Below are 140,716 nucleotides of genomic sequence, written 5' to 3'. Positions count from 1 at the left end.
GGTCAGGCATATTTACAATAGTGAGTACAAGGGAGTGTGCAGAAAGTAAGGAACTCCCGTTAGCCCATCAAGTCCGATACGGTTGCAGGTGGGTTGTGCTCCACGGCCGCACCAAGCTCTTCCCTGTTGAGTCCACCAGGTAGTAGGCGCCGACACTCGTTTTCTTGACGACTCGGTAAGGGCCTTCCCATGGTGGTTCAAGCTTGCCGACGTTTCCTACCGGTTTGGCTTTCTTCCACACCAGGTCTTCGACTTGGAAGATTCGGGGGATGACTCGTTTGTTGTACGTGTTGCACATGCGTTGTCGGTAGACAGTCAACCGAGTGGATGCTCGGTCTCGGGTTTCAGACACGAAATCTAGCTCTGCGAGTCTTCGATCGCCGTTGCCAGCGTCGTAGTACTGCCGCCGATCCGACTTGATCCCAATTTCCATAGGGACCACAGCTTCTCCGCCATACACTAAGTGAAAGGGCGTTATACCGGTACTTTCCCTCGGTGTGGTGCGGTAAGCCCAAAGAATGCAAGGCAATTCTTCAACCCAGCTCCCCCCTTCATGATCTAACTTGATTTTGAGCCCCCGTACTATCTCTCGGTTGACGACTTCGGTTTGCCAATTACTCTGTTGGTTGGCTACCGAAGTGAAGGCTTGTTGGATGCCGAGTCCTTTGCACCACTCTTGTATCTTCTTTCCTTGGAATTGACGCCCGTTATCCGAGACGATGCGGTACGGGATGCCGTATCTGCATACGATGTTTTTCCATAAGAACTTGAGCACCACATCTTCCCTGATTCGGGCTTGGGCTTCGGCCTCCACCCATTTGGAGAAGTAATCTACGGCGACCCATAAGAACATCTTCTGTTGCGGTCCTGTCAGGAAGGTCCTACTATGTCCATTCCCCACTGGTCGAACGGGCAGGAAGTGGTGGTTGTCCTCAGTTGATCTGTCGGGCGCCTCGAGAAAGGTTGATATTTCTGACAGTGAAGGCATGTTGACACCATTTTCGCTGAGTCTGCTTGGAGAGTTGGCCAGAAATATTCAGCCAGCAGGACTTTCCACTCCAGGGATCGACCACCCGGATGATCACCACAGCAACCTTGGTGAGCTTCCTTCAGCACGTATTTGTTAGGATCGGTTGGTTCGCTAGAGGGGGGGTGAATAGCGTTTTTCGAATCTTTCTTTCGAGTTTCTCTGCAAGAGTGTTAGCGGAAGCAAAAATAATACTAGAGAAACAAGAGATCAATGCTAACCCGGATTGTTTACTTGGTATCCACCTCCGTAGAGGTGACTAATCCAAGGATCCACGCACACACCCGATGCACTATGAATCTTCTCCTTCTCGAAAACCTCGAAGGCGGAGAAACCTTTACAAGCTTTGTTCTCCTCAAATGATATGAAAGATAGTTTTGGAGGAGAGGAAGAAAGCAAAGAATCAGATAACAACAAGTTCTCAGAAGAAGCACAAAGAAATAAGAGAATGGCAAAATTCTTGATTTGATCTTGAGCAGGCTTCTTTTATAATTCTTCGACATCAGTCGACTGCTGGCAGGGCCAGTCGACTGATGGCTTCAATCGGCAACAAAATATCAGTTGAAATATCAGTTGACTGATCCAAGACCAGTCGACTCCTATACTCTAGTCGACTGCCCAGTCGACTCCTGTCTTCCTCTTGCTCGACTGATTTTTCTGTTTGAGTCTGATTTATGAGCAGTCGACTGCTGGCAGGGTCAGTCGACTGGTAAAGCTGAAAAGTCCCATTTCAGCTTCTCTTGACCTTGACCTCGGCCTTCAAACACCTTCCACAGCCTCGTGCCTCCCCTGGATGCTCCATCATCCTCGCACTAGCTTGAGATGCTTCCATCAGCTTCGTCATGTCAAGTCCTTTGCCAAACCAACCTTGGACTTCACCTTTGCCAAGACCAACCTTGGACTTTTCCTTGCCAAGACTCACGCTTGGACTTTCTCCTTTGTCAAGACCAACCTTAGACTTTTCACTTGCCAAGACCCATGCCTGGACTTTCCTTTGCCAAGTCTTCAACCTGGACTTTTCCTTGCCAAGACCCACGCTTGGACTTTCCTTTGCCAAGACCAACCTTAGACTTTTCCTTGCCAAGTCTTCAACCTGGACTTTCCTGCAAACTTGCATCACACATGTTAGATCACAGATATTTCCTAACTTCAAACATGGTTCAGCCAAACATTGAAACCCAATGCACTTGGAGCACGATTGCACCAACAATCTTCCCCTTTTTAATGTTTGACAAAACCCTGTTTAAGTTAGGTCTTTAAAACATATACAATATAACATGTGATTAACATATTATAAATAAAGCATGAATCACATGATATCAGAGCATCAAATATCAAAGCATCATAAGCATGATAAACATGAATAGCATGAATCGATAAGCATGATAAAACATGATAAACATTTATCTCTCTCTTTTCCTAACTTAACCCTTCATAAATCTCTCCCTTTTTGTTAAAGATCAAAAAGTGATTCCATAAGTTAAGTAAGGTTAAATTCTCCTAAAATTGATTCTCCCCCTTTAGAATAGCACCAACAAGAGTTTCGGAGGGAAAAGAATACCTTAAGTTCATTAAGATATGCTAAAACAGTAGTATCAGTCGACTCATAAACCATCAGTCGACTCATCAGTCGACTGTACTCTGAACCAGTCGACTGATACACTGAATTTCAGTTATCAGAGACGAGATTGAAAAATACATAAGTAATTGTACGAGTTTCAAAAATTCATGAAATTTCACACGTACATTACTTATGACTAACACTATTTGAGAAAAATATTTTTTAAAAATTTTGACCTTAAATATGATAGTTTGATATAAAGTCCAAAGATAGTTGGAAAAAGTTTATATAAGTCCAACTTTGTATCACTATTTCTAATGGATTCGAATTTTCTGATTTGGACACTCTCCTTAATTTCTTGAGGGATTTTAAAATATGTTTGAATGTATTAGTTTAGGATTTTCCCAAAGGGCTCCCCTTAAACACAATGTGATCCTTTCAAACACTTATAAAACGTATACTCCCCCTTACTCACAACTCCTTTAAATTTAACACATTTAGGGTCCTCCTTATGATTTTGAAATTTTGAACTCTTTCTTGATATTTCAAACTCTAGCTCCCCCTTAAGATTTGAGATTAAGGACTCTTTCTAAATATGGAAAACCCAAAACTCCCCCTTAAGGTTTGAAATCTAAACTTCATCTTAAATATGAAAGTTCTAACTCCCCCTTAAGATTTTGAAAATATGCATCATTAACGTTGATAATCAAAATAAGTCCTAAACACATAGAAAATCATAAAAGGAACATGGAAAAGCATCATATGAGATATTGAAATTAACATCATTTTATAAGAGATCATGTAGCAAAAGGAGATATAGAGTTAAATTACATAGAATCCAAATCAAACCTTGCCGACATATTTACTAAACCATTGTCCGAAGCCGAATTTACAAATATAAGAAGGGGTTTAGGAATGTGTTTTGTGGAATGATTGATTTTAGCAATGTATGAGCCATTACATGAACAACATCTCACAAGACAATTAGGATGACTTTGATTGTGTTTGTGCTTGCTTGATCAATATGTGAGATGATAGGATGATATTCATACTTTACTTGTGCTTATGACACATTGTTATGGTATGAAAAGTATCAAAATATTAATAATAGACTAATTGTGAGGAAAGCAAATATTCAATTCATGGATATCTTGCTCATTAGTCATAATTGGATATTTAAAATGTTTGAAAAACATGTATGAAATGAAATCACAATGTTAGACAGTCACAAAACTATAGGAATCACAACAATGCATCATAGTGATTTTTAACAATGCACTTTTAAGCACATTCTTGAAGTTTGTGCCAATCCGTAAATATGATGAATTTTCATGAAGTATAATTTTTCCTTGATAGATATCATTGAAACAAATATGCTCGGCAAATTTCAGATTTTTTTAAATTTTATGGAATTTCTACGGCATTTCTGAATTTCGGATCAGAATGCATCAATAGAGCATATTCAGAATATCAGTCGACTGGTTAGTCGACTCAAGGATGTAGGTCCCCAAGCATGTCCGCATCTCCACAATGATATGATATTGTTCACTTTGGGCCTAAACCCTCCTGGCTTTGTTCTTGGGTTCTTCCCAAAAGGCCTCATACCAATGAAGATATCTTTCATCCTTTTAAACCTATGATCTTTTCCATGTGTTTTAGATGTGGGACTATGTTTGCACCCTTGCAAACCAACAATCTCCCCCTCAAACAAAGGACCACAGGCCCCTTCCCAAACGGAAAGCCTCCGTTTGATGTCCGAATCCTCGACCCACGAGGACTTCTTACCCCTCGGTCCACCCTGACCTACTAGGACTTCCTGCCCAGTCGCAACCAGGACTTCCTGCCCCTCGGTCCACCCGACCTACTAGGACTTCCTGCCCAGTCGCAACCAGGACTTCCTGCCTGGTGTCTGGTCCTCTTGATTCAGACACGGGATCACCCACTTCCTTTGTTTAAAGTTCAACCCACATGGTTAGATCTAGATCATGGCTCTTCCGGCGGTTAGTCCGGTGAAGAGCGGCCTCGCTCTGATACCACTTGTTAGGATCAGTTGGTTCGCTAGAGGGGGGTGAATAGCGTTTTTCGAATCTTTCTTTCGAGTTTCTCTGCAAGAGTGTTATCGGAAGCAAAAATAATACTAGAGAAACAAGAGATCAACGCTAACCCAGATTGTTTACTTAGTATCCACCTCCGCAGAGGTGACTAATCCAAGGATCCACGCACACGCACACACCCGATGCATTATGAATCTTCTCCTTCTCGAAAATCTCGAAGGCGGAGAAACCTTTACAAGCTTTGTTCTCCTCAAATGATATGAAAGATAGTTTTGGAGGAGAGGAAGAAAGCAAAGAATCAGAGAACAACAAATTCTCAGAAGAAGCACAAAGAAATAAAAGAATGGCAAAATTCTTGATTTGATCTCAAGTAGGCTTCTTTTATAATTCTTCGACATCAGTCGACTGCTGGCAGGACCAGTCGACTGATGGCTTCAATCGACAACAAAATCTGCATTAAAATGCATTAAATACTTGCCTTGTTTTCGCCAACGTTCAAATATCAGTCGACTAATCCAAGACCAGTCGACTCCCATACTCCAGTCGACTGCCCAGTCGACTCCTGTCTTCCTCTGGCTCGACTGATTTTTCTGTTTGAGTCTGATTTATGAGCAGTCGACTGCTGGCAGGTCCAGTCGACTGGTAAAGCTGAAAAGTCTCATTTCAGCTTCTCTTGACCTTGCCCTCGGCCTTCAAACACCTCCCACAGCCTCGTGCCTCCCCTGATGCTCCATCATCCTCGCACTAGCTTGAGATGCTTCCATCGGCTTCGTCATGTCAAGTCCTTTACCAAGACCAACCTTGGACTTCACCTTTGCCAAGATCAACCTTGGACTTTTCCTTGCTAAGTCTTCAACCTGGACTTTCCTGCAAACTTGCATCACACATGTTAGATCACAGATATTGCCTAACTTCAAACATGGTTCAGCCAAACATTGAAACCCAATGCACTTAGGGCACGATTGCACCAATAGTATTCTGCATCTTCAGGTCCGAAACACTTGAGCAATGGCCGGGAGAACGCCCGCCGATATAGTTGATCCCCGATTAGAGTGAATCGAGGAGCTCTTCTCTTGAGGAGGCGGGCCTGGTCCGGATTCGGGGGTACTTTGCCAGTTCGGAGGAACGCGAGTATTGTTCTCCAATCGCCCGGCTCCACCGCCCCAGATGGTTGGTCAATTTGTGCTATCCACGCCACCTGAGTGACTGGCTCCTCCTCCGTCCATTCGGTGACAAAACTAGCCAGCCTGGCCAACTCATCAGCTTTACTGTTCTCGGCTCGAGGGATCTTCAGGAGGTTGACTTCTTGGAATTCCGTCCGCAACTTCGTGAAGGCTTCAGCGTACCAACGGAGCCGGTCGTTCTTGATTTCATAGTTCCCTTCTACTTGTTGAGACACCAACTGGGAGTCGGAGAGAAGCTGTACCCGAGTTGCTCCCATTCTTCGGACCGCTTAGAGGCCTGCGATAGCTGCTTAGTATTCTGCCTCGTTGTTCGAAGCCTTAAAACTTAGCCACATGGAGAACCGGATCTCTTCTCCCTGATAGGATACCAGGAGCACCCCGACTCTGCTTCCTTGCTTGTTGGAGGATTCGTTTACGTACACTTTCCACTCCTCCTCTGAGTCGCTTTGAGGTAGCTCGGCGAGGAAGTCAGCCAACGCTTGGGCCTTGATCGTCGTGCGGGGCTGGTATTGGATGTCATATTCGCCAAGTTCCACGGTCCACTTAATGAGTCGCCCGGAGGACTCGGGTTGAGTGAGCACCCACCCCAAGTTGTTGTTCGTCAACACGATTACCGGATGAGAAAGGAAGTACGGTCGAAGCCTCCGAGTTGATAAAACCAAGATCCAGACCAACTTCTCCAAGCTGCTGTATCGGGTCTTAGCATCCTTCAACAAGTGGCTGGAGAAGTATATGGGTTGTTAGCATTGTCCTTCATTCCTTACCAGAACAGAACTGGCCGCTGAGTCGGTGGTGGAGAGGTACATCCAAAGTGGTTCGCCTGGGAGTGGTTTTGCCAGTCGGGGCTGTTAGGACCGATGCGTTCGCTAGAGGGGACGAATAGCGATTCTTCGATCTTTCTCTGCGAGATCGTTAGCGGAAGCAAAAATAATAATAAGAAAATCAAAGATCAACACTAACCCATATGATTTACTTGGTATCCACCTCCGCAGAGGTGACTAGTTCAAGGATCCACACGCACACCACACCCGATTGCACTATGAATATCTCCTTCTCAAGAAACCTTGAAGGCGGAGAAACCTTTACAAGATTTGTCTTCCTCGAATAATTTGAAATATAGTTTTGGAGGAAGGGAAGAAAGCACAGAACAGAGAGCAAACACGTTCTCAAAAGAAACCACAAGAGAATGAAAGAATTGAAAGTTCTTGAGTTGATCTCGAGATGACTTCTTTTATTTCTTCCCGACATCAGTCGACTGCTGGCAGGGCCAGTCGACTGATGGGCTTCAACGGCAAAAAAAACTGCATTTAATGCTTGCCTTGTTTTGCCCAACGTTCAAATATCAGTCGACTGATCAAGACCAGTCGACTGACATCAGTCGACTCTTCATCCATCAGTCGACTGCCGTCTTCCTCTGACTTGACTGAACTTTCTGTTTGATTCTGATTTATAATCAGTCGACTGCTGGCAGGGCCAGTCGACTGCTCAAGCTGAAAAATCACATTTCAGCTTCCCTTAGCCTTGACCTCGGCCTTCAAACACCTCCCTCAGTCTCGTGCCTCCCCTGGATGCTCCATCATCCTGTCACTAGCTTGAGATGCTTCTATCGGCTTCGTCCGCTAAGTCCTTTGCCAAGACCACGCTTGGACTTTTCTTCGCCAAGACCCACGCTTGGACTTTTCCTTGCCAAGACCCAACTTGGACTTCTCCTTTGCCAAGACTCACGCTTGGACTTCTCCATTGCCAAGACTCACGCTTGGACTTCTCCTTTGCCAAGACCCACGCTTGGACTTTCCTTGCTAAGATCACACTTGGACTTTTCCTTGTCAAGTCTTCAACTTGGACTTTCCTGCAAACTTGCATCAACCATGTTAGATCACATAAATTGCCTAACTTCAAGCATGGTTTAGCCAAACATTGAAACCTAATGTGCTTGGGGCAAAATTGCACCAATAGGGGCAGTTGCATCAGGTAAGTTTTGAGTTCCTCGAAGGCTCGGTCGTATTCGGCGTTCCACTCGAACCGCTGAGCCTTCCTCAAGATTTTGAAGAATGGGAGGCTGCATTCTGCCGAATGGGAGATGAACCGGGACAAGGCTGTTATGCGACCGACCAATCTCTGGGCTTCTCGAAGGTTCCGGGGAGGAGCCATTTGCGCCAAGGCTTGTACTTTCTCCGAGTTGGCCTCGATTCCCTTTTCGGTCACTATGTATCTGAGGAATCGGCCGGCTCGGACACCGAAGAGGCACTTAGCTGGGTTCGATTTGAGCCCGTACTGCCTCAAAGTGTTGCAGGTTTCGTCGATGTCGGATACGAGAGATTCGCCCCGAGTCGTCTTGATCAAGATGTCATCAATATACACTTCGACGTTTCTGCCTCGTTGATGTTGGAACACTCGGTCCATCAGGCGTTGATAAGTGGCTCCTGCGTTTTTTAGTCCAAACGGCATAACGGTATAGCAAAAGGTGTCATCGGTTGTTATAAAGCTAACCTTGTCTTGGTCGGTTACATCGAGTGGTATTTGATGATAGCCCTGATAAGCATCTAACATACATATGTACTCGAAGCCGGCCGTGGAGTCCACCAGTTGGTCTATCCTTGGCTAGGGGTAACAGTCCTTCGGGCAAGCCTTGTTGAGGTCCCTGAAGTCCACACATACTCGCCACTTGTTGTTTGGTTTCAGCACGAGCACTATGTTGGACAGCTAGGTCGGGAAGTGTACTTCCTTGATGTGCCCGGCCTTCAGGAGCTTTTGTACCTCCTCCCGGATGACCTTGTTCTGCTCGGGGCCGAAATGTCTTCTTTTTTGCTTGACGGGTCGGGTGCCGGGCAGAACGTTGAGTCGGTGGATAGCAACAGAGGAATCAACGCTGGTGAGGTTGTCTAAAGTCCACGCGAAGACATCTTGGTTGCGGAGGAGGCAGACCCCGAGGCTTTCCTTCAGTTTGGGGACAGGTCCGCGGCTACTTGGACGGTGGCCTCAGCTCGGCCCGGGCAAACCTGCAGGGATTCTTTACCTTCAAGTATGACCGCGGTTGGAGCTTCCTGTACCGAGTGGATCTCGGCGCCTTGTATCCTTCGATTCTTCCGGGCTTCAGTCCGGACCATATCTACATAGCATCGCCGAGAGGCCAGTTGATCCCCTCAGGCTTCCCCGACTCGGTCTCCAACGGGGAACTTCATTTTTTGGTGGTACGTGGAGACCACCGCCGAGAAGGCACTCAGAGTGGGCCTTTCTATAATGATGTTGTAGGCCGATGGTGCATCGACCACGGTGAAAGAGACACGCCGAGTTCTCTTCAGTGGTTCTTTCCTAGCGAGATGGCTAGGATGATCTGGCCGAGTGGCCGCACCTCGTTCCCAGTGAATCCGAACAGGGATGTGGCCATAGGCGATAAGTCCGCCAGGTAGATCTGCATCTGGTCAAACGCCTTGTTTGAAAATGATGTTGACCGAACTGCCTGTGTCGACGAAGACTCGGGCGATGTCGTAATTGGCTATGGTGGCATGAACGACTAAGGCGTCGTCATGCGGGACCTCAACTCCTATCCAAGTCTTGGGGTCCGAATCCGAGGATCGGCCCCGCTTCTCATGTGTCCCTTGCCGACACCGTAAACCTCAAGTTGTCGATTGTGGGCTTTACGGGCCCGGTGGGAGTCACCGTCAGTTGCTCCCCCCGTGATCATGTGGATGCTTCCTCGGGGGGCGTTGTGATGGTTGTCCTCAGGGATATCTTCGGGGCGAGGGGGTCTAGGTTCTCGGGGAGCCTCGGAGCACGGGAGAAGGTTCCACCGCCTCGGAGAACGGTCTCGGGGCGAGCAGATAGAGGCGACTGAGGTCGCGCTCCGGGAGTAATCCGCTCGAGCGGATCCTCTTTGCCTCGGCGCGGGAGACCTCCGTGCGCGCTGATCAGCAGCCTGGCGTAGCTCTCGGGCATACTGGTGGCATTCGCTGGTGGCGTGGCTTCGGGACTGATGGTAGGCGCAAAAACGCGGGACCCACCGAGAGGTTCCGGCGGAATGGTTGGGCTGACTGGCTACTTCGTGGATGGCACGATTGCTAGGTTTAGCCGGAGCTGTGAGAGTGTCCGAGTCGGGCCTATGGAGCAGTTGTGGCGTTGATCTTCGCTCGGTTCGGGGGGCGGAGGGGAGGTGCCGATGGGCGCACCGGTGGGTGGGGTCAGTTTCCTTGCGCCGCGCGGACTGAGCTTCTTCCACGTGGATGTACTTGTCGGCCCGACTCAGCAAAATGTCGAAGTTCTCGGTGGCCTTCTTGATCAGTGATCTAAAGAAGTCCCCTTCCACTAAGCCCTGGGAGAAGGCGCTCACAAGAACTTCCGAGGACGCTGTAGGCACCTCCTGTGCCACATGATTGAATCGATGCACGTAGTCCTTTAGGGATTCGCGGGTTTTCTGCTTCGTGGTGAAGAGATCCATTGTCGTCTTGCGGTAGGTCTTGCTGGTGGCAAAGTGTCGCAAGAAAGCGCTCTTGAAGTCCGCGAAGGAACGGATGGAGGACTGGGGGAGCCGATTGAACCATCGTAGAGCTGACCCGGCTAAGGTGGTCAAGAAGACACGACACTTGATGGCGTCGGTGTACTAGTGCAGGAGGCGGCGTTCTCGAACCGGCCTAGATGGTCCTCCGGGTTAGTATTCCCGTGTAGTCGGAGAATTGGGGGTTCTGAAGTGCGGGGCAGTTCTTCCTCGAGGATCCGGTGCACGAAGGGTGAGCTTTCGAGCCCCCTTCCTTCTCCCGTTTCGGGTCCTTTCCCCCGGGCTTGTTCCCTGATCGGGGTTTGTTCCGCGGCCGACTCCATGGAGGCGTCGTAATAGTCGGCTTCCGGCAAGGGCCTCATGGAGGGAGCTTGCGGGGCGTCTGCAGGTGCGTGATGTTGGCGAGTTGGCATCGGGGGGGCCTCCTCGGCCCTGGTGGGAATTCATGAAGGAGGAGCCGGGGCTTCATGTTGACTCCGTGTAACGGCCAAGACGGCAGCCGCTACTCTCCGATCGAATTCTTCCGGCGTCATAGTGATGAGCAGAGGTCGTTGCGAGTCATTCATGAGCACGTCTTGATTCAGGACTTGCTGATTTCCCACAGACGACGCCAAAATATGTTCCCGTCAAGATCAGCTTTTGGATGCGCGGCCTCTCCTCAGCACTGCACCGGAACGAGGATGGATGATGGAACGACTAGGAGGTCACTAGGAGCCTGCAAACACAACAATCGTGAGAAGGAAGGCCGGGGATGTCCGGCGCGACCACTCCGATGCTTAAGTCAGTGACCAGGAAAGGGAATGAGGAGCAACGAAAGGCACAGAAGAAATGGAACAGTAGAGAATGCATACCTTGCCTTACTGAGGGGCTCTCATTATATAAGGAGATAGGAGCCGTACTACGGAAAGGGTAAGGTGCAGGGTCACCTCCGAGGTGAGGTCCGTACGTGCGGAGGAGTGGGGTAGGAATGGCAATCGTACTTGCGAGGACAAGGGAGTACATCTGTCAGCGTGTCATCATACTGAAGAACGGCGCTCGTACAGCAGGACGGAGTGGTCTGAAGTGTGGAGGAGGCAGTCTGGAGGACAGTAGGCCCTCTCCCGATTCGGCGACTCCAATCGGGGGTCCCGGGATTCGGATCGCGTGTGTCTAGAGATTTCGGCCCGATCCGAGATACCGAGTGGGTAAGCGTAGAGGATACGGCCCGATCCGATTCGAGGTACCGGGAGTTGAGGTGTGGACGTAAAGGATCAGGCCCGCTTCGAGATACCGGGAGGGTAGACGTAGAGGATACGACCCGATCTGATTCGAGGTACCGGGAGTTGAGGTGTGGACGTAGAGGATCAGGCCCGCTTCGAGATACCGGGAGGGTAGGCATAGAGGATACGGCCTGATCCGATTCGAGGTACCAGGAGTTGGGGATTCGGATCCGGCTTGACTTCGGCGAAGCTCCGAATTGGACCTGATAGATAGGCTTCGAGCTTGACGATCCTGAGTCCCATTTCTTACGACCATAACACCAATGAAAACTAATTGTGCTAAATGATTCTCGATTTACTTTATTGATATTGTATCATTATATAAACAGAGAAAAAAAGAAGCTAATTGGATCTGTTGAATTTAATTTTTTCACATTGTTATATGTTATTTGCCGCAGTAATTGGTTGGGTTATCACAAAAGAAGATAGTATAGCCTTGCATATATACAAAAGATTGCATCAATAATTGTGCGCGCGCGCGCTATTTTCTATAAACCTTGTATTAATTGCAAATTTATCTTTCTTTTTCAATCAACATTAGGTTCAAGAAGGTATCAAGCAGCAGAATGGCTGAGGCAAATGGATCAGGGAGCAACCGAAACCCTGCCGAAAGAGCCGACGGAGGAGGAATTCTGCCTGTCTCTGCGCAACGGACTGATACTATGCAACGTCCTCAACCTAGTAAATCCAGGCGCTGTGCCGAAGGTTTTCCTCTACCTTTGTCTTTATCAAACTCGCTTTTTCTGTTGCCATGAATTAGTTATCTAAATCCAGCTATGCGCTGGTGTTATTTTCCCTGGCAACACCATCAGAATATGCTGGGCTTGTTTTGCACATATATTTCTATTTAATGTCTCATAAGTTTGTAATAATGCATTCTTTGGGTCGATGAAGGTTGTAGAGAATCCAGTTATTACTGTCCAGTCAATAGATGGAGCAGCTCAATCTGCAATTCAATATTTTGAAAATATGCGGAACTTTCTTGTCGCCGTTAGGAGCATGAAGCTGCTGACCTTTGAAGCGTCGGATTTAGAAAAGGTGTGTTTCATTGGAACTGAACTCAATGTGAAATAACCAAAGGTGAATCGGTTGTATAACAGGATTGTTTTTTATTGGCATTTATCCACAGGGTGGATCATCAGCCAAGGTCGTTGATTGTATTCTATGCCTGCAAGGATATCATGAATGGAAGCTAGCTGGTGGAATTGGTGTGTGGAGGTATGGTGGAACTGTCAAGATCACAAATATGAGTCGAGGGCTCCCTTCCTCACTTCTTAGTGGAAGTTCTGACAAGTCATTAGATGATTATAACTTGCAAAATAACCAACAATTATCTGAATTCCTACATTCGACCACTGAAGCTACTTTAGAAGACTCCAGAGCTACTGATGCCCTTGATATCATCTTTAACCAATTTGGAGCCCAACTTTTAAAAGCTGTATTTTCAGAAAGTAGTGATGCTGAAGAGTTTCCTGTGAAGGAAAAAGTAGGTAAGGTAATGTACCTTTCTATTTGACAACCCTACATTATTTCTTATGTTCATCCATAATTATCAAATCCACTACTACATTTACAAAACTGTTAACTTGTCTTGCTTGATTGCTATCAATAAATTACTTGTTAAAGAAAGAAGTAAATATTGGTTTGATAAAACCAAAATGGACAATGTTGGTACGTTGGTTCAAGGTTGTCTATTTCTTTCAGCAGTTTCTTACTTGAGGCTCTCTTGTCCTCACTCTATTAAAGTTTTCAAGATCACCCATTGAAATGGTGTGAATACACACACACACAATTAGTTTCCTAACATGCTAAACTATTAGATTGTTCTCATTTGGTCACAATTCTCCATACAAAACTAAACTACGGAGTGTCATAGAAAGTTGGAGATGGCTATCCTTTGCTAGAGTTTCCCTCTCGTACTTGGTTCCTTCTACTTTAAGTTTATGTGTTGGTACCTTCTACTTTAAGTTTATGGATACATTGACCTTGTAGTGAATGCTATCCTTTGCGAGAGCAAATATATGGATATATTGTAGCAAGAGCAAATATATTATATAGCCCAATCTGCCTCCTTACCTACATATTCAATGATTGAAGACAATTGGAATCAGAGTTGTTTATCATGCCACTCTTGCCTCCCATCTTGATAAACAAACATGAGCTGCATAAGTCATGTAGGAATTTCTTTTGCATACTCAAGGATCGTAGTGAAAACTACCTGCAACATTTCATGCTTTAGAGAATTATTTAATTTCGCCGCCAGTATCATACTTTACCAACAGTTATGCACTATGCTTGATGTTGGCTACAACTTGTTACTGATAATTCTACAATAAGTGCTTTACAGAATTGGCACTATATTTAGTATCTTATTTGCATAGTAACACCAAGAAACTTCAACAATCTTGTCAGTTTTCTATATTTTTATAGAGATTATATAAATCTTGTTTCTCTATACCAATGATAAGTTTTACTTCTAAGCTTTTGTCAATTGAAAAATTAATTGTGCTACAGTTCATTGCCTTTACTCCCTTGCAATTTAAACTCTCTAGACTAATGACGATTTTAATTTTTTTGTAGTTTATTGATTTGGTGCTTGAGCAGGCTGTCAAAGAGTTTTATATACATCTCATATCACATAAAAATAAGGTAATATATTGAAGATGACATATCTTCAATACACAATTCTGATACTGTGTCAACTTATTGAGTAGGAGTATAACTACCTTAAGCTATCCCATATTTTTTTCTTATGTGATTATTATCTTTGTGAACTTATTCATTAGCTTGGCTTGCTATTGAGGAAGGAAATGAAGAGTGAAAGCAGAACCATGACAAAAGCTCATTTGATAGAAGTTGTTTCAAAATTTCTCATTGAAAATGTTGGCAATTCATCCTTGTCAACTAAGTTGTACTTGCAGTCTGGTAAAGCAAGTAAAGATAAAGAGGACAAACTTGATGATCAACAAAAGTATATAGAGGTAAAATAAATTAGTAGACAGTGACCTACAGATTTTTGTGCTTTAAGAAAACTTCTGTATGTATCTATGTATTTTCCTTTTGTTTCTTAAAAGCTGAAACCGGTGGTGACAAAAGCTTTTTAGATGTTCCAATCATCTTAATAAAATGTATAAAGCAATTACTATGTATTTGTAATGAGAATAAATGGAATTATTAAAGCAGAAGCCAATTACCCCAAATTGGATGCAGAAGCCTTTTTATCATTAAAAGCTTTAAAACCAATCGGTATATTTTCATCTTTCTTCAGAAAATTCGTGCACATTTCATGCCTTTAATAATTTTTCCACTGGTTAATGGTGCCAATATTGATTATAAACCTGTCAATCCAAGTGTCTTAATTTTGAATTGCCCCATAAATTGTTTCTTCTGTTAGCAGAGAAATTTTGTAACAGAAGTAAACTCAGTATGGTAACTACTTTAGGATTCCTTATCAATTAGGATTATTTTGTGAATCTTATTCAGCCTATTTACTAAAAATGTGTTCACATTCTTGTTGATTGGTGTCTCATAAAGAAATTTGACCAGTCTTGGCCACACCAATCATTTTTGAATTCATAGAACAGCACAAAAATACTAGCATATAGATTCCTTTTAGTAGCTATCTTGTTTTTTGTCCATATAGTCCAGAATTTGTTTTGGTGGTTTTTAGTAACTAAATCTACATTTACATTTTCAGAAGTTGAAAATTTCTTTCAGTAAAATGAAAGATGAGGTTGAATGCCAACACAAGAAATGGAAAGAGGACCTTGAAAATCTTGGTGAGAAATGGTGCTAGTAATTTAGATTTTGAGAAGCGATATTTCCAATACGCTCATCTCCTTCTCTTGCATTATGATTGTAGAATGCAATATACAAGGTCTTAAAGTAAACACGTCTTCATATTTAAAATTGCTTGAAGAAAATCGGATGCTTTACAATCAAGTCCAAGATCTTAAAGGTAATTTGCCACTATGATCAGTTAATTTTACATCCTTTGCTTTAGAGATACATAAATCCATGAACCATAAATTTTACTGCAGGTAATATTAGAGTGTATTGCCGAGTGAGGCCATTCCTACAACACTCTGATAGAAGATCAGTTGTTGAGCATATTGGAGAAAATGGAAATGTTATAATTATGGATCCTAGTAAACAAGGAAAAGATGCAAGGAAAATTTTCTCTTTCAACAGAGCTTTTGGGGCAAATGCCACTCAATGTATGCAAACTTCCAAATTAAACTTATTATTCATAGAATAGGACTAAGATTGAGCATACCAGTTATTTCAATTAAATTGCATACATGGATATCTTGGTCTATTTATAACATTATCAGATTGTCCTTATTCATGAATTCCTCATACTCTTCTGTCAATTCTTAGAAAAGATTTGTTGGATGAAAGAAAACAACCAGTGCTTTTGCTAGAATATCATAATTGAAATGCATATTTTAATTTTTTTATTGTCAAAACTTAAATTCATCTTAGTTCATGAGTAACTGTTTGACCTAATGACAATTGGTTATTTATGACAGCTGACATCTATGCTGACACTCAACCATTGATCAGATCCGTTCTTGATGGTTATAATGTTTGTATTTTTGCCTATGGACAAACAGGATCTGGGAAGACATACACAATGGTATGCTCTGCTGGATGGTTAAATTGCAACATTCTTATCCCGTCAATATATATTCTTGCCAACACAATTATATAGTATGGACTTATTGAACTACTTAGATGAGCTTTTGCATCCTAGTATTTGAAGATTAAATTGTTTTTTTTTTTTTGCTTAATTGTGTTTATCTTTTCCGTTTTTTGCTCCTTGAGACCAGGCTATATGCATTAATAAAATAAGAAAAAATGTATGTTTCTCCATTGAGACAATTTTCATCATGTTTTTAAGTATGTTTTACCTTGTATTGGTTTCTAGACTATTATGATTTTGAATTCACACCCATTTCTTCTACATTCAGAGCTAATTGAGGTTAGCAAGTTTGTCTTTGGTTCTCTAAATATTCAACCAATAACCATTTTTCTATGGTTGGATGCTGTTGTTCTATTTACAAACAAGCTATTTTGTATTTTGCAAAATGAAATTTCTTTTCTAATTATGTCAACATTCATGATAGAAAAATTCCTTTCTTTTTAACCTGTGTATGCTTGACGTAATTCCTTCATAGATACTATTCTTCTTCGCACTTATCTTGAAAGGTATAATTTACATTGCTCATTTTTTGCTTCTCAGAGTGGTCCAGATATAAAGTCAGAAAGTACAAGCGGTGTAAACTATCGAGCACTAGATGACTTATTCCATATATCACAGTCAAGACAAGGTATTATCTCATATCAATTGAGCGTTCAAATGATTGAAATTTACAATGAACAAGTGAGGGATCTTTTAGTGGCTGATGGTTCTGACAGAAGATATCCTTTTTTTTCATTTTGCTTATTATCGAGAACCACAATGAATAATAGTCGGTTGTTTCCTTTTCATTAGACAGTAGGCAATTTTTTTTTCCTATCCAAGTTAAAGCATCCTGAACTATTAGAACATTAGATATACGAAACTACTCTCAATTAAATGGCCTCAACATTCCCGATGCAAGTTTAGTTGCTGTTAAATGTACTCAAGATGTTCTTGAATTGATGAAAGTTGGTCAAAGAAACCGTGCAGTGGGGACCACTGCACTCAATGATCGCAGCAGCCGCTCTCACAGGTGTGTAACTCACTATCAAATAGTTTAACAAAGAACTAAATGAATATTTTATTTTGCAGTTGTTATTTCAAATTATGGTGTCTACTCAAAGAATGAAAATAGTTGGTGAGTTCCATGTACACATCACGTTCGGACTTAAAGAATATGCTGCAAAGACCAAATACTGAGATTGTTATCTTTTCTTGTCTTCAACCAATCCATTTAAAGAATTAAAGGAACAATTAACCATGTATCTGATTGTAAATGGTAAGATAAGTCTGAACATATCAGAATGTTTATTCCTTGAATTTGTAGAAAGAACCTTTTATGCCGCAGAGCTTAATAAGTAAGAGCTATTTTCAGCAAAAGTTAGAATTGCAACATACAACATATTTGGATGTGGTGATCTACATTTTAGTTAATGGATTTTTCACACATATATATCAACTTGACTAGCAACTTGACTTATGGAAAAGCCTTTCTCTGTTGTTAAGTAAACTTTTATATATAGAATCAATCTAACGTAGAAGAAATATAAACTCAAAGCAGCTTGAGCTGATTTTCATTTTTATCATCTTATTTCATTGAATATTAATAGCAGTAGTAGTAGAAGAAGAAAAAGTAGTAGTAGTAGTAATAATAATAACTGGTCCTACAAGAGGATTGTATGTCCTGGGTGGGGACCATTCCTGGAATTACTTTATTGTTGATACAACATCCACTTCTTGCATGTTCTCCCACTACTTTCGACCTGCCAATGAAACTAACAAAACTTTAATGCATTTGCATGGTAGTGTATCGATTAACCTACAGAATTATATTCTAGAGTCCTTTGTTCTAATGTTTTGGTTGTGAATGCTCATTTTATATTTCTATTTGTTTTAGTGTTCTGACAATTCATATCCAAGGGAAGGAATCAGCTTCTGGTGCAAAGCTAAGGGGTTGTCTTCATTTGGTTGATCTTGCGGGAAGTGAGCGGGTAGACAAATCCGAAGCTACTGGGGATAGATTGAAAGAAGCTCAATATATAAATCGGTCATTATCTGCACTTGGAGATGTTATCTCAGCACTTGCGCAGAAAAGTTCCCACGTTCCATACAGAAATAGCAAACTCACACAAGTTCTACAAGATGCTCTAGGTATTAAAAGCTTATTGAGATTCATATACTTTTTCATTTGTCGTTTAATTTGTTTGTCTCTAATCTCTAAGTTTGATAAGGTATCTTTGTAGGAGTGATGGGGAAATATTCGCAATGAGATACCCTAAGTAGCCCCCACTACCTACATGTGTATATATATATATATATATATATATATATATATCTTAGGGGTTTTTTTTTGTTGTGAAAGTAAAAATTTTAGGGTTGTTTTTGGTTGTGAATGGTGCAATATCTTAGGGTTGTTTTGTGGTTTTGAGTTGCGAAAGATAGCCAAGAGTTTAGGATGTATTCTTCTAAGAAGTTAACTTCTCCTCCTAGTGAAGTTTTCTATTTGTTATCTTACTTAGCCTATACATGTCTTACCAGTCAAGATTATCTGTCTTTTACAGTTACTGTTCATCAATAAGATTACTTAGATAAGGACTAAAGGATGAAGAAGAAAAAATTTTAAGAGAAGAATATTATCTCTTGACTTAGGAAATATTTAAGCTACCATAGATGCAAAAATAAAGACTGTTTTAGCAGAAAACACACTTGTACATATAGTAGAGAAATTACAAAACTAGAAAATTACACAAGCTTAGGAAATTACAAAAACTAGAGATTTACAAAAGAAAGAAGCTCACACTACACACTTACACTCCTGCAGAGAAAACTTATGGACATACAAAGAAAAGTGAGAACTTTTTCTATGAAAATTGTGAAGTTTGATGGCCAAGAACTTCAACAGTATACAAGACACGAGGAACAATTTCACTTTACCTCTAGAACACATATGTACCCTATCCAACAATATTTGATAGACAATATTTGGAACATCCCAACCATTCTATGAACTGCCAACTATAATAAAATAGCTGTTATAAATGCTTTAACTAATTTTTTCTTGACCATAATTCAAAAATCAGAAGGCAAGAAGTTTTCTTGTAATGCGATTTTTTTTAGAAACTCAAGTAGAAGTTTACTATGACTGGAAGGAAGTCAAAACAACAATTCTTGACAGTCAAACACCTTCATACAAAAGCTTCTATTCACTAAAAGAAGCTTTCGGTAAGAAAACAAGTTGATCTTAATTTTTTCATCAGTACATTACTCAAAGTCAGAGGGTATAAATAGGAGGATAAAATTTATGCTCAAGCAACCAAACCACCTACCTCGAGTTTAGGGAGACCTGATACTTCACATTCAAAGTCAGTCTCATAACTTCTACCTCAGAAGCCTAAAAGGATTCACTATTTTAGCTCACAAGCAATAACTCTTGAAGATTTCTAGAGTGAAAGAATTCACATTGGACAGAAAAATAATCTTTCAGAGGATCTATCCATATAGGTCAGAAGTTTAGTAGAACATTTAAGGTTACAAACTCTTTTGAGTTAAAAGAACTTCTTCAAATGTTTCATATTACTTCACCTCCTAGTATTTCTATTGTCTATGAAGCTGAGTTCAACTACAAATTCAAATACAAAGATAAATATTCAACATGCGAAGATTCAAAGAATTTTGCCTGTCATTGTTAGTTACTCTACTAATTTAAAAAAGCTCAACATGAATTCACTGGACGACTTATTACCCCCTTCACCTTAATGGATCATGGACTTTTACATAAACTTTAGTTCAAGGATTTTGATTCCCTGAAAGATTTTACTAGTAAACTTAGCATGATTATAAAATATGTCCTAGAATCTTAACCCTTTGGGCCTTTGTGATTGTCAATTTTGAGAGTTCACCTTCAGAATGGATTAATCTCAAATTTGAGCTGGCTCGTTATCTCATTAAACTGGAGGTTACATTTAACACTTGACGATTCCTTCATATCCTAATCTCGAAATGGGTTGTTGATACTGACCCACTAGATTAGTTAAAATACTAGAGGGTTTCAATGCAAGGAGGGCAATGGTTATGAGACAAATATCATGACCCCAATGACCTTGCTCTAGTCGGAGAAATTTACACGGAAAAAATATACTAATTTTCTCTACCAGTTTACAACTCATCATAAAGGTTTATGTCAACATTACCAAAACAATAAAGTCTGGATAAACAAGAAATTAGATAACTCAGCCTATCTACTTCAAGTTCAAGAGCACCATCAAGCCTAAGGCACATCTCTAAACTCCATCGCAGAACAAAATTTAGATAATATGATGGAAGCATGATGACAGCAACAGAGAATCTACTTTATGACTCAGCAATTTTACTTTTCTCAGTGTGCTAACTTTACTTTTTTCAATGCGCTATTTGTCCTCAGTATGCTATTTGAGGCAGGCAGCTAAAAGACACCTTTACCCAGTGTTGTCTCATGTGCTCTACCTTCTGACTCAGTGGATAAGCATGAATTGGATTTAATAATGCACTTTGAAATCCGAAGCAGAGCTCAAATTTATAAAAAGTACTCACCTTAGTTCAAAATATATAGAAATAAGCAAGAGTGCAAGTGTGTGTGCAGTGTGCAAATGTGAGCTTCTTTCTTTTGTAAGTCTCTAATTTTCATAGAAAACACACTTGTACATATAGCAGGGAAATTGCAAAACTAAGAAATTACACAAGCTTAGAAAATTACAAAAAGAAACTAGGAAATTACACGAACTGACTGACCAGACTGTTGTTCGCACTAAAGCAATTGTAGCAGTGTAAGTAAGATCAGAATGCTTTAGGTATTCCTACCAGTCCAACTACAGTTTGCCCAGTCAAGGGAAAAGGGAACGAATCAAAGCACTCCTTGTTGTTAGCATAGCTGAAGCTCCTTTCCTGGACGACTGTTAGTGGTTCCAAATTAGGCTCAGTTCCACATCAGCCTAACCAAGCATCTTTTAGAGTAAGATCAACACTCTATCCCATACACTTATACATACAATAGGGAAATTACACAAGCTTAGGAAATTATAAAAAGAAACTAGGAAATTACAAAAACTAGAGACTTACAAAAGAAAGAAGCTCACACTTGCACATTGCACACATTTGCACTCTTGCTTACTTTTATATATTTTGAGCTAAGGAGAGTGCTTTTATATAGATTTGAGCGTCAGATTTCAAAGTGCATTATTAAGTCTGGTTCATGCTTATCCGCTAAGTCAGAAGGTAGAGCACTGAGTAAAGGTGCCTTAACTGTCTGACACAGTAGCATACTGAGGACAAATAACGCACTAAGAATAGTAAAGTTAGCATATTGAGAAAAATAAAATTGTTGAGTCATAAAGTAGATTCTCTGTTGCTATCATCATGCTTCCATCATATTGTCTAAATTTTATTCTGCGATGAAGTCTAGAGATGGTGCCCTTGGGCTTGTTGGGGCTCTTGGGTTGGATGGTGCTCTTGAGCTTGAAGATAGATAGGTTGAGTTATCTAGTTTCTTGTTCATCCAAATTTTATTTTTCTTTTGGTAATGTTGACATAAACCTTTATACTGTAGGGGAAAAAGATAGTGCCCATGGTTCTTGGCTAGTATATTTTTTTCGTGTAGGTTTCTCCGGCTGGAATAAGATCATTGGGGGCATGATATTTGTCTCATTACCACTGTCCTCCTTGTATTGAAGCCCTTCGTGTTTTAACTAATCTAGTGGGTCAGTATTAACAACCCATTCGAGATCAGGATCCGAAGAAAAATCGTCAACTATTAAATGTAACTCATTAACTTCATGAATGTCCAGTTTAATGAGATGGCTAGCCAACTCAAATTTGAGATTAATCCATTCTAGAGGTGAACTCTCAAAATTGACAATCACAAAGACTTCAAAGGGTTTAGATTCTAAGGCATATTTTATAATCATGCCAAGTTTACTAGGAAAATCTTCAAGGGAATCAAAATCCTTGACCCAAAGCTTATGTAAAAGTTCATAATCCATTAAGGTGAAGGGGGTAATAAGTCGTCCTCTAAATTCATGTTGAGTAAATTTTTCATAGTCAATATTTGCTCTTCTGAATTAGTAGAGTAACTACCAAAGTTCTTTGAATCTATGCATGTTGAATACTTATCTTTGCATTTGAATTTGTAGTTGAGCTCAACTTCATAGACAATAGAAACAACAGGAGGTTTCTGTGGTAGAAGTTTTGGGACTGACTTTGAATGTGAAGTACCAGGTCTCCCTAAACTATGAGTAGGTGGTTTGGTTGCCTGAGCATAAGTTTTGTCCTCCTGTTTATACTCTCCGACTTTGAGTAATGTACTAACAATAAAATTAGGATCAAATCGTTCTCTTACTGTTGTAAAGCTTCTTCTGGTGAATAGAAGTCTTTGTATGAAGGTGTCAGGCTGTCAAGAATTGTTGTTTTGACATTATAAATACACCTTCACCGTCTACATAATTACATATGGGTCCATAACATTCTCCTAATTAGAGTTAATGTTGACATATTTGTATCCATGAACTAGGCTTGTGTAAGCTTGTGCTCTCATCTGATCGTAGACTAACTTAGACCAAATTAAAATTTCTCACAATTTCTTTCATTAATTAAGTAGCTCATAATTGACATTAATTTCTCATTCACTTTCGAAATTAATTTTATGATAATACTCACTGAATGAATGATTCATGCCTCCACTCTATTTTGTTAATTATGAAGACTAATTTTCAACATTCGTAGGTCAACACAAAAGTGCAAATTGATTTATATATAGATCGATTGTGAGTTGGGTAGAATCAGTCAAACTCACAACGACCAACAGAAAACTCTTTGTTCGAGCAATCCTCAACAATGCAAGTCGCAAACTAGTTGACATTCTCATCATATCTTGAAGGAAATTCGCCACATCGATTTCACATCCTAAAGTGATATAGAGTCATGCAAGGGGAGTATATTACAAAAAACGATAAGCAACTAAATATATCCTAAACTAAACAAAAGTAAAATAAGCAACGACATATATACAAAATGAGATGAGATCGAATAACTCCCTTTCAAGTTAGGTAAATAGTGTCGTTGAAGTTCACTCCTTCCACCACTCTTTCATGGAATTTCTTGAGACAGTGGTCAAACTGCACTTTCATCTACACCATTGGTGAGGATGAAAGTGACTATGATGCAAACAGTAAAAAGAGACAATTTGAATTTTAATTTTGGTATAAATTTATTAGATATCTTTTATTTTGGCAAGTATTTAATAAGATTATTATATTCTTCAAATAGTGATATTTCTCTTACTGAAAGTGTCATGTCTTTATGTATCAAAAAAAATCACCCTCTTTAATAATTCCCCTGTGAGGTGAGATAGTTCTCGGTGTTTCATTAAATTCATTTCAATTTGCTATGTGATTTGAGAGGGTTCAATTTTGGTGTTGCTTTAGGCTGCGGGCTTTGGAATTTTCAACAGTCGACAAGTTTATCATTCTGACCCATAAACATTTCAACAATTTTATAGTGGATTTTGATGCCTTATTTATGAAAATGTAATTGAATACTGGCTAACTGCCATTTCCAGATCAAAATTGTTTAATTTTTAAAATAACAGTAGATCTTAATCAACGTTGTGAATAACAACAATGTACTCACGGTATTATAGTGAATCACTTCATGGGAATTATCATGCAGGTGGTCAAGCCAAGACCTTGATGTTTGTTCATGTAAACCCAGAAGCTAATGCATTCGGGGAAACCATTAGCACACTCAAGTTTGCTGAACGTGTTGCATCGATTGAGCTTGGGGTAGCTCAGGTTAACAAGGAAGCTGGCCAAGTAATAGAGCTCAAAGAAGAGGTTGTCTTTCGTCTTGATCAGTTTTGAATTTAAATATATATTTTTTTTAGTGGCAAAATGTTACACCTTTTCTCAGATATCGAGATTAAGAACGGCACTTGAGAGCAAGGAGACTGAGCTGAAGCAGTTGAAAATTCAAACACGCCATATGGGCTTTGAGGTGCAAAAGACAGAAACTAGATCACCATTGGAGCTGAGCGTGAAGAGAAGACCTGAATATTGTCAACAATCAAACCATGAATTTAAAAAACTGGAGGTAACTTGAAAATGATCCACAATGACTTTACCATGTGCTTTAAATGGATAAATTATATTTGGCCATGTTTATAATCATTGTAAAAAAAATGATGATAAGAAAAACAACCATTGATTGGAACTGAAAAGGAAATAGGCAGAAAGAGTCAATTTCTTCTATCAGAACTTCCATTTTGATTCACACTAAAAAATAACTCTATGACCTGAATCCCAGACTACAGCTGTTACTTGTTATCTGGGAGCTTAACACGCTGACCAAAGTTTAGTACCAATATTTTGATTTTTTATCAATAAGCTGCAGGTTCATTTTTTAGAATTTTCAATGGTATGTTTTATATATTGCTAGTTCTCATTCTTTTTTAGAAGACCTTGATTTAAAAGTTAAGGTAGACTCGAGAATTCTTTGTGTCACCAATTGAACTGTCGGTTTATCCCAGAATGCAAAAAAGGATGTTTTGTTTCTCTAAAGAACTCAAAATTTCAGCCAAAAATTTAAGCAGATCTAAAGACATAAAACAACTGCAAATTGATCTTTATCTTAGCATCTGTTCATTTTATGTTAAAGAATGAAAAATGGATATATCAGCATTTCTTTTTGGATTGTTCTGTTTTGCAGCCAAGAAGCTGCTCATCGGTGAAACAGCAAAACCCCCTCTGCTCCTCTGTGATATCCTCCAGTAAAAAAGTTGGTGCAAGACCTCTTTTTATTTCTGGTGAAAGCTGTGAGTCCACAAATGTGAGGTCCGAGTCGCCACAAATAAGAAGATCAATATCTGCTGACCGCGCTCCCCTCATGAGGAGAAAGGCCAAGGCTGAAACTGCCAGCGAGAGGACACCATTGTTGAAATTGCAGTTCATGGAGAAAACACCAGCAAGCAAATTCAATTCCGCTATTTCCACAGAGCTCACAAATGAGAGTTTAAGCCGGTGCTGGGATCCCCACGAGATTAGCAATCTGAGGAATGACAACCCCAAGCAAGCAGACAAGCAATTCAAACCGGGAGTTCAGTTCAGACATGGAAAAATACAAAGAATCACAACTGAGAATAAGCCCGGGATGAAACAAGAAGAATCAATCAAATTGCATATGTTTGATGCTGATACCACAACAACAATGTTGTCACAGAAGAACTGCCAACCTTCAGAGACAGAAAATGTCGGCACCCTTCTCGAGTCTCCGAATGATTGTAATTACAAACTAAAGAAGTTCCATCACAATCCGAGGATATCACCAAATGTTAAACTAAGGTAACTTTTTTTTCTGTCTATGCCATTAATTTTTCTTATAATTTGCCTAAAGATCAAGCTTGCCTGGTTCACAGGGCCTCCATTCAGGCAGAGGAGTTACTGCCGAGTGGTAAGAAGGCAAACAAGCAGCCTCCTCCTGCCTTTGCAGCTCAGAATGTGAAGGAGCGCTTGGCACCTGAACTCAGTAGCAGTAAACATTTCCCTTGTGGAAAATTCACGTTGTAAAAGTGCCAGCCATTTTGTGGTTGGTTCTAGGTAAACATTAATTCATATTTATATTATTTTAATAAAAAAATTGCATTTGCACGTCTTTTAACACTGGTTTCAGAACAGATATCCGAACCTTATTTCAAATTTAAGGTTGAAACTAGTTGGGTTTTTTTCTTGGATTCTATTGCCCTGTAGGTCATAATCAGAGCACAAGAAAAATTACTAGCAGCACCACATGCACTTGATACAATCCAATTTCTCAATCCTTATCATTACTTTCTACTCTCCAATCGCCATTACTGTGCATTAAACGTAAGGTTTGAGCCTAAGTCATGTATGCCATGCCTGAAAGAAACGCTCAGACCTGCATTATAGCATTGGCCAAAGGCAAAATGCCATGGATGGCAGGCTGGCGAGAGCGACACACTGATGTTGCCAATTCTCCTTCTGTAGAGTTCTAGCCAAGTGATACCCCAAAGTTTAGATATCTCATCTCCTCTATTATTGTGTTGTTTTCACAATTATTGCCTGTTGCTTCAGCTCTGTTTCCTTCCGCTCGTACTGCAGTTTTGTTTCTTCTTCACAGGTTCTTTCTAGTGGAAAGGACAGATAAGCCATGCATGGTGCTTGGAATACTGACATGTACTTGGAATCGAGCAGGATACAAGTATATCGTTAATTTACAAAGGCACGGTGGGGACTGGTATATTCTCTTCAGCTAGAGTAATCTGACATTGCAAAAGAGCAAGTCGACGAGCCTTGCAGGTCCATTTTATGCACCGGAGAAGCAGCAGCAGCAGCAGATGCTGATAACTCCTTCGGCTCGTCGGTCGCCGAGTGCCGGATTTCGGTCAGCATTGCGACGACGTCCTTCATCATCGGCCGGTCGTCGGCCCGGTGGCCGATGCACAAAACCGATATCGCGATTGCCTGCTGCATTTCTTGCCTTTCGTAGTCCGGCCGGCCAAGCAGCCTCGGGTCGAGCAGGTCGGCCGGGTCGCCCTTGCGGCTCAAGTGGTCGCGGACCCATTGGACCAAGTGCATTCCTCCGGGCAGCGACGGCTCCAGCGGATGCATTCCTGTTAGAACCTCGAGCAACACCACGCCGTAGCTATACACGTCGCTCTTCTCTGTTATCCGTTGCGTCGAAGCGTACTCTGTCGAACAAAGACGAAGGTGAAGAAGAAGCAGCAGCTAAAATTGATCGAAATTCAGTAACTGAAACAGAACAGTGATTCACCTGGAGCTATGTATCCGTAGGAGCCGGCAATCTGAGGACAGGCCTTGAATTCCAACTTGTGTGAAGCAGTGCAGTGGCTTCCACTGAGCACTCTGGCCAAGCCAAAGTCTGCCAGATACGGCTCAAATTGTGAGCCCAAGAGCACGTTCATGGCCTTGACGTCGCCATGCAGGATGGGCGGCACGCAGTCATGGTGGAGGTAGGCGATGGCGTGTGCCAGCCCGAGCAAGATCTCGTATCTCGTCTCCCACTCCGCCGGCGCCTTCCTGCTCCGGTGGAGCAACCCGCTCAGGCTTCCATTGGGCAAGTAGTCGTAGAACAAGAGCTTGGTGCTCTGGTTCGCCCCCCAGCCGAGCAAGCGCACGATGTTCCGGTGCCTTATCGTGCTCAGGGAGGCGATCTCGTTGCGGAACGCCCCAATCTCCGACGACGACCACATCTTCTTGACGGCCAGGGAGTTTCCGTTGGGGATTCCGACCTTGTAGACCACGCCGGAGCTCCCCGTCCCGATCACGTTCGCTGAGTTGAGGCCGCGGACCACTTCGTCCACGGAGAAGTCGAGCTTCTGGTAGAGCGTTATCTCCCACTCGTCGGCGGCGGCTTCTCCGCCGGGCGCCATGCGCGCGCGCACGAGCGCGTAGACGGCCATCAGCAGCAGTAGGGAGCTGACGCTGAGGAGGACCGACATGGAGAGTTTCAGAACAGAGATGGAGGCTCTGTTGGCCCGCCGGCCCTCTGCAGTTGAGCCGTCGTCGATGAACAGCCCCCGGTTGCCTTCGAGGTCCGAGAGCGGGAGCTTTCTGAAGAAGGGCGAGTCGGGCAACTCGCCGGAGAAAGCGTTAAAGGAGACGTTCAGCGTGACGAGGTTCTGGAGCTCGGCGAGCGCGGAGAGGCCGCCGGAGAGCGCATTGTGGGACATGTCGAGGCAGTCGAGCTTCCCGAGAGCAGAGAATTGCTTCGGAATCTCGCCGGAGAGACGGTTGCAACTCAGGTTAAGAGCAATTTCAAGCGCCGGAAGCTCCCCCAGCTCGTCCGGGATCCCACCGGAGAAAGAGTTATCGCTGAGGTCTAGAAGTTGCAGCTTGCTGCACGAACCAAGCTGCGACGGGATTAAACCGGAGAGTTGATTCCTCCCCACGTTGAGCTTCGTCAGCTCCGGTAACAACCCAATACTGGGGCTCAACGCTCCGGTGATCCGGTTGTCGGAGACGTCTATGACTTGTAGCGTCTTCGGAAGGGTCTCCGGCAAACCTCCGGCGAGAGCATTGGAGTGGAGGTCGAGGAACTCGAGGGAATCGCATCCAGATATTGCCGCTGGGATAGGACCTACGAGCATATTACTGCTCATGTCAAGAAAATTAAGCCTCTTCAACTTGCCAATCTCCGGCGGAATTGCGCCGGCGAGCTTGTTGCCGTTCAGTCGGAGCCGCAAAAGATTCGTGCAGTTGCCGATTTCCATCGGCACGAATCCGGTCAATTCGTTGGAAAGGAGAAGCAGCTTGGTGAGGTTCTGCAACCCAAATAGTTCCCGGGGAATCGACCCTGTCAAATTGTTGCAAGAGAGATCCAACGATTGCAGATTCCGACATTGAGCTAAACCCGCCGGGATGCTCCCCGTCAACCTGTTCTGCCAAGCGTAGAACAGAGTGAGGTTCTCCATCTTCGTGAAGTCGATTTGGATCTCGCCGGAGAGCTCGTTGTTGTCGAGCTGGAGATCAGTGAGCGCGCCACAGTTGGAGATCTCCTTCGGCACCGCTCCGGTAAGCTGATTAGTACTCAACTGAAGCTGCTCCAGGTTGACTAGGTTTCCGACGCTCCGGGGAATATCTCCGGTGAGAAAGTTCATGGACAGGTCGACGATGACTAACTGCGTGCACTGGCCGAGCGCCGGCGGGATCGAACCCACCAAGTTGTTCTGCCACAGGAGCAAGCTCTGAAGGCTGGGAAGCTCGCCGAGCTGCGGAGGAATCGGACCGGAGAGCGAATTCTGGTACAGGTACAAATTGGTTAGCTCAGTGCAGTTGCCGATCTCTTCCGGTATCGATCCCGACAGAAACGAAGTGTAGATAGCAATCGTGTGCAGCTTTTGCAGCAGTCCAATTGTGGCCGGAAGCTTCCCCGATATGCCGGTTTCGGCCAGGCCTAACATGGCCAAGTTGCTGCAGTTCCCGATCTCCGGCGGCAGCGAACCTTTGAGGTTCTTGTTCCCTCCGGCCCGGAAAACCTCCAGCTTCGCCAATTCCCCGACGCTCGCCGGTATCTCCCCGCTCAAGAAGTTGTCGTAGACAGCCAAATACCGGAGGCTGGAGAGGTTCCCGATGTCGGCAGGAATGGCACCCAGGAGCGAGTTCGAATCCAAGGCGAGCGACTGGAGCCCGCTCAGCTTGCAAACCTCGACCGGGATCTCTCCGGAAAGCTGGTTCCTGCTGAGGTCGAGGGAGACGAGCCCGCCGTACTCCCCGAACTCCGCCGGAATCGGACCGGTGAGGTTGGCGGCGGAGAGAACCAGCTCGCTGAGCCACCGGAGCGGTCGGAAACCGGCGGGCAACGGGCCTCGGAGATCCACCGACTTGAGCACGAGGCTGACGACTTGCATTCGCGAGTCGCAGGTGACTCCCGCCCACCCGCATGGATTGGCATCGGAAGGATCCCAAGACCGGAGCACGTCCGCAGAGCCGCCACCGAGGCCCCGCTTCCACGACAGCAGCGCCTGGCCCTGCTCGTCGACGGCGAGGCCGGAGAGGAAGCAAGAGGCGACGGAAAGCAGAAGAATCAGAGAGGTGAAGGAGCAGGGGCTAGTGTAGACGGTACGTACGTTGAAAGGCAAGCCCATGGCCATGTTGGGATTGCGGAGCTGAGGAAGAAGAAGAAGAAGAGAAGAAGAGGAAGAAGAGGAGGAGGAGGAATCAGAAGGAGCAGCAACATGCATGTTTTGTTTATAGCAGGAAAGCAAAGGATCTGGATCCAAAGAACATGCTAGCTTTCAAATTGTTTATATCATCTGATAGTGGTGTTCTTGAGTAGTGCAGGATGGATGGATGGGCCATGGCACTAGTCCAGAGTTTCAGGCAAAGGAGCTGAGTTTTTTATACACGAGGCAGGCAGGCATGTGCAGTGGGAGGGTTTCTTCTTATCAGTGTCTTTATTCTAACAAGATGCCTTTAGGGTCTCTCCCTAGCGAGCTCAGTTGCTTTCAGTCTTTTAAGATCGAGACTTTCTTTCCTCCCTGGGTGCATTTTGATCCTCCAGAATACAATTATATACATGTGTCCGGATCAAACAGGGTTGAGAGAAAGACAGGGTTTGGGGGCAGCAGATTATTAACATGGGGCATGATGTGTTGTTTGTGTGATCGATATGCAGTGCAGAGCATTATGAGGGAGAATGACAGACAGCGTCTAGGTCACATGATAGGGCTTGATTCTATCTATCAACCCTGTGCTGTCCTATTGTTTAGAGCTGTCAAATGTGTTGATGGTATAGGATCACTGGGGTGATGAATTCCATCTTATACAAAAGATACAAAGAACTGTCAAATGGATTAATTCATGACGGAGTGAGTCATCCGTCAGAATTTCATCATAACAGAGTGAGCCAAACTGGTCCATCAACTTGATGAGTTGAAAAAAATTTTAATTCAACTCAATTTAAGATAGATTACGGGTTAGACGGATCAACCCATGGACCTATCAAAAAGTAAAAAAATATTAAATTTTTTAAGTTTAAATTGTAGTTTAAACGGATCAAATTAAAAATTTTAAATTTGAATTACGGTTTAGACGGATTAAACCCACTAATTCATTGAATTTTCTCCTTTAATATAATTTTAAATTTTGATGAAAAAAATAAAATTTCTCAACATGCGGGAAGGCCAATCCACGTGGATCGTGGGTCGACCCACACGAATAGTGAGCCAACCCATGTGGGTGGGTCGTGGGCCGACCCACATGGGTTGCGGACCTGGGCGGATAGATCCACTTGAATCCATCATAAAATAGGTTGATAAAATTTCAACCCAACCCGTTTAAATTATTCGACGAGGGTGGATCTAGGGGTGAGCAAAAATTCAGTTATTTTTTTGAACCAATCGAACCAATTGAATTTAAAATTTTGATTCGGTTATTTTAAAATTTTAGTTATTTTTTAAAAAAATTGATTAATTCAATTCGATTTCGATTGTAAAATTTCTTATTCGGTTAAACTGAATAAATTAAATAAATCAAATTAATCAAAATAAAAAAAATTATAAATTCCTAAGTAGGTAAACTTATAAATTCCTAACTAATTGATAATTTTTTTATAATATTTAAAAATTTTAATTATTTTGATTAATTCGGTCGAAAACTGAATTAATCGATATTTTATTGGTTCAATTTTTATTTGAAAATTTGGTCTGTTCGGTTAGTTAAAAAAAAAATCAGTTCGGTTCGATTTTGATTAATTTGATTCAGTTCGATTCGATTTTAATCGAATACTCAGCCCTAGATGGATCAATCTGACGAATCTAATTCAAATTGACGACTTAGCTGTGTCGTGCCTTAGAGTAGTGACGTAACTATATATGAATTGGACTAATAATCGTTAATTGCGCTCCAACTATATGATTAACTCACAACATTTTAAACTTTAGTCAATTTTTAATATAATTTTAAAGTGGATTGATTAAATATAATTTTTACTCTTTTAATATAATTTTTAACTTTAGTCAATCTTGAAATTAAGATTGATTAAATATTTATGAGGAAGATCACATGCTTAGCTCTTAAGATTAAGCATTAGGTAGCTGTTCTTCATGTGGTATGCACTTTCTAATAAAGTAATTGAAGCAAAAGTTTTCAAATTTCATTGTACTCATGGAAACTCAATGACTTAAAGATCTTTTACTGCAATATAAAAATTTTGAATGTTATAATATGATGTGATGTCGTCAGTATCTAGTTAGCTTCAGGTCAGCAGAATGTTTCTACATGGTCCCATCTTAAGTTGTTGAGTCGGTTCGACCTCCTGACTTGTCAAGTATAGCCGACTTGCCTAGCAGAGTTTACCTCTTGATCTACTGAGCAGAGCCAACCTTCTGACTTACCGAGTAGAGTCGACATCTTGGCATACGAAGAGACACAACAATTATCATAACATGCAAAGAGACATGATGGTTACAATAGAGCCCTTTTAAGAGGTGCACCCTTTGGACTTCTCTTCATGAGGTGTGTTCTTCAAGTTTCTTTCTATGAGATGTATCCTTTGAATTTCTCTCTCTATATGATATAAAAGTAGACTCTCTCAAGGGAGTATTGTATTTTTCATCATTTCTTTCTATTCTACTCTTTTAGTGTTTCATGATGACTTAATCATCGAAGGGACCTTATTAGGATAACTACCAGTGAGCTCTTTGATACATGTTGTTCTCCATGCACATGATCATCTATGTCATGTCACGAGAAAGAATGCGAGGAGAAGATTTCGACATCATCGCTCTTTAGTCCAAAGTAAATTCCTATCACCATGTCATCATAGTGAGGCTTTTCCTCATAACACAATCCATTAGGGTTACGAGAATTTGGCAAGTCTATGTGTTGCCACATTCGAGTATGATAGCATACTCGCGATCACATAAATGGCATGACTAACCACCTACTTTGATAAATTGTGATTAATTCTTCGTTTTGGTCCAACATAGTGAATTGTAAACGCATAAAAGAATTAAGGATGTCTTAGTTTAGATGAGTAAGCAAGCTATTATTAATTTGAACTTACAAAGTTAGCTTTAGATTTGCTATTAAGTCAATTATTTCATTTAAGTAAGTCGCGACAATTGATACTAAAGCAAACTTAATACTAGATATGGTGAGGTGTTAGAAAGGTAAACCTCACATGCTACTCATTAATAATTTTGATCAAAACTACTACAATAATATCGAACTAGTCGGGTGAAGAAGGATATTTTGAAAAGAAAATTTAAAACGAGCCACTCTTTTTTTTTTAATAATATTTTAGAACTAGTCGATAACAACAATCAATTTTAAGTCACTTCAAGTTGTCTATATCCCTGAATTTGTGGCCACTTGCTAATCCATCTCTACTTTTTTCTTTAATTGCACAGTATATTTATATATATACACACACATACTTATCATACTCACAACATGTAGCATCACACCAACTAATACTGATCCATCCACTTTGCCTACCTCTCTAATTGACCTCCTTCTAGGCACTACTTAATGCCTCTTCTTTCCCCCATCAACTCTGCTTAAAGCCAGCAAAACTGTCCAGCACAATGGGCCTAACTAGGGACCCCTTATTTACTCTCCAAACTCTTTTTATTATTATTATTATTATTATCATAATCTAAATGTTCAAATTTCATTCGATTAATTTTGAAGATATATAGATGATTTTTTAATGATTTATTTAAAGTACAACTGGTATATTTAATCCCTTCTTTTAATTATCCTTATATATATATACACAAGGGTTCCCTGGCCCATTGCAGCATGCAAAAGGTGGTTTTGGATTGGCCTACTACTTAACCCTAATTTTAGGGTTTGTTGTCTTTAAATATATAGCTAGTGGAGGGGTGACAAAAGGTTTAGAATAATTAAGGAGGAGATTTGGAAGATCCTTGCTAGCAAGCAAATAATGCTTCTCTTTCAATTCCATGCATTAATTAATTAATTAATTAGCACCTTGCTTTCTAATGGCCTATCTCAATTCTCATGCATGATGCTGCTTTCTTTAGCTCCACTACTACTGATCATAGAATGATTTGTGGCATAAACAATTTTTTTTTTTAAAAAAATCGTGTGAAAAATATAATATATAATATGTATATTAATAAAATAATAATAATAATAATAATAATAATAATAATAATAATAATTGACTGATATTGCTGAACTGCTCATCTAATGCAACAAGAAGTTTTGATTAAAAAAAAACTGCTCCAGTGCTGCTTGTTATTGTATTGGTCCCTCAATTGCATTCAATTGCTTCATGGATTTCTCACTGGCTCACATGCCACTAGATGAGCCATCGCAACTACGGGTTTCGAGGACAAGTACTGTTGTTTTTTGGGCATGGTTGAGTTAGTTATTGCGAGGACATATTTATTGAAGTGAGTAAGAGTCGAATATCAACGAAGTTGAGACAATGTCCTTTCCTGTAGTGATCAATTGCAGTTTTTCAATTTACCTCTTCACAAATGGTCATAGAGATCGGCCCTGTGAAGCCGTTGGGATGATGGATTATTCCACCTTTTTGTTGAAAAGGACAAGCACTACCATGTAAAGCTGATATTTTGTTTGTTCGAAAACACTCATTAACATTGCGGTCTCTCTCTTGTGTATATATATGAAAGTGATACATCGTATAGATTTATTGTTGTTGTATAATATTGGACTCGAGTCTCCAATTACCTAAGTCACTTATGACCATAGGGTGGCAAATAAGGAAGGGTGAAATATATACAAAATAGTTTGTGATCGTGTTGACCTTATCTCTTAGTATTACATTAGGACCAATCACTTTCAAAATTAATCGACTTGAAGAATTGAATACTTGAATTATTAAAAAAAATAATGAATAACTTCTTTATGTTGGTCTTATCTCTTAGCATTACATTAAGATGGACTTTAATTGGATCGATGTTAACTCGGAATTAAGCATTGAGTTTAGGACGACAACAATGAACACTCAAATGCAAGTTACCTTCCCCTTAGATGAGTTGGTACCGAAATACTCAATATATTCTTTTTATTTATAGCACCTTAGTTATAAGTTTAAATTTATAATCATCGTATATTTTTTCTTATTCCGAAACTCATTTTCTTAATTTATTTTTCAAAAGTCCTACTAGTATCTTAACTAATTTAATTTCTTTCATATATATATATATATATTATAATTATTATGCATGGGATGATGTGGCAAAAATGGCATGAGCCACGTGGCAAGCCCAGCTAGCTCGACCCGACTCAAGGTTGAGTTTGGGTTAAGTAACCTAACTCACAACAAGCTCAAGTCCAACGAGAACGACTCAAGGTTGAATTCATGTCAAGTCAATCTAACTCACAACAAGCTCAACTTAAGCCAACCCAACTCATGGTCGATCTCAAGTTCAACCAGCCAGACTTAAGATCAGGCTCAACTCAAACTGCTCCTAAGTTTGGATACGAACACGGCGATTATAATGACGATAGTTGCAGAGGGAAGAACCTTTTGGTGAAGATGAAAGAGGTACACTCTTTGAAAACTTTTACTACTTTTCACTCTCTAAATAAGGTATCATTATCCTATGCTATCTCACTTCTTTGTTGTTCTCTCCTTTTCCTTTTCCTTTTAGATCTGACTTGAATATCTGAGGGGATTTCGTCAAAGTCTGTCTTGGTCTCCATTTTAACTCTTTCCTATGTCTCCAACTTTCCCAGAGTATTTGCCATCTCCCAAAACCTTCGCTTGAGCTAGACCTCTTGTCACCAAAAGTTGATCCGACATAAACCAACCCAATAGAAACGGACCTGATAGAATTGACCCGACTGACATTCGACCTACTAGAGGAGCTTAGCTTCGGACACACCAAGGAGTTGGCCCATATCCCTTGATCTCAACCAGATCATTGGACTAATTTCTTTTATTTTTATCTTTTTAGTAACCCTACCATTCACCTTAGCTAAATGAACCAATAGATCCAGATCCAAGATGGTCCAACCCCTATTGAGCCATGTCGAGCAGCTCAACATGTCTCGAAATGAAATGACCTTGACATAGCCTTCCTGGTCATGCCCAATCAAATTAAATTTAATCCTAAATCTTAGAAAAAATATTTTAAAATATAATAATAATAAATCTAAAATGACAAGATAAAACTTTATTAATTGTTTTAAAATATTTTAAAATTATTTAAGGAACTAAACAATGTGTTTGTGTGAGTGTGAGAGAGAGAAAGAGATGATTTATAATAGTGCCCAATTTATTAGGAAAAACACAAGTAGAGTCCACATCGTATATATATCCATAGTTATGCAGAAGTCCATACTCGATAAGGGTAAAAGGAATAATTAATCTTCCTTTAAACTTGTGAGGAATAAGTTTTCCAAATCAATATTAACCTTTAAGAAAGAATAGACTAATTCACAGCTGTAGCAAAAAGTTATGGAATTGACACAAATTGAGGAAACCCTTTGGTATTTTCATTTATAACCAAATTCTGGCGAAGTCAGGCAATATCCTCCTGCGTCATGATCAACTGTAATTTCTCGATTTATCTCCTCACAGATGGTCGTGGGGCCGATCGTGTGGGGTCGCTAAGGTGGCGGATTCCACCTTTTGCAGAAGAGATGCCTGTAGGTGCCCTTGAGGCATAGCTGAGTTAGTTACAATGTAGTAGACTTGCAAAAGATGACAAGGGTTCGAATCCTGGTGAAGTCAGACAATACCCTCCTGCATCGTGACCAACTGCAGTTTCTTGATTTACCTCCTCACATATAGTCGTGGGACCGACCGTGTGAGGCCGCTAAGGTGGCGGATTTCACCTTTTGCAGAAGATGCCTGCAAGTGGATTCTCATGAAGTATTTTAAGGAGTTCCTATATATCTAAGAAAGTTTGAAAAATAGTGTTCTACCAAGCTTTAAATATAAGTTGAGATATCTTCTGGGATAGTATTCATCTACCTAAAAAGAATCCTTTTGGCATTTATCCTTTCAAGAGTAGTTTTAGCCTTTGCTTCAAGAGTTGCCAAAGTTAGTAGTTATGTGGCTTAAGTGTAAAGTTTCTTAACTCTTTTACTTCAGTAAAGTGAGAAGTTTCCTGTGAGTTGGTTGTTACTTGTAGGTAGCTTTTATCTTAGCTAAATTCTTCCATCAGATTTAAGTAGAGTACTGAGGACTAGAAGTTAGGGCATGCATTTGCCCTTATGGTTATAAAAGCATCATCTAAAAAATAAAATCCTCAGTAAGAAGGTTTATCACATCTTTGGATGGGAGTCTTTACTTCTTCCCAGTCATAGTAAACACCTACTTGTATTCCTGAGAAAATAGCATAACACAAAAATTTCTTATCCTTTGATATTTGTACTATGGTTAAGAAGTAATTAGCTAAAACATTTATAATTGCAATTTTATAATTTGAACTCCCTGGAATTGTAGGGATATTCCAAACATTGTCTATAAGGTATTGTTGTACAGTGTCCATCTTTGACCGAGAGTCAAAACAAAATTGGTTATCTTGTCAAGTGAACTACTAAAGTTCATGATTACCAAACTTCATAGTTTTCATTGCAAAAGTTTAACAAGGCATCTCATTCGGTTAGATATACATGAAATCAAGGACTACATTTGGAACTTAAAGATTATCCTTCAGACCCAGACCTAAAATGGGCAGCACTCATAGATCCAGCAGACCAATTAAAACATTGGAGAGCCTCTGTTCAAGGAAGCTACAGGTTATGGGATAAATATCATGACCCCTCCGAGTATCTTCTAGTAGGAGAAACTTACACTGAAAAATATATTGGTCTAGAGAAATGGGAATAGTTTTCTTTCCCTACAAATTCTCTACACAGCATGAAGCTTTGTGCCGGCGCTACCAAAAGAAGAATGAGGAATGGATCCATAAAAACTTGGTTAGCTCAACAAAAGCAGTAAATGCCTAATTAATCGTTAGCTCATCCCGAGCTACCAGCTTACCTAGAGCACTATCACTTTACTCCACGATAGAAAGGAATATAGTCAATATGATGGAGTCGTAACTAGTAACGTCATACAAGATGCTCTACTTTCACTAATTTTTTTAAAAGCTACTACTTTACAGGCCAAAAGCAAGATACTTTTTCAAAAGGAGCTCAAATGGCACCACAAAAAAACTACGAAATAGCAACAGAAATGTATTGTCAAACTTTAGCGTCCGGAGCTCTGTCCAACTCTATATAAGGACCTCAGTCCCTAGCATAGAGGATAGAAACACAAGAAACTAGAAACTAGAAGCAAGTGTGTGTAACCTTAATCCTTTGTAAGTTTATTCCTAGTTTAATTTCCTAATTTGTTGTAATTCTCTAGTTTAATTTCCTAGTTTGTTGTAATTACCTATATTGTAATATCCTAGTTAATCAATAAAGTGTGAGAACTTTCCTTATGGCAGTTGATGTGGCGGATTCTGATTAGCTTTACGTGGCAGGGATGGTCAAGGGACGAGCCGATGTGTCAAGTTAGAAAGTCAATGGTCAACCTTGAGTAGATCAGCTCCTCCATCCCGACTTGAGCCATTTTGGCTACTTGGTTTTCCAATCACTCCATCTCTCTCGGCTATTCGACCATCCCGACCTGGACCGTCTTGGTCTCTTGGTCATCTCGGTCACTCGGTCATCCCGACCTAGACCATCTCAGTCACCTCGACCTCGGCTGCCTCGGCCACTAGGTCTCCGCCACTCCATCTCATCCCGTCTCGATTACTCGGTCACTCAGTCACTCAGTCTCTCGGCCACTATATCTCATCCCGTCTCGACTACTCGATCCCTCATCCCCTTGATCATACGGCTTCTCAGTCGTCTCGGCCACTCGGTCATCCCAACCTCAACCATCTCAATCTCTCAGCCTCTCGGCCTACTCAACCAATCCACCTCTTGATCACTCGGCCCCTTAATCGCTCAGCAACTCGACAACCCGACTCTCGGATGAATTAGCTCCTCCACCGCTCATCCTCTACGAATCTCTTAGTTAAGTGGCCCCTCAGCCCGCTCGATCTCCATGCCTCATCTCGGCCACCGCCACCGCCTCACACAGAGACTGCCATAATCCCCCAAGCGTACGAGGTCTGCCAAGGGGTCAGGGTGATTACGAGGTTGTCAGAGCTGGTTCCCTGAATCCCCTTCTATCTGCGCATATAGCCAAAAGGTAAAAATAATCAGTAATGCCGAGCCACAGGGCGTTACGAGGTTGGCAGACTTGGTCTCCTAGGTGCCTCATGTGGGGACCCCATGTCAGCAACCCGCAGAATTGGTCTCCTTGGCCTCGATAGAGGTTTGCCCTCAGGTCGATGTGGAGATGTCTTTCTTGTAAGTATATAAACCCTCCCACAGGTATGAAAAATCTCTCTCGACAAATTCAGCAACTTCACATACTTTCTCTTCCATATCTTCTTTCAGTATTAACTTGAGTGTCGAGTGGCCTGTCGGGAATCTCCGACGCCCATCTAACTCTCCTGTTCAATCTCTCTTCAAGTCTCTTTCACCGGCGGGAGCGGTTGTGCGTGAGTTGAAGTTTTATTGACTGGTGGTTTGATTGTCCATGACATCCAACTAGAACAGCAGCTTAAGTTTATATGTCAAAGAAGGCTCTGCCTTTTCAATACTTAGTCTTTCTTTATCTTCTTTTTTCCTTAGTCCTTTTCCAAGTATAAGCCCACGTAGAATAGTCACTAGATAAGGGATAGTAAGCAAGCTTGCTCTTTGAACTTATAAGACATGTGCAGGCTAAGTAAGGCAACAAGACAAGCTTAATCCTATGTAAGTTTATTCCTCATTTAATTTCCTAGTTTGCTATAATTCCCTAATTTAATTTCCTAGTTTGTTGTAATTACCTATGTTGTAATATCCTAGTTTATCAATAAAGTGTGAGCACTTTCCTTATGGCAGCTTAAGAAACTTTCTAGGTTAAAGAAGGCTCTTGCCTTTTCAGTTCTTAGTTTTTCTTTATCTTCTTTGTTCCTCGGTCCTTTTCCAAGTATACACCCACGTAGAATGGTCACTGAATAAGGGACAACAAGCAAACTTGCTCTTTGAACTTATAAGACCTGTGTAGGCTAAGTAAGACAACAAGGCAAGAAGTTAGAGTAAGTCCTGAATATAGTTGGGGCTAAGTCTACTAAGACAAGCAAGGTTTTGGTCCCTTAACATGTGAAGCTCACTAAAAAGAGAAATAACAAAAGAAGAAGAAATAGAATTAGGGCATTCTTACTCTTGACCTAGATCTACCACAAAATCTACCACACCTGTAACTCTTAAAACACAAAAATCATAAAAATATTGGTATTAGTGCCTAAAAATCTAGGACTGAACATAGATGATTTTGCCCACCTAGACTACTTAGACCTAGCACTTTACCCTGCTAGAAAAATTACCATTGAAGATTTGAATAGTCATCATTGTTATATCCTAACAAAAACATATACTCATTATCTACATTCACATTCATACTTCTCATTTAAATACCATCACTGGTCTTCTTATTAGTTTAGGAATAACAGTAGAAACTCATCAAAAACATACATGCCACAGTTTACACCAACTTACTCAAAGTTTGGTTCAGCAAAACCAACTATTAAGTGAACTTCGGAGAAATCTAGACTATCTTAAAGAATCACAATATTCGCTAAACAGAAGATTCAATCAACTTAATTTAGTAAGTATTATTAAGAAAAAAGATATACTCATGCTCTCAAAATTTATTGAAGAAAACAAACCTAGTAAATTTGATCTGCAATCAAAAGACTTATTAGTGTAAGTCAAAGAAATACTAAATAATAATAAGACTCAAGTTGAAGAAGAACTTAAAACTCTTCGTGCTATACTTGAAAAAATCAAGTATAAATGAACGAATTATAATTTGAAGATACATATTACGAATAAGACCTCAACTATACACGACAATATTCAAAAATTAAAGAAGATGAATATTATACTATTGTTTTACTTGGGAAAAATGATCAAATCCAAACCTAGCAAAACAAACAATATAATAGCCTTATTAACTTTACTACATCATAGGATAACCCTAATTGAAAACAAGCTATTTGTGCTAGAAACTCAAATATAGAAAACAAGTCAAGTCATTGAGAGGAGAGAAAGCATAGATAACTTAACTAAGGATTTAAGCAAGTTATCTATCAGACATATAGTTCCCCAAAGGCAACTTAAAACTTACTCTTTCCTGACTTATACACCTCCGCAAGCCAAATGAGTCTTATCATAACCCAAACAGAGACCTTTATTGGTCCTTCTCACACATCAAGGGAAGACAAAATGAAACAAATACTATTTCTGGACTGGATAGGATTATAACTAGAAGAAACAATACTTCTAATCATAGATTACAAGAACATATAGACATAGATAGAGATCTTATTTTATTCTGCAATGAACAACTCAATACTCTTAATCCTTGAAGATTATACAACATCTTTTTTCTCTCCTCTTAAATTAAATTAAATTAATTTAAATTTTAATTGGCATAGATAATCCTTAAATTTATTTATTTTTAATTTTAATTTTAAAACTTTAATAAAAAAAGTAAAAAATATAAAAGAAGGTTAATAAAATATTAAAATAGTTTTTTATTTTTTATATCTTCTATTTTTTAATATCTAATTATAAAAGAATAAAAAATAAAAAATATAATTTTATTAATAAAAATAATTTTAAAAAAATAAAATAAAAAATTACTTTAGTGCTAGTTTTTAAAAATCAACACCACAGCTTAAATACAATATCGCTATGCTACTGATTTTTGAATACTCATACCATAATATTTTAAAAGTTTTAAATTATTTTAAATACTATTGGGAGAGACTTAAAATAGTAAAAAGAAGGCTTATTTACACTCAGTTCACCTAATAAACTCATAGGAGTTAAAATGGATCTGATCGGAGCTCTTTAGGACCATCAATAAGTTTTGATTGAAACCCATTGATAGACCTAAATGATTTAGATTTATAAAAAGTTGACATGTAATGGAAGAGGGTAGTGCAGTAAGGTTATGTATGATGTCTGATCCTGGTTCTGATATCCGATAAATTATATGTATATGTAAATTGCCTTAAAGTTTGAAACTTTAAAAAAAATTTGATAAATATTGTTAATGACTTCAAATTGATATCTCTGGGCACATATAAACTTTGAGAAACTTCAGAAAATTATAACACTTGGAATAGATCCGATCGGAGCTCTTTAGGTCCATCAATGAGTTTTGATCAAAATCCATTGATAGACCTAGGAATTTTAAATTTCTAAAAATTTATCATGAAATGGAAGAGGGTAGTGCAATGAAGATATTTATGGTGTCCATGACTGATTCTGACATCCATACGATAAGTTATGAAAAAAATTAATAAAAAAAAGATAATTTATTTTGAACCTCCAAAAAGATTTTAAATGATATTTTTTAGACTCAAAACATGGCCCGTTATGCAGTTCCACCCCAATAACAAATGTTGATTTCTGAACAAGCTTTGATTTGACATATAAAATATCTCATTCTGATATCCGAGTCAAAAGTTATGACCTATGAAAATAGACATTTGACACATACACATAACTTATTGTAAGGATGTCAAAATCAGACATGGATATCATATATATCTCTTACAAATTCACATCTTCCATCTCAGGGCAAAATTTTAGAAATTTTAATACCCTAGGTCCATCAATAGTTTCGAGCAAAATTTATTGATGGATCGATTGAGTTCTAATCGGACCCATTATCACTCATATAGATTTCTGCAATACCCAGGAGTCTAAGAGTGCATTCAATTATTATCGTAAAGGATTTCCAATATTATTCAAAAGGTTTAGAAAGTTTAGATTTTGTGTCAATTGGCATGAGCCTATAACTTCATGTAAGACACTCAGGATTACGATTTCTCACCGTATCTAATGTCTACACACTCCACACTTCTATCTCATTGTAATTTTTTAGAAATCTAAGTCGTCTAGGTCCATCAATGGTCATGGACCTAGAGAGCTCCAATCGGATCCATTCCAACTCCTGTAAGTATATTAGGTGAATCTGAGTCCAAATAAGCCCTCTTTTATTATTTTAAGTCTCTCCCAATAGCACTCAAAATGATTTGAAATTTTCAGAATTGTAGTGTTGATTTTCAAATACCAACACCACAATGTATGATTGAACTAACACTATGGTGTTGGTTTCTGATTGTGGTGTTGAAAAATCAACATCACAATCTGTGATAGTTTCACGCAAGCATAACTTCGCTTACATGTATTAGGACCAGGATTGAATACTATACATACCTTCTACACATTAACTTCTCCCATCTCGTGGTAAAATTTCAGAAATCCAAATACCCTAGGTCCATCAATGGGTTTCGACTAAAATCTTAATAGACCTAGAGAGCTCTGATTAAATCCATTCCAACTCTTGTAGGTTTCTGTAGTGTCCGGGAGTCCAAGGGTGTCATCTATTGTCATCATAAAAAATTCTCAACATTACTCAAAAAGTTTAGAAAGTTTCAGACTTTGTATCAATTGACACGAGCTTATAACTTCATGTAGAAGACTCAAGACCAAGATTTCTCATCATGTCTATCTTCTACACACTCCACACTTCCATCTCATTATAAAATTTCATAAATCCAAGTCGTCTAAGTCCATCAATGTATTTTGGTTAAAATTTATTAATGGACCTAAAGAGTTTCGATCGGATCCATTTCCAATTCTTGTGGGTTTATTAGGGAACTTGAGTCCAAATAAGCCATCGTTTATTATTTTAAAGCCCTCTTAGCAATACTAAAAATAATTTAAAATTTTTAGAACACTATGATGATGATTTTCGAAGACCAACATTACAGTGGTGTTGGTTTTCAAAATCAACATAGCAGTGTGTGATCAGAACCAATACTATGGTGTTGGTCTTCATAAATCAGTAGCATAGTGATGTTATATTTAAGATGTGATATTGGTTTTATAAATTAAATTAGCAGCAATATAATTTTTTAATTTTATTATTAAAATCACCTCTCATTATTATTTTTATTTTATTTTGTTATAATTAGATATTAAAAAATAGAAGATATTAAAAAAATATTTTTAAAATATTTTTTAACCTTTTTATATTTTTTAAAATTTTATAAAGTTTTAAAATTAAAATTAAAAATAATAATAAATAAATTTAAAAGATTATCTTGTCAATTAAAATTTAAATTAAATTTTAATTTAATTTAAAAGAAAAGAAAGAAGAAAAAAAATATTACATATAAAATAGAGAAAAGGAAAAAAAAGAAAAAATATTACCTGTAAAAGGAGAGAGAAAAGAAAAAAATCTCTCAAAGATAAAATAAGAATAAATGTACTTTTGAAATAAAAAATTAGATGAATCTATTGGACATTCTCAAATTTTAAATACGTCCTTTACGAATTTATCATATAATTATTATTGGTTTATGATTTGTTGATTTTTTTTTAAATTCTCTTTTTTTACCACTAATAAATTTGCTGTATCTGGAATGTTCTGATGTGCTCCCCGAGACACGGACAAACTGTCGCGTGAGGGCCCGTGACTCGGCCCCCCAATCGAATCACGAGGTCCACCTCGTGACCATGTGACCGTCACGTGGCGACAGTAAACTGTCGCCACGCCGCTGCGCAGCCGTAAAAGAGGGGGATTTCATGCACGAATCGGACCAAGCATGTGAAATACGAATCCAGTTGTCTCGTCACAAATTAATTAAATCTTGACAAAGCTATCTTCCTTTATTATAATTAATTATAATTTTTTAATTTATTTTTTTATAAATAATCATAAAATTGATGATGTAAAATTGTTGAATGATAGATTCTATTTTTTATTGAAGAAATATCAATCTATTTATTCTCGAGATATAATTGAATTAATAACTATGAGATAGATTTGTTACCGTGGATAATATCTTAATCGTAATAATTAATTATAATTTATTTTCTTTTAGATCATAAAATCGATCCAATGAGATCATTGAAAAATTTCATCTTTTTACTGTAAGATTCCAATCACGGTGATAAGATATTCATAAATTAATTTTTAACTACAATATAATCTGTATATTAATTTTCTGATAAAAAATAATCTTAAAATATAAGTTAGGGAGCGATGCATCGTCCATATTTTTTTGATTTACCGATCTATAGAATCGATCACCTCTTTTAAAAATCATAAGGGAAAAAAAACATATCATAAGAGAACTAACCTTGCATGGTACAGCGGCAAGACGATATTCATAATTCGAATTTTTTTTGATGGAATGAAACAAAAATTAAGATGTTGATTGTTGGACGAAGAATCATTCTTATTTTTGAATTTATTTGATGAATAAAATAAAAAATAAGAAGAGGATTTAAAAAATCATAAGAGAATTACATATTTAATTGAATTAACTTTTGTTAAAATATATTCTATATATCTTTGATTCCTGCTCAACATTTTGTTTGATATTAATTGCAAAGATAATCGTGAACTATTCACATCTCAATTAAAAATGTTTGATTAAGTTAACGAATTGAAGAATTCAACTTGACTTTAAATTTAAAAATATTATCGAGTCGAACTTAACAGAATTTAGTTCATGAACTCATGAACATATTCATTTAGAGACTTATGAACGTATTCGTTAAAAAGTTCATGATCATATTCGTTATCTATATCCCTAAATATCACATCAATTATACTAATTAAAATTAATTAAATTTATTTAATTTTTAAATAAATTATTTTTAAAAAATTAAAATTCAAATCAAACCAAATTAGAACGTAGGGAATCTTTTACCGTTCGATTGGATTTCATTCGATTACCTCTAATAATAAGTTGCCGAGATACTCTTCCAACTATGACTTAATATAATGCTATTTTGAGAATCTTTTAAAGGGAACATTTCCACATGAATACAAATCGATCTTACCAAATCGAAGAGGTTCACATCGAATGGAAACACGACATATGGAGGGATGAGCAGAGCCCACGTGTCAGTCCCATTAAGAATATTAAGCTAGCTCCCTGCATGAAGCCACACGTAGAATGCATGCAGTTGGGGCGGGCTCCATCGGCTAAAGCCGTCTCAGTAGCGCTGACAGTAGACAGGCTTTGTTCTTTCGGGGCGACACGTGTCACTCATGGAAAATTCTAGAGGCTGCTATGCTAAAATATGATTAATTAGTTTAATTTTGAGTTAACAGCATTTGGTAGTTGTCATTTACCCCAACGCACCGGCGTTGCGGTTGGACCTTCCGGTGGAACCCGGTCATGCAGTGGTAGAATGTAAAAGTTGGGCAGACCGGAGGTGAGTTTAAGACAACGACAAGTTCGCAAGTCCGGAAGCTCAGCAACTGACGTAAAAAAGGGGAGCGGTAAGCGTACCGCTTTTTACCATCTATAAATGAACCCCTAGTTCTCTTCGTAGTTTTCCGGCTACTCCGCTCGCCTCCGTTCTCACTTGGGCTGCCCTAACTTTGCCTCGAGCTGGCGTCTTCCGGACAGGAGGAGAACAGATAAGCAAGTCGCCAAGAGTGAGTGCTTCAGATCTGTTCTTGTTGTTGATTTTGTGCTTTTTCCCCGAATCTGCGTCGTCGATTCAATGCTCGGCTTCGAGGAGTTCGATCGTTGTTCATCTTTTTGTTTCTGAAAAATCTGGGTTTCTTTGCTTTGAAAATTTTGGAGTTGGATTCCGTTTTTCGGTTCTCTTGATCGCTTCCGAATGCTCTCTGTTTTCCGAGTATTGATCCCATTCATTCCTATCTTTCTGCAATTTTTGCGATCGATCGATCTGTCTGTATATTCTGAGCTAAGGAAATGAGTTCATCTATCTGTATATTTTTGCGATCGATCTATCTGTAACCTTTGTCGGTATGAATCCAAACTTCGAGCTAAAAATCTCAGTTCCTTTGAAGCATCTGATTAACTCCCGGCGCATCCAAAGCTTTGATCTGAAAGCTCCAAGGGTGGAATCACGACCGTCTGATCTCCCAGTCCGACGGCCATGGGGCTCTCCAGCCTGCCGACCCCATCGGATAGCGTGCTCACTCTCGTGCTCGTCAACACCGCCCTCACTATCTCCATCCTCAAGCAGCTCCTCCGCTCCCTCCTCCGCCTCGGTGCGCCGACCTCGCCGTTATCGGAGCAAGACGCCGGCGAGGGTCGCGAGCCGCACAGTCTGACGGACCGGTTTCGTAGCCGCTGCAGGCCGATCCGATTCGGCTTGGCCCTGGGTCGGAGGCGGGCTGCGGCGGCGGCGGCGGCGTCGGAGAGGGCATCCGACTGCCGGGTCTGTCTCGCCCGCTTCGAACCGGACTCGATGGTGAACACACTTCCCTGCGGTCACTTCTTCCACAGAGCCTGCCTGGAAACGTGGCTCGACTACCAGCACGCAACGTGCCCACTCTGCCGGACCTACGTCCTCCCCGCCGAGGAGGCTCCCGTTGCCGGCTCCAATTCCAGTTTCTCGTGGCCGTGGTTCTAGCACACGGCGGAGAACGCCATGGCCGGTGCGCATGTGCCCCTAGTTGTCGGTATGGGGATCACAGGTCTCCTTTTTGGGTCCTTGTAGTCGTCGTAGACGGGAAATAGGTAGTTGTTTACATTTACTATTAATGGAATTTGTTTCCTCGAGTTTCTATTATCTTGATTTAAAATATATCTTTTAAAATGTTTTTTTGTTGTCCATAGCGTTAAATTGAATTTTTGAATTAAATTAAGGTAAAAAGTAAAAATGTTTTAATTTGTCCAGTACTTTCGATCAATATCGAGCACTTTTAGTTTCGTTTATATATATATTTTTAAAATAAATTCAACTCTTTAGGACTATTAATTATTTTTATTAATATATATATATATATATTTGAATTTGAAATTTTTTGGGCATAACACTTAGTTTAAAATATTTGATTGCTTTAAACATTTCAAAAAATTTGTGTCAAATGAACATAGTACATTCTTATTACCCCTAAGTTTATTTATTTTTTAATTTTTTAAAAACTTTTAGAGTTATCAATAAATTTTAATTAAAAAGTTATTAATAATCTTAAATAACTAGATTTATTTTAAATTTGCCCTTATCCACTCCCACTAATCTTTCAAATTCATTAATATATTTTTTTAATATTTTGAGTATTTTAATTTTTTATTAACTTTAAATGACATTAATGAGTTTTGATATATAACCACTAATAGATCTAGATGCATCATATTCACATCAAACCCTACCAGAGTTCGTCTTATATCTTACTATCGCATTATACTTTCAGGAACAATGCTCCTAAGGCATAGCATAGATGATGGGTGCATAATATTATTGACATAATAATCAGGGATCGATTCCAAGAAGTGATGATCTAGGATCGATCTCATCGTGCATCTAACATCTATGTATATGTATGAATTTCTCTCTATATCCGTGAGGTCGATTATAGGGGATCATTGAGATAGTAGATTTACTTTTACAATCATTAATAAAATATTGATAAAAAATTATTAATGTACCTGAATACATCAAATTCACTCTCTTCTGTAAAAGATGGAATATGTTACCCCAACGACCCTACATGGTCAATCCCATCACCATCTGTGAGAAGGTAAATCGAGAAACTGTAATTGGTTACGACGGAGGAGGATATTGCTCGGCTTCATCAAGATTCGAACTCTTATCCTCTTCTGCTCCGTCATAACTCGTAACCAACTCTGCTATGTCCCGGGGGCATCAAATCCACTCTCAATCTAAACCATTTTATTCCTAAAACTCTCCCAAGTCTTATCGTACATAACTTCCTTGATTCTAAATCCTTGTGAGTTAAAAAAAAAAATCAATCATTAATCAATTTGGGCACATAATCGTTGACGGACATAGATACATCATATTCACTCCTAAACTTATGTTATTCTTTTCTTAACACTCTCGTGAGTTTTATCATGCTCAACTTCCTTGATTTTGAACTCTTTTCAACCACTAATGAATTTTGATTAAAAAGTTATCAATGACTTTAATTAAAGAGTTAAGATTTATTCTAACTTACATTATTGTACTAGGGATCATCCCTGAATCCATTCATATCTTTTGTTTTTCAAATTTGAAGTCTTTTAGATTCATCGATGATTTTTTTAAACAAAAAGTCACTGATGACCCATTCAAGATTATTCGATCACCTGAAAGAGTTTGAATTCCTTTCAAATTTACATTATTATTTTTTTGATAATATCTTGAAACCATTTTTGTTTTTTTATAAAAAAAATGGAACTCTTTGGGTCATCAATGATATTATACCCAAAGTATTTAATAGTCTAGATGAGTTTTAACTAAAAAAAAGTCATTAATGCCTTAAAGATATTGAATTTATTTTAATGAGTTTGGTAAAAACTTATTGATGAACTAAAAGACTTCATTTTTTTTAAAATATGAATGGATTCAAAGGATTATTAGGAGTATAATGATGCAAATTTGAAACAAAATCAATATCTTTAAAATTATGAATAACTTTTGTAGGGCCGAAACTCATTGACGTGTCTAAAAGGTTCAAAATTTTGGAAAAAAAAATTGATAGACTCAAGAGATCACTAGAAGTATGATTGTATTCATTTGGCATGAACTAAAAACTCTTTAAAACTAATAAACACTTTTAGTCAAGGAGTCATTAATAAAAAAAATTCAAGTCTTAGCATAATAGTAAGGTTGCTATTGTATGATTTAGAGGGTACAGATTTGAGTTTCAAAAATAATTTTTTATAAAACATGATAAGATTAAGTACAATAGATCTTTCCTTGAGATCTTATATTAGTAAGAATTTCGTACACCAAATTATCTTTTTTAGTCCATGGGTCATTAATAACTATGAAAGAGTTACAATCTAAAAAAACTATATATGAATAAATTTAAGAGATCATAAAAATACAACAATATAAATTTAGAACAAATTTGAATTCTTTAATGTCATAATAACTTTTTCACTAAAAAGATATTGATTACATTAAAGTACTCAATTTTGTTTAAAAAATATTGACCAATTCAAGAGGATACTAAGAGTGCATAAATATCAATTTAATAATATGAATATAAGATCTTTTAGACTAGGAATAACTTTTGGAATGAAATATTTAATAAAATAATTAAATTTTTATTTTTTTCTTATCTTCATTTGGTTTCAGCAAAAAAAAAAAAAAAGAAGATAAATACAAAAATTGCATATGTATTTTAAGTACTTGTTAAAGTTGAGTAGTTCTGGAAGGTACGATACAATGATAAAAGGTGGGGCAAGCTCCTTAGGTAACGAGGTGGACGGTGAATAATTTTTATAGGACTAGATCAGTCATATTCAGAATTAATCGGATTGTAAGAATTGAATATTTAAATTATTAAAAAAAATTTAAGTCATGCTGGGCCACTAAAGAAGCCCTGTTGGTCCTTAATTGCGTGGCCCACTAAGAAAGCCCATGTTGGCATCCAATCGAGCCTGTTTTTGAACTATTAATCCTATCCGCAACCTTTTCGACCCTGTCCAGCGTCGAGCGTTCCAACCGAAGCAGCCATGGAGGGAGCTTCCTCTTTATGCTCCTCCCACTTCCTCTCTTCTGCTCTCTCTAAGATCCCCTACCCTCAAACGGCTCATCCTCCCTTCTCTGGCCCCTTTAACGCCTTAATTCCCAGTGCTCGGATCTCCACTTACCGCCCAGGTAAAAAAAACTGGATTTTTGCGATTTTTTCCTATTGGATTGGAGCTCACTGAGAAAAAGCACGCAGTTGGTTCTCCGGGTACAAGGAAGAAGAACAATGACAATACGGTCAATACTGAGATTTCGCCTCACCGAGCGGGTACGGGAGTCATAAAGTAGCAAAAGCGTCTGCTTTCCTTTTAATGCTGTTTTATTTGGCGATTTTCCAAAAATTGGTGTTTTCTTTTTCGAGGAATAGTGTCTGCGGTGAGATTGTTGAGGATCGACCAGGGAGGGGCGTTTGCGGATTTGTTGAACGAGAAGGGGAGGAATTCAGCGAAGAATGAGATGGGTTACGTTGAGAGGACTCTTGGTTTTCGCACGAGGGATTTGGATGATAGAGATATTAGACTGGTAGCGTTACATTGCTCACTTTTTCTAATTATTCATTTTTCTTTCAGTTTTGTGCCTCAAATTTGAAGGGGAGCATTGGTGCAACTATAAAGTTGCTGCCATGTGACCTAGAGGTCATGAATTCGAGTCTCGGAAATCATCTTTTGCAAAGCAGGGTAAGATTATGTACAATAAATCTTTATTCGGGATCTACATTGGTGGAAGCTTCATGCATCGATCAGGCTGCCTTTTTTTTTGTGCCTCAAATTTGAAGTACAATTTCAAAATGTTCTGAAACATGATAGTAGGGGAAATTGCATTTTTTTTCTTTAAATTTATAAAATTCTAGATTTTTTATCATATCATCTAATATTGCATAAATATCCTTCTAACTCTATAAATATCTAATAAACTCCATTAGTTTAAATTAAATCAATATTAGTGATATTCAATTAATTATATATAATTTATTTGCTCTTATCGTGATAGCAAGGTTTAGCGATGCCAAAACTTATGTACCAATTCTTGGAATGTAGTGTTAGTGAGGTGCAATGGTGCCTACCTATGTGAATGAAAGCTAATGGAAATCTTTGTGGCACAAAATCATGGTTTGAGCAAAATGCATATGTACTATCCTAGTGACAAAAAATGATAAATTTCTAAGAATTTTGTTGTCGGGTCTCTGCTCAAGACATGATTCTACATTATCCTAGTGCTAAAAATAGTAAACAATGTTAGGAATGTCATTAGGGAGGTGTAGTGATGCCTACTTATAAAAATTGAAACTAAGGAAGCCAATGGATACCTCTGTGACATATAACCATTTTTAAGGAAAACATGGTTCTACCCTTGCACAGTGTAGAAAAGTGAAACTAGTGAGGTTTATTGATACCCACATATTTGAACACATGAGTTGCATAAAATCATATTTCAAATGGTTGAATTTGTATAGAACTATGTTAATGTTGATATAATTCTCAATATGATTAGATGAGTTAAATTACCAAATTGGTAGAGGGTATATGATGCTTCACAAAAAGTGAAGGGCTCAAATTTCACCAAGGGAATAAGTTTCTAGGTTCTATTTAAAGCAATAAATTAGTCTGACTATCAATAAAGTTTGACAAAGTTCTAGTTGACAGTCAGCAGAGATCTAACAATAGATGAGATTTATGTGAAGATTAAGGGTGCTTTTTGAAAAATTTTAGAAGGGCCTATTTACATGTTTTTGAAAGAGGGTGCCTTTTTCGGAGCTTTTTTGAAAAGTAGGAGGCCTTTTTGGGCCTTTTTTTTGACATTAAATAAACACATATTGATTTTTTTTAAAAAAAATAATTGGAATTGTTTAAATTCAAGGGCATTTCATAGAATGTTTAAACTTAATGGAGAAAAATTGTAAATTACAATCATTAAGCTACTATTTTAAGAGAGACAAACTCATTAGTAGCATACAACATGTTTTTTTATATATAAAATTAAATTTTATATTCATAAGAATATATGTGCAAATTTTTGAATATTGTAAAATCAAATCTTCAGGTGAACTTACTTTCCCCACTCTGTTGTAGGTGAGTGAGATTGTTGGAGGAACTGTACGCTGGAGACGCTACCTTGATCATCTCATCATGTCTCTTTGCAAGGAGGAGAGCATGTTTAGAAACATGGAGCCACTGCTTTTGCAAGTATGACCTTATTATACAGACACTCAGATCATTAGTAGAACTTCAAATGAACAAAAAAAAAAAAAGAAGCAATATCTAGTCCTTTTTTTGTAGCATGAAATCTTTGTTTGGGTCACATTTCTCTGCAATACATAATTCTTAACTAATGTCAATTATTTAACTCATGTTTGTAAATTCATATGTTTCTCATGGTATATCATTATCATTAGATACCTTGGCCTAATGTTTCAATCACTGTTAATCTATGATGTATTGGCAACATTCTCTAACTTTTAGGTACTCCGAATTGGGTTTTATGAGATTATCAAGCTAGAAATGCCCCCATATGCTGTTGTTGATGAGGTACATTTCTTTTATTTAACTTCCAAATAAGTTGTTGTAATTACCTTTGATTTGATAGCTCATTGAAGTATTGCGAAATAAGAGGAATAGAACCTTTCATGATTAGTTTCAAAATATCACATTATTTATGGCTTCAGTTTGCATCAATTATTTCTAGATGTCAGTGCTCGTTAGACTTAAAGAAATTTTTTTTAGACTATGGTATGATCTGTTATACTTTACACTTTACAGATCAAAGTCTTTGATAGTTTGGAAATGACACATACAGAAGTCAATTCATTAGAGATAAGAATTATAGGATGAATGTGCGAGAACACTACAAAAAACTTGAAATACTACTATCCATGAGTCATTAAGTCTAAATTTGCTAAGATATAAGTTGAGGGAACATAAGTTAAGACGATATGCACATTTTAAAGTTGACCAGTAAATTTAATAATCGGACAGATTTAGAGTTGAAGGTATGAAGGGGAGGGAAAGATATATCATTAGTGAGATAGTCTTGTAAAGAGTTCAATGGTGCAACAATATCCATATACCCTTCCCCAAATAGTTAGGAGTAACCTAAATTTATGATGATGATGGCATTAAGATGATGGTATTGTTTGTTTATATTTACCTTTTATCTTTACAAGCTAATGTATTGTGACTTATTTTGAAATCTTAGAATGTCAAACTTGCAAAAAGGGCTTTAAGGCCTGGAGCAGGAAATTTGGTTAATGGAATTTTGCGGAAGCTGCTTTCACTGAAGGTGTTTGATCATATTGTTTGGCTTTTGTTTGACAGAATCTTGTTGGCCTCTTATTTTTATTTGACCAAGTATTCTCTTTCTGTTTCAGGATACAGATTCACTTCCCTTGCCAAAGGTAGTCGGTGATGATCGTTCACAAGCACGTGCTCTTGCCGTTATACATTCCCACCCAGTGGTGAGCATTTCCCTGTGTTAATTGGTACTTCAGTTTTAATTAGCCCGAAATTACTTCTAAAATGAGATTATTCTAGTCACTAGAATGTAAAGAAACAAGCAACAAAACTGATGGAGGTCATTTTTTTCTATTATTCAGTGGATGGTGAGAAGATGGATACACTTGTGGGGGATCGAGGAATCTGTGAAACTAATGAATTGGAATAACAGTAATCCTTATTTTGGACTAAGGTTTGTGTAACATCTGATGCTACACTTTTCTGGATTTTAACACCTTGTTTTTTATGTGACTGATGACAATCCAGTTTCTGTTAGGGTTAACACTGCCAAAGGTTACACAAGAATTGACCTTGCTAATCGATTGAAATCCTTGAAGGTGATTTAAGTTTCTTTTCTGTCATAGCACAATTATCTTAAGCACTTTCTAGTTTGGACACTTGCTACATTTCGAGCATGTGATTTAGGAATCAAAATACTTTTGGTTTTCATAGCTCTCAAAGGATTTGAAAAGTTTCCTTATCATGATTCTATCCTTAATTCTCCTTATTCTCCATGGAAGATACGTGTCAATGAAGTTTTTTCTTGATCAATAACTATATTTCATGTGTAATCTGGTTAGGAAGCTTCATCACAAATTAACATGAATCATTAAAATAAACAACAAGTAACAAGATAGTTTATAGGAGGGATATTAGAGTATGTTTTGCTTGAGATGTCTTTGACATTTGAACTTGAATGTTTTTTTTATAAACTAAAGATGAAAAGATGAAAAATCAAATCATCCATCGGAGGTGGTAGATTGGCTCATAGTTATGTCTTCTAGAGACTCTAGGGGACTCCACTAACATTGTTTGGGATTAATGTTGAATTTCTTCTTATCTATTTAGCTTTAATCTCCTTAGTTGTCTTCATGATAACCTACTTGCTTGCTCGCCATTTTGCTCTTGCCAAGTTATATGATATTTGTTTGTGATCTTAAGTTCCAGTTCCCATCTTTTTTTTTACTCAAGCAAGCAATTACTAGAAATGGAACTGTGTGCACACACCCATAGACATCCACAGAGAGAGAGAGAGAGAGAGAGAGAGAGATAGTAGTGGTTTTGGAGAGGTTAAAATTTGGTCATTTGAAAATCTGGGTTCTTGTCATATTGCAGGAGAATTTGTTACTTACAACATTAGAATGTTTCTATAAGCATATATTTTCTCTACATTTAACTTAATGGTTTTCCTCAGGTTCCATTTGAACTTTCAACATATTTAAAGGATTTTGTTCGACTTCAAACTGGGATGCAGGTATTGCAACAAATTATAATTGTTATTACAGATCATGATGATGTGTTTAATTTTTAGTGATGCATTCTTCTGTTGTCTTTCATTGAATTGATTGATTACATTCTCGTATGTAAAACTTGTTCCTTCATGACTTCAAAATATTATGGAAGTGGTGTCTTATTGACCATTTGGAGTGGGGTTGTTGGCATGAATGAAAAGAAAGGAAATAGGCAAAATAAAGGAGGGAGAAGAAGTTAACAAAAAAGGATAGCAGAGGCAATTTCAAGAAGAAAGAGACTAAACACTAAGAAGCTTTGGACTCATCTGGCAATTACACCCTCAGTCCAAACATTGATGACAAGGACTCATCTGGCATTTTCACCCTCAGTACAGGGCAAACTGCCTGTTTCTAGCTAGTATTTAGAATGCTGTGCAAACGGATATGCTTATACATAAACTTATATGCATATAGCATACCTTGAAGACTTCCATAAAAGAATTGTCAATGTAGGTAAAACTGGTATTACTTGGTCATGTAATTTTTGCATTGGTTTTCACTCATATTATGTGTGAATTGATTTTTTTTTTGACATTTAATATCCATTAGCTTGCCAACATTCTATAGTCTCAAAGCACTCAGCAAGGTACACTCCCAGCATTGTCATTGGAGTCCCATAATTGAGTTTAGTGATTAAAATTGTGTGACGTGACCTTTTCAAGTTCAATTTATGGTACTACTCTAGCATCAGATTTCTAACTTCTCCTTCTACTCAGACTGTAATACAATCTGGACTACTAAAAGAAGGTATATGTTCAGTTCAGGATGAAAGTGCAGGTAGTAATTTCTCAAAGACTCTTTTTATCATGTAAATTTTGATCATAATTTCTTTACTATCAAGAATTATTACTTTCAATGAGCAAGTTGATATTTGCCATGAGTATCTATGATTTATAGAACTTTCAAATTTCTGTGCTTTTTGGTTAAGTTTTGCAGATATATCTTTACTTTGCAATGGATATCAAGAAAAGTTTAGTGCTTGTATACATCTTCACCAAGTATAATAATGGAAACAGCTGCTCCACTTAGAACTCCAAGCTTGCTCATTGCGAAGTCATAGATAACCTAATTTCAATCATTATATCCGTTTTCATCCTCAATACACTATTGGTTGCCTTATTGAAAGTGGTTTTTATTCCATACTTTTTAGACTAAATATTCAAGAAAGACCTAGTATATATATATATGATTCCATATGCAATCTTAAATATACATATCTGTAGCATTTAAGGATTAAAGTGTTGAGCCATATTGGTCGGCACGAGTAGAAGTTGGCACTAGCACTAGGCAGAGCTCTCCACAAGGTCTCCGTGAGGTTGTTGTGGCCTCGTCTAGCCACAAAGCCTCTAAGGTTGCAGTGGCCTCGCTTGGCTACGAGGCCTTCAAAGGTTGTTGTGGCCTCGTTTGGCCACGAGGTTGTGGTGGCCTTGTCTGGTCAAATGCCTCCTCGATGCAGCAGAGGCCTCACGGAGAGCCCATGACCAAGCCTTCCTTTTCCTCCCATGTTTCCATCTTTTTCTTTTCTATTGAGAATCTTTTTTCTATCATTGATTCCTTTCCCTTCGATGTATAAAAGGACTGAGAATGCATTGCTAAAAACACTAAAAAACCAAATGAAACTCACACAAAGAACCAATCTCGCATATAAAAATCTCACAAAGAGGAAAAATTTATTAAAATTGAGAGTTGCTTATGTGAAGTTTATAGAACACAAAGACAAAAAGAGATTGCTCTAAGTGACTTGTTCCTAATAACTGACTAACTTGTAAAATTTTTTAAAACAAATCTTAAGTTCTTTTCCCTAATTTGAGATCACATAATATATATATATATATATATATATATATAGTATTAGCCCTTAGAGCCATTATGAGATGATTGACAAGGAAATTTTTATATCATATTTCATTAATAAAAGACAAAGTTTATGGTTATTATATTTATTTCAGATTTGTGCCAGATGAATAAGTATAATAATGTCCTAAGGTACTAGGTTCTAGTCTACAACATATCAATGGTTGAATTGATAGTGGAAAACTGTAGATATATATAGAATACTACTCTTAACTATTTTTAGTCAAGCTTTAATATGCAAGGGCAATATTAATGCGTTGAAACTAGTATGTAGGTCAATTAATGACCTAATCTCACAAGTCATAGATATAAGATATTAAGTTGACACATGAGTATATATTAGAGAATATGTACTGAATTAACCCGCCATAAGAATATTTCATGGATCGTTATATGAGTGTCATAAACATTCTCATAGTGACTATTAGTATAAATAATTTTTAGACCTGAAATCACTATAGTTCCCTACATAAAGAGTTGTGTATTTAAGATTGATAAGGGGATGATACGGTCTATGCCTCATAGATCAATTTAGATATTGAGGATAGAAGGATCAAGTTATACAAGATAATAGATACAAAAAAGTTAGGTCGGATCTCGACATTCTTAGAGATATTGCCAACGTTACGAGAACCTATTAGGTCACACGTAAAGAACATATTGATTTGGAGATGAGTTTATTTTAGTTTGACTAAAATATGATGGACCCTAAGATTATAGAGTTAAGTTTAATCCGAATTAGACTCATTGAGTTAGACTCAAATGAATCTAACTATTGGATTATTAGATAAAGTCTAATCCGAATTAGACTCATTGGACTAAACTCAACCACTAAAGAGGATTAATGTCTATTAATAGGATTAATGGAGCATTAATGAAAAGGAAAGCAAAAGGCAAAAACCTTTTGTATTTATTGGATGAGTACAAAAGTCATTTTGCAATGCATTTTCAGATATATATATATCACTTCTAGTCTCCTCTTCTTCCTCTCTTGGCCAAACCATCCAAGTTGCTAGCACAACGAAAGTGGTTCTTCTCCAAAGGCTGAGTCCGTGCGATGAATGAAGGACATGTTGGTGTGGATACCGAAGAGGCGCGACCATTTTGATCGTGCTGAAATCTACCGAATCAAAGTTGCTGTTGGGATTATTCCATTCACGTAACAAAGGTGACAACTCGATCAAACAGGTATACTGTATTTACATGGATCTCTGGAGGGATCATTTTTTTCCGCTGCATTTTTTTACTATTTTTTGCATAAGATCCCAACAAGATATATATATATTGTTAGTAGAAGCTCTAGAGCCAATTATGTGATGATTGACTAGGAACTTTTGTATCATATTCTATTATTAATAAAGACATGTTTTTTTATTATTATACTTACTTTGTATTTGTGCCCAATAACTAAGTATAATAATGTCCTTGGGTAGCTAGTTCTAATCTATATCATATCGATTGTTTGAATCGATAGTGAGATGATATAGAGAACACTACTCTTAATCATTCCTAGTCAAACATTAATATTCAGGGACGATAATGCGCTGAGATTAGCATGTAGGTTAACTGAATGACTTGATTTCACAAGTTATGGATATGAGATATCGAGTTGACACATGGGTATACATTAAATAATGTATATTGAATTGACCTGTCATGAGAAAATTTCATGGATCGTTATATGAGTGTCATAAACTTTCTCATGTGACTATTAGTATGAATAGTCCTTAGATCTGAAGTCACTACGGTTCTCTACATAAGGAGTTATGTACTTTGGTATCGTTAAACGTCACCCGTAATAGGGTGGACTATAAAGGCGATCACTGGGTATGTATCAAATTATGCGGAGGGATGTGAGTGATGTAGATGAGATCTATCCCTCCCATATAACGGAAGTGATATCTTGCGGCCTCTTGATAGAGTAGGACCACGAAATGCATGGTCATGCTCAAATGAGTCAATATGAGATATTGAGCTCATTTGCTTGAGTGAGTCTATTTGGGGATCAAGAAACACAAAGATTGATAAGAGGATGACACGGTCTATACCTCATTGATCAATCTAGATATCGAGGATAGAAGGACATGATCATACATTATTATAGTCACGGAGGTTATGTCAGATCTCGATATTCTTGTCACTTGGATAGCAATGATGCATTGCTAGATGTCACTCATTGCTTATGTTTCTAAAATGGATTTTAGAGGCATTGCCAACGTTACAAGAACCTATTGGGTCACACACAAATAACACTTTATTTGGGGATGAGTTCATTTTAATTTAACTAAAGGAACAATTAAGCTCATTGGATGGCCTAGACTTGAGTTAGACTCAAGTTAGTTGAATTTGAGTTAGACTTAAATTAAACCAAGTTGATAAATGGATTTGATTTATCATGCATGATTAATATGGATTAATCATGCATGGAAGAAAAGGAAGTTATCATGCATGGAAATTATCATGCATGATTAATAAGATTAATCATGCATTGATGAGAGAATGTCAAAAGCCTCATGCATTGATGAGGGAATACCAAAAGCCTCATACATTGATGAGAGAATACTAAAAGCCTCATGCATTGATGAGAGAATAAAAAAAAACCTAAAAACCTTTGGTATTCATGACATGAGTATAAAAGAGTTTTTCTTGTAAAAACTCATGTGTGGTTCATTCTTCTCCTCTCCTCTTCTTCTTGGCCGAGTTCTTCAAGGTTGCTAGCACAACCAAGTTTCTCCAAAGTGTAAGTGTTAGTGTGGATACGCATAGAGGCACAGACACTTGAACGTGCTAGAGATCCGACAACCTTTGGACGAGCGGGATAAGCGAAGGGCACGCATTAAAGGTAAATCCTATTAAATAGGATTTAGATTTCATAGATTTAAACTTGTATGGATTTTTCGCATGGATCGCTCGAGGGATCTTATTTTCCGCTGTGAAATTTTTGTTTTATCGCATAGGATTCCCAACATATATATCATAAGGTATTGGATCAATCATAAGGTATTGGACAATATAATGACACGAGACAATATTTCATAACAGGTCTAGTTGTGTCAGTTGTGGACCCACAACCAGGAGATGCCATCATTGATTGTTGCGCTGCCCCTGGTGGAAAGACACTCTTTATGGCGTCATGTTTGAGAGGCCAAGGTAATATCATATGTGAAAATATATTCTTCTTTACATAGTTCTTTCTCATGTCTGAAGCAGCTTTTTGGTGGTTCAACGTGACAATCTAGTTCCTCCAGGTTTGGGGCAATAACTTTTCAGTGAAATCCCAGTTTACATATACCAAAAATAACACTTTTTCATGAAAGAAATTTTGAAGTTTCCTTCAGAACTATTTCATGGAAATATTCTCCACTGTAGAAAATATGAAAGCTAGTAGGATTATGAATGTATTCTCTCTAGAATACATTGAGTAGTTCTGACTGAGACGGATGGAAATGAAAATGGCATGTCTTATGAACGTAGTACTAGTTTTATAGCATGTAATAGTCTAATTAATAAATTCCATCTAATTGATTTTAATGATGCCCTATCTGGGGCTGGTTGTCTTCTGGTCGCAAACTTTACATTTAGTCTTGATTTGCCTTTTTCTAGAGATTAGTTTAGTCAGAAACTTAACTCTGATTCTCTTTTCCAGGTATGATATTGGCAATAGACATAAACAAAGGACGCTTAAGAATTCTCAAGGAAACATCCAGGTTACATAATGTCCATGATGTGGTGGCCACAACCAATGCCGACCTTCGTTTGTACGCCGTGAGTATACAATTCACAAAATTTAATCATACAAATGCATATTTATCATAGCAATCCTTATATCCATCTAATCTTTATGAATGTTCTGATTGGAAATCTACTGTCATTCTTCTAAAATCATGTTAAGTCCATGGTGCATTCATTAAATCTCATGAACATAACATAATCCATGTACCAATCTGACAAAGCTGTGATCAGAACCTTTGTTTCATGTGCTGGTACATATTTCTATTTGTGGGGATTGATATGAGGGATATAGTTTGGTTTATACCATTTGTATTACCAACCTTTATTGATCTGACCATGTAACTGGTGTCAGAGCTCTTCTAAAATCCTCATGAGCGATTCCTGCAGAGGAAGCAAGTCAGTGCACAAGCTGTGTGGTACTGGCAATAAAGAATGTGCATCAAGAATAAGATGATACAAGCAGCAGAAGAATTTCTTGATGAAGTAGATGGTCGGAACCCACAACAAGAAGATTGTGTGACTGGAACAGAATCCCAACAGTAAGAGCAGTTTTGTGCATGATGTTCAGATCGCATGATGGGAACAAACACGAGGTGGCTCTGGCACCATGTTATAATTGACAACTTATTAGGACAAATCCCCCTAGATAGTCCCTTCTAGCTGTGTTAATTATCTTATTTTATTATTTTACATATTGTGTAATTGCATATTTACAAATAGATCCTTGACCATTTGCAAGTACGTTGCCAACCTTTTCCTGACTTGCTCTTTTCTCCCACTTATCATCCTGGGCAACATTCAATAGAGTTTCTGCATATCAAATCTCCTCCTTCGCCAATTATCGTCCCTTATAATAATTCCCTTTGCCAGCACCAATGGGCAATGGCGCCTTCATTAGATCATCACTGTTCTTGCTTCCTCTCCTCTTTTGCTAGCACAAGACTTTTATAGTTGTCTTATTCTGTTGTCACCATGCCTTTGCACAACCCTCTATCCCTTAGGCTGCGTTTGGTTTGAGAGACACAAGAGACAGTGACAGAAATACAAAAATACAGAAGACAGTAGAGACAGTGACAGAATATTAATTGTATCTGTCTCCTGTTTGGTAACACAAAATACAAAAACAGAATCACGGACTTAAAAGACTAAATTACCCTTCTTTTACGGACAAAAGTATACCTATTCTCTCCTTCGTCTATTCTTCCTCCGCACCGTCTTCTTCCGTCCGCACCGAGTCGCCTTGATTCGATCGCCTCCTTCGCACCGCCCCCGGCCCCCTTTCGATCGTGACCTCCGCACTGCCTTCAAGGTTCGATCGCGACCTCAAGCACCGCCCCCGACCGCTGTCGCCGCTGTGGGAAGCGACAAGGCGTCAGGTGGAGGGTGGAGGGTGGAGGATGCGAACGGCGGCGCGTCAGGTGTAGGGTTGATAGTGCGAAGGTGCCCTTCCTTTGACGAGCCAGGTGGAGGGTGGAGGGTGGAGGAACGGCGGCGCGTCAGGTGGAGGGTGCGAAGGTGCGAACGGCAGCGCGTGAGGAAAGGGTGCGAACGGCGGCGCGTGAGGAATGAAGATGCAGCTGAGGGTTTAGGTGAGGGTTTTGTGGGTAAAATGGTAATTTACTTTTTCTGTCTCCGTGTAAATCCCGCTGTCTCCGATTTTTGAATGGACAAAAAAAAGGGCTCAGTTGGCGACAGAGACAGAGACACAAAATGATTTTTTGTATCTGTCTCTCATTTCCAAACGGGGACAGAGACAAAAAATCAAAACTGTCTCTGTATTTCTGTCCTGTCCCCGTTTCCAAACGCAGCCCTTTTTTTTGGAAATGGGGACAGGACAGAAATACAGAGACAGTTTTGATTTTTTGTCTCTGTCCCCGTTTGGAAATGAGAGACAGATACAAAAAATCATTTTGTGTCTCTGTCTCTGTCGCCAACTGAGCCCTTTTTTTTGTCCATTCGAAAATCGGAGACAGTGGGATTTACACGGAGACAGAAAAAGTAAATTACCATTTTACCCACAAAACCCTCACCTAAACCCTCAGCTGCATCTTCATTCCTCACGCGCCGCCGTTCGCACCCCTTCCTCACGCGCCGCCGTTCGCACCTTCGCACCCTCCACCTGACGCGCCGCCGTTCCTCCACCCTCCACCCTCCACCTGGCTCGTCAAAGGAAGGGTACCTTCGCACCCTCAACCCTACACCTGACGCGCCGCCGTTCGCACCCTCCACCTGACGCCTTGTCGCTTCCCACAGCGGTCGGGGGCGGTGCTTGAGGTCGCGATCGAACCTTGAAGGCAGTGCGGAGGTCACGATCGAAAGGGGGCCGGGGGCGGTGCGAAGGAGGCGATCGAATCAAGGCGACTCGGTGCGGACGGAAGAAGACGGTGCGGAGGAAGAATAGACGAAGGAGAGAATAGGTATACTTTTGTCCGTAAAAGAAGGGTAATTTAGTCTTTTAAGTCCGTGATTCTGTTTTTGTATTTTGTGTTACCAAACAGGAGACAGATACAATTAATATTCTGTCACTGTCTCTACTGTCTTCTGTATTTTTGTATTTCTGTCACTGTCTCTTGTGTCTCTCAAACCAAACGCAGCCTTAGTGACTTCTACACATCAATCTCCATTGGTGTCACTAGCCAACTATTGCTAAACAATAGACATCAACAACCCCGTTGCACCACACATATATTACTTCTAGGCCTAGCCATCTTCTTTGGAACCACCTGGCAGCATATTGGCTTCCTGTGGATATGACTTGTTATGACCCTGAAAATTTAATTGGGTCACCTATTGGTCAAAAGGAAAAAGCTAGTATATAAAAGAAGGCAGATGAAAAATTTGCAATATTTGAAACCTGAACGGATGTCATCTTTTTTTCTTTTTTCTCAAGGTAACGAAATTCTTTATCTCAGTTTTATTGTTTCAGTTATTTTTGATATATTGGCTCTATCATTTAAGATGATATTAGTTGCCGTTTTCCTCTCTGACATTTCTCTTTCCTCAAAATCCATATTAGTTTTGTTACTGTCTCACCTTCCATCTGCTCCCTCTATGGTGAAATGGTCAATTTCTTTCTCCCAGTGTATCCCTTTTCCTAATATTATTTTTATCAGAAATATTTTATATATCCCTTCATTGCACTCTTGGTAGATAAATTAGCCATTTCCTCTCTTCCAGTATCCTCTTTGTTTTTTATGCAGATTCAAGTTGATGCCAAAACTTAACTTGGCTTCCTTAAGATCGTCTCCTCAACTTTGAGAATAATATTAGACTTTATCCCAGCCTTCTCGTTTATGCCAAATGAGTAGATACTAAAATAATGTCTTTTCTGTCAATTGTTCACGATTTGTCTCTTTTTTTTTCCCTGCAAACTAGACATCAATCAATTCTATGATTCAGCTTGAGGGAAGTGTAGTTATATGGCTCTTAGAATATCTATCTATCTATCTATATATATATATATATATTATATATATATATATTTGTGTTAGAATCTCCAGAATAATACAATTAAATCCCTCTCAACTATGTCAAATCTAATTTGACCAGTCTAATCATAAACTCCAATTAGCTTCTTCAGAGGTAAAATAATATTATTGGACCCTGATTGATCTAGATTTTTCTGAACTCTATTTTTCTGCATCATTCTAAACTGAGGCTAAACAAGAGAAAAATAAAATAACTAAACAGTCCATCCTCATGTCTACTATTTATGTGTCGTTTTGACTTTTTTTTAGGGAAAAAAAAAACTTGTGGAAGGTATTTTTTGCTGTTAGTAATGTGCTTGCTGGGCATTTTGTTATCGTTCTGGGCATAACTTATTGCAAGTTATATTTTCTTCCTTGCAGGAAATGCATAATATTCAGTTTGACAAAGTCTTGTTAGATGCTCCTTGCTCAGGACTGGGTGTCCTCTCCAAGGTACTTTAAGGTCCAATTACTTGGATAAAATATAACGATTAGGTGGAAAAATGACAAAAAATGTATACAAATGATAAAGCTCTGTATCTCATTTTGTGAGGCTTTCCCTCCTCTCCTTCATATCTTTAATCCAAATTAGAAATTCTGGATTTTGAATTTATAAAATAGAAAGTAGAAACTGCTTTGATGTATTCAGATTCTAGTGAAGATGCATGATTTCGTCTACTAAATTTATTAAGATATAATGTTATGGTGTTCTTGGATATATATTTTTTCCTTATCCACTTGCTTTTTTGGTTGCCTTCTTCAATAAAAGCGGGCAGATTTGCGCTGGAATAGACGGTTTGAAGATTTTGAGCAATTGAAGAATTTGCAAGATGAGCTCCTCGATGCCGCTTCCATGTGAGGTTCTTTTTATTCTTCCTTTTGTCTTTTAATTGCAAAATGCCAGATGAATCTTTCAGAGCAGTTCATTATTATATCCTTCAACTGGATAGAGCTGCTATCACTGTTTGCTACAACAATCCATTTCAGGGCATTTGACTAATTACGCCGCCCTTTAAGTTTTTGAATCAATATAAATCTGTATCTTTCTAGACATAATGTTCTTTTCTCATGCCTATAACTTGTATCCAACTATCCATGTTCTTGCTTCGAGAATATTGGATGCACATCTTACGAGCTTATAACTTTGACAAACATGAATAGGTTGGTAAAGCCCGGCGGTGTGCTTGTGTATAGTACTTGCTCCATTGATCATCACGAAAATGAGGGGAGGGTGGCGGCATTTCTTCTGAGGCATCCTGTATGATCTATGAACTTAATTCCTCGAGCATCTTTTCCTGTGTATGCATCCCAAGCGCTAAGTCTTCTATTTCAAGCTTGATCTTACATTCATTAAGTGAAGTAGCATGCAAAAATACGACATCAATAACCCAAGGCCTAGATGTAACTATTACAAACAAATGTCTAAGTACAATTCCATGCTAGGGTTTCAATCTCTGGTTGAGATGTTACTGTTTTGATATCGTATCATATCGACACAATAGGCTGGCAAATAGTGTGCCGAGATATAATATGCTAGTACGTAGAAAATGATATAAGTTTCATCGCATTGCATACATTCTCACTTGTCAATCATATAAATCGGGTGAATGTATTGTACAACTGCCAACCTGAAGCCTAGGGAAGGTCTATATACAAAACCTTCCACAAGGTAAGAACCTTTTCTGTGACTTTAACCTCGCTACCTCGGTTGCTGATGATCAATGCCAAGGTTCCCTCTTTAGATATTAAGACACTCGCATATGAAATAACAAAAATGCGACTGTAAATGCTACGAAGCTCCATTTTTTTTCAGGAATTCGCTGTCGATTCCGTAGATGGATACGTTCCCCCTGAGTTTGTTTCAGAGGAAGGCTATTATTTCTCAAACCCAGTGAAGCATCGCATCGATGGTTCCTTTGCGGCTCGGTTAGTCAAATCCTCAAGTTATACAAGCTGAGTAGCAAAGTAAGCTTTAAATGCAAGATTCCATTTTTCTAGTAAAGTTTACGCGATTCGACCTGTTCCTCTAACATTGCTCATATGCAGGATGGCTCCAGTTCATGTAGATATTCCAACATTCGACAAAAACAAATCGCCTGCAAATTATTAGAAGAAATCAGGGCATCCTTGCATTGTCTTCCAGATCTATCAGGTTTTCAGATTCTTTTTATTTGTTTATCAAAAATTTTTTTCCCCATTTGCCTGTCCTGAAATCGAGAAGTCGATTGAGTAATAACCATAACCGATGGATCTACTTCAGGTGTGCTGGAAGGAACGCAAGGCATGCAGTTCGACAGGCACCATCGGCAGTGAGAAACAATACAAGAATGGATGAACTCAAAGCAACTGAAACTGATAATTACAGTGCATAAATGTAGTTCAGATGGTTTGCCTAGTTTTGTTTTTTCATTCATCAGCAGTGAGAAACAATGGAATATGAAGAACAGTATCTGTCATTAATTTATTAAAAAAAAAAAACAGATTGCTGGCATGCTTTCCACTTCAGCAAACGGTCTGCTATTTTAGCTATCTTATACGATTGGTCTATGTCTATATGTAATTATTGGCATACTTTCCATTTCGATATAAACATGATCAAATGTTTGTTTATTATATATATAAGACCAATTAAATAAATAAATTAAAATAATTTATTAAATTAAAATAAATAAATTTGAATAATATATATGTATTTAATTTATTAGTGCTGATAAATAGTGAAATTGTTTATAAATAGTCTTCATGAGTAATATCTATAAATTTATGAATTATATTCATAAAAAAAAATTCTTATCAAATTTATAAATTAAAAAAATTTAAAATAAATAAATAAGTTTGTAAGAATATCCATTTTGATATTAATGTATAGGTGTTATAATACTCAAATGGTATTACAATCAAAAGGTGATATATTATATATATTAATGTTCAAATTAATATAGAAATTTTAATATTAAATTTATTAATTAATTAAATAGATTTAAAAATATAAAAATTTTAAACAATCAAATAAATTTAAAATAAATTTAAATTAAGAGTCTATGAATTAAAAATAGGATAATATCAAAAAAAATTATATTTATCAAAATTTAAGTTTGTAAAAAAAATTAAATCAAATTTGAAAACTCCATTTCAATATATTAATTTATTTAGATTCTATTTGACGTCCTACCTTATTGGATACACAAAATTTAATTCTATTTAGATCATGATAAATTTAGAATATAATTTACGTCTATTTAAAAATCTAAAATCTTCGTGTTGATATATGAATATATATAATTCAGTGTTGCATTGCATGTTCTCCTCGTATTTGATGAACTCTGTGATAGTTTATATGCACGCATACATACACGCAAAAAAGGAATAATAATAATGATAATAATAATAAAAAAAAAATCTAAAATTTAGGAAACAATGGCAGCAGCGGCTAAAGCAACCGCCACCATGCGGAATGCGGTGGCCACGGCGGCGCGGCTAGCCGCGGCGGTATCATCGGTAGAATCGTCGGTCGGACCTGGGGCCAGCAAGTCGTCTATGGAAGACGTCACATCCGAGTCCGGAGCCCCTGGCGGCAGCAAGTCGTCTATGGGAGAGTCCGCCACGTCAAAAGCCGGCGCTGGGACTTGTGCGGTGGCGGAAGGCGAGGGGGAGAGGGAGGGGGCGACGGACATTGAGGCGGGGGCGGTGGGGGACGGGGAGGGGGCGACGGACATTGAGGCGGGGGCGGTGGGGGACGGGGAGGGGGAGGAATATGAACCTTCGGGAGTGGGAGAGGAGGAGGAGGGTGAACTCGCCGGGGAGGAAGCGGGTCCGGCAGCTGGTGCAGGGGCGGAAGCAGAAGGCGACAGTAGTCTGGGGGTTTGGTCCGGGGACGGGGTCGGAGCATCACCCGATTGATTGGGCGCCGCCGCCGGGGAGGCGGCTGAGGGAGGCTGGGTGAAGCTGCTCGCGCTCGAATCCGGAGAGCCAGATGGGACCGAGGCAAAGGGCGACGGGGACGGGGAGGCTTCTGGTTGTTGGGCCCCGCCGCGGCCGGCGCCGGCCACAGTTAGGAGGAGGAGGAGGGAGGCGAGAGAGGCGGTGCGGTTCATGTCGGCGGCGGTGGACGGAAGGATTTAAATTAAGCGCGTTAAGACCGGGGACGACGGTATTTATCGGCGCCGCGGAGGGTTGAGACCGTCGGAGTGAAGCAGAGGGTGACCGGTGGAATCGGTAGCCGTGGGTTCTGAAATGACCGGCTACGCGATCGAAACGGAGAGCACGAATTAGAAATTAATAAATATGTAAATAATTTAATAGGATCAAAATCAGTTTAAATTTTATTTGATATATATCTCAGATAAAGTTATTATCTTATGATTTTATAATTATGAATTTGAATCTTAAAAATAATTTTATAATATAAGATAAAATTATTTAATATGTCGACTCATTTACTGGTGTATGCTTATTCCAAATGCTAAACATGAAGACATGGACTACTTGAGGTTCCAGATTCGAGTTCTTTAAAATCCTTCTAAAATTCCTCTTGAGGAGTCTGTTGATTGAGGTGTTGTCTTAGTTGTGAGATCTTTTATCAATACAATGAAATTGTACATCCAAAAAATTTCTTAAGGGATTTTTTGAATATGAAGATGTTGATGTCGATCACTATAAAAAGTTTACCTGGACAATTTTAGTCGAAGTGACTTATCCCAAATGATAAGCATAGCATGTATTGCCTGAGAGAGATTCCAATTTGAATCCTTTTAGCAACAAATAAAATTCCTTTTGAGAGGTTTGTTGATTGAGATGTTGTCTTGGCAGTGGGACCTTTTATCAATACAGTGGAATCGTACATCTAAAAAATCTCTTAGGGATTTTTTTTACTATGGGGTCATTTTGACGGTGGTGTCAGTCACTATAAAAATTTACTCAGATAGTTTTTGACCTCCGAGACATAACTGAATTGGTTACGACGGAGCAGAGTTGCAGAAATAAGCAAGGGTTCGAATCTCACAATGTCCTCCTCTGTCGTGACTCCGTCGTAATCAACTTTCTCGATTGGCACGACGATGGATGATTATGAAGCTAATTATGTGGGACCGTTGGGTGACAGATTTAAGATTCCATCTTCTTGCAAAAATAGATATTGTTATCACAATAAAAATTTAATTTGCCAAGGGATATCTTAAAAATAAAGGATTTTAATGGATATTTTATATAAAAAATAAAACTAAAATAATGGGTTTTTGTCGAATTAATTTGAAAAAAAAATCAACCTTTGATTTTATCTTCCAGGAGCCGGATTCAGTGGTCAAAGAGTCGACCATGGATCTGTGGCAGATGGCGAGGGGCTTCGCCGAGGAGGCGGCGAAGCGGTCGCAGGAGATCTCCAAGGAGGCCGCCAGGCGATCGCAGGAGCTGACCCTGGGTGCTGCAAGGTTCTCGCAGGAATTCGTATCCGAGACGGCCAAGAAGTCCAAAGAGATCGCCGCCGAGGCTGCCAAGAGGGCTGACCTTATCCGCTCGGAGGCCCTTCGCGCCGCTGACCAGATCAAGACCCTCGCCGTTGACATGCCCGTTCCGTCAATTCCCTCTACTCTTATTCAGGAATCCGACGCGGCAGCTCCCCCCCAACCCGAGTCGGAGCTTGAGAAGTTTGGGATCACCGAGGAGCTGAGGGAGTTCGTGAGGGGAATCACTATTGACACCTTCAGAGATTTTCCAATGCAAGGTTCTTCGAAGATCCTTTCTTTTGTTCGTCTATAGATTCATATGTTGAATCGAACTCAGTATCATCATCAAATTTGCTTCTTTTGTTCTTGTTGCTTAAATGCTTAGAATTTTCATGAAAGGGACGTACCTGATTTTATATATACCAAATAGTTAACTTGTTTGTTGTTCAGGGAAATTATCTGGTATCTTGAAATTTCTAATTAGTCTTACTATTCTATCTGAAATTGTTTTCTGAATCTTTCACAGTAATGGCTTACTAGAGTAGTAGAGTTTTGTTCTCGGGAAGATTAAGCAAGTATCTAATTTACTACTGTTATTTCTTTAGATGAACCTGAGATGCCAGACACTCCAACAATGTCAAATGTGAGGCAGGATCTTAACGAATGGCAAGCAAGGCATGCTGCTCTTCTTCTGTCAACAGTGGAGGTTTGCAGTTTTTGTTGCATGATTTATTGTTTCACAGATATTCTACATGTTCTTTCTTTACCATTGGAAATATTTTATTTGCTGTTGTCATAGGTCTAATATAGTGTGATTACAGGGCAGTAATTAACTTTCCATTCTCTTCCCTCTTGAAATGGAACTACTTCAGATGTTTCCAAATGGTAATTTCTGTAGAATGTTGAACAAGTTCTGTAAAACCTTATTTTTTAGAATAAATATATGAAGTGGTGATGCTCTTAAAATTGAAACAAATGCGATCACTAGAATCTCAAGCCGGATTACATGTCTAAATTATATTCTTGGTTAGGAGTTAAAACCACTTAAGCCAGATTACATGTATCTGCTGCCAAATTCAGATTCCTCGATCGATTCACTAGGAACCTTCTGCTTTTGCTGGTGCTCAAAGCTTCTTCCATTTTTTTCTATATGCTTGTGCCTCTTTAATTCGAGAAATTTATAGCCTCTCGAAGTCTCGATCTCCTCTTCTCTCTTTTCTATGACCGAAAAAGTTCTTCCTCACTTCACATGTTGAATTCAGACAGATTTTGGTTCTGTCTGAGCCGACTGAGACAAAATGTTGTATCAACAGATCCTACACAACAGAAATGACCCTGAACCAGCACAGGTGGCATAATGGTTTAGCCCTGTGCCACCCTGTGCTGTGTGCTAAACTTTGTCCGAAACGATAATATCGGCTGTGTCAAGTTGGACAACACAAAATTTTAATCCATGGATTTACATATCAACCTGAAAAAAAAAAAACAGAAAGAAAAAGCAGACAACAGATAACAGATTAAAGAGGCCCTCTTTAGCCAATTCACATTAGATATGGACCTTGCAATTAGCTAACCTTATTAATTACATAAATATTTAATTATTCAGTGTCCAGCAACTAGTGCTTTATTTGTGTTAATGTTGTCAAGAAAATATCTGCATCATCAACTTTTTTTGTCTTTTTCTAGCACAGATGATTAATAACTTTTGTGTATCAGGAAATATCCAAGTTCAGATACAAGCTATGCCCTCGCTATATGAAAGAGCGGAAGTTCTGGCGGATATATTTTATGATTGTAAATAATCATGTGGCACCGTAAGTATCTTTCTTTAAGTCTGTTGATGCTCTCTAAAGTGTAGATTTCTTAACAGTAAGAGTGATAGGATATAGGGAGAACATGCAGAGGAAAAACACTAGTAGGTAAATTGCATTAGAAACCTTTTGTGATTAGATGTAATATCCAATGAATTCCAATTAGTCTCCTTATCCATACTCAAGTTCAAAATTCTAGAAAGAATTCGATGAAACCATATTTTGCTTATGTTTTTGTTCTTAAATACATACTTGCCAAAGAAACTGATCATGTAGCAATCAACTTATTGTGGAAAGCGAATTCTATGTTAATATCTAATTAGGATGTAAAAATAAATAAATAAATAAATAAACAAATACAGAACTAAATAATAGGCTTACTGATTGCTTTGGTCTATGTTGGGTATATATATCATATCTTAACCTTTCATGATCCTTTACCTGTGTAAATTTGGTGAGCAAGAAAATTAGTAGATACAGGTCATGAGAATAATTTTGATACATTAACTTTTCATATTTTAAAATGTGGATTTTATTTAGACATAAGAACTTTTCTACATCTTTCTTCTCTAAGATACAATCTGAAATTAACTGCATAAACTCAAATAAATCATTTATGTAGTTTTGTCTGTCACTACATTAGACTTATTTTGTTACAATATAGATAAGTTTGGGAATGATTAACCAGCCTTGAGATGTTCTTTCTTTCATGTCTTCTAAGAAGTGTATTTGCATTTAGCAGTATGCTGGTTTATCCTAAGTTGCCAACCTTAAATTACTAACTCAAGCTCTCTTCATAATAATCAGCTACGAAAAGCAGTATATGGAGGAGTCAAAGAAGAAAGCAGAATTAAAGGAAATTGATAATGCAAAGGAAAAACCCACAATTGCCCTAGTTACTCCAGCAGAAGCAAAAGAAACAAAACTACCCAAGGCTACTTCATCAACTCCGGAAGATTTGGATGCTTTTCTTCTAGGGGATCTTGGAAGTGATGATGAAGTTGATGTTCTATGTAAGTTGACATAAATGTCCTTGCAATTTCTGACCCATTGCAACATTTTCAAGGATTTTGCATTCTTAAAATTCATTTTGGGATCAGATAGTATTTCATATTTATTAGTTATACATTTCTTTTTTTTTTTACTAAACTTGAATGAATTGTCATAGATGATGGCGATGACGGTTTGGATGATGATTTTGATAAGATTGCCAGCAATTCGGTAAGATTCATGTTTAATTCACTGAAGTTCAGGGTCCTTTGGTTTCCCTTGATTTTCTTTAACAGGTAGCGGTATACTCCATGCAACATTGCTCTTTATGGTCCACATACACTGTGCTTTTGAGTTAATAACTTAAAAGTATGCTCAGGGATTGGGAAAAAAACACTGTTACATAGTAGTAACTAACGTTATTTAAATATGTACCTACTACAATTTGGTTATGTTATTTCTTCATTTTACAAAGCTTTCACAGTTTTTTGATATATTATTTTGAACAAAACACAGGTATAATTCTTCACTTTGATCTTTTTATTGACAATGGAACATACAAACATTACTACTTAGGATGTGTACATGTGTAGTTTATGTTTCTCCTGTATTTTTTTGTAGAAGAGGCGGATTCTTGCATGTTTTTCATGAAAGAAAACAAATCTTTAACATGACTTAAATCGAAACGTTCCACTATTTGTTTATTCCATGACACTGATATGATGAAGATGAACTACAAATGTTGACTGACCTGACAATGTTCTTCCTCTGAGAAAACATACCAGATTCATTTTTGTATCGAGAAACTTTCGAATGCATGGACAATCATGAAATGCTCAAATTCAACAACTCTTAATTACCAAACCACTAAACTACAAGGGAAGGGTATGTTTTCATTGCAGGAGGAGGTTTTATAGTCGATCCAGTGTCATTTTCTAAAAGCATCTCAGCAATTGCCAATTGTTTATCATAAATAGCTAGATTACAAGTGAACTTGTCAGCTCAGCTAAAATCTTCTTTTGTTATGCAGGGTTTAGAAAGTGACACCGATAAAATCTAAGCAGGCGATGCATTGCCCAAGCATATGCAACCAGATAGAGATGGGGTGTTTGCTTGCTCACACTATAACAATGCATCAGAATGTAGAAATATCCATACTCTTTGTACTGATTGATTTCCCCCCTATTTTTATGTGGATTTTAATTCCCTTTCATTATTGTGTATAATAATCCTCATAGATCACTCTTGTTTTCCTGTCAAGATAATTTAAATCCTTACAATTAGTGTGTACTAATAATCAATAATAGGAAGTTTTAGTGAATTAAAATTGTATTGCTTTATATCTTTCTTGTTAGTGATCTATAGTTATCAGTTAACACTATTGAATTGTTTCGCTACAGAATTGTAGGCATAAAATTCTGTCTTTCTTTTCCCCCCCCCCCCATCTCGGCCAAAACATCAAAATGACATCCTTTATTTTTATTATTATGAAAAGGATGTCCTAGTTATAAAAACATATTTAAAAAGCATTTCATATTCTGAAAATATTTTATTTTAGATTAAATATTATTAAAATAATTAGATGGGCTAGTCCGTGGGATCGGACCATAATATATTCGGGATCTAAATCTTAATTTGCTCCCCCAATTTGACAGAATTTGGAAGAAACAGTAGCTGAGGCTTCTGCAACTGTTGTTTTCTCAAAAAAAAAAAAAATTGATAAATTTCAGTTAGTCCCATTGATTATCTCTGGGGTGTTCGGTTCGATCCCATAAAAATTTTTCAACGGCCACCAGGGTAAATCGGGAAGTGCACGCAAGCGGCCAGTCCAGACGTCCAGTATTCTTTGATTGCACTCTTCATTTGGAGGAAAATTCCTACAAATACATCGTAGTTGGGATCAAATCGTAAGTGCCTGGGTGACAACCTAGATGAGCGGCACCACAACTGTTGTTTTCTCAACTTTCTCTCTCTATGGATGAAAGGAGAAATGCAATTTTAATAAAATCGTAGGCCGAATTGAAAATTTCTCAATTCCAAATATATTTTCCAACAAGCAATTTTTCGCCTTCCCATGTGTTTGGAACCTTATCCTGCGCATTCCTCACATTCCTTCCTCAGTGTTCTTCGGCATTGCCTTCGTTGCAGCGGCCAGTCCATGTCAGCAGCTTCCCCACCTCCTCTCACCCCTCCCCAGTTGCCATTCTCCCCCCGGAGACCTCCTCCCAGGCCCATCTCCAAGGAGCTACACTTCAACCATGACCTCTCAGCCACCAAGAAGCTTCAGGTCCAACTTAAACCTCTATACTGTTTTTCAGTTGCACTTAGTTGACCAAAAAAATTGCATTTTGACAAGGCACAATGCAGGCTGGGGTAGATTTAGTGGCTAATTTGGTTGGAGTGACTTTGGGCCCGAAAGGAAGGAATGTGGTGCTGAGTAACAAATATGGCCCTCCCAAGATTGTTAATGACGGAGAGACTATCCTTAAGGAGGTAACTTAGAGGATAAACCCTGTTTCACTCTATTTTTAAACTTGAATATTTTGATTTGGGCGACCAAATGTTGACTAGAGTTCTTAACTTGTTTGCTTCTTCTTTAATTGGAGCTAGACTTTAGAATTTATATATCAGCAGATTGAAAATGCTTATGCTATGTGTTAGTTTGTCCCTCAGTATAATTTAGCAATTACAGGTGTAGCTTTGTTCCTTTGGAATTAGGTCTTGTTTTTTCGATTCCAAAAAAGGGTTTGATTTTCTTAGGCTTGCGAAATGCTATTGGGATCCATTTAGGATCATGTAGCTTAAGGTTTGAAAGGAAGGACAAGTTTTTTTTGTTTTGTAAAATTGAATCTGACAGTTTAAGCTCTCTAAAGTCGTGTTCATCTCAACTATTTGCAGTCAGCTACATAGGCTTTATGCTTGCGTTGTTCTGATATCATATCTAGCCCATATTTTTCATCTTACAGTTGTGAACCAATACGCTTGCTTCTCGATAAGGTTTTCGAAGGTTACTATGTGGGTTAGAAGGCCAGGAATTGTTGAACTAGAATTTGATTGAGACAACTTTTCTTTCTTCTGCCTCTAAAGGAAAAAGTTAGAACGTATTTCTTTTTGGTTTGCTGAAGATTGAACTAGAAGATGCAATGGAGAATGTTGGTGTTAAATTGGTAAGGCAAGCTGGTGCAAGGACAAATGATATTGCCGGTGATGGCTGCACTACTTCTATTGTTCTTGCTCAAGGTTTGATCTCCGAAGGCAATAAGGTACATAAGAATCTTTTTGTAATGTTGTTAGTCATCTCTCTTCTCTTTTTAACTCTCAGTACCTTCATCTCTATGATCAAGTGTTAATACAGTATTGATTAGAAGTTTAGAACTTTATATTTCATCTCTAGTGAACTTTTCATCTCCCCCTCCAACCAAGAACAGGGTTGTGTTCCATGTTCATACGGCAACAAGAAAAGGCTTTCTTTCCTAAAAAGGAAGAAAACAACTAGGAAAGAAAGATAGTAAAAAACTGGCAACAAAAAGACTGAAATATTTATCATCCAACCATTTCCGTTGATAGAAGGAAAGAGGGAGTGAAAATTTTAAAACTTTATTGTTAAAGAAATCATAAATCAAAAATAAATTTGAAAAAGAAGAGCTTTTTAAGCTCAGATTTGAGCTCCATTTTCGGTCCAATTGGATATAAGCAATAAAAAAAATTCAGTCATGTCTTTCACTCAAGTTTTTTTTTGTCAAAGGAAACAAAGGAAAAGCAATATGTCCTTCCTAGTTTCCTTCTTGTAGAAAACACTTCCTTAATTTTTTGTCAAGAATGTTAATCTAGTCTAAGTGGAAGTATTATTATTATCACACAACTAGAGCTTGTTTTTCTATGCCCAAAAACTGAAAAAACATCATTGTCATTATTGTTAGTCCTTGATGTTGTTGACAGTGAAATTGCATTATGTTTAAGGTATTAGCTGCTGGAATGAATCCTGTCCAAATCGCCAGAGGAATTGAACAAACTGCTAAAGTTCTTGTTTCCGAACTCAACTTACTGACAAGAGAGGTATATTCAGTCCAATAAAACATTGTATTGGCTAGGAGTACTTTGCTTGCAGTTGAAGTTTATATCTATTACTATGTACCTTAATTTTGCAAGTATAGTATTAAGCTATACTATTAGACAATAATGATGCTTTACTATACCTTTTTAATGATAGAAGAATTTCTAGTTATTGTCATGCAGGTTCAGGATGAAGAAATTGCAAATGTGGCAGCGGTGAGTGCTGGCAATGACAATGCTGTTGGAAATATGATTGCGGAAGCTTTGAGAAGAGTTGGAAGAAAAGGAGTGGTTAGGATTGAAGATGGAAGATGCTCAGAGAACAATTTGAAAATTGTTGAAGGAATGCAGTTTGATCGTGGTTACTTGTCGCCGTACTTTGTAACTAACCGTGCAGATATGTCAGTGGAGTTCAATGACTGCAAAGTATGGATTTGGGTACTATCATAGTCAATACTGTTCTGAGATAATTAATTTCAGGTTCTCAATGCAGATACTTTTGGTTGACAAAAAGATCACTAATCCGAAGGATATGTTCAGAGTATTGGACAGTGCAGTCAAAGAGAAATTTCAACTGTTGATAATTGCAGAGGACTTTGAGCCAGAGGCTCTTGCTCTACTTATTAGAAATAAGCTCAAAGGTGTTCTGAAGGCAGCTGCTATCAAAGCTCCTTCTTTTGGAGATCGAAAGAGTGACTACTTAAATGATATTGCTGCCTTGACTGGAGGTAGTAGTTAGTGAAATGATAATGTGAAAATAATTTTGTGATTGATGCATAATTATGTTAAAGTGGCTCTCTCTCAATGCCATATTTTGCTATACCTTTCACAATCAACTTCGATATGGGATCAGGTACTGTGATTAAAGATGAGATGGGATTGACCCTTGAGGAGGCTAGCAAGGAGGTTTTGGGATCTGCTGTGAAAGTAATAATATCAAAGTACTCAACTTTAATAGTTACTGATGGAAGCACTCAGCAGTTGGTGGAAAAGCGGGTTAGTCAGCTTAGAAGTCTTTCAGAGGTACATAATTACAAAAACTTGTGCTTCTGCACAATAAAATTTCAGATTCTCGAGAGTGTTATCTAGTCACTGCCCATAAACAAGTTTCTGCCAAACAACTGTCTTTCATCACTACTATGATTGCAATGAAACACATGTTAATTGAATTTCATAACTAGACTATTATAGTATGTTTAATTTCATTACTTGACTCAGACAAAGAAGAAGATTTTAAATGCTCATGATATACCTTGAGAATTAACCTCAGACATAGCTCAATGGAGGGAATAAATTTATATATAGATGATTTCTGATAGTAAGGTCTTTATGATTTGTTGCTTTACATTTTCTAAACAAAGAAAGGAAGGAGACCCCCTTGAAGTAGCTGCAGTCCAGAGATATATGTACTTGTTGAGGGTCAAATAGGATTTGACACCATTAGTCCAAATAAAAATACAAGAAACTAACAGTAGAATCAATTTGAATGAGGAAGGTACTTTAAACAGCAGCCTCTAACTGCCCTCTATAGCAAGTATTCATAGATACAAAACCTTTCCCACCGCAAAGACAAAAAGTGTCATCTCTATATCTTGTGATAGAAGCAGCACAACCTAACACCTTGTGTGCCATCAAGAACAACCTCTGCTAGTACTAGAAGATAATAACAACAAGATACACAGGAAAACAAACAAGAGTGATGTAACTTGGTTTGACCTAAGCATACATTTGTAAAGACAAACCACGATGCAATATGGTGTGACCTAAGCTTACATCTATAAAGTGAAAAGATATAGTTTGGTTCAATCTATAGCTCAAATCCATAAAGAGAACCCAAGAGTTTATGATATGCTGGAAAAAAATGCACAAAATTTTTTTATGTGAGAGGCAACTACTCTATATTAGTCTTCCATTAACCTAACAAATCCCCTCATAGTTTCTAAGTTTCCGTTGGTGTTTAACTTATTAAAATTTGTTCTTTCTTGCTAGTTGATCAGATGTACTAATTAACTTCAAGAAAATTCCAATTTTGACCAATGCATGAATGTGAAGTTGGAGTTTTTTATTAGATTAACCCCAAGTTAAAGTTCCATTAACACAAGGTTTGGCATCCTTTGTCAAGGCTCAAAATCTAAATCTTAGCACAAAATCTTCTCTAATTAGCAGTATATAACGTCTAACAATGTCTCACCATCACTGACAAGTCATTTCCCTTAATCATCTCATCAAGCCCAAGAGTAGGTCCAATTCAATTTTTTAGGATTTTATCAAGATAGCTTTGATAGCTTTAAACCACAAGTCTAAAATTCTTAAGTCCAAGTTAATGTAAATACACATGTAGGCTTCGAAGCAACATTATTACCCCACAACTTCCACGACTAAATTGCAATGTCACAATTGCCGATTGAATTGGTTGATTTTTGTTTTACAGGGTTCTCCCTAAGGAAGCTTGCCTGATGACATTATTGTAGATTTATCTATCACAAAAATTGACATTCTACTCTCACAGAAACTTGATGAGTTATGAAATTTGATAAAATTGGAATGGCTTCGATGACTAAATGTATACAAGCAATTGTAATCTCGGAAGTGTTGGTGCACGAGAATTCCACTAACGTATGTAGTTTTATGCTAGCAAGCAAAAAGAAGTTTTACCGATGCCATTTTTGCCAGTCCAGTCAGCTCTGGTATTTTATTAATCTTTTAGGTGAAAGTATAGTTTGCTTTATACTACATATTGCCTAATTTGCTCCATTTTTATATGGAAATTTCTCAATTTCCTTGAGCAGTAGCTTGTGGAAGAAGTTTTCACTCTAACCATCTGCATTTTATCAATTTCTAACTTCCTATCTGTGTATTTATGTTCTAATTTAGTACTCAGAAGAGAAGTCCCAAAAGAAAATATTGAACGAGAGGATAGCAAGACTCTGTAGTGGTATTGCAATTATTCAGGTTTGCAATGATTTAAACATTCTTACCTTAGAAACTTCTGTCACCTGAGATAGGCAATCTAGTTCTTTTGAAACTACCATCGAACAGGTTCTTACAGGTTGGTGCACAAACGGTGGTTGAATTAAAAGACAAAAAGCTGAGAATTGAAGATGCTCTAAATGCAACAAAGGTCAGTCCTTTTGGAGATAAATGCAGCCCTTATTTAAACCCCATTTTTTAAAAAAAGGAGGCTCAAAGCATTGCATTATATTTGGTTCGTTTGCTCCATTGCCTTGAACAATTGCTCCCTGACAGTCCATGGCTATGAGATCTGTTTTCTTGATGTGAGTAGTGGTTTTTAGAGAAATGTAGTATAGTAATGATAATGAGAAAAATACTTAGAAGCATGGTTTTAGATTTCATTCTGTGCCAACTGGCACATGAAATTTCCATTCTGCCCACAAACTGGCTTGCGAAGGTCTTATACCCATTGTATGATGAGCAAATGAGTGGAATAGACATGGGAGCTGGCACATGATCTCATGGTGATCTCTTCTGCCAACTGTGAGCCACTTCTTCTATGTGAACAGATGAGTGTGAGGTGTTGACTTCTTCCGTGAATCACTTCTTACATGAATGGATGAGCAGCTTCTTGTAGCTAGGAACAAGGTAAGGGCTACTCCTCACAGCTACGGCTTGATGCATCCTCTCCTTATGCAAGTGCATGAGGTAAGGGCTGCAACTTTCCCTCATCGTCCTCCTCCTCATAGCTAGGACTCAAATCCATTACTCACGGATTGTTTCACTTCCTCATCTGTGCCACCAACACTACCAATACGATTTTATTCTGGAAGGGGATTGAAACCTTGGTTTGGAATGAAATTTCAAACCTTGACTTGAAATACGGTTAAATGATTTTATTGTTGTTTCCCTTTGCTCTATTTCCTTACCAATATATTGGAAAACTCATGTAAATATTGATACTCTTTCCAATCTGACATGATGTTTAGATTCATTCTACAGGCAGCTATTGAGGAAGGTGTTGTAGTTGGTGGTGGCTGCGCTTTACTAAGATTGTCCACAAAGGTTGATGGCATCAAGGAGTCTCTTGACAATGAAGAGCAGAAGGTAGAGGGCATGTCTTTCTCTTTTTGGTTGCTGGGTAACAAACTTAAACTTTGAATTACAGTATAGGTAAAATCCTGAGTCACTTCGCATTGATGTCTTTTTTAAACTCAGGAAAATCTTTAACTTGCTGGTTAATTCCGACCATTTACTATAATCAAATTCTCGATAAAAGATTTCAGAAACAATGCCACATGTTCAGTCATGACAGATTTAGACCATCTATTTGCAACTGACTACATTGATCTTATTCCTCCATTAAACTCTAAACTCTGTTTCAGTCTATATGACAAGTAAAATTCAGATTTCTTACATCACTTTAAGTTCTTCAAACACACCTTCATATCTAATAGATTCGTCCTGTCTAACTCTAAATCTTCAATTATCCTTGCGCAAGTACATACTGTGTATGACAACAATGCAAGACTTGACAAGCTTCTCTTGGTTTCAACAACCTGTTTTTATTCTATTAATGGTGTCTGTAGTGATGTCTACTTGTCGATATATAAATGCAAGATATCGAAAATTTTAATTATTGTTGAGTAGTGTATCCAAGATATTGAAACTACATTTCGTATGTTTCCTTCTTAACAAAGCGATCCCAACAGAAATTATACCGCCTTACTTATAATTTAGAACCAGATGCATCTGATGGCATCTCACTCAAATCACTCCACAATAAGTTGCCTCTATCTTTAACTGAACTCAATCAAGTCAGTGCCATTTAAACTTAACTCCTCTATTATTTCTACAGATTGGAGCTGACATCCTTAAACGGTCCTTGAGTTACCCCGCAAAACTGATAGCAAAAAATGCCGGAGTAAATGGCGATGTTGTCGTCCAAAAGGTATTCAAATCTTGCTATTTCAGTAGATATCTGATATGCATTCCACAGAGTTAGTAAACCATGTTCCTCTTCTTCACAGATACTGTCGAATGGTGATACGAACTATGGTTATAATGCAGCCAAGAACTGTTATCAGGACTTGGTTGCTACTGGAATTTTAGATCCATCCAAGGTAATCTTATCGAGTTGATAAACAACATATCGCCTTGTTGCCTCTTTGTCGATCTCTTGATGCATCATTCATCAGACAGAGTGTTCTTTAACTAACACATTGTCGCTGGAGCAGGTGGTCAGATGCTGTTTGGAGCACGCTGCTTCAGTTGCAAAGGCTTTTCTCACATCTGACCTGGTTGTTGTCGATGGAAAGCAAACTGAGACTGCCCCAATGAGAGTTCCGGCGAAGAGGCCACCTCCTCCGATGTCGAAACCGATGCGGCCGCCGATGCCATCGTCGAATTTGATGTGAATGCCCGGTGCTCGATCCCTTTCTCAGATTTGAAACTCCATTGGCACGTACAGAATTGAAGAGCTATTCAGCAGTGTTCTCTCTTTTAAGTTCACCATTTTGAAGAACTGTTGAAGCTTCAAAAGGGTGTAGTAGTTGATGGACTTCTTCAATGAGGATTGAAGTCAACAAAGTTGACTTTTCTAACTGTTTTTGGAGAAAAGTTGAAGTTGACTTGGAGAATGATTCAATCTAGAAACCTGGTCAACGATCACCTATTGTGGATGGATATTTGTTATCTCGTTCATATCTTTGCCATTCTCATCCAATCTAAATTTAATTATACTTAATAACAGCTTAAACTTCTAAAACTAATTAAGTCAAGCCTTAATAATATTCATCAAACTTAATTAATTATATACAAATATTTATTGTGTTTAAACTTATTTAAATTTTTTTATCAAAAATAATTCGTTTTAATAATAATTAGAAAATGGAACCTTCTGGAATTTGACATCTACACGTGGCCATTTGGAGAGTTGCATTATATATATGATTTCCCTTTTATATTTATGAGATATTAAATTATAAACCATCCCCTGCTGCGGTTGGCCTCCTCGGCCTCAGACTCGGAGAGAGATCCCGTCTCTTTGGATCTCGCAGCTTGCCGCTTGGCCGGGGAGATGGATCTGGTGGAAGGTTTCCGATCATCGAGCTGGGAGCAGGAGTCGTACCCCGCGTACGAGGACTTCCTGGCGCTGCCCTTCTTCGTGCTGTTCTTTCCCACCATCAGATTCTTCCTCGATAGGTTCGTCTTGGAGGTGCGTGGCTAGGGCACCTTTGATTGATGTGTTGGCGATCGCTCGGATTTTCCTTGTGTCGAAGTTCCGTGATTTTGCGAAAGTTTGGATTTGTTTTCGGTGAATTTGGGAACTTGTTTTGACTAGCTTGATTGAAAGCGCGTGCTTAGCTTTTCTTCAGGCTTGATTCGCCCCTGCCAATCTATTAGTTTCCTCTAAAATACGACTCTCGCTTCCGAGGGAGAATCCACCGTCCGCTCGATTCAGAAACAAGGTCATCGGAGTGAGTGCACAAATTTGGTGATCTGAACTCCGGCTACAAGAATGAAGAAGGTTGCTACTCAATAAGGAGAGAAAACTTGTTGGAATTTGTGAATTCTATATTGAATTCAAAATGATCCTTCGCGACCCAGATATGGCCCTTCTACAAACGAATCTAATCCTTGATTGATTTGTGTAAATTGGGTTGCACCCATCCAAGGTTGATCTGGGCCCTTTAGTTGCGTGGACAATCTATATTTGGTAGTTATGACTCTAGTTTGTTTGTACCCCTTGGTTCACAAGGTTCATATGGTTCTTCCTTCAATAGGAACCCTATTCAAAGCATGGCAAGCCATTAATAAGACGTCACCTTAATACCCATGTGCTAAGTAAGTCAGTACAGGATAACATAATTTTAACCATCTCCATTAGAGTTTATTTATTTATTTTTGACCACACCATTTTGTTGAGGTTTAGAAAGTGGTGAAGAGGATTTTTCTGGAGCTAGTACTTACTGACAGATTCTTGTGATAATTAGAGCTCATTGTATTCTTTCTCTTCTCCCCTTTATAAAGCCTCCTTGTATTCATTGAAAACTTGTAAGAGGTTTCTCCACCTAATATAGAGGGCTTTCGGGAGTTATCCATTGTAGGATCATAGACTATGGAGTAGCAGCCTTAGGGCTGCTGAACCATGTAAAAGAACAAGTGTTAGCTTGATTTATTTTTTATTTCTGTTGCATATTAAAATTGTAAACTAACCTTAGAGCAAGAGAAGGTATTAAATGTTCTGGAGGTGGAAAACCTTCAATGACTGTTTGTACCAAATTAAACTGGAAGAGAATCTATAGGAAAACGTCTCAAGGAGTTCTGTATATTTGTCCAGGTAATAGTGTGCATTGGACAATCAAAGATATGGTAGTTTAATCTGTTTTCTATAGGTGACGCAGGACATGGATTCAAGGTTGATGTATGATTAACAGACTCTTCTTGCTTCCTTTTTCAGTTTATCTCACAATTTTGGATTATCTCAAGAAATTAATTTTTTTCCTGATACATAGACATTAGCTGTGCGGCTTATACCTAAAACAGTGCATGATGAAAAAGAAAGGAAACGAAAAGTCAAAAAGTTTAAGGAGTCAGCATGGAAGTTTCTTTACTTCTGTTCAGGAGAGCTTCTGGCCCTTTATGTTACATACAATGAACCATGGTTCACAAATACCAAATACTTTTGGGTAGGACCAGGAGACCAGGTCTGGCCTGATCAAAAAATAAAGTAAGGCTTACTATTTCCAGGAGCTGAGTTTTCACTTGTATATTTTGTTGGTGTGGTAATTGGATCGAAACCTAAGTGTTGTTTATTTTTCATCCAGATTAAAACTTAAGGCCGTGTACATGTATGCTGCTGGGTTCTATACATATTCTATTTTTGCTCTCATATTTTGGGAAACAAGAAGATCTGACTTTGGCGTTTCAATGTCGCATCATGTGGCAACAGCAGTTCTGATTGTGCTCTCTTATATATTCAGGTTGGTTTTTACACTCCATTTTATATTGTTTTCTTTTGCCATCATTCTGACATACTTGCACGCAGATATTTTGTTATTTAGAAGCAGGTGTATAATCTGGTTTTATGGTTTTATCGAGAATGGTCCTCATATAGGAGACAAAAACGTGTTGAGCATATGGTCTATGCTCTTCATATAAACTATTTGTGATATGCTGAAAATTTTTATTCACAATATTAAAGAATTGATTGGCTACTCTAATAGTAGTTTCTATCTAAACTGCCATAATTTGAACATCACATTTTCCACATACTAAGAAGGAAAATTCTATAGGGGACATTTAATTTTCCTTTTTTAAAAAAAAAATTGAGTGAATTATGGCGATAACTTTCTTTTCTTCCGAATGCAAAATAGAACTGTGGTTTGAAATCCTTATATATTAGTTTCCCTGCCATACATAGTGATTGACAGAAGGCAAATAGTATCCAGGTCTAACATTACAAAAACGTGTAGTGTCCGTATGTAAAAGGCTTTCCTTAATTCTAAATATTCCAATCGCCACTTTTGCTCTTATGACATTATCTTTTTAAGGCCTTTCTTCCTTTCTCTTTTTTTGATTCTTTGCATCTAAATTAAAGTAAATACAAACCAAATTGGCTTTCTTATCTATTTATTCCTAAAAAATATTAAGTTAACCTAGGCTAATAAACTTTCTTGATGTGGGTGAATCAATCAAAGAGTAGTAGCAACATGCAACTACATATGCACATGTGAGTTTGTACTATGTGATGATGCACTGAACATGCATATTTAAGCATATATGTGATCACATGAAATACTTTTCTACAACTGGCAGTGTGCTACTCATATTAGATCAAATTGTATTATGAGATGATGCTACTAGTTCTAGCATGGCATTTCTTATTCCTTCCAATGCTCAATGAAGAGTACCGAATAACAAGGTTAAGTATATGAAATTGTTGATGGGAATACGATTTTATACTCACTAGCTGGAAACCTGAAGTAGGTATAGAATAATAAAAAGCCATGAACCCTATTATCTAGAGTTAATTACGTGGATCTTACCACCCTCTTGAATGTAAGTAAGATCCATGTTCATGAAGTTATTGACATAGTTTTATGCTAGCTGTGGCGATCAAACCAACATTCCACTTAAATGGGATTGACATTGGCCGACAGTGTGGCCTTAGTTGCTGTGCATTACCTTTTTTATAGATTGATCAGTCTTCTTTCTACTAATAAAAAATTTCCCCATAGAAATTAAATGGATATTGCAAGAATGTTTGGGAGTACAAGGTAGTAAAAGTCTGTAGAAACTCTTGAGGCTAGATTACTACCTGTAGAAACTCTTGAGGCTAATTACTACCTAACAAGGTTGAGTATTTGGTAGAAACATTATGTAGTTTTATTTATGTTCTGTAACCAAACTCTGATAAATAATTGGCTTGAAATGATAATGTTTCTAAAACTAATATTAACTATTAAGCAAGTCTTTTGACTCCTTTAAGATTATGATTCTTTATTAATTTTCTCTTTGCATTGGAGCAGATTTGCTCGGGTTGGTTCAATTGTTTTGGCCCTACATGATGCAAGTGATGTGTTTTTGGAGGTGGGAAAGATGTCCAAGTATACTGGAACAGAATGGCTTGCTAATATTTCTTTTCTTATGTTTGTTGCATCATGGGTTATACTTCGTCTTACATACTTTCCATTCTGGATCCTCCGAAGCACAAGGTAAGTGTCACATTTCTATTGGAATAGTACGTTGTGACACTTTACAGTTCTAAGATACATAAGTAGTCTTTAACACTGTTCTGCAACGGCATTATATTTTCTTTATGTTATGGATCAAATGTGCATATTGATTTCCATATCCGTATAGAAAATAGGTGAGACTGACAGTATCTCTTGGGCACAAGCTCTTTTGTGGATTATTTTTACAGCTGTTATCTTAGTAGCTGTCCTTGTTCCGACTTCCAAGCACTGTTATGCCATGCTTTGCATTTGCTATCTATTTAGAGTGCTAACCTTTTACCTTTTTGAGCGGTTCATGTTAAATTACTTTTGATCTCACAAGAAATTAGAAGCTTACTGACAAAGCATAGAAAAACACAGGATTGTAGAAAATTTTGGCATTACTGTGTCAACTACTGCTCTAACCATAAGTTGCTTTTACATGCTTAGTTGCTGAACTTAGAAATCTTGAAGTGTAATAGAAAAACAGAAGCATCTATATTTCCTTCCTAATTTGTTGCTTATTCGCTAGAATGTTTCGTCCAGCCATGTATTTTTAAGATTTACCCTAGTGAATTATTGGCCTTATATCTCAACAGCTATGAAGTCGTCCTGACCTTGGACAAGGCGAAGCACAAATTTGAAGGACCCATATATTATTATGTATTCAACACTCTGCTCTTCTCGCTGCTTGTTCTTCACATATATTGGTGGGTTTTGATGTACCGAATGCTCGTAAAACAGATCCAGGCTAGAGGTCAAGTTGGTGATGACGTCCGATCAGGTAATTGCTCTATCATGTGTGTTTGGTATATCAAATTTTAAACTCTGTGAACTTCTATTCGTTGAAGTCAATGGAAGGATATGAACATATTGCAGTATCGACTTTTCAAACTGCATCAATAGTCTTTAATAGCATCCATTCTGCTGTTCTGATTTTTCTCGATCCCTTGTCTTTCAGATTCAGAAGGGGAAGAGGAACATGAAGATTAATTGGGAATATCTCCTGGCTAGTGTTTACATGATTCCGTAGCATTCTTTATGCATATCGATTTCTACCTCGCACTATTGTGCCAGCGACCTATTATATATACTAGGCTTGCAATTTGCAAATTCCAGAGAAAGATCAACCATTTCGCTATTTTTAGGTAAACTTGCGATTAAGCTTCACTAAATGGAAAAAAAATGAACATCTTAAGCTTACTTTAGCCCTAGTTGGTGAGTAGTTGCTATTCGACTAGAGGGAAGGGAAACCCTGTTGATTGTATGCAAAAAGATGGATGCTTACTGATATTCTGTGTTGCTCATAGTTGGCCATTTGCTTCATTGCAACATTTTTAGTTTTTCTTAAATTTTAACTAGAGCTAGTGGTTCATGTTCTATTATCTGGCCTTTTTCATAGGTCTTTTTGTTTTTTTTTCAACTTGGTGACAACAATTTTACTATTTCTCATTTTATTTTTATATCCACCCTCACGCATCCTATTATTTTAACTAGAATCAAGTTATAAATGTTTTGATTATTTTTTACATTAATATTTAGCATTTTTCATTTTTCACATTTAAATATGGCAGCATATTATTTAACTTAAAAAATATTTTAGAATGGAAATTAATTATATCATATGTTATTTATTAAAACGCTTTTTTTTTAATTTCTAAATCCTCTAGAGGCAGCTAGCTGCCGCCTTTACCCGTTTTCTTTTTTCCAATATTGATTAATTTATAAGAATTTGATAGTTTAAATAGTTAATTAATATTATAAACTATTTGAAGAATTTAAGAAACCATGACCATATATAATCATTAATTGCCTTAACAACTAATTGCTTAACTACAATAAAATATAAAAGTCAATAGGAGTAGAGTCAATTTAAATAGTTAATAAATTTATATATAATATATAAAAAAAATGTACAACAACTCAACTCAATGAGGAAACCCTTAACTAATCCATTACAAAAGGCACACTAGCCACTCAATTTGCTTTGTATATATATTTCTTTTCTCCAATCTGATCTCATCTGAAGGAGACTTGTATTTTGTTTTGTTTTGTTTTGTTTTGTGGGCGTGTTTTAGGTTGGAGGAGTAGTTCAGTGGCAATTATCATATCTCTCATGAGCACCCAGAATAATCGCATGTACCATCTGCCGTGATGCTGCGCTGTTTCAGGTGTTGCGGTGCAAAGAGCGAGCCGCTGGGTGATGGTGGAAGATGGAAGAGCAATGATGAAATCCTGACAGATTTCAGCACCTTCTCCGTGCAAGAGCAGCAAAGGAACCTGGAGAAGGCGCTGGAGGAGGAGAAGAAGGCGAGCAGGGAGGCGAAGAAGGTCGTCGAGTGGGTAAAGCAGCAGTCTGCGAGGATGGAGGCTAATTTGGAATAGTCTCTGCATGTTAATTTGTACGAAACTCTTTCTTTTCTGGATGTTCTTCCCTTAATTATTTATTGGGAGGAGTCATTTTTCATTGTTTACTCATTTAAAAAAAATATAGACCGATAGATTTTAAATACATCCGTAGATCAAATTTGATAAATTTTCTTGTTCACTCAAAATTGGATCGAACACTTCCATTCGTTCTTCTCGCTTCGATTGCTTCCAAATTACTCGACAACTAACTGTGATGATGCTGTGAGCGTCACGGACGTAGGGTTCGAATCCTGGCGAAGTCAGGCAATACCCTCCTGCGTCATATTCAACTGTAATTTTTCGATTTATCTTTTCACAGATGGTCGTAGGGCCGACCGTATGGAACCGTTAAAGTGACGGATTTCACCATGCATGAGGTCCGTGAATCAATTAGGTTAAATGAACCATGCTCAGTTAGTCGAGGTGAGTCGGTCGATCGGTGTTGATGGTGGACCTACTTGATTAGCTAGATGGATCGAGCAGGTGTGATGAGTCAATCAGGTCGAGTAAATATACGATCGAGTTGATCGGATCAAACGGGCTTATATATATAGTCTTGGACAATCTGTTCTCAACCACTTTTCAAAATTCATATAAGTTCCATCCATATTGTGAAATTAATAAAAGTAAAGGTCGATTTTTTTTTGTTAGTACCACTGTAGATTTTTGAAAGTAGATTTTTGAAAAATAAATATTACAGTTTGATTAATTTAATTTTCAATCAAATTAATCGATTTTATCGATCTGATTTATTTGATTTCTATTGAAAAAAATTGAACCGTTCGATTAACTCAAAAAGTGATCAGAAGGTTTTTAAACTTTCAAAACTCTATATTGATGGGTCTAAAAAAAATACGATCGGATCTATTTCAAATATTATATATTATTAAAATGTCTAAAAGATATCCAGGGCCGGCTCAAGGCATAGGCCACTATGGCCTATGCCTAGGGCCCCAATTTTAGTGGGGCCCATTATTATAAAAAAAATATTTTATAAAAAAATTTTTATATCAATTAAACAATGTGTTCGTTTCGTGAGATCATAGTGCTTCGATTTCTGCAGGGCCACATCATGTTTGCATGGTTACACATGAGAATTTGATGCCGCTTCGTGCATTTAATGTATTACTCACGCCTGCATGCCTATATATATGAGAAGTTACTACATGCATAAGAATTAAGCATGACTAAATTGATGCATCATTCTAAAAATAACAGTAAAACTAATTAATTTTATATTAATTATAATTATTATATTATTATAAAAATATAAAATTTTATTTATATGTCAATTTCTTTTTCTTTTATCTTATTTTATATCTTCATTCTCTCAAGAGCTAACAGATCAATACTGTGGATCTCATTTTATATGATATAAAAAGCTTAAAATTACTTAATGATAATTTTTTAAAAATAAAATATTTAAATCTTAAAATTTTTTTAACACTGTGATATTGATGATTTAGATTTATTTTTAAAATTAAAAATTTTTTAAAAAATAATAAATCCAGAATTATAAATCACAATTGAGGTATTAAAAAATTAAATTATTTTTCTAATGCATGAATAACTTATAAAATATTATTAACACTGGCGTAGCCCAATAATTTTTTATTTATTTTGTTAAATTGAAATTTAAAAAATTAAATAATTAGTTAAATCTTACTAATTTAGCCCAGTACAATTCAAAATCCTAATTACGCCATTGATTATTAACTATACTTATTAGTAGCTTTAGCAAAAAGAAATTTTTTAAAATTAAAATTAATAAAGTCTTATTTACGTTCAACAATGTTTTGAAAAAGATTAAATAATCTAGTAATTTTATCAATTAAAAAAAATTATTAACAAAATTTGAATATAAAAATTTAATTAATAATTTTGCATCTCAAAAAAAAATTTAAATCCGTTGTTGTCGATCTCAAATCCGAATGAAAAAAAGATAAGAGAAAATTTTATATTTAAAAAATATATTAAAGGTCTAAAAAAAAATTTAGCCTAGGGCCCCATAAAACCTTGAGACAGCCCTGAAGATATCAATTCAAAATCATTAATAAAAATATTTTAAAAAAAAGTTGTCCCTTTTGTACTGTTTAATTACTCTGTTCCTCTACTCTAAAGATGAACATTTATCTTTAGGGGTGCAGAAAGATTGATGCTGCAGATCGATCATCCTTAATTTCTTTCAATATTGAGCAATATGAAATGATTCGACTTTGAAAATATCAAGAAAAGATGCTGACAGACTTTATAGAGGTCATTTTCTCGACCTACACTACACTTAATGAAATCATAAAGATAAACAACAAAAAAAATGTGAGATCTAGTGGAGAATGAGAGATCATTCACCAAGAAATACTTTTTTTTTTTTTGTGGATGATGGAGAACAAAGTAACTTTCAAGCTCCCTCAAAGTTATTAAGTGACCCTCATCTATAATAGTATATATATTGCAATGGCCCTTATGCTTCTTAGAAGGCAAATTTATAATTGCCTTTGCATGTGAGAGGAGATTACAAGAGATAATTATCTATAAGGAATGTTATATTAGATACCATTCGTGAGCATAACATCAAGTATAAAAACATATATTTTTATTTTCACTTTTTTAAATTAAATATTAAATTTTAAATTTTAAAGTTAAAATCTATGAAAAAATTAGATTTTTTTTACACTTGATATTCACGATGATGCTTACAGTGGTACTCACAGATGGTACTTAATATATCAAAATCATAGATATCATTTTTATATCACGTATAATCATATTTTAAGACGCGTAAGATATCATTTCTATTATATATACATACATGTCAAGGTGTGCTTCTGTAACGACCCGGCCCCTCGGCCCCTTGGGCGGCCCAACTAGCGGCCCAATTGGCGGCCCAATCGGCGGTCCCTTGGGCGGCCCAACTAGTGGCCCCCTTGGCGACCCCTATGTCGTCAATCGACGACCCTTGGCCGTGCCGTTACTCACTAGGACTTTCCACCCCTGGCCAGTGGATTTTTGCCTTCCCCAGGATTCGAACTCTAGACCTCCAGGTTAAGTACTAGAGTTTATGAATCCTGGTAGCCAAGTGAGAGAGTTCTCACTTGGCTACCAGGATTCATAAACTCTAGTACTTATCCTGAAGGTCTAGAATTCGAATCCTGGGGGAGGCAAAAATCCACTGGCCAGGGGTGGGAAGTCCTAGTGAGTAACGGCACGGCCAAGGGTCGTCGATTGACGACATAGGGTCGCCAGGTGGGCCACTAGTTGGGCCGCCCAAGGGACCGCCGATTGGGCCGCCAATTGGGCCGCTGGTTGGGCCGCCCAAGGGGCCGAGGGGCCGGGTCGTTACAGCTTCACTTTCTAGTGACCTTACCAAAGCTGCTTCATGCAGTTTTGATCAATATTATTTAAAAATGATGTAATTTTAATTAAAATTATTGATAAGTATAAAAAAATATTATTTGAGATATTAAATTATGAATAGGGTGTTATTTTTGTTGTGTTGCGTGTGTGAGAGGAGACATGGAGCACTTTAAAAAGATGTTTTTATTTTATTCATAATTTAATAAATATTCATCATGTGTCACTTTGAAATAGTCATATCAAAGCTGTTCTATGTTCTAAAATGATGCAATTTTTAATTAAATTGTTTTAAAGTGGTGCAATTTTGATAGTTTTGATTAAAGTTAATTACTCTAATAATATTTCAAGTAATAAGTTACGAATAGAGTATTATTTTGATCATTTTGTTAAAAAAAAAAGATATTTTTTCAATGATATACACAATGAAAGATGCTTTTTAATTATTATTTTTTTAATTTTTTTTCCAATTAAGTGTCTACTCTTTTAATTATATTCTAAATCCAAAAGCAAATCTCACAAATAGTTCTTTTGTGTGCTCGTTTCTGTTCCTTCCATTACTTAAAAAACAAAGAAGAAGAAGAAGAAGCCTTTTGAAAGCCATTATCCTACTTTTTCCTAAAGAACTAAAGATGCTTCTTCATTATCTTCGTCTTCCCCTGAAATTGAAAGAAAGAAAAAAAAAACAAGAAAGAAAGAAAAAGAATGACAACGATTTGTTGTGTGCATGCATGGGAAGAGCAAAAGTGTCTTTCCATGCGCTTTCCTATTGAAAAAAGAAAAAGAAAAAGGTAGTAGATTGAACATAACCAGAGATGCCTTGCCATGCATGTGACAGGACGGGCTCGGAATGAGACGGGCTACTTCGTCAAAAATTCTATTATTTGACGGGTCGAGATAGCTCGGTCTATTAATTTGGTGAGTTAAAAAATTTTGAACCCAAGATGGGTTACAATTTAGGTGGATTAATTAGTCCATCAAAATATTATATATATATATATATATAAAAGATTTTGCTATGCCGCGTGACACCCTCATCCGTGACTCATGCACACTGTCCCGCTCCCGTCGTTGTCGCCGCCTCGTTCAGCCACCGTCGATCGCGCGGACCGGGCGCATTCGACGTGCCAGTTGCCAGCGCACCGCCCGACGCCGAATTCTGGCCAGATAGTGGTCAGAATCCGACGAATTCAATCGGAAATGACAGAATCCCGCTGGCAGCCACTGTTGCGCGAATCGCGGTCGGTTTTCGACCGAATCGCGGTCGGTTTCCGGCCAAATCACGATCGGAGACTGGCCGAGGAAGGACCGTCGGTGCACGGCGGTCCTTCCTCAGCCGGTCTCCGACCGCAATTTGGCCGAAAACCGGTTGCGATTCGGCCAACAGTGGCTGCCAGCGGGATTCTACCGTTTCTGGTCGAATTTGTCGGATTCCGGCCACTATCCGGTCGGAATCCAATGTCGGGCGGTGCACCGGCGAGTGGCGCTTCCATCTTGCCCGGGGCGGTGGCCGGACGAGGTGACGACGGCGATGGCAGCGACGACGATGCGCACGAGTCGCGGACGCGTCGTGGATGAGGAGGCGCGCAGGGTAGCAAGACTATATATATATATATATATATATATATATATATATATATATATATATTAGGATTTTTAAATTTAATTACAGATTAGGTGCCTCATGAGCCCATTGAATTTTTTACTATAATTTTTTTTTAAAAAACAACCCACGGGAACTTGAGCTTTACAAGATGATGGATTGATAAGATTTTAATTCAATTTACTTAAAATTATTTGACGAAACGGTTAGTACCGATGGATTCAAAATATCTCCACAATGGTATGATATTGTCCACTTTGGGACTAAACCTTCATGATTTTATTTTCCAAAAGGTCTCATACCAATGGAGATACTTTCCATCACTCACCAAGACTTTTACCCTTCGGTCCATTCGACTTACTAGGACTTCCTACATAGTCGCAGCTAGGATTTTTTACCCCTCGGTCCATCCGACCTACTAGGACTTCCCACCTAGTCGCAACTAGGACTTTTTGCCCCTCGGTCCACCCGACCTACTAGGACTTCTCACCTGGTGTCTGATCCTCTTGATTCAGACATGGGAGCACCCACTTTCTTTGTTTAAGGTTCAAACCACATGGTTAGATCTGGATCATGGCTTATCCGGTGGTTAGTCCGGTGAAAAGCAGTCTCGCTCTGATACCACTTGTTAGTACCGATGGATTCAAAATATCTCCACAATGGTATGATATTGTCCACTTTGGGCCTAAACCCTCATGACTTTGTTCTTGGGCTCTCCCCAAGAGGCCTCGTACCAATGGAAATACTTTCCATCCTTTTAACCCCATGATCTTTTCCATGTACTTTAGATGCGGGACTATGTTTGCACCCTTACAACCCAACAGGAACGAACCAATCCAACAAGTTCCAATCTAAATTAACGGTTCTAGACATAACTTAGTGTATTATGTCTTCCCTCCTAATTCGCCTATCAAATAAATTTAAAATACAACTTAGAGCATCCACAACTCACTCTCATTATAAACACTCTCCACCTCATTAAAAAATATGGGGTCCACTGCCACATACTTGTTATAACAATATATCTCTTTCACTCACATTCCTTTTAATATTAACACTCATTATTTATTTAATGAGTTCCACCGTCCACTCAATCATCTTAAATAAATAAATTTTAAAAATATTTTTAAATAATTAAATTATTATTATTTTTAATAATAATTTTACTTTTAAAATAATAATTTTACTATTTTAAAAAATAATATTAAAAAATTTATTCAATTTTAAAATAATCGTTAAAACTAACAGTTTTAATAAATATAATAAAAAAATAAAAAATATACATATGGGGTGGGCCAGCCTCCTGGTTGGCTCACCCTACGTTTATTTATTTGAATGTGTTCAATTGTTTAAAACGGTTCAACTGGAAGGGTGTTATAACACCCCGTTAGAGCATCCATTGTGAATGCTCTTATACATATTTAAAGACCCATCTTTAAAATATTTTTTCTCCTTGAGATTCAGATTAATTTTGGATCGACAACTCATGTAGGTTGGCCTGTTTATGCCTCGTCAAATAATAGATTGATAAAATTTCAATCTAACCCACTTAAATTGTTTAGCGGGAGTAGAGTTGTAAATGAATTAAATATTTGTGAACAAACTTGGTGTTCGGATTGATAAGAACTTATTTATGTTCATTCAATATATACAATATCAATTAAATAAATAAGCTTGAACAACTCGTTAAACTAAATAAATAAATTTAAATATATATGTGTTTAGCTGGTTAATAATTTATGAATTATGTTCTTATTAACATACTAAATAAAAAAAATTCAAAATAAACAAATAAATTTGTGTTATCAAGTTTAATAATCAACCAAATAAACTTAAAATATAAATGTTTTATATAATCAAACAAGTTTGAATTGAAAACTTCAATAATATCTAAATCAAGTTCAAGCCAAGCTTAAATAAAACTCAAGTTAAGTTTAAACCAAGCTTAAACTCATAAAAAAGAAACTAAGTCACTCATTTCAAAAGCTTAGTTCATTTTAAGCTTGACTAGATATGACTTGATAACTTTATTAAATAAGATTAAATACCATAAAGTTTAACTCAACTTGGTTTATTTATCGTCCTAAACGAGACAAATCAATTTGACGAATCTAATTTAAATTGACAGTTCTAGATATAACTCAATGTATTATATATATTTTTATTATGATTCATCTATTAAATAGATTTAAAAGATAATTTATAGTATTTAAAGATCAATCTTTAAAATATTTTTCAAATTCAAAATTTTTTATTTTTTTCTTTTAAATGGTTTGCTACTGCATCACATCCACGAGGAGAGCATTTATGAAAATCATAATAATCAAATAATTAGATGGATTACAGATAATTATTAATATTTATTAAAAATAATTTTGACATATTATTTACAATAATAATGAATTGATACAATCGTTACGATATCACTATTATAAGTTTTAGAAATAAAATAAATAAATATTATTTTCAATACAGTGCATAATGAAAATAACGGTTTTTTTTAAAAAAAAAAGATAAATTTGCCGACTCGTGATATTATTTCGACACGATGAATTGAAATGTGAATATAGACCACTTGCGTCCCATCGTGTCCTGAGAAACGGCCACGTAACCACGCGGGGTCCACAACTGTTTAATCATTACCCATTTTGTCTCGGAGCGCTGACTCATCCCTCACTAGCCAACGGCACCGTCCGATCCGCATCGGACGGTCCACACACTCGAGCCGCCAACATCATATCCGCCTCCCCCATATGCGCCCTCGACACGGAATCTGTGTACGTGTACGTCTCCTTCAGGCGGTACCACGGGGACACTTGTCACTCACAGAGTGGCAGACGGGCTGTGGCTCAGATTACCATTTTGCCCCCGCGGGCCCTCATTGTTCCACATAAATAAGTCGATTAGGTCTGGCACAGCCTGGAAGGGATCTAGGCCAGATCACCACTAAATTTTGTGAATAATTCTCTCCAATTCAAAACAAAATTGGATGCTAAGTCTCGTTAGGTTTCGTTCATACGATTCAATTAATTTGAAGATCGGGGCAGTCTTGTCATTTTCATAGTCGTTTACCTTTTAGTTATTCGATCGAGATGAGCCACAGCATCTGGGGACTTGTTAATTCGCTAACAGTGCGAGGGTAATTTCGTCCTGTCGTAACATTTCGGAGCTATAAAATCTCGCCCCTTCCGCTTCCTGAACTTTAGCCCGGGAAATTAACGGAAAGCCCCCTGGAAAAAAGGCCACTCCCAACTTAGCCCTCGTCCCGCCGGGACAAAATTTTCCTCTTTCTCTTGTCGTACCTGAGGCGGAATCCGGCGGAACTCGCCGGAAGGTGGAGTTGGAGGGTCTTATTGTTGGCTCGGCCTGAGGTCGCGATACGCTAAACGACATGATGGGGTGTTCCCTCATCCCTATGGAGATGTCTACGCGCCTTCTCTGGAGTACCAGCTTCTTCCGCCACAAGTTGATGTCGCTCCTCGCTTTCTTCTGTTAGGCTTGTCGACCGAACCCTTTCGATCCTTCCGACTAGATCGAGATACAAGGGAGAGTGGAAGTACATATCGTTGGTTTGCTAGACGTTGTTGTTGAATCCAGATCTGAGCGTTGGTCGCTCCGATCTGAGAGCAGTGAATGGATTCCGGCCGCCATCTTATCTTTGACTCCTCTTCGTCGTCCACCCGAGCACGCCTGGTCGTGTTGGGTGGTGGGAATCCTGTCTTTCGAGGTACTATCACTACCAGTAGGTTGATTTTGACTGGAACTTGGCTTTGGTTCTTGTTAGCTGATCATTTGGGGGAATTAAAGGCCTGAGGCCTGTTGTAGTCGCGGAGGAACGCAGTACCGCCAAGCGGCCTTTTTTTACATCGCCGGACGAGATCTATGAGGACGAATACTACGAGGAGCAGCTTCCGGAGAAGAAGCGCCGCCTTACACCTGAGCAGGTAACTATTTTTCTTCTATATGTTACCGGCAATTTACTGGTTGGATGAGTAATAGGGCAAAATTCTCAGCTTTCATCTATTCCGGGCCTCGAAATTCCCAGATTCCCTTCGGTTTCTAGCCTCCATACTCTCTCTTTTGGTTTCCCAATCATCTAGCAGCAACTATTGCTGCGAGGCGGCCATGTCTGCTTCGTGTAGTAGGGAAGGTGGGTGGCGCAAGTGAATTTTGTATTGGGAGTAAACGATTCCGTTCTTTCGTCTATCATGCCAATTTCGAGAGGAAAGGGACTATTTTTGGTATGTTTTGGACTTCTGATTGAGACAAAAGTGGTTTTCTATTGGCACAGTGAAACGATCTGGGCATTTCTGAGGGAGTGCTCACTTTTTTTATCATGCTGCTCGCAAATCAACATTTTTGTTTGATCAACTAACGAAAGCAGTAGTCCACTCTTTTACTAGCAACATGGTCGATCAAACTTTGGCCGCGAGATCATCCTATGTTTTTGGGCTGAAAATAGTGATTTTCTGTGCCAAACTTCACATCGTATTGATTCATTATTTGTGCAATTCCTGTGTTTTTGAGTTTCTGTTCTAAGCTTTTAACCAATGAAAAAAGGTACACTTGTTGGAACGGAGCTTCGAAGAGGAGAACAAGCTAGAACCAGAGCGAAAGAGCGAGCTGGCTCGAAAGCTGGGGTTGCAACCCAGGCAGGTGGCAGTCTGGTTCCAGAATCGACGTGCCAGGTGGAAGAACAAGCAACTCGAGCAGGATTTTGATCGGCTCAAGGCTTCTTATGATTCACTCCTCCTCGATCATGACACCCTCCTCAAGGACAACAAGCACTTGCAGTCGGAGGTAATTCCTCTCCTCCTCCTGATATCCACAGACCATTTCAAAATCATTCATTCCTCTCACATTTAGTTCAGGTGTACTCTCTTTCTTTGACTCATTTTTTGCCATATTCTGTCACTTTTTAACTACTGTAACGAGGCCAAAAGTTCTAGCTGGAATCTTTATGTTCTTTTGAAATTCTGTTTCTTGTCGTCGTCTCCAATTCCACTGACTACCACCACAGTCGATCATCCAAATGACTGAGATGCCCCGGGCTTGTTTCTTCAGGAAAATGTTCCCATCTTTTTCACTTTGGAATCTGTCTTTGTGTCCTTTTCATCAATACAATTTCCTGATACATATAACCAAACAAGATCTTGTGAGCAGATTTGAATAGTTAATTCTGTTGCAGGTGAAATCACTGTTAGAGAAGCTACAAGCAAAAGAGCAAGGAGCATCTGGGATCACCGGGCTAAAGTTGGACGGCCATGTAGCATCGAGCACCGGAAGCGGTGGGAGCGCAGTGGTGGAATTGGAGGGTGCGAACCAGCTAGTGGAGAGCAGCAGGGACTCGTACCTGGCGGAGGGCTACCCCTGCGAGCGGCTGGTTCACGGCGAGATGCACTCCGAGGAAGAAGACTTGAGCGACGAGGGATGCAACTACTACCCTAATGGCATGTTCATGGAGCAGCACGATCAAGAGTGGCTCTGGAACTAAATGTTTGTTAGTGTGTGTCGTTGCATGTGTACTAGTCCTCGTACGTGTATGGTGTAGTCGATGAGATCATATGTGATTAGATAAGCATTAGTGGGGGGAAAATAGTATTCATGGTTGTGTTAATTATCACTAGACAAATAACTAGTGTTTGCTTCCTTCCTTAGGGTTCTCCCTTGTTACTCGAGCATTTCACCGAATAGTTTGCACCTACATCCATTTAGGCTTTTCTTCGATATTTAGCTTCTTCTAGGTCTATATGCTTAGATCTAGGGATGACAATTTCGATTCGGTATCCTATCCAAATAGAGAGAGGAGGATATTGAAGGATTTTTTTATTTAATTAAATAATTGAATATAAAAATTTTAAATTTGAATAATATGCATTTGACTCAAATATCTGATTAAATAATATATATAATTTTTTTTTTTATTTCATCGAAGATCAATTAAAAAAAGAATAATTTTTTTTATTAGTTTTGGAAATCAACACTAACATTGTGGTGTTGGTAGGACCAACACATGGTGCATTGGTGTTGATTTTAAAAATTAGCACGGGTGCTGACAGCACAACCAACACATGCTGCATGCACGGTGCTGGCAGCGCAACCAACACATGGTGCATTGGTGTTGATTTTAAAGTCAATTACTGATGAAATAAAATTATAAAAATAGATAAAAATTTAAATTTTAATGAAATTAAGATAATGTCCTCCTCCATCATGATCAACTATAATTTTTTTTTTACTTTTTCACAGATGATCATTAGACCGACCGTGTGGGGTTGTTGGGTGGCGAATTCTATTTTTTATAAAAATTGATGTTAATTTTAAAAATCAACACTATAGTTAATTTTTATTCGATTTGATTAAAAATTTTAATTTATCTAGTTCAATTAAATTAAGAGTTTTAAAATCGAAATGAAACTGAATTATTTTTTTTAAAAATAAAATTTTAAAATAATCAAATCTAGTCGATTAATTCGGTTTAATTAAACTTTTATTCACTCTTAATATAGGATATTCCTCTTATGAGTATGAAGATGAAAAATGAGGATGGATATCTGATTCAATAATGGATATGAGGATGATGAATATTGAATAATCGATAGGTTGAGAATGATGATACATATAATGGGATGAGGATGGAGAATGTAAAATTCGATTCAAACCTTATCCATTATCATCCCTTCTTATATCGACTCACTCAAGAGATTTATGACTATTGAAAGTTAATATTTTAAAGTTATATCAACTTAATCAAAGCTTAGGTCAACCAGTTCAGTGCAGCTTAGCAAATGAAACCAATATATTATTTTACAATACAGTTGCAATTGAAGCCAATATATTATTTTACAACGCAGTCCAACCAATCTAGCCCAGTGCAATCTAGAGCCCAATGTAGTCCAACAATTAAAGCTCAGGGAAGTTAAAATCCTGGTTACTCCATTGTATATAAGTCTACATGAACTTACTTTTCATTTTGTTCAAAATTTATTGGTCAATCTACGATAATCTAAGTTGACTAGATAGTTAATAACCTCTACCTAAAGAATAAAATATTTTCTTTAATAATAACTATCAAAAATAAAGTAAAATATTAAATACTTGGAGTGAATCTTTAAGTGAACTCTAAATTGAAAGTTCTATATAATTATACTTTTGACCCTCCGACATATTCAGTAGATTAATTAAATATTCATAGTTCGAATCCCAATTATAATATATCGTAAGATATTTTTCTTTTGGATGAAAATTCTAAGACGTTAATTGTTGAACGAGGAAGCACTCATATTTTCAAATTTATTCAATAGACAAATCAGAGGGGATCATCCCCTTTTACAAATGAATTAATATAAAACTATACTTTTGTAATGTTTAAGCAAATAAGTGGATGAGTCCAAGAGTAAACGATTAAAATTAAATGATTTTCTAACTTAAATTTATTATTAAATATTAAAAAAAATGATAATCCCATAGCCACATCTCTGGGGTGGTCGGCCCGGTCCCACGGATGTATTATTAAATATTAAAATACTATAATTAAGCATTTTTTTCTGATAATTAGGAGGTGCCTAATATTTTAATAATACATCATGCATTAATTAAATGGGTCCGATTCCTGGGTCTGCCAAGCCCGGTTCAACGAACCGACTCGGTTCAAGGTCATTTCGAGTGCTGATGGCGTCGTTCGATCGAAGAAGACGCAGAATAAAACCGTGGCACGACCACGGACCACCCTCCTCACTCCGTTTCTGTTGTCGAATCCGTGCCCAGATCTCGATCTCTGCCCTCGTTTCTCCCTGTCGGAGATCTAGCTCCTCCCGAGTCGCAGGCGTCGAAGACGACGGTCGAACGCTGGAAGACTTCACGGCCGCCCTAGCCATGAACCCCTTCTCCTCGGGGACGCGGTTGAGGTAAGCCGTAACCTGTCTCTTCGTTACCTGATCGAGCAGTTAATTGTTAACTCGTCATGCTTCTCTAATTCTCCTTGCTTCTGTTTTTTTTTCCGTCTCCGGATCGTTCATATCCAATGAAATGTCTAGTCGACCAGATTGTCAGTTAGATCAATCTTGGGTCAAGTAAAGTTGTGATCTTTGGTTGTAATAAGATGGAGAAATCTTGTTGGTGTCCTGCCGGCGGCAGTGAATGTGGATCTGTTGTTGTTGGTCGAGAATTGCTGTCGTTGGATTTGAAGTCGATTGCCGATGATTTTGAGCGAGAAATCACATAACACTAGGTTGAAATGAGTGCAAATAGTGGAACTAAGAGCTTGACTTTTTATTGTGACTTATTGAGCATTTTCTATTTCACTTTGTTCATCATCCTAACCTTACAAGCGGCTTGGAAATAAGAAGATTTATTTTTTCCGGAAAGATAATTGTGTGAGTCAACTTCTGTATTGACATCGTTCACAGCATTCACTCTAACAAATCAGATGTTCAAAGTAGCATCCAAAGGTTCCTAAAGGGCAATCCATTTTTCTCCTAGGATTGAAGAAGAGATTGTACTAGAGACTCAAAAATTTCTAACTATTTTCTTCTAGCGCTGCTTAAGTTGTTCTCCTGACTCTATCTGGAATTAGATTTGACAGGCTGATGATAAATCCACTTAGAAGTTGTGGACAGGATTGGAAATTTGAAACTACTCTGTATCTAAACTGGCATGGGTCTTTGAGTACTTAAACATTCAATAATTATAGAATTAGTCACCTCCTCTAACTAGTACTTGTGTTTTTGGGATTGAAGTGAGCTTGGTGTCATTCAGGAAGTGTTGATTCACTCCTGTAATGATCAGGTCTGATTTGTGCCTGTAATGATCAGGTCTGACGAGGGTGAGAAGAGATTGTTGGGATAGATAGCTCAACAAAGTGCAGCTCTTGGCAGTATTCTAGGATGCAGACTGTTGGGGATGAACTAAAAGATACATCGAACAATAGAAAATGTGATTAGGCCATGGGTGTAATATAGTTTCAAAATGTGGGTTTCATATGGTTACCTTATTAACAGGGGGGAATTTTGATAAATAGAAGTAGGTGTAGGGCTTTCTAGCTAGATTCATTAATGTTATGCAACTCCAAAACTCGAAGAATTGACCATGAAGGAAATATTTATTAAAGTCAACATCTTGATTAAAGTAGGATCACTAGTTGACTCCTTGTTGACTGCCAACGGTTGCTGAACTAACCTTCCTTTCCATTAGCCTAGATGCCTCATCTTAGCTGGCCTGATTTCTGGTTGACTTGCTTTCTAAACTTGCTTGATCAGGGATTCAATTAGGCTTGTTGCCGTTATCCTTATTCATACTTTTACTGAAACCATTTAATCTATTGATCTCTTACATTCAATCAGACAATCAAGTACTGGATATGGGCTTGAAAGCTTACTCATTCCCTTTGCATTCTGTTAATTTCTGGGCTAATGAATATGCCCTTGCTTTAAACTGGGTAGAAAAGCTAAAGAAGTCAAACTTAACTTTGAAACCCCTTTAGAAGAGATTAAGGCCGACAAAAAAAGAGTGTTGAAACTAACTTTCCCAGTGGCTTACAGGGCCTTACCCTAGGGTTGAGCTTATAAATAATTACTCTAGAAAATGCCCAAACTATTAGGAAATGAATCATTTTTGTCTAGTGTTTTTTTCGATGATTACTATAGTAACAAGTCTGTCATGGTGCAGAATTATTTAGACCGCCAGATCAAATCAGATATAGAACAAGATCAAAATAAGTACCTTTCGACAAATGGGAGTTCATTTTTCAACAGATCTTTATCTTCCCTCAGAACTAGTTAAAATAATTGTTTTAGTTTGCTTGATAGGTACAATTATTATGGCCGAACTTAAATGAATTAAGTTCATACTGTTAATAATGACACACGTTTCTGGTACTTCAAGAACTTTTAAGTGAGCTCAGTGTGGAGCAATTTTGATATGGTTTACCTCCAGTAAGCTCTCATTTTCAAAGTACTTTTCACCATTTGCCAAGTCTATGATGTGTTACAACGTCAAACTCAAAATGAGGGAAATATTGGGTAATATCAATTCTTCTATATGTCATACAAGCTTTGTCAAAAACACTAAATATATTGACCAATCCAAGGTGAAAAAGACCGTCTGCACCCTGAGCTGCTTACAATAATGTGAACTTATCTAATCAATTTTAGGTACATGTTAATCTGACTGATAGATGAACCAGGACCTTCCAATTCATAGACTTCTTTGTTTTTTTTAAATCACTGCACAAAGTTGTATAAAGTTCATTTTTAGTTGGTATTGGGGTTTGACTGACGTGTCTATGTACAGACTTGATCAATCTCATTGATGGAGTGAGCTTCATATTACATATTTCCACAATTAAAGAAAATAATATAGTATTTCTGCCTTATATTTTTGTAATATGTATCACCGCTTATATGACAAATTAAAACACATTGTTGCTATTTTTTAGTATGTCTAGAAGTTTGCATAGATGGCATAAGCACTTACATTTTGAATTGCAGAGTGTACAAGTTAGAAAAGTAGGAATTGTTGGGTTGCAAGGGTGCAAACATAGTCCCACATCTAAAGTACATGAAAAAGATCATGGGGTTAAAAGGATGGAAAGTATCTCTATTGGTATGAGGCCTTTTAGGGAGAGCCCAAGAACAAAGCCATGAGGGCTTAGGCCCAAAGTGGACAATATCATACCATTGTGGAGATATTTTGATTCCATCGGTACTAACAAGTGGTATCAGAGTGAGACCGCTCTTCACCGGACTAACCGCCGAATGAGCCATGATCCAGATCTAACTATGTTTTGAACCTTAAACAAAGGAAGTGGGTGCTCCCGTGTCTGAATCAAGAGGGGCACCAGGTGAGAAGTCCTAGTAGGTCGGGTAGACCGAGGGGCAAAAAATCTTAGTTGCGACTAGGTGGGAAGTCCTAGTAGGTCGGGTGGACCGAGGGGCAAAAAGTCCTAGCTGCGGCTAGGTGGGAAGTCCTAGTAGGTCGAGTGGACCGAGGGGCAAAAAGTCCTGGTGGGTCGAAGATTCAGACATTAAAACAACGACGTTGGGGGAGGCTGTGGTCCTTTGTTTGAGGGGGGGGATTGTTGGGTTGCAAGGGTGCAAACATAGTCCTACATCTAAAGTACATGGAAAAGATCATGAGGTTAAAAGGATGGAAAGTATCTCCATTGGTATGAGGTCTTTTGGGGAGAGCCCAAGAACAAAGCCATGAGGGCTTAGACCCAAAGTGGACAATATCATACCATTGTGGAGATATTTTGATTCCATCGGTACTAACAGGAATTACCTGATGAAAATGGCACAAGTAGAGTCCTAACTGTTTAGGGTTTGCAAGATGAATCTTTTTCCATTGAGCTCAACTTTGTTTAAGATCCATGTTCATGAGTTTATCAACATAGTTTTTAGGTTAGTTGGGCCTAACATGATCATACATCTTTTTCATCTGAACTTGGAAGCAACAGCTCTAGATTAAACTTTGAAGTATTTGAAAAGCATGTGCACTGATAATGGATATGCCATAGAGATAAGACATATTCTAAGACATACTTATACAAATATTTTTAGTGAATATTCAGAAGTGTTGATTGTTGGACTTCAGACAGTAGTTTTGGAGTTTGTGTTTTGAGATTTCACCTTAATTTTGAAATGAAATTTTAGCATTTCATATTATACATTATTTCAGGGATATGATTAAGGCCATTCGTGCCTGCAAAACTGCTGCAGAAGAGCGTGCTGTTGTAAGAAAAGAATGTGCAGCTATCCGTTCTTCTATCAGTGAGAATGATCAAGATTATAGGCACCGTAACATTGCAAAGCTCATGTTCATTCACATGCTTGGTTATCCAACACATTTTGGTCAAATGGAATGTCTCAAGCTGATAGCTTCTGCTGGATTTCCTGAGAAACGAATTGGTTATCTGGGTCTTATGCTTCTTCTTGATGAAAGGCAGGAAGTTCTGATGCTGGTTACAAACTCCTTGAAACAGTATGCATTAATTTCATCATTCTAATGCTCTGCAACATGTTGTGAACTGGATCATAATTGAGACATTTACTCTTGCTCTTATGTTGTGCATCTCTCATGCAGAGATCTTGGTCACACAAACCAGTATATTGTGGGTCTAGCACTCTGCGCTTTAGGAAATATATGTTCTGCAGAAATGGCAAGGGATCTAGCACCTGAAGTAGAAAGATTATTGCTAACTAGAGACCCTAATATTAAAAAGAAGGTAACTTTTGTACCACATCTTGATGCCACTTTGATTTGAATAATCATATTTCGTGATCTTGAAGGTTTTTAGAAATGGACAATGGAAGTTCTGGAGTATTATTTTTTGTCGTCAAATTGAGACTCTTTACGCGAATAAAACCTTCTGCCAGGCTTTAATGTTTGACTTGCTGCTTGCATGCTAGTACTTTCTTTTGAGATGTATGAAAACTTGGTAAATTCTTTGTCAGCGCTTGAAGTGTGAAGCTGCAAGCCACAAATTACTACCCTTCGCTTCCAGTTTACCTAAATGGATACATAAGATTGTCTGTAAATCCAATCTAGTTGAATCATTTCTCTCTGTTGTTTACTGTGCTTCTGAATTTTATCGGAAACAAAGGCCTTTTAACTATGAATGAAGATATTACCATTCTCAGTTGAACCAGTGTTTGGTACTGAGGTATTCTGAAATATATCAACCTATGCAACCAGTAACAAAAAATGAACTTTCAACAACAATAACAACAACAACCAAGTCTTTTCCCACTAGATGGAGTCGGCTATATGGATCCTTCTACGCCATTGAGTTTTATCCCCTATTATATCATCATTTTTATTCAAATAAATTTTATCTTGTTTTATTGTTGCTAACCAATTTTTTTTATCTTTCTCTTCCTCGTTTGATGTGCACTAAAGTTTAAAATCTCGATTTGTGTTGAGGCTTCGGTCCTAGACTAGAACGATACAATTTCGGTATTGTATCGTGCCGTGCTAATATGGTTTCAATACTTATATATATATATATATATAATTATTAGATAAATATGTTTATTATGTTTAATTTAAAAATAAGTAAGAGATCTAGTCCAATAACGTAGGAGGATACATATAGTTGACCCAATTTAATGTGATGATAGTTATTAAGCTAAAAGAAATAATGTAATGGTCGATCTTTGTTCTAGTCAACTAGAATATGATAGTCGATTTAGATGTAGATTTTGAATAAACAAAATGTTTTGATTCTGAGTGAAGTCGATTGGTGCAATTGACCAGGTAGATGATTGGTTAGAGGGTCGTTGCTTTTTTAATTGACTTGTGATATATTTTTTAATTTAAATAATTAAAAATTTTAGAATTATTTACAAAATTTTAAAATTATTTCAAATATTTATTTTTTATTTTCAAAAATAATTTAAGGTTTGATTTTGAATAAAATATTAATACAAAATTAAAAATTTTAATTAGAATATTTTTTTTTATATTTTAATAAACAATAATTAAAAAAATAAAATTTTATATTATAATTATATTAGTTGATCAATAGTTCATTTAATTAATTATTAATTATAGTAATAATTATTAATTAGAAATTATATATATAATTTAAATAATATGTTTTATAGAAAAACTTATAATTATAATTTATAAAATTTTATTTTATTTTAATATAATGATTTTAATTAAAATTATTATATTAATTAATGGGATAATTTTATTCGGTTTTAATAAAACTTATTTAAAATACTTCAGTCGTAGTTGGGAGTTGATTAAGATTTTTAGTTTAATTAAACCAAAGTTCACAGTTGGTGCTTTGTTTCGCGTCCGCGCGACACCTTGGTGCCACTGCACGAGCTTGGCGATGCCTCCGGAGGCATCCCGCAAGCCCGGCGACGTCATCAAAGGCGTCGCCAGACCCAGCGATACCTCCAGACTTGTGGCGTTGAGGCGGGAACCCCTCCGGACGAGTTGTGACGGCCTAGCGGGGCCTCGACGGGCCGACATAAGAGGCGTGATTGTGTCAGTTTCGGTCTGCAAGCGGAACGAGATGTTTCACCTGTATCGGACTAAATAGCTCGAGATTTTATTCCTTGATGTATACATTTTTCATAGTTTTACATCGCCTAACTGGAGCATTTATTGGTTGTCTATGTATATGTCCGTACCATCTTAAACGTGTCTCTTGGAGTTTTTCGTCAATAGGTGCAATTCCGACTTTCTCTCTAATATTTTTATTTCTTATTCTGTTCATCCTTGTATATCTGTGCATCTATCTTAACATCTTCATCTCTCCAATTCTCATCTTCTGTTCATGTGCTCGAGTTATAACCTAACATTTAACTTCATATAATATAGCGAGTCTAACCGTAATTTTGTAAAACTTTTCGTTTAGTCTTTAGAGATATTTTACGATAACAAAAAACACCTGACACTTTTCTCTATTTCAACCATCCTGTTTGTATTCTATGTAAGACATCTTTCTCAATCCCTCCATTTTTACTTTATTAAGTTTAAAACTTTTCACTTCTAGCATTTGTCGGCATGATTCGAGTTTAACATTTACTTCTTCACGTGTCTCATCTACCAAAACAATATCATATGTAAACAACAAACATCACGGTACCATATCTTGGATGTGGTCAATGAGTTTGCCTATGATTAATGTAAAAAGATAGAGGTTTAGAGCTAATCATCGATGTAATCATATTCCTATGGGAAACGCTTCGGTTAATCCGCTTGAAGTTTTCACTTTTATTACGTCCTCGTACATATCCTTAATTAATTCAATATATGCTATGCTAATATCTCTCTTTTCTTAAATTCTCCATATAATTTCTATTGGGACTCTATCATAATTTTTTTTAAATCGACGAATACCATATATAAATTTTATTTCTGTTCTCGATACTTTTCAATTAATTATTTGAGAAGATATATATTTTCTATTATCGATTTTCCAGATATAAATACAAATTGATTTTCGGTTAAGTGATCTCTTTCTTTAGTCTTTTTTCTATTATTCTTTTTCAAAGTTTCATAGTATGATTTATTAGTTTAATACCCCTATAGTTTACACAATTTTATGTCTCCTTTGTTTTTATATAAGGGAACTAGAGTACTTACCTTCCATTGATCATATATTTTTTTCGTTTTTAATATCGAGTTCAATAACTTTGTAATTCATTCAATATCTTGTTTTCCTAGATACTTCCATACCTCTATCGGAATATCATCAGATCCAACTATTTTTCATTTTGCATTCTATTTAAAGCTTGTTCTACTTCTAAAGTTTGAATTCTACGATAAGAATTTAAATTTCTATACCCATTTGGCCTACTTAAATTACTTAAGTTGTTCACCTAAACTTTCATTAAAAAGTTGTTGAAAATACATCTTCCATCGTTCTTTTATTTCTTTATCATTTACCAATACCATATTGCATTCATCTTTAATAATCTTATTTGGATAAGATCTTTTGTCTTTCTCTCGCTTTAGCTATTCTGTAAATATCCTTTTCCCTTTCTTTTATATCTAATTTTTGATACAAGCATTCATAGGTTTATTTTTTGCTTCATTCACTGCTTTCTTAGCTTTATTCTTGGTTTGTATACTTTTTAAAGTTTTCTTCGTTCTTACAAATGTATAATATTTCATAGGCAGTTCGTTTTTCCCTTCACTTTCTTCTGTACTTTCTCATTCCACTACTAAGATTTTTTACTTGATGGTGCACGACTAGTTGACTCATCAATTACATTTTTTATTACTATTTTCAACTTTAATGTCATCTTATCTCATATTATATTCGAGTCACTATGTATTTCTCCTAATACTTGTTCTCTTACCCTCTCCTTAAATATATTTTATTTTTCATCTTTTAATTTTTACCATTTAATTTTAGGAGTCGTGCACATCTGCTTTCTATTGATGCGCCTATCCAGTACTACTAACCTTTGTTGAGTACTTAAATTTTCTCCAGGGATGACCTTACAATGTTTACAAATCTTTCTATCCTTTCTAACCATAATAAAGTCAATTTACGACTTATTATTCTCACTTTTGAATGTGACCAAATGTTCTATTTTCTTGAAAAACATATTTTTTAATATAAAATCATATACTATCGTAAAATTCAATATAGTTTTTCTTTCATTTCTTGTTTCCATAACCCCCATGCACTCTATCATATTCTTCGTTTTTCACTTCAACATGTCCATTTAGATCTCTCCTTCTATTAAAATCATTTTGGACCGAATGTTTTATAATACCTCATCTAGGCCTCTTAAAATCTAGATTTGGTATTTTCATCTAATCCTACTTAAGGTGCATATGTGCTAATTACATTAATAGTTGCTTCACCACAATTATCTTGAGAGCTATAATCCTATCTCCCTTTTTGACTGCTTATACTATTTCATCCTTTAGCGAAGTATCTACAACATACCTATTTCGTTTCTTGTTTTATTTATTTTTGTATACCATAACTTAAAATCTGAATTCTCTATCATCTTTGTCTTTTCTTCAATCCATTTTGTCTCTTATACACGCAAAATATTAATTCTTCTTCTAATCATTGTATTCACTACATCCATGGCTTTACCAGTGAGTGTGCATAGATTTCATGTTCTAAATCTTAAACAATTAGTTTTCCTATAATCTTTATTCTTGGCCAACCTATGGTGGGAGAATTTTTGCATATTTAACACTACACTCAAGTTCTGATCGAGATGTAGCGGTCCTTGTCAAAACGTTACAGTTGGACTCTATAATGCGTTCCTTGAACAACCTAGCATTAACATAATAGTTTGATGTATCAATTTATTGAATATTTGTCTGAAAGTCTATGTTAGCTGACAACCTAACGCGCAATGCTTGCCTTTTTCATTGGGCTTGGGACCGGCATTGGCGGGTTAAAAAAAATAAAAAGCATACTTATTGCTTTCAAGACGGATGTTTGATTATACAAGGTCTCCTACAATATGTATTGATCCTATTTCTTACTTGTACCATCTTATTAGTTTCTTTCTGTTAAGGGGATACCATCAGTGTATGCAGCCTAATCAAATGGTTACTATTTTATTGTAGATGTATAGTCTTCCCTTTCTGATCACCTTTATCTTTTCACGAGTTGACATGAAGTAATCTTTTTGTTCTTGATGCAACCTGAATATGATATGCATTCTCATTTGCCTCATCTTTTTTTTCCTTTATCCTAATCCATCTTTACCCTTATTTGATTTTCAATCTGCCTGTTGACCTTTATTTACAATGTTAATGATCCCAAATATTTGAATTGTAAAGCTCTAATCCAAATGGAATTTGATCATGCCTGAAATTTCAGCAAGCTCTAATTTCCTTAGCTTATTTGTAGTTTGAACTATCTCATTACTTCATATCATAGCCCTAATGTCCATACCAAAGTGAAATTCCTGGTTATTCAAATAGTAATGAATATGATTGATGAATAAAGTCAAACAGATCATTTAAACTTGAGAGTGAAGTTAAATTGAATTATACTTTGAATAGGCATAAGTACACAACAATCATGAAGTAGATTATGTCTCTCTTCTACCATAAACACTCAAAACAGAAAATTAAAAAAATTAGGTTACATTCTTGCTTTGAAACTTTTGTATTTTGCAATAGTTACCTTTTTGGGTATGTCTTTGTTATTTCTGGTGTAAACACTTTGATTTATATTAATATAATAATCTTCTTGTTGTTTTCTTCTACTTTCATAAGATCATTCCATTATGGCAGACTTAAATGTTTTTTTTTTTTTTTTTTCATTTTTTCTAGGCTGCCTTATGCTCTATCAGGATCATAAGAAAAGTACCAGACTTGGCAGAAAATTTTTCAAGTCCTGCAACTTCGCTGTTGAAGGAAAAGCACCATGGGGTCTTAATAGCAGGAGTTCAGCTCTGCATTGATCTTTGTAAAGTCAGTGAAGATGCAAGGAATCATTTGAGGAAGGTACAAAACAAACAGATTTGTGCCAGTTCCCTTGCGAACTGATTCAATAATTTAATCTGTATTTTACACTTTTATTTAGCCAATTGATGCAAACAATAATCAGTAAATGTATAGTCACCAATAGGGAGGTATACTTGATAACACGATCCGGTATGGTGGATAGGTTTTTCAGTAGACTGGAAGAACATGCCACCACAATATCTGTTGTCAATTGGCATAGATCATATGATGCCATTGACATGGTCATTATGCCAACCAGTATAAGGTTGGACTTGACAAGTTATCATGTGGCATGGACAGATCCTCAACACCTAATTTAACTTCACAAACTGACACTTAAATCAATGTTCTTTTAATGCCTATAAAGAGATGGACATGATAAAAGTCAAATTCTAGCTTTCAAGCTCTAAACTGAATCCAATAGTCCTTTGTGGAATTTTGTATTTCTTCTGAACTTGAATGCTAAGGGACATATTGTGAGATATCTATAGAATTTATAGAATATTTCCTGATCTCTGGCTACCTTAAGCTTCTTTCTTTGATAGATTGTGCAACTCTTCTTTATGAAAATTTTATATGATTATATGCTTGTTTTTCACTTGGAAACTATTTTTTTGTATATCACCACTTCAGACCACTGTCACTGAAAGCAAAATTCAAATTCAAGTTAGATAGATTAAGATAGAAATGATCTTATGATGCTAAGCACACTAGTCACTTTGTCTTCATTAAACATTTACATATCTAATAAGTGCCATAAGAAGCCAATCCCATCACAAAAAAGTTAGGAGGAAAGTTGATCATTAATCTTTTCACTTATTGCCAAAACTTCTAGCCTCGCAAAATTGTCAACTTTTCTAGTTGGTAAGGGGACTACAGTTTGTTTTGAAGATATTGAGTTGATACCCTATGGTAAACACCACGAGTTTGTTGTCTGAGGCCTACAAATTTATCTCATCCCTATTCTTACTGTGTTAGAATGCATTCATTTTGTAGATGTCAAGAGCTTCAATTCCTTTGGCAACTATGCTTGAAAATTGTTTGATGTCATGTTATAAATTTCTTTTTCTTTTTTTTCTTTGTTTGGTTATGCATTTTCTGGTTAACATAACTCTTATCCTTGTAGCTGTTCAAATGCATTTCACTCTGTAAATTAGTTTCCATCTTAATTATAGAACTGCACAGAGGGATTGGTTAGAATACTGAAGGACGTCTGCAATAGTCCATATGCACCTGAGTATGACATAGCTGGGATTACAGATCCTTTCTTACATATCCGAGTTCTTAGGTTGCTGAGAATGTTGGGCCAAGGAGATGCAGATACCAGTGAATATATAAATGATATCCTTGCCCAGGTAAGTTTGCCTGCATATTCTTAGCTTTCTCCAATTTTAAAATTTCTACATTTCTGTGAAACTAATAGCCACTTATTTTAGTTATGCATAAGTAGTAGTACTTGCTAAATTTTTTGTGTTGATCAAATCGTATATCATTTTCTTTAATTTTGAGTACCATGTTTTAATAAATGAGTAATGAATCCTAACATTGTTTTTGCGTTATTTCTTTTTTATAGGTTGCTTCAAAGACTGAATCAAATAAAAATGCTGGAAATGCTATTCTATATGAATGTGTTGAAACTATAATGGGCATAGAAGCCACTAGTGGTTTGCGTGTACTTGCAATCAATATTCTAGGCAGATTCTTGTCAAATCGTGACAACAACATCAGGTTATTTTTATTCCATTATTAAAGGATTAAGTTTTTGAATTAGGACTATCAAACTGAGAATTTCTGTATGTTTATTGTTGAAACTTGAAAGGTTTTTGCCTGTAATCAATCTAGAACGCAAATTGCAGATACAAATGCATAATATAGTAGAGTTCTCTCTCTCTCTCTCTCTCTCTCTTTTTACATTCTTAGCAAGCTTTTGTACGATGATATTCAACCTAGTGCCTTGATTTGTCTATACCCTTATTGATATGCAAATTAGGGTACAAACATTGACATAAAGTAAGCTATATCATATATGTGCATTTTTAATAATTACTCTAGCTTATTGATAAGGGACTTGCATTAGTATGACTTAATATAAATGCATCATATAGTAGAGCTTCAATCATATATACGGCTAGTTGATTAAAGATGAAAGGTGTTCCATGTCAATTTTGTCTTTGTAATATAACTGTAAGCAGCCTGACAATTTGCCCATTTTGGTTGTGATTACATTCAACAATATGGATACTGGTTATGCAACTTATGCTACCTATTGCCTTGAAAATTGGTCATCTGCACAAAGGAGAGTGGTTTTAAGAAAAATGGTCATGAGTCCACCTCCAGTTCTCCATCATAGACTCACCTGTTAAACTCTAATAGAGTTATATATTATTCTTGATACCATTTTCTCTTTGCTCTTATTCAGATATGTTGCCTTGAACATGCTTATGAAAGCTATTGCAGTAGATTCTCAAGCAGTGCAGAGGCACAGAACAACAATTCTAGAATGTGTCAAGGTACTACTGCTGCTCCTGAATGAGATAATTTCTAGAATAATTGGCTTGATTTTTTATTTTCCATATTCATTTGAGATGTAATTGGCGTACCTTTAGTTTTCATTCCGTTACTAACAGAATTTCTCTCTCTTCATTTGGACAAAATGGAGCACTGGAAAAAATTTCCTCTCTTTGAAACATAAAAATATTAACATTCTTTGGCTTTGTTCTAATGATGTATTTGTGAAATAGCTTCCTGTAAAGTTTATTTCTTTTGCATGCTTCATTCTGCCATTTTTTCTGAAGAGTTGGTTTTGCAGTCCTCTTCAGCTTTCACCTTCATTTTGTTCTTAAAACAAATTGCATTTCTTTTGTTTGTTCTTTTCATAAACATGCATAAAACTCTTTGACAATGCTTATAGCTAATGGTATCTGATATTCATGGGTACTCTATACCATCTGATAGGATTCATTGTGTTCGTTGATTTTGTAACTTTCAGGATGCTGATGCTTCAATCAGGAAGAGGGCTTTGGAGCTTATTTTTCTGTTAGTTAATGACACAAATGCTAAACCTTTGACAAAAGAGCTTATTGATTATTTGGAAGTGAGTGACCAAGACTTCAAAGGAGATCTGGCTGCTAAAATTTGTTCAATCATTGAGAAGTAAGTGAAAATTCAAGCTTTATCCATTAAGGAACCATACATGAAGATCACATGAAACTTTAATTTTATTGAAAAAACTGTATTCTGTAAATTTTCAAAGTTAAGTTGAAGTGCAGTTGTAAAATTTGAGTTGGGTTCAAGTTTCTATTTGCAGCTTCAGTTGAACAGAATGTTTCTTTAATGTGATGAAGGATCTCAGCCATTAGTTATGATTTGCTTGTATCATTTATCCTCTTGGGTTCATATGTTGAAATTAATCTGAAATATCATTCTGCTACTACTAATGCTTGTGGCTTTATTCTAGTTTTTATTTTTCTCATGTGTTGCAAACTATTACTCTGTTTTTCTATTCTTTATCAATTAACTTGTCAACTTGTCTTAATTCACAAAAATTAAGTTATTGACAAACTTGTCAGTAGTTTTTCAACATCTTTCTTCACAGAGATGCCCACGAAGATGTGCTTGACTATCCTTCACAGATGTCTGTGAATTTCCAATAAATGAAATGCCCACTGCATTTAACTTTAAAATTTGAGATTCACTTCACTTTGTACTTACGTATTTATATTAAGCTGAAAATTTGTCCATGTCAATAATTCCTGTTTTTTTTACCATTAATGCATCATGCAATTATGAAGTCATACTCGCACAAAGCCCTAGTACAACCTTTATTAAAAAAATTTCCTGTTTCTTTGCCAGCAATATGTTTGTGATTATTGAGTCATACTTGGACAAATTATGATGACAATCTTATTTTATTTATTTTTATTTTGTTTTTGTAGGTTTTCTCAAGAAAAAAAATGGTATATCGATCAGATGGTTAAAGTTTTATCTCTGGTATGTGATGATATATTTCATTGAACTCATTTTGTTTTCAAAAGTTTAAACACTTTTGAAATTGTGTTCAATCTTTTTTATTATTTGGAGTTAATGCCTCAGACCTCTAAGATAGAAAATAGGGAGAATAAATAAAGATATGAGGATTACATATAAAGAGAAGAAAATTGACAAATATTCTTGATTGTTGTTTAGTAGGAAAGAAGAAAATATCAGAGAATAGACAGTTTATGTTGCTCACCTTGTTTACTTTGGAAGAGAAGATGGAAATAGAAAACTTAAAATAGGTAAATATATCTTACTCATCGTAAATAGCATATTACTACCTCCCAATTCCTCCTACAAATTGAGTCTGATTCAAATCTGGTTTGAGCCCAAAGCGAAACCAATTCAATCTTCTCTTATCACAACCCTCTATTTGCCAATCTTACTCCAAATTGAGTTCAGAACCTATAATTCAGTATTTATTTATCAGTTCAACTATTGTTAATCTTAATTCCTACTAATAACTTTTAATTATCTCTCTAATCCCATACTAACTTCTCAAACCTCAGAATATAACATCTGCTCTCTGAATACATGAAAATTGTTCTTTTTTTTTTTTTCACAAGAATGCATTTATAAATTTTTCTTGAATAGCTTTGCGTGTGCTTTATTTTCTCTATTTCTGTTATGTTTAGGCAGGGAATTATGTGAAAGATGATGTGTGGCATGCTCTTATAGTTGCAATAAGTAATGCACCTGATTTTCATGGATACTCTGTAAGATCTTTGTACAAGGCATTCCAATTATCATCTGAACAGGTTAGGCTGTTATGTTGAGATTTAGGCTTTGCCACATTTATTCTTTTTGCAAAATATTAGTTACAATGAATTTATTGTCTAGGTAAGTTTAGTACGAGTAACAGTATGGTGCATTGGAGAATATGGTGAGATGCTGGTTAACAATGTGGGGGTGTTGCAAGTTGAAGAACCAATGACTGTAAGTGCAGGGTCTTCTATTCTTTTATTTACTAACAACCAAAAACTGCTCCTATTATTTTGCTCATGTTCAACTTGTTGCTTAGTTTCATTTCCTAAGAACATGGTAGGTCTTGATGACACTCCTTTTGCAACCAAGCAAACTCAATACACACTTTCAACTATGGGATTTATGTATTTTCACATCCTCTCTATTATGCTACATCGGCTGTGTTTAAACTTTAAACTTTTAGTGCTTGAAAGCTGATTTGATTTTTCTTCTTGTTGTCATTCTGCCATTCAAATCATTCTTTGCCATACATAGTCTCAGGGACTTGGACTTGGACTTGGACTTGTTGTCTTCAGGCTTTGAGTATAATGAGTAGCATTTTACCACCACAAGTAATCTGCTTAAATCATTCAACAGTCTAACACTATTGCCCTAATTAAAGTTAAAGAGCAAGCTCAATCCAACCCAAAATACCAATGCACTTAGGTGGGGAGCTTCTTGATATTTAAGCACACTATGACCCTAATTAAAGTTCAAGAGCAAGCTCAATCCAACCCAAAATACCAACACACTTAGGTGAGGAGCTTCTTGATATTTAAGCATGCTTAAAAGTCTGACTTAGCAACAGGATTAAAGGATGGAGTTTCTACCTCATTGCTTACTCTTTTACCTGAATTGACATGTTTTCTCTTTTACCTGAATTGACATGTTTTCTTTTAACATGCATACTGAGGTCCAATATTGATAGGGCCTCTTGATATTTAAGCATACTCAAAACCACCTCACTAAGCATTGTGGGACTAACTGGGCATCTATTTTATCATCCCTTCCTCACTTCCTTTGCGATGTATTTTATCATCCCTTCCTCACCTCCATCATATTTTTGCCTACATATTCATTGGTTCATGGTTCCCTACCATCGGTAATGATTTGTTTTCTAGTTTTCTTACATACATTATATGCATATTCCTTTTTTGTCATAATGCATTGTGGCATTCTTTAACCTACACATTGGTGATTCCTGCCTCCAAATGGTAGTGTATGCTCTCGCCTTTTCTCTGCCGGTTGCCCAAATAGAGTGGGAAATTATAATTTACAGAACTAATATTTTGTGGCACATCATTGTCTCCTTATTACTCCTTTTGTAGGCACTATCTTCTTGATACATTGTTGCAGGTAACTGAGTCTGATGCTGTGGATGTTATGGAGTCCTGTTTAATGCACCATTCAACAGATATTACAACTCAGTCAATGTGCTTGATTGCTCTTCTGAAGCTGTCATCGCGGTTTCCACCAACCTCAGGGTATGCTGTTCATTTGATATGTTGATACCTCATCATTTACATTCTCCAAAAACTTGATTATCATCCTTTTAAGTAACTTTGGAGTACACTAAACTCTATCTGGAAGTTATGTTGTATGTTTAGGTGCTTGATAGTAATCCTATTATTCTAATTAGGCTAAGTTCTAGGTTACAAGATATTTATAAAAAAATAATTGGGACCCCACCATTGATGTTTATTTGCCATCTTTCTATTCGATGACTGTACTAATCTCTCGTGTTTCCTGATCGGGGTGCATGTACACCTTTTTCTTGACTTAATTCTTAGGTTCACTCTGCATTTTGGTGGAAAGAGCTTAATCCACTGCCTGATTATCTGTGCCTTTGTTATTTGATTATTTTGAGGAATCAATTTGCAATATTACACTTATTTTTTTGGCTGTTAATAGAAACCACAAATAAATAACACCTTACACCTTTTGCTATAATTTCCAGCCTCTTCTGAGTGGTTAGATTATTCCCAGATAATAAAATTGTTTACTATTTACATGTTTGCAAATAATTGTTGTTAACCTTACTGTTGTTCTATAAGTTATCTTGACAATACTTTCGTTGCCTTCAGTAATGTGACCCAATGATTAAAATTTCATTTCGACCTGGTTTCGTATGCTAGTTGGCTGGCGTATCTAGCTGTTTTGTCCATGCCAAACAGCAGAGTAGTTTTTTTAACCATTGTGTGGTGTATGTTTTTTGACTACATACATCATAACTATGAATTAATTTCTTCGACATGATAACTCATACTGTTGTCACCTGTCAGAACTCGCCTGGTACAACTACTGTATACTGTAACTCTGGCTGTTTTGTAGTGTAAAAGACTTGTATTCTAAATCTCATCAAACTGGCTCAAGATTTCTTCCTGTTCTTGTTACGTGTTTTAAAAAGTCTATCTAACCTGGAAAGTATTATGGATCAAAATCTAGGAAATTAAATCAAGAACTAACTAGTTCTCACTCTAATTTATTGTTTTATAGTCTGGATATTCCCTAAAATTCTCTGTCCTCTTTATGGTCGAATTAAAATTTGCTGTCTCATCAATTATCCAGGAGGGTTAAAGAGATTATTACAGTGCACATAGGAAGTGTTGTGCTTGAACTGCAACAAAGAGCAATTGAATTTAACTCTATAATCCAGAGGCATCAAAACATAAAGTAAGCAAATAAATATTGTTTTAAGAATTTTTGTTATTAAGGTCTATAATTTCAAAATTTATTATACATATGCAGATCTTCTTTAGTTGAGAGGATGCCTGTTTTGGATGAGTCAACTTTTATTTCTAAGAGAGCTGGCTCATCACAAGCAAATATTTCAACTGAGAAATCTAATCAACAATTACCTTCTGGAGCTTCACTTAAGCTTTCAAATGGAGTTGCAAAACCAGCTGCTTCACCCTTGGTTGATTTGCTCGATCTGAGTTTGGATGATACTCCAGTTCCTACTTCCACCTCCAATGATTTTTTACATGATTTGTTGGACGTTGGCCTGACAAACTCATCATCTTCAGGTTTGAATATTTTCTTCTATTATATAACATAGATTTGTCATGTTGAGGCTAGATTATTGTTTGCATCTTCATGGACTATTCTTGTGTTGATGAATTTGTTGGCATGTGCATTTTTTTCTATCAGACATCTATCTTTAGATGGGAATATTCATTTTCAAAGAATTTAGGTAAAGGTTTAAATGAACATTGTATCAGACATCTATATTAATGGGTTAAAGGTAGCCATCCAACTAGTTGTGGTGGGTTGGTGGACCATTCACTCGTGATAAAGGATCCAGGTGGAATCAATCAGGAGATATTCATTGTATTGCCCATATTCTGTGAGGCATGTTTTCTTGTTTGATTTATGCCATGTAAGACACCAATATTGTACTTATATTTTTGTTTGTTTTGGGTGGGATAAATCAGTTTGATGTTGAGAATAAACGTGTTAGGTCCATCCAAACCTAAACTTCTTATCCCATTATTAGTGGCACACAATTTCTAAACCATGTTGTGCATTGTTCACTGCTTGCTTATGAATTATTCAAGTCCAATACTATGTTTATTTAATTGTTTCTTTAGAAAATCTTGGCAACTGGATGTCTTCCTCAATTTGAAGCCAAACAAAGATAATCATGTTTAGTGCAGGACTGAACTGCCATGCTGATAATGCAACTAACATTGCATGAATTTGAGCTAATTATTGCCCCCACAAATCCAAGTTTGTTGACGAAATTCATAGATCATATTGATGATGCTAGAGTACTAGGGAATCCATAGGATCATACATAACAAGTGTTATTTACTAACATGAAAACGTTCTTGCATGTCACAACCGATCTACAATTTAGAAAGGGCAAATACTCAAATAAACCCTTTCTTGTGCAAAATACACAAATAAGACCCTCATTTTAAAACCTTGACAGCTAGATTGACAATTGGAGTACCTTCTTTCAGTGTTTTTGAACAAAAAGGACCATCAGGCATTTGCTTTTGTAGGATTGAGATCTATTTCTAACTCTGTTTCTCACCATGGTATATGGACGAATGATTAATATTCTTATTAGCACACCTGCCCAGAGACAGATTGAATTCTGTTTAAGGTGGGTGCAATCATATACTCTAGAAGTTAAAAAAAAAAAGAACAAAAAATATACATGATTGCATATATATTTGATTATCCAGAGATCATGATTCAGTTATCGTTCCAGCTATTTTTATATATGTTTTTTTTTTCAAATACATCATGCTAAATGTAGGGATGATGCATTTTATTTTTTAAGTATAATATTCACTTATCCATAATTTTATTGGGATAATTTGTCCTCAATTTGTCTTATGCCGCTGAGCCAACCCTTGCTTCTAAGCTAAGATTAGATTTGTCAATGCGGCATTCTTTGCTAGTGCGAAGAGGGAGTCTTTGCAGGTTTCTGCTTGGATGCCTTAAGGCCTTCGGCCTTCAGGTTTATGTTGATAAAACTAATTTCTGTTCTGCAGTATTGCTGTGCATAAAGAAGATGATCAAATAGATACTATAGAAAAATTTCTCTGCCTTTGTACATAATCTCAGTACTAAAAGCATCGTACAGCTTTGCTCCCTTAGTGGGATTTTCTGCAGTCATTAGTTTTTTTTTCCCCTCAAATGCTGAAGCGCAGATATGGTTTGAAATTTTAAGTCAGATATGCCATTCCAATATATCGTTAAATAGGATATGGTAATTTGGGATGCATAATGTAGTAATAGTTTAAGATAGCTGACTTGGCGTATGCCAACTGTTAGGATCGACCCGGTGTGTTGCGCGTGTTTACACGTTTCACAAATGTGCGCAACGGAAGGAAAAACAATAATTAATACAATACTTGCAACACACGCATGCAGGATATAACAGGTACATGGCATAATTGAAAATTAAAATTTTACATAATAACAATTATTCTAAGTATACCTGACAGATGACCTTGAGCGAGAATGGAATTGACATCAATCGAGTGGCTCTATCAAAGCTCTGCTTCTATCAGTGATCTACGCTAAGTTCTCGTCTGGACGGCTTCCAAAGCCACGAGTCACGTTACCATCTTCGGTACTAGCTAACGATCGACAATGGTCTATACGAGAGATAACCCTAACATCGAAAACATGTAATAACACTTGTCGCGATAAGTTTTCTGGGGCTTTTTGACTATCACAGACAATCGTATTCTCGGTGTAGTTTTCGATGATCAATCTTTGACCGCCGGTATAGAGGCAAATGCCTTAAACCTTTTCGACGAAGGTGAAACAGAAACAATCTCTAGAAGCTTCATAAGCTCCCGGTGGCAAACCCCCCGACAGTAATTCCGACAAGGACTCCGGCAACAACTTCACAAGCCGCTAGCCTTTGGACAACGAGTTTCGACGGTGTCAAAGGACCGAGGGAAGCTTCACAAGCTCCGGCCATAGATGACAAGATCTGGGAACAACTTCAAAGGCTCCTGTCTGTTTGGAGAGGAAAGCGAAAGGGGTGCGATCCAGGATCTTTCCTCTAATACGGCGATCGGCGACAGAGAAACCCTTTTCTTGCGCACGAACGAAGAAGAAGATCGGCCGGTTGGGTTTCCTTTCTTTCTCACGATCGGCCATCGGAGCAGTTCTGCGCACCCGAAGGCGAAAGGGGATAATTGTGATTCGCAAACAGGAGGGTCGGCGCTCGGGAGAAGTTGAGTTGTCGGCTATCAGGAGAAGGCTGGCATCGCACAAGCTTTACCCTTTTCCTCCTACAGTTGGCGATGATCGCCTTCCCTCTTCTAGTGCGGTTGACGACCGGCCCTGTTGTAGCTCCGACGCTCGAAATGGAGGAGGTCGATCGGGAAGAAGTCGTGCGCTCGTCACTCTGCTCGCAGTTGGCAACGCCAAGAAGCTGATCGGGAAATCGTGATTGGGAAGGAGGGCGGCGTTGTGGGTTTTTATCACGGCCAGGGAAATCACGATCCACCGTCTCTACACACGCGGTCGGCGACGCAGAGCCGAGGACCCCCAAAAACGCGCTTCTCTTGGCAATTGCGATTGGCTTCCTTTTTAATTTTTTCACGTGGTTGAACCTAAAAGAGGCGGTTGTTAATTAGGGTTAGGTATTGTAGCGAACTAGTTACTGTAGCAAATCTGGTTCAATGAGATAAGATGGAATTAGGGTTTAGATGAATGGATGGTTGTGATTAATCCTAATCATTAGGATTTAATGTCAATTGTTCATCCCCTTTTAATGTTTTATCTAATACAACATCTTATTGGGTTTGGATCCAATTTGAAACCTATCTCTTAGCTCAATACCCAAAATTCATATGCTGAATAACTTTAAGTTTGGTTCAAAATCAAACTAAGTCGGTCCAATTTGGTTCAAAATCAAATCATTTGATTCGATAACCAAAACACCTCCAATTAGAACCAAACTAATTTGGTTCATATCGTCTTCACAAGACGAAGTTCATCATCGCTTTCGGTCTGTCAAAAAATCTTCCATTAGAACCAAACCAATTTGGTTCATTTCGTCTTCATAAAACGAAGTCCATTATTTTTGCCCTTTATTTGATCCAACCAGACTTTATTTTTTTCGATCTGAGAATCTAATTAGAGTTTAAGTCCTTCTCGTTGTAGTGTGTGTGACCCAATAGGTTTTCCGGCTATGTGGCCGTTCGTAATTAACCATTAATTATAGAATAATAATCAGTGACACCTAGTAGTACATCATGACCCCCAATTGATCAAAAAATCAACAATTGATTCCAGAATCATTTCTAAACCCTTCAGTAGCTACAATAAAACGTGTCTCCTTCCTTTCACCATCTTATACCCGTTTAGTTCAGAATATGGTCTATTTGTGTCAGTCCCTACTAGGCTGACTATGTCACAGTTAGCCCAAGCTTGCTTTCTTGTCCTGTGGATTCAAGGTACTCATATATGTGTCTAAGAGTATCATACTCTTAACATGCAATGCTTTGACCAAAGACTTCTAGTAGCAATCCTAACAATCGGTCGCAGGGTATACATCTCCTTTTTCAAGGAGCGGTGAATCCTCTGTGGGTTATCTAAACATCTTCAGGCACTTCGATTTACACCCAATCATCCCGGATCCACACCTCCTTGAAGATGTTTGTTTAAGATGTCAAAGTATAAGCCTCCATGACCAAGATGACTTGAATACCGCAAGTCAAAGGAAACTCACACTTAAGTTACACTGAGATCTTCATTGACATATGCATAGAACCATATGAAGTTTCATGACAAGTCACTCCAATGAACTAGTTACCTTTAACTAACATTCACGCTTAACTCTCAACATTCAATGTCTCCAGCCAACAAGAATAGCTGTTTGGTAAACCAAGAAGTTTAAAACGTGCTAGTCTCAACAGAATCGATGACGTCCGTGCTCATCAATTCATTGACTATGGATGATTTCAATATATTCATAATTGCATATGTAGAGATGCTCACTAGTTGTGATCCAATCACAAATTTTCTCATGTTATGAATCGTATTGCAGACATTCAGTAAATGAGTTTAAGATCTAATCAAACACATAGAGAATGTGCACTCAAATAGTGAATTGTTATTTATCCAATAAATAGTATAATCATAAAGCGATTGTCTTAGGACACCTCTCAAATATAACACCAACTACATTAATTGTATGGAAACTTTTATTTGTCAAGCAACTAATATGTATGCCCAACCTAAAAATAGTAAGCTGAACATAAGTGTCCACTAGAGAATGCTAGAACTAGGAATTAGCGAATTCTAACTAAAAGTTCCTTTTGAGACTAAGTAGCATATGCAAAGTAATTTTCTCCCTAAATCAACTGGGTTGCTTGTGTGTGCTAGTTTGTGGACAACATGGTCACATTAATAAAATCTTCTGTGCATTCAAACTCTTACTCTGTTGAACTAATGATGATTAAGGGAATGATCTGATTCTTTTTTTTTTTTTTTTTGATAAGTTAATGATCTGATTCTTTTGTTTGTACACAAGGTGTTGCTTCAGCGAGTGGTACAGATATTCTTTTGGATCTTTTGTCTATTGGAACACCTGTTCAGAGTAATACTACACATGAAAACGATTCCTCCAATAAAGGTAACAAGTTGCTACATTTTCAATTCCTGAATTAATAGGGCAAATTCTATTCTTATATATACTATTCCTAGGTTTTAATGATATATTACCAATAGCCAAACCTAATACTGCAACTGTCCAAGAAGTAGATTTGTTGGATGGATTAGCATCATCAAATGGATCTCTTCCAGGTAAATCTGTTTGATGGTTAGTGTTGATATAGTTCAGTCAAAACTGTGATGATAATACCTTTATGATTGAGCAGGTGCTCAAAGTCCGGTTTATCCATCAATCACTGCCTTCCAGAGCAGCACCTTGAAGATCACATTCAGTTTCACAAAACAGCCTGATAAACCTCAAGTTACTCAAATTCATGCTACATTTATGAATTTGTCATCAGAAGCGTATACAGATTTCATCTTTCAAGCAGCTGTTCCAAAGGTATTCCATAATACGCTCAATTCTTTTCTTTATCATCAAGTTTGTTTTCTTTCATATTTTCATCAAATAGACATGCTATATAATCATCATATACAATAAAGTAACCTTAGCCAGCAACTCATAAAATGCTTCTTTCTTATGATTTGGCATCTAGCTGTTCCATTAGTCTGATGTTACTAGCTATCGGTGATTCAGTCTGAGATTCTTATGATGGCTAACCTTAACTTCTTCTACAGTTTATCCAGTTACATTTAGACCCAGCCAACAGTAATCATCTTCCAGCCAGTGGAAATGGGACAATCACACAAAATTTTACTATTACTAATAGTCAGCATGGCCAGGTATGTGCCGGTTTCGTTTAACTTTTCTACCATTCACTTATCTGCACTAGCGCTTCGTATCTGGTAAGTTTGCATTGACGATAGTTCTAAATAACTGTATTCCAGAATTTTACAATTTGCATTTGTTGATCTTCATCTGTGGGTGTCATGCTTGTATACACAATTATTGTTTCTTATGCCATTTCAGAAACCGCTCGCTGTGCGGATAAGGATTGGTTACAAAGTTAACAACCAAGAGAGGTTGGAACAAGGACAAATCAACAACTTCCCTCCAGGTTTATGAGTATTCGAGCTTGCTTTTTTCCAAGGTAATTTACCCTTTTGCTTAGGGTGTATGTTCCTCAATGCAATGTATAGTTCATTAAAAACTACACAAGAATATCATTTACTCCATGGATTTGGATTAAGATGGGTACATAACTCAATTTGATGAGGTTGATTCTCAGGGCTGTATGTATTTGTAGTTGAATGTTGTTCATCGAGTATAAATGGAGATGCGAAGTTGTCGTTTGCAACACCAAGCAAATTATCGATAAGTTCCATTTTTTTTGATATTGTATGAATGCAGTGTGCATGAGAGTACCTAGAAAACATGTGATTTAAATTACCAATTCTTTTGTTCGTTCATCCATTTGATTTAAGGTTCTCATTTTGTAGTAGATTATATGTGCATGTTATTGTGTTATCTCATTTTTACATTCAGGTTTACCAAAGCATTTATCAGGTAGACATAGCGTTTCAAGCAACAATACAAAGATATCAAAAAACATCTACCCGAGATTGAAACTTTTATCATGTTAAAGTTTCGGTTCTAGATCCGATAGGATTTCGATATTGTATTATGTCATATTAATATAACTTTAATTTTTTATTTTTTAAATATAAATAGATTAGTAATTAAATATTAATAAATTTTATTAATATTTAATTGTTAATATATGTTTACTTTCGATGTTATATTTCAGATGTTAAATTCATATTTTTTTTTTTTCATAAGAGGTTTGATGTCTATATAAATTTAAAAATTATTTTTAATTGTTAAAATATATAATTAATTTTTAAAAATATTTAAAGGATATAAAAGTAATTCTTAAAATAATTAATTTTAAAAATAAATAATTTTTAAAATTTAAAATTAAAATTAAATTATTAAAGGTCATAAATTAATTTTTAAATATATTTTGTAAATTTTTAATTAAAAAAATTTATTTAAAATGTTTAAAAATTATATTAAAAAAATAAATTATTTTAAATTCATATTTAATTTTTAACGTGTATTAAAAAATTAAATTATTATATAAAATGTTTTATTAATTTTTAAAATTATCTCTTAAAAAAGTTAAAAATAAATCATGATTGTTGCCACAAGTGTCGTGACCCTCGATCCTTCACGTCCTTTGTGGAGGTTGTTGAAAGGGTTATGGTGCAGGTTGTTGAAAGGGTTACGGTGCAGTATCCATTGATAGATAGAATGATAAATTTTATCCGTATACGAAATTTAAATTCATACATCTATTTTCTATAAGCTTAAGATGCAAACATATATCCATTACAAAAGGCATTTCATTTTTTTCTTTAGTAATTTAATCTTAACTCTTTAAATTAATTAATTCTAAAGTTGATCAATTCGATTTCACTAAAATTTTTCATAAGTTATTCCATAATTAACATTTCATAATGAGAAAGCGCAAACAACAAGATGCTCCACTGTCATCATTTCAAAATTAACTTTTTATTAAAGACATTGCATTGTAATAAAAGATAAAATTTGTCATCCTAATGGCCCCTATGACCATATATAAAGAAGTAAATCGATAAATTATAATTGACTACTATGAAAGAAGTACTAGAGACATTCCATGAATAATGCAAGGATATAAATTATCTTTCTCATGCCTATAATCACAATGGAGTGTAACTTCTCATGCCTCTAATCACAATGGACTGTAACTTGAACAAAAATATTTTAAGCTTGAACAAAAGTAGTTTAAGCTCTAAAACTCAAGTTAACTGCACTTTCTAGTCAATTGAACTTCACCTTTAGGCAACTTTAGTCAACTGTACTCCACATGAGTTAATTCATTAATTTTCAGATGCAATGCAGTGGTTCCACTAGCAGATGCAATGGAAGATCAATTTGACTAGGTCTAGTAGGCATGGAAGATCAATTCAAGGAGGTAAAACAAAACAAAACAAAAAAAATACAATATCACAAATAAATAAACGATCAGATAATTCTAAATTACATAACAAAAGCAAGTGCCAACTTGAAAACAGAAGAACAGGTTGGCGAATTCAGTAGAGAAGTATTAGTAATAAGATTAAATAAGAGAATGCTGTTCATTACATTTACAACAAAATTGGAAACGGAAGGCTCCATGATTACACTTCATTTTACAAACACACCAACATCATTGCAATGGTCGACAAAAGCAATTCCTGATAGCTTTGTTCAGTCGAGGGAGGCAAGCCATTCTTCAATGTACTTCTTTCCATCTACAACAGCAAAACTAAAGTTAAGTATGTTGATCATTCAAGAAGGTCTACTAGGAAATACCACTTCAACAGAAGAACAGTTAAAAAGCTTTTGACCCAAGCAAACTTTCCCAGCATTTAGGGGGAAAAAAACAAAACCATATGGGCCAATGGAAGCAATAAAAGACAGCAGAATATGTTTGAGAATTCATTAGAGTTTATACAGCCATTGAAGCATGGGCCCTTGTTTATTACAGTTCACTGCCATAAGAAGAAAAGGACCAAAGAAAGGTTTTACAGTTAAACATTTAACCAACTAGTGGAGCCATTGTCTGTCCTCACCAATAATTGGGCCTGTTATCATTCAGCAACACCACAAAAAAAAGAGAAAAGAAGCCAACATAGAATTAAAAAGGAAAAGCATATGTAAACCTACAAATATCATAGGAGAAGAAAAAACACTCAGCATTTTCATGATAAGAGTGCTCAGCATTTGCAAATCATCATGTCCAATTTCTCATGAGAATATCACAGACATCAATTAATGCAATTAGACTGACCAAAATTAGCACATAGCATATGCAACCATGTGCCATGAACAATAAGGCAGATTTCTAACCAGCACATTTGGCAGAACAAACAAGAGCAAGGAAGGTTGTAGGATCCTTAGACATTGCAAAAAGCCAACCAGAGTAAAAAACTTGGAACGTAACAGCAAAATGGTCAGTTTTTGAGTCAAATATAATGCATATGCAATACTACTTGTAGCAAGATGTAATAGCAGCTACAGTTTGAGCATTTCCAACTCCATGAACTAAATAATGGTTCACAAATTTTGAGGAAATCAGTAGTAGTAGAAAAAAACTAAAATGGAAGCTCGCCATGAAGCATCGCCCATGTATTCGAGTGCTCCCAGTACGTGGGTTTTGGAGCTCTGTGCCTGCACAGAACGACCACGGCCGTAGCACCGTACCAAGACAGCAAAGCTGTTCTCAGTCTCACTGTCGCTTTGGAAGTCAGGAGCGTGAGGTTCCGACCAGCCGATCGACCAATCCGACTCATCGGATTCAGACTCCGACATGCATACACCATCCGAGGGCACAAGGACAAAGTCATACTCTTTGTCCATCCGCCGCTCTTCTCGGCTCTGCCACTTCTTCTTGATTTTTCTTGAGTTCGACCTTATCTTAGGCCCATTCGCCGGAGGAAACTTCAAGTAGTCCGGCTCCATAAAGCCCGGAGGGAACTCGGAGGACGAGCTCAGGGATGACTTGAAGGATTCGCGATCCTTTCCGCCCCAAATCCAGCAAGAAAAACGAGTAAAAGCCACAGCCATTTTCTCAGGGGAGAAACCCTCGTCGGTGGTAGAAATTCACTTCATGGCAGAAAATCATCCGCAAAAAGGTTAGAAAGAATCAGACAGCCGCATTCCCATTCGATCGGTCCAAAAAATGGTCAAAGTTTTACCAAAAATAAATCGAAGCAACAATTTAGTAACCAAATCACACGCTCAGTGAGGATGAATCGTCAAATTTCAGTGTTTACTTTTGAAAAATCTTCCCAAATCCCAAACGATACCCAGCAAAATCGTTCACGAACTCGTTAAGATACGCTACAGTGGCACAAAATACTCCAATTCCATCAAAATCAAGTATCATTCCACAAGAACAGTTCGAAATCCGCAAAGGATTTCTCTTCGACTAGAAATCCAAACCCAAGAGATCAGAACCAACGCGGTGAGGCGATGATCGGATCCGACGTACTTACGCCATCTGCGGCCGGCGCCGCCCTCTCGAGGCGGGGAGATGCTGAGGCGTGAGACGGAGAAGAGAGAAGAACAAACTGCGGGGCGGAGAGATTTGTAGCCCTCCATCGTCCTGCTTCGAGTTTCGTGCTTTTCCGATGGACCGTTGAGATCCGCGAACTCGCTCCAGATCCGAACTCTGAGCCGTCGGATTTAGGGCCCTCACCCGACCCGGAACCTGGTAGCGGACGACGTCGTCTCAGACGAAGCCCCGCAGATACTCCGATCGTATGCGACCTCTGTACGTTATTGGGATCCGCGGTCGCCTGCGCTCCGCTGGGCCCCAAGGACAGCGAAGTGCGGGGCCCACGTCTTCGTCCAATGGATGCGTCGGTCAAGGGCGGAAGAACTTGACACGTAAGCGACGAAATCCGGTAACCATAGGCACAAACTTCTTCTCACGCCATTCACGAGAACCCGAATGATCACCCGGTCACAGGATAACGGGACCCACAAAAAGCGGTCCAATAGCGGGCCAGGTGGGAGACGAAAAAGCAGCGGGGAAAATACACTCAAATAAAAAAAAGCTCCATTTCAGACATTCATTTCGAAACTAAAGAAATATTTATTGATACATTTGTTTTTTTAAATAAAAGGAAATTCACTAATAAAAATTTATATTGCTACCTATTTCATGCAAATTCAAAGTAGAATATAAACAAACTTAAAAAGCAATTTATTCATATTACCAAACTCAAATGTTATTACCTAAATCACACAGAATTCAACTGAAATTACCTTGAAATCATAGATAGAACAGTAACTGAAACAAGAGCTCTAGCACTTCTCACCACACTTGAGGAGACTACCACAATGCTCCTCAGTTTATTTACCTCTGGCACATAGACAATTCCAAGCATAACAAAAGATTATATTCAGCTCTCGATTGAGTTCTTGATAAGGTATTCATCGAGATCACTGAAGGTTTTGGCTGCAATCTCCTTGAAAGGATCTGGGTCGGGCACTTCCTCGTTTACCTTCTCATACTCAATGCACCACTTAACCACACTACCTTCACCTTTGCCTTCCACCTTCAAGATGGCCCTGAATGTTTTATACAAGCTCACAATCTCGCCGTCAATTACGGTGTAAGAAACATGTTTGTTCTCGTCGTCTGCTAGATCAATCCTCTCCTTTGCGAATGTCAGTATTTTAACTCCTGGAAAAGTAAAAAAAAAAATCATGTGTGTGCTTAACATGAAGCCATGTTTGTGTTAGTTAACTATGAAGTCTATACGTGCCTGGTGCATATTTAAGGAGGCGAATTGTGCCTGCGCTCTTGCCGTCCCCTTCCACGGTCTCAATGCTCTCATACAGCTCGGGGAAGATCTTCGGGAAGAGCTTTGTGGAATCACGGATGGCTTCCCACATCTTGTCGGTGGAGGACTTGACTTCCACATCCAATTCAGTCTTGCAAGCCATTGATGATGATGATGATGATGCCAAGGTGAACTGAAAGAGTGCACCTTTTATAGCTAGTTCCAAGTGATGAACATGATTTATGAGTTTTCAACCACTTCATCTACCCCAATTCTGTTCTTCATTGCTAGTAGATGAAGACATGGAACATACATTTAAATTATGACAGATTGTTGCAGTGGTTGTCTGTTCGCTGCCGGGTTTGAGTGATTTTCTCAATAAGTTTAGTCGTTGGGGCGATTAAACCTGCAGCCGGAGTTGGGTGAACTTTCATTTTTGTGTACACTTTGAGCTTCAGTTCAGGATCTATATAACTGATAATTAACTCAGCATCTCTGGAACAGTAATGCCAATAGATGGTTGCTACGAAAAAACATTAGTTCCATATTGATGCCTAGTTACTAACGAGTAACCATGAACCCTAATGTCTAAGTCTTGGAGTCCATGCATGTATACTGATGAATCCATGTTGATCTTTCAACTATTGCAAAATATTGATTAAAAGATCATGGTTTATGATCAAAGAAGAATTTTCTCATTGACTTGTTGATCGAACTATGCATCAACTTACCTGAATTTTCAAAGGCCTGATCCTCTGCGGTTTGCTTGCCTGCTCCTTATAGCCATTAACTAGCACTCAGCAAGAACAACTGAACAAGTAGAGAAACAAGAGTAGACAATTAGATGAAGTAATTTCTTATTTCTTTTATGTTTTATCCATTAGATGCAAAATAACTTCCACAATAAATTCACATAATGGAAGTTGTATCCATTTTGATAGGATAGAACAGATACACCAAGAAGGATGAACAATTAATATGATTTGGCATAACTCTACAGTTTAAAACATGATAAAAATCAATCAAGTGTGTTCTCCATATTTTTACAAGGAAAGGAAAGTAGAAAATTTCGCTTCAAATACTCCTCGGATGTTAAGAATTCTCCAAAGTGAACCAACTAGCGAAATTCAAGTAAATGCATATGTTATGGCATTTGCTTGTAGTATAGACTGTTCTATTTATCGGTTCGAACTTATCCAACCTAGCTAGACTGTTCCTCATTGAACTTTTATCCAGTCATACTCAATTGGTTCAGCCAGTCTATTCAATCCAAATATGTGCTGATTTCACAGAGAAAAGTAGAGGTTCTTTGGCTAATCGATCAAATTGTAAAGCCCAAGTTATCAGAATAAGCTCTCCCCTTCAATTCATTCAATGGTGTTTGCTGGCATTGACAGATCCAGCATTGCACTTGAAATTCAAGTGGTGGTAGCTACAAGACTGCAATCATGGAGCTTCAAGTGCTCAAAAGGTGCCACTACTAAGGCAATAGGAATCATGGCTCTTGTCTCAGTCAAAGAAAATTCAAAAGGTTGCAATAAGGCTTCACACTTTCTAAATTTCAAAAATCATGTGTGCCTAAAATGCTCTTCATCAAATCAACAGCTTCAATTTTTTTTTAGAATTCCCACAATATGTTCTTGACTTTTGAATTCCCAAAAAACTTTTTTTTTCTCATCTGATTTTTTTATTTATCTAAAATACTCTTAGTCTTATAAAATTAATTAATTTCCTTTTCTATTTTATTAACTGAAACTTTATCATTTATGACAATAACATTATCATTGAATTTGTGAAAATGAGATCTATATTAAAAATATATTTTTAGGACAAACTTATATAGTAAAAAATATCAACTAAGACCACACACGGACTCCTAAAACCACAACGAATACATCCATGATAAGACATTATCATGCCCCCAAGTCTTAGTGCAGTTGACTCATAGGAGGAAGATTTGCAGGATTGGACAAGGGTCAATTCCCGAGAGTCTCACCATCCTAGAAGTAAGCCCTCCCTCCTATGAGCCTATTGTATACCTAATTTACCTCTTTACAAATAGCTGTGGGGTCGACCGTATGGGGCGCTCGGGGTCAGCATATGACCTTTTGCAGGATGATAAGACATTATCATTATCTATTTAAGCACTAAAGGTACACCAAGCACTTATAGTGGATAAATATATGATGTGCTATATGCAGTGGTAAAAGCCAACAAAACCATATTTAAACATTTTCAGAATCTCTCAAGGAAGATATCCGCAGGGAACATTATTTGTTTGAGCACTATAGATCATCTACCAAACAGTTATGATGGGTAAGTGTTTGATGGACTATATATAATTAAAAAAATATCAACCAAGACTATACATGACTCCTAGAACTTCTTTAAAGTTTTAGAGTCAATATATATGGTATTTGGTTAGTATTTTTTTTTTACTAGATGTAGCTTGTCAAATACTATAATTTGTCGAGCATTTTACACACCATAAGTGTTTGGCGAACCTATAATGCTGAAAGAAGTAATGTCTCACCATGGATAATTTCTTTGCGAACCTAAGAGTACAAAAATGCTTTTGGTCGATATTTCTTTTACTACAGATAATTTTCATGCTTTGCCTCTGATAAGTCATAAGTGCTTAATGAACTTACAGTACTTGCTAAGCAGGTGGATGCCCTTCTTTAAGGTTTTAGAAGTTTAAGTGTTTATTTAAGAGTTCCTAGAGGCTCAAGGTACAGTTCAAGAAATCTGAGTAAAAAAGGAGCTGAAAGAAAAAGAGAGGGTACAGTTCAAGAAATCTGTCTAGAAAGGAGGTGAAAGAAAATGAAAATTTCAGGTAGTCATTAATGCCATCACAAGATATCACCACCAATCTGGAACCTGGCACAACATGTAATGTAATCAGAAAGGTTTGCCTACTGACACACTCCAAGATTCCTGTTGCACATCCCGTGCCGTCTATATTTTATATTCTGATGCGTTGCTGTACTTGTTCCATGGCCAGACCAACTGCAACACAACTCTGCTGACAAGCAAGCTCACAGATACTACAGTTCAAGCTTTATTTGTCCTCTAATGAGAAAAGGTTCCAAGCCTAGCTAACCTAAAGGTTCAGATTTGCCTGTTGTCCTCATTAGGGTTTAAATACAGACCTAACTCAACCTACTCAAATTATAAATTGCATCAAGTGCTGGCCTTATAAAGAATTAACTGGCTCAGTGTTCAGAATTGAATTCTGAGCTATTGCTACTCCCTGTAATTGGACAGGGATCTTATTTGAAACATCTGCAGATCCTCTGCTAAAATCAAGTTTGAAAGATTGTGAGGACCAAGATGACATTCATCTAACTGTAATCATGCAACCAACTAGACAACTATCACAAAAGGATCACAAAAAAGACCTAGTTTCTCTAGTTCAACAGAGCAACTTTAAGGTGGTAAGAATATCTTAATTCTAAGCTTTATGGAATGGAAGGCTACCTTTAGGTTATTGAGATTGGAGTGCTATGTGAGTGTTCCAACACTTCACATGGCCTCTTAATGGCATTTAGTGGGCATGTGAGCCCAATGAGGGGACCTTGACACTGATGAAGACTACCTTACCTTGGATGAAGAGAAAGAAACTGATATTTTAATACATCATACCTCTAAGCTTTTTTTTCTTTCAAAATCATCAATAAAGATTGAAGATTACAATAGAGCTAGACAATCAGTGAGAATTTTTTTCTTAATCTATAAACAACCAGACCTTAAATAATTGGGATAAACACAACTTGATAAAGATGATACTCTTACAAGTCACCTTGTCTAGTTCTTGTACATTAAAATACAACGAAGGAAAATAAATAGTATTTAAGGGGGTTTTTTTATTGTGTTTATATATAGTGTTAAAGTTGAAGGACCACTTCATATGTATCAGCACATAACCACCATCAGATAAAAATTGGAGGTTGTAGTGGTGGCTGATGACAACATTACATACCTTTATGTTACTACTTAATCAGTTATCTATTGTTTGCCAAAAACTTGGCAGGTGGATGTGCTGAAAACAAAAAAGTTGGCTGGGCGTGGTAGGCATATATAATCTAAACTTGATAAAAACTAAGAATACAAGCAAGTTAGTGGCATTTACATTTGGACCATGTTTAACTAGAATATTGGAGAATCAACAAGTGAGACTCTCTTTATGCATTAATTAATCCAATTGAAACAAGTGCATTCATAAAATAAATGTTAGTGTGGGACAATAGACTGCAATCAGTTATCACAGGCCACCAAATAGGGCAGCCAAAGACCTGAAAAAAAGGTAGGCCAGTTAAAATACACACGCAAACAAAGGTGGTCACGCTACATAGTTTTTAGCACCATCAGTTGAGGGAATATCACAAACAGATAAGCGGCATCATAATTTACCATTGACCTTCAAGGATTTGATTGCCTTGGCTTTTTGTTTGTTGATTTTAGCGGCTAGAATAACTTTTTGTTGATTGATTTGATGCTTCAAAACCCTACAATTTCCGTGTGCATAAGAGAAGATTACACTTCGAATCAGAGATGAACAAGAACTCAATGAAACTGAGAGAGCCATCTTGGGAATGAATGATGCAAAATAAGAAGGCAAGAACAGCTAGAACGACTCACCAAAAATAACTCTCAGTGATCCGGATTCAGAAAGGGGAATAGCTTTTCCATGCGAGGTTAATTCTCCGTGAATGATTCAGTGACTTTTAATCTTGTTCTTGGTGATTGTGACCCGTTTCCACTCGTATGCTTTCATGAACCAGACGAATCTCACACTTTTTGGTTGCTTGCGACTGTTCGCTCCTGTTGCAGCACTGTGCTCTGTAGGAGCCCAGAGATGATAACTCATGAACCCTTTTCATCCCCATCCTCATGCTCTGCAGTGCCTGACATGCCCCGCACCATCCTCAGCACCCACTGACATCGTGCCACGTGTGGAGTTGGCTATCATCCCAGTGCTGCTGGTTAAACGCTCATCCTTGCTCCTCCATTCCGCTCCTGCATCCACAGAGCAAATTCCTCGTAGGTGAGAGGGAACGAAGATGGGGAATTGCCAAGCGTCGGAGGTGGCCATGGTGGTGATTCAGCACCCCGGAGGGAAGGTGGAGAGGCTTTACTGGCCGACGAGCGCCGCCGACGTGATGAAGAGCAACCCGGGGTACTACGTGGCCCTGGTCATGCTCTCTGTCTCGGAGCAGAAGCAGGACGGCGGCGGCAACGTAAGGTTCACCCGCGTGCGATTGCTGAAGCCCAAGGACATGCTTTTGCTCGGCCAAGTCTACCGGCTGATCACCTCCCAAGGTTCTTCTCGTAAGATTTAAGCTTGCAATTTTGGATTTCTTGCTTGTGGGCTAATGGTGAGGCATTCTGATGATCGGCCAGAAGTTACGCAAGCTGTAATGCAAAGAAAGCACGACAAGCTCAAGAAGAACCAGGCCGAGTCAATCGAAGGACAGCAACGCGATGAGGAACACAGAAGAAATGAGCAGGCTGTTGAGGCTGCTCGAGAGGAACAACAGGAGGATTCAGGAAACAAACTTCAGGTTTTTCTCCCCCCATTTTATTCTTGTATTTTCAGTAACTGCTTGCTTTGAGGAAACTATGAGGGCATGGTATGATTCAGATGAGAAGGGAGGATAGAGACCGGCAAACCAGCAGCACACAGATGGCGGCGAGAGGCCGCCATTGGAGACCTTCCCTGCAGAGCATCTCAGAAGCAGTGAGCTAATTAATAAAGCCACAACCTTGTGTAGTTTCCACACAGATCTTGATAAGATTCAGCAGGTCTGCTGTGAGCCTCGTGTAGCTGCGTTTCATGTAGAATTACCACCAAGGTTCAGAAATGAGAATTCTTGGACCATCAAGAAGAAGATCTTGTAAATTTATGTAAGCAGACGTTAAGAATGGATTGTAGTAGTTTCACAGGGGAGAGGCATTCTTGGTCAGTGAAACATGAACAACGAACAAGATCACAGGTACTTCACCAAAACAAACCAGTCAAAATTTTATGGCATTGTCGAACAGTTCTCTGGAAAACGCAATAGATTGTGAAAATCTAAATGGTCCACGATACCGTTGGGAAGTCAAGATCACACAGCGCTGCTCTACAGACTCCAAATTCGAGCTTCTCTTTGATGCTTAAGAATCTATAATCAACTTGTTTACATGAATTATCACCCTTGCTTTGGCTTTCATTCTCATCATTATCGTAAAGGTCTCCAAAAAATTTAGGAAAAAAAAAGAATTATTGTTGTGTGAGAAGCAATATGACCAAATCTTTCAAAGAAGCCTGTATCTTGAGAGGTACTCATGGCAAGCAATCAGAGTTGTCACCCGAAGAACTAGCAAACCCTATAACCATCCTCGCAGTACCTAACACCTGTAAACAAAAGTGTGTTTCATATAGATGTTGATAACCAAAAGAAAGAAACAAAAGTTAAATCCATTGCCAATGCACTGTAGTGATCACCCAATGACTTCAGCTGTTAAACATGAATAGGCTTCGAAATCTAGAGCATCTTTGGTCTTTAATTGGAAAGATACAGTATAATTAGAGTCAGGGAAAAGAACAGAAAACAATAGGAAAATGATAGTTTCAAAGCAAGTTGTGCATACCTTCTATGACTAAAATTGTTGCCTTATCTAGAGACAAAGAAGATGAGGTGTCGGATCACTGAAGTAACTCCTCCCCTGGGAACAATTGCACTCATTTTCTTTATTTAGTATCTTCACTTTGGGCGATTGCATAATTCTAGGCAACTGTATAATTCTAAGTGTTTGTAACCGATACAATTTTCCTGCATTTGTAACCGACGTACTTCTCCCACAAATGCTTATTACTATTGATAAGATAATTAACGAGCTTTTTCATCAGATGTCTTTTCCACAACCAATATATCTTTGCTCTATCATACCCGAATCTAGCTTTATTAACCTCCTGGACCAAACCTTCCATCAACTCGGCCTAAACTTTGTTGAACTCGACAAAGTCACTTTGATTAGTACCGAGCTCCCCCAACTTTAGCTCACCTATTCTGAGGTCGTTCTAACCTATTTGACTTAACTCAAGTGGAGTCAAGACTCCAAAAGACTCGGATCTATGTTGATCAGGTCAAGGACTTAATTTCCATGTGAACTCTATATTGATTTAGTCAACGGTCCGCACTCCTTATTTATCCCCTGAAGTAAAAAGGTAAAATTCGTCATTTCAACTATCCTACATGATCGGTCTCATAATCATCTACGGAGAGGGCATTACCTCGTCGAAATTCGACCCATGTCTATTGTAGCAAATGTGTCTCGTCTACGGAGAGGGCATTACCTCATCGAAATTCGACTCATGTCTATTGTAGTAAATGTGTCTCGTAATAATCAACTCAACCATATCTTAAGACCTTTATCTATTGCAGCAACTAACATATGACGTGGAGATAAACTTATCGTGGAACTGATCGTGTGGGATCGTTGAGATGACGAATTTCATCTTTTACAGAAGGGGTAAACTTTACTGATCAAAACTTGTGGACAAGCTCAATTTCAATTGCTCGAGAGGAATGCAATGTTGCTCGATACAACTCTAATACGTCTCCTTCTCCTTTCTTCTTCATCTTCCCTTCTTTCTCTTTTTCCTTTCCTTTTTTCCACCTATCCACTCCTCCATTCTCTCGCAGCCATTCTCTTCTCCTCCATTTCCTCTCCGCCCTCCTCCTCTCCCTCTCTCCCTTTCTAAGGAAAGCAGGGCGGTGCATCACCGTCGTCTTCCGCATTAACCGTACAGTTCATAATATTCTTTCCCCCGCAGCCCATGAGCAACAAGGTCGGAGTCATTGGAATGGCGGCCCCGGCGGTGGCCTCGGCCGCGACGCTCCTCCTACTCTCCCTCGCCACTCCTGCCTCCGCCAAGCTCTCCACCACCTACTACCGGGAGACGTGCCCCAAGGCGGAGCAGATCGTATCGGACGTGGTCACCGGCAAGCAAATCTCCACCCCGACCACCGCCGCCGGCACGCTCCGCCTCTTCTTCCACGACTGCTTCGTCGGCGGCTGCGATGCCTCCATGCTCATCTCCACCAACGCATTCAACCGCGCAGAGCGCGACGCCGACGACAACATCTCCCTCCCCGGCGACGCCTTCGACACCGTCACCCGCGCCAAGACCGCGCTGGAGCTGCAGTGCCCCGGAGTGGTGTCCTGCGCCGACGTGCTCGCGCTGGCCACCCGCGACCTCCTCCTCATGCTCGGCGGGCCCTTCTACACCGTGCGCCTCGGCCGCAGGGACGCACTCTCCTCCACGGCCGCGACCGTCCCCGGGAAACTGCCAAGCCCCAACATGACAATGGACCAGCTCATCGACGTCTTCGCCAAGAATAAAATGACGGTGCAGGATATGGTGGCGCTCTCCGGCGCTCACACCGTCGGCTTCTCCCACTGCAACCAATTCGCCTCCCGCATCTTCCGCTACAACGGCACCGGCGGCCACGACCCAACGATGAACTCCAAGTAACACAAAATCCAAATCCAACGAGAATTCAAAAGTCAAAGAATTGACTTTAAATTGTCGCTGAATTTCCGTTTCGTTGGGTCGAAAGGTACGCGGAGGAGCTGCAGAGAGCGTGCGCGAACTACGAGGAGGACCCGACAATCGCAGCCTTCAACGACGTGATGACGCCGGGGAAGTTCGACAACATGTACTACCAGAACGTGCTGCGGGGGCTGGGGCTGCTGTCCTCCGACGCAGCGCTGGCGGCGGACAAGCGGACGCGGCCGCTGGTGGAGCTCTACGCCGCCAACCAGACCGCCTTCTTCAGCGATTTCACCCGCGCCATGGAGAAGCTCAGCCTCGTCGGGGTCAAGACTGGCAGAAAGGGAGAGATCCGCCGCCGCTGCGACGAGTTCAACAGCCTCTCCTCCTCATCAATCTAGCCAACCTCCCTCGGCGAATGGACGAAGAAGAAGGGAAGGGAAACGCATACGTCGATCAAAAGCATTACAAATTTTGTTGCCTTCATGGCTAGCAACCTTCCTCGTTCTCTGAATTTTTCGTGTGATTAATCATGTTCTTCGAATTGTAGCCATCAGTAGGACAAAACAATGAAAGGAACCCCTTCATGATTCAACTTTTCTTGATACCTAAATTACCGTGTTCTTCTAGATGTTATACTTTGTTACGAGTCCATCACGCTACCTCGTCTCTCTTACTTTTCCTCCACTCAAACTAGATCAGCAGTTGACCATTGTTTCCAGAATTGGAGCTTTGACCTGAGAAACTTCTCGGCGTAGCCTTCTGCAACCGCAGCAACACGCAGCCATCGCAGAGGACTATGTCAAAGTTGTATGAACTAATCAGTGATTTAAGGCTCAGCGATCGTCTAACTAAGCCATCGTTAATTCTTCTGTTTCTCCGATCTTTTCTGGCCATGACTTCCTCAACCTCCCTCTTCCTCTTCGCCGCCATCGCTGGATTCCTCCTCCTTCCAGCTTCTGCCTTGTTCCCGGCTGCCTCCCCGGCTTCCAGCTCCATCCCCAACCCTTGGCTACCTTTCAAAAATTTATCCGGTTGCCGTCACGGAGAAGACCGGGCCGGCCTCGCCGGCCTCAAGGACTACCTCCAGCACTTCGGCTACCTCTCCCCGTCCAACTTCACTGATGCCTTCGATGACGCGCTCGAAGCCGCCGTCCGCACGTACCAGCACAACTTCGGGCTCAACGTCACCGGCGAGCTCGACTCGGAAACCATTTCCCAGATTATCACCCCTCGCTGCGGCGTCGGTGACTTCATCAACGGCTCCTCCACGATGAACGGCTCCTCCGTCCACGGCCGCAACCTCTACTCCTACTTCCCCGGCACGCCCCGGTGGCCCATCTGGCGGCGCAGTCTCACGTACGCCATCGTCTCCACCTCCGACGTCTCCATCGATCGCGCCGTCTTCAGCGGGGTCCTGGCCAGGGCCTTCGAACGGTGGGCCAACGCCACCACGCTGACGTTCACGGAGACGGAATCGGAGGCCGAAGCGGACCTCCAGATTGGCTTCT

General features: G+C 37.8%; 15 protein-coding genes and 1 long non-coding RNA gene across 19 annotated transcripts in view; 12 read left to right on the top strand and 4 right to left on the bottom strand.

Moving 5' to 3' along the window:
• Nucleotides 1-12,126: 12,126 nt before the first annotated feature.
• LOC141830414 (kinesin-like protein KIN-14F) lies at nt 12,127-25,851 on the top strand. Its single transcript, XM_074717848.1, has 16 exons — nt 12,127-12,282; nt 12,472-12,615; nt 12,707-13,072; nt 14,158-14,226; nt 14,364-14,558; nt 15,275-15,356; nt 15,440-15,535; nt 15,618-15,794; nt 16,110-16,216; nt 16,823-17,001; nt 17,130-17,294; nt 18,159-18,412; nt 23,960-24,123; nt 24,200-24,379; nt 24,995-25,626; nt 25,701-25,851. Exons 1-16 carry the CDS (start codon nt 12,157-12,159, stop codon nt 25,849-25,851), a joined length of 3,087 nt encoding a protein of 1,028 aa, XP_074573949.1. The 5' UTR covers nt 12,127-12,156.
• Nucleotides 25,852-26,028: 177 nt separating this feature from the next.
• On the bottom strand, nt 26,029-30,089 carry LOC141813868 (uncharacterized). Its single transcript, XM_074701870.1, has 2 exons — nt 27,077-30,089; nt 26,029-26,993 (listed from the first exon to the last, which is right to left on the bottom strand). Exons 1-2 carry the CDS (start codon nt 30,003-30,005, stop codon nt 26,551-26,553), a joined length of 3,372 nt encoding a protein of 1,123 aa, XP_074557971.1. The 5' UTR covers nt 30,006-30,089; the 3' UTR covers nt 26,029-26,550.
• Nucleotides 30,090-46,249: 16,160 nt separating this feature from the next.
• On the top strand, nt 46,250-47,430 carry LOC141848353 (putative E3 ubiquitin-protein ligase XERICO). Its single transcript, XM_074736385.1, has 2 exons — nt 46,250-46,339; nt 46,721-47,430. Exon 2 carries the CDS (start codon nt 46,810-46,812, stop codon nt 47,287-47,289), a length of 480 nt encoding a protein of 159 aa, XP_074592486.1. The 5' UTR covers nt 46,250-46,339; nt 46,721-46,809; the 3' UTR covers nt 47,290-47,430.
• Nucleotides 47,431-50,330: 2,900 nt separating this feature from the next.
• On the top strand, nt 50,331-66,662 carry LOC141831796 (uncharacterized). The gene is made up of 19 exons (XM_074719200.1): nt 50,331-50,490; nt 50,558-50,629; nt 50,729-50,883; nt 52,431-52,544; nt 52,821-52,886; nt 53,554-53,637; nt 53,726-53,812; nt 53,951-54,042; nt 54,127-54,187; nt 55,045-55,104; nt 55,858-55,918; nt 60,038-60,145; nt 60,642-60,760; nt 64,576-64,647; nt 64,964-65,049; nt 65,356-65,452; nt 66,008-66,159; nt 66,241-66,346; nt 66,455-66,662. Exons 1-17 carry the CDS (start codon nt 50,346-50,348, stop codon nt 66,149-66,151), a joined length of 1,623 nt encoding a protein of 540 aa, XP_074575301.1. The 5' UTR covers nt 50,331-50,345; the 3' UTR covers nt 66,152-66,159; nt 66,241-66,346; nt 66,455-66,662.
• Nucleotides 66,663-69,507: 2,845 nt separating this feature from the next.
• LOC141839762 (uncharacterized) lies at nt 69,508-73,763 on the top strand. Its single transcript, XM_074727589.1, has 6 exons — nt 69,508-69,913; nt 70,241-70,341; nt 71,352-71,449; nt 72,254-72,459; nt 72,615-72,667; nt 73,467-73,763. Exons 1-6 carry the CDS (start codon nt 69,508-69,510, stop codon nt 73,494-73,496), a joined length of 894 nt encoding a protein of 297 aa, XP_074583690.1. The 3' UTR covers nt 73,497-73,763.
• A 762-nt stretch (nt 73,764-74,525) lies between these two features.
• On the top strand, nt 74,526-82,103 carry LOC141833680 (ruBisCO large subunit-binding protein subunit beta, chloroplastic-like). Of its 2 annotated transcripts, none has more exons than XM_074721176.1 (13): nt 74,526-74,723; nt 74,804-74,929; nt 75,562-75,699; nt 76,397-76,492; nt 76,673-76,915; nt 76,983-77,217; nt 77,343-77,512; nt 79,364-79,441; nt 79,539-79,610; nt 80,444-80,548; nt 81,300-81,392; nt 81,472-81,564; nt 81,679-82,103. In XM_074721176.1, exons 1-13 carry the CDS (start codon nt 74,595-74,597, stop codon nt 81,856-81,858), a joined length of 1,758 nt encoding a protein of 585 aa, XP_074577277.1. In that variant the 5' UTR covers nt 74,526-74,594; the 3' UTR covers nt 81,859-82,103. The 2 variants fall into 2 exon arrangements, with proteins under 2 accessions (XP_074577277.1, XP_074577269.1); XM_074721168.1 differs by having other exon boundaries at nt 81,472-81,572; nt 81,657-82,103.
• Nucleotides 82,104-82,494: 391 nt separating this feature from the next.
• LOC141839771 (ASC1-like protein 1) lies at nt 82,495-87,512 on the top strand. The gene is made up of 6 exons (XM_074727600.1): nt 82,495-82,658; nt 83,959-84,173; nt 84,271-84,426; nt 85,975-86,160; nt 86,760-86,944; nt 87,122-87,512. Exons 1-6 carry the CDS (start codon nt 82,521-82,523, stop codon nt 87,151-87,153), a joined length of 912 nt encoding a protein of 303 aa, XP_074583701.1. The 5' UTR covers nt 82,495-82,520; the 3' UTR covers nt 87,154-87,512.
• Nucleotides 87,513-88,295: 783 nt separating this feature from the next.
• On the top strand, nt 88,296-88,670 carry LOC141839780 (uncharacterized). The gene has a single exon (XM_074727610.1). It carries the CDS (start codon nt 88,315-88,317, stop codon nt 88,543-88,545), a length of 231 nt encoding a protein of 76 aa, XP_074583711.1. The 5' UTR covers nt 88,296-88,314; the 3' UTR covers nt 88,546-88,670.
• An 8,060-nt stretch (nt 88,671-96,730) lies between these two features.
• LOC141832589 (homeobox-leucine zipper protein HOX16-like) lies at nt 96,731-99,140 on the top strand. Of its 2 annotated transcripts, none has more exons than XM_074720077.1 (4): nt 96,731-97,250; nt 97,349-97,467; nt 98,084-98,323; nt 98,712-99,140. In XM_074720077.1, exons 1-4 carry the CDS (start codon nt 97,157-97,159, stop codon nt 99,015-99,017), a joined length of 759 nt encoding a protein of 252 aa, XP_074576178.1. In that variant the 5' UTR covers nt 96,731-97,156; the 3' UTR covers nt 99,018-99,140. The 2 variants fall into 2 exon arrangements, with proteins under 2 accessions (XP_074576178.1, XP_074576174.1); XM_074720073.1 differs by having other exon boundaries at nt 97,331-97,467.
• A 2,136-nt stretch (nt 99,141-101,276) lies between these two features.
• On the top strand, nt 101,277-125,752 carry LOC141833078 (AP-1 complex subunit gamma-2-like). The gene is made up of 19 exons (XM_074720479.1): nt 101,277-101,430; nt 105,200-105,502; nt 105,605-105,746; nt 111,299-111,472; nt 112,648-112,827; nt 113,046-113,200; nt 113,892-113,982; nt 114,462-114,625; nt 115,408-115,462; nt 116,143-116,265; nt 116,348-116,443; nt 117,608-117,735; nt 118,820-118,924; nt 119,000-119,277; nt 124,263-124,364; nt 124,436-124,534; nt 124,609-124,784; nt 125,021-125,125; nt 125,313-125,752. The coding sequence occupies exons 1-19, from the start codon at nt 101,399-101,401 to the stop codon at nt 125,406-125,408; spliced, it is 2,604 nt and encodes an 867-aa protein (XP_074576580.1). The 5' UTR covers nt 101,277-101,398; the 3' UTR covers nt 125,409-125,752.
• Nucleotides 125,753-127,424: 1,672 nt separating this feature from the next.
• Nucleotides 127,425-129,415, bottom strand: LOC141835624 (uncharacterized). The gene is made up of 2 exons (XM_074723005.1): nt 128,482-129,415; nt 127,425-127,635 (listed from the first exon to the last, which is right to left on the bottom strand). Exons 1-2 carry the CDS (start codon nt 128,934-128,936, stop codon nt 127,578-127,580), a joined length of 513 nt encoding a protein of 170 aa, XP_074579106.1. The 5' UTR covers nt 128,937-129,415; the 3' UTR covers nt 127,425-127,577.
• Nucleotides 129,416-130,168: 753 nt separating this feature from the next.
• LOC141811732 (MLP-like protein 423) lies at nt 130,169-130,913 on the bottom strand. Its single transcript, XM_074699783.1, has 2 exons — nt 130,646-130,913; nt 130,169-130,563 (listed from the first exon to the last, which is right to left on the bottom strand). The coding sequence occupies exons 1-2, from the start codon at nt 130,824-130,826 to the stop codon at nt 130,280-130,282; spliced, it is 465 nt and encodes a 154-aa protein (XP_074555884.1). The 5' UTR covers nt 130,827-130,913; the 3' UTR covers nt 130,169-130,279.
• A 3,965-nt stretch (nt 130,914-134,878) lies between these two features.
• Nucleotides 134,879-135,993, bottom strand: LOC141840788 (uncharacterized). Its single transcript, XR_012602759.1, has 3 exons — nt 135,305-135,993; nt 135,077-135,171; nt 134,879-134,958 (listed from the first exon to the last, which is right to left on the bottom strand). It is a non-coding gene; the product is annotated as an uncharacterized LOC141840788 (long non-coding RNA).
• Nucleotides 135,686-136,691, top strand: LOC141840775 (uncharacterized). 2 transcript variants are annotated; one of them, XM_074728847.1, is made up of 3 exons: nt 135,686-135,985; nt 136,070-136,227; nt 136,308-136,691. In XM_074728847.1, the coding sequence occupies exons 1-3, from the start codon at nt 135,727-135,729 to the stop codon at nt 136,410-136,412; spliced, it is 522 nt and encodes a 173-aa protein (XP_074584948.1). In that variant the 5' UTR covers nt 135,686-135,726; the 3' UTR covers nt 136,413-136,691. The 2 variants fall into 2 exon arrangements, with proteins under 2 accessions (XP_074584948.1, XP_074584942.1); XM_074728841.1 differs by having other exon boundaries at nt 136,067-136,227.
• Nucleotides 136,692-138,488: 1,797 nt separating this feature from the next.
• On the top strand, nt 138,489-139,666 carry LOC141833522 (peroxidase 31-like). Its single transcript, XM_074720994.1, has 2 exons — nt 138,489-139,183; nt 139,273-139,666. Exons 1-2 carry the CDS (start codon nt 138,489-138,491, stop codon nt 139,604-139,606), a joined length of 1,029 nt encoding a protein of 342 aa, XP_074577095.1. The 3' UTR covers nt 139,607-139,666.
• A 255-nt stretch (nt 139,667-139,921) lies between these two features.
• Nucleotides 139,922-140,716, top strand: part of LOC141833513 (metalloendoproteinase 5-MMP-like) — a 1,428-nt gene continuing 633 nt past the window's right edge. Inside the window, exon 1 of the mRNA XM_074720982.1 lies at nt 139,922-140,716. This exon is cut by the window's right edge and continues 633 nt beyond it. Within this exon, the coding sequence (XP_074577083.1) occupies nt 140,005-140,716 (712 nt within the window). The 5' untranslated portion in view covers nt 139,922-140,004.

This window comes from Curcuma longa, chromosome 1, assembly GCF_044706935.1.
Source record: "Curcuma longa cultivar G26 ecotype Majalengka, Jawa Barat chromosome 1, ITB_CL_G26_1.1, whole genome shotgun sequence".
In the NCBI taxonomy this organism is placed as follows: domain Eukaryota; kingdom Viridiplantae; phylum Streptophyta; class Magnoliopsida; order Zingiberales; family Zingiberaceae; genus Curcuma; species Curcuma longa.
The sequence above is the reverse complement of the archived record's forward strand: the minus strand, read 5'-3'. Positions and strand labels throughout refer to the sequence as shown.

Bases quoted from the DNA above. Each gene is read 5' to 3' on its own strand.
- LOC141830414 (XM_074717848.1), top strand. From the start codon at position 12,157: ATGGATCAGGGAGCAACCGAAACCCTGCCGAAAGAGCCGACGGAGGAG. The intron at 24,380-24,994 runs GTAACTTGAAAA...TCTGTTTTGCAG, and splicing joins ATGAATTTAAAAAACTGGAG to CCAAGAAGCTGCTCATCGGT. The intron at 25,627-25,700 runs GTAACTTTTTTT...CCTGGTTCACAG, and splicing joins TCACCAAATGTTAAACTAAG to GGCCTCCATTCAGGCAGAGG.
- LOC141813868 (XM_074701870.1), bottom strand. From the start codon at position 30,005: ATGCATGTTGCTGCTCCTTCTGATTCCTCCTCCTCCTCTTCTTCCTCT. The intron at 26,994-27,076 runs GTGAATCACTGT...TTTGTTCGACAG, and splicing joins CTACGGATACATAGCTCCAG to AGTACGCTTCGACGCAACGG.
- LOC141848353 (XM_074736385.1), top strand. From the start codon at position 46,810: ATGGGGCTCTCCAGCCTGCCGACCCCATCGGATAGCGTGCTCACTCTC.
- LOC141831796 (XM_074719200.1), top strand. From the start codon at position 50,346: ATGGAGGGAGCTTCCTCTTTATGCTCCTCCCACTTCCTCTCTTCTGCT. The intron at 60,146-60,641 runs GTAATATCATAT...TCTCTTTTCCAG, and splicing joins GTCATGTTTGAGAGGCCAAG to GTATGATATTGGCAATAGAC. The intron at 65,050-65,355 runs GTGAGGTTCTTT...AAACATGAATAG, and splicing joins CTCCTCGATGCCGCTTCCAT to GTTGGTAAAGCCCGGCGGTG.
- LOC141839762 (XM_074727589.1), top strand. From the start codon at position 69,508: ATGGATCTGTGGCAGATGGCGAGGGGCTTCGCCGAGGAGGCGGCGAAG. The intron at 71,450-72,253 runs GTAAGTATCTTT...CATAATAATCAG, and splicing joins GTAAATAATCATGTGGCACC to CTACGAAAAGCAGTATATGG. The intron at 72,460-72,614 runs GTAAGTTGACAT...GAATTGTCATAG, and splicing joins TGATGAAGTTGATGTTCTAT to ATGATGGCGATGACGGTTTG.
- LOC141833680 (XM_074721168.1), top strand. From the start codon at position 74,595: ATGTCAGCAGCTTCCCCACCTCCTCTCACCCCTCCCCAGTTGCCATTC. The intron at 74,724-74,803 runs GTCCAACTTAAA...GGCACAATGCAG, and splicing joins CAGCCACCAAGAAGCTTCAG to GCTGGGGTAGATTTAGTGGC. The intron at 76,493-76,672 runs GTATATTCAGTC...ATTGTCATGCAG, and splicing joins TCAACTTACTGACAAGAGAG to GTTCAGGATGAAGAAATTGC.
- LOC141839771 (XM_074727600.1), top strand. From the start codon at position 82,521: ATGGATCTGGTGGAAGGTTTCCGATCATCGAGCTGGGAGCAGGAGTCG. The intron at 84,174-84,270 runs GTAAGGCTTACT...TTTTTCATCCAG, and splicing joins TGGCCTGATCAAAAAATAAA to ATTAAAACTTAAGGCCGTGT. The intron at 86,945-87,121 runs GTAATTGCTCTA...CTTGTCTTTCAG, and splicing joins TGGTGATGACGTCCGATCAG to ATTCAGAAGGGGAAGAGGAA.
- LOC141839780 (XM_074727610.1), top strand. From the start codon at position 88,315: ATGCTGCGCTGTTTCAGGTGTTGCGGTGCAAAGAGCGAGCCGCTGGGT.
- LOC141832589 (XM_074720073.1), top strand. From the start codon at position 97,157: ATGGATTCCGGCCGCCATCTTATCTTTGACTCCTCTTCGTCGTCCACC. The intron at 97,251-97,330 runs GTACTATCACTA...GGGGAATTAAAG, and splicing joins TGGGAATCCTGTCTTTCGAG to GCCTGAGGCCTGTTGTAGTC. The intron at 98,324-98,711 runs GTAATTCCTCTC...ATTCTGTTGCAG, and splicing joins ACAAGCACTTGCAGTCGGAG to GTGAAATCACTGTTAGAGAA.
- LOC141833078 (XM_074720479.1), top strand. From the start codon at position 101,399: ATGAACCCCTTCTCCTCGGGGACGCGGTTGAG. The intron at 112,828-113,045 runs GTAAGTTTGCCT...TCTTTTTTATAG, and splicing joins TAAATGATATCCTTGCCCAG to GTTGCTTCAAAGACTGAATC. The intron at 124,785-125,020 runs GTATTCCATAAT...CTTCTTCTACAG, and splicing joins TTCAAGCAGCTGTTCCAAAG to TTTATCCAGTTACATTTAGA.
- LOC141835624 (XM_074723005.1), bottom strand. From the start codon at position 128,936: ATGGCTGTGGCTTTTACTCGTTTTTCTTGCTGGATTTGGGGCGGAAAG. The intron at 127,636-128,481 runs GCGAGCTTCCAT...ACTTAACTTTAG, and splicing joins TACATGGGCGATGCTTCATG to TTTTGCTGTTGTAGATGGAA.
- LOC141811732 (XM_074699783.1), bottom strand. From the start codon at position 130,826: ATGGCTTGCAAGACTGAATTGGATGTGGAAGTCAAGTCCTCCACCGAC. The intron at 130,564-130,645 runs GCACGTATAGAC...TTACTTTTCCAG, and splicing joins CCTCCTTAAATATGCACCAG to GAGTTAAAATACTGACATTC.
- LOC141840775 (XM_074728841.1), top strand. From the start codon at position 135,727: ATGGGGAATTGCCAAGCGTCGGAGGTGGCCATGGTGGTGATTCAGCAC. The intron at 135,986-136,066 runs GTTCTTCTCGTA...ATGATCGGCCAG, and splicing joins CCGGCTGATCACCTCCCAAG to AAGTTACGCAAGCTGTAATG. The intron at 136,228-136,307 runs GTTTTTCTCCCC...GGTATGATTCAG, and splicing joins ATTCAGGAAACAAACTTCAG to ATGAGAAGGGAGGATAGAGA.
- LOC141833522 (XM_074720994.1), top strand. From the start codon at position 138,489: ATGAGCAACAAGGTCGGAGTCATTGGAATGGCGGCCCCGGCGGTGGCC. The intron at 139,184-139,272 runs GTAACACAAAAT...TTGGGTCGAAAG, and splicing joins GACCCAACGATGAACTCCAA to GTACGCGGAGGAGCTGCAGA.